General features: G+C 37.3%; 3 protein-coding genes and 1 long non-coding RNA gene across 12 annotated transcripts in view; 2 read left to right on the forward strand and 2 right to left on the reverse strand.

Annotated features, from left to right (window-relative positions):
- Positions 1–1,565: 1,565 nt before the first annotated feature.
- On the reverse strand, positions 1,566–69,001 carry HEATR5A (HEAT repeat containing 5A). Of its 8 annotated transcripts, none has more exons than XM_027709679.1 (38): positions 68,917–69,001; positions 57,337–57,420; positions 55,283–55,537; positions 54,061–54,272; positions 50,511–50,619; positions 49,847–49,996; positions 49,410–49,581; positions 47,295–47,455; positions 44,640–44,895; positions 43,514–43,669; positions 42,485–42,735; positions 39,843–39,954; positions 38,826–38,978; positions 37,463–37,562; positions 36,637–36,746; positions 32,282–32,445; positions 31,989–32,164; positions 30,456–30,561; positions 29,569–29,759; positions 28,966–29,125; positions 27,682–27,871; positions 26,881–27,035; positions 23,803–23,829; positions 21,781–21,919; positions 20,695–20,877; positions 19,634–19,873; positions 18,742–18,923; positions 17,013–17,081; positions 16,420–16,599; positions 13,605–13,839; positions 12,904–13,152; positions 11,148–11,275; positions 10,289–10,436; positions 9,333–9,605; positions 6,707–6,931; positions 5,097–5,248; positions 3,494–3,707; positions 1,566–3,216 (listed from the first exon to the last, which is right to left on the reverse strand). In XM_027709679.1, exons 3-38 carry the CDS (start codon positions 55,406–55,408, stop codon positions 2,915–2,917), a joined length of 6,156 nt encoding a protein of 2,051 aa, XP_027565480.1. In that variant the 5' UTR covers positions 55,409–55,537; positions 57,337–57,420; positions 68,917–69,001; the 3' UTR covers positions 1,566–2,914. The 8 variants fall into 8 exon arrangements, with proteins under 8 accessions (XP_027565480.1, XP_027565472.1, XP_027565450.1 ...); XM_027709671.1 differs by having other exon boundaries at positions 20,695–20,874; positions 26,866–27,035; XM_027709649.1 differs by having other exon boundaries at positions 26,866–27,035.
- Positions 69,002–75,810: 6,809 nt separating this feature from the next.
- On the reverse strand, positions 75,811–85,201 carry DTD2 (D-tyrosyl-tRNA deacylase 2 (putative)). 2 transcript variants are annotated; one of them, XM_027670275.1, is made up of 3 exons: positions 85,093–85,201; positions 80,442–80,511; positions 75,811–78,441 (listed from the first exon to the last, which is right to left on the reverse strand). In XM_027670275.1, exons 1-3 carry the CDS (start codon positions 85,198–85,200, stop codon positions 78,116–78,118), a joined length of 504 nt encoding a protein of 167 aa, XP_027526076.1. In that variant the 5' UTR covers position 85,201; the 3' UTR covers positions 75,811–78,115. The 2 variants fall into 2 exon arrangements, with proteins under 2 accessions (XP_027526076.1, XP_027526086.1); XM_027670285.1 differs by lacking the exon at positions 85,093–85,201 and adding an exon at positions 84,560–84,728.
- LOC113960636 lies at positions 84,747–89,254 on the forward strand. Its single transcript, XR_003532066.1, has 2 exons — positions 84,747–84,850; positions 85,634–89,254. It is a non-coding gene; the product is annotated as an uncharacterized LOC113960636 (long non-coding RNA).
- Positions 89,255–96,672: 7,418 nt separating this feature from the next.
- NUBPL (nucleotide binding protein like) overlaps positions 96,673–106,580 on the forward strand; it is an 87,332-nt gene continuing 77,424 nt past the window's right edge. The window contains exons 1-3 of the mRNA XM_027698391.1: positions 96,673–96,810; positions 97,715–97,862; positions 103,526–103,560. Of these exons, the coding sequence (XP_027554192.1) occupies positions 96,673–96,810; positions 97,715–97,862; positions 103,526–103,560 (321 nt within the window). The remainder of the gene's footprint in view (positions 96,811–97,714; positions 97,863–103,525; positions 103,561–106,580) is intronic.

Consider the following 106,580-nt stretch of genomic DNA (forward strand, 5'->3'; position numbering starts at 1 on the left):
CTTGAGGTTAGGCACAGAAAAGATCTTTTATCACACAAAACCATTAAACTTCCTATATAAACAGTGGAAACATACAAAGGAAACATGCACTCAGGCCACATGCTTCATTGCAAAGACAATTTACTGGAAGAAAATTTACTGGTGCTTCTAGAGAAATGGCACAAAAACAATCAGCAAGGAGGCACAGGACACAGGAAGCAGGAATGGCAAAAGTGAGAGTTTGGTTTATGGCTAAACATATGCTGGGCTCTTTTTGCTTGGCTAAACGTAAGAGCTTGCATACTAAGCAATGCCTAAAAAAGAAGAGTGGAATTAAAACCAAAACTGCTCTATGGTCTTACTTATTTCTTCAGGAAAAAAGAGATTTATGCAAGTTCCTCATAAGACTGCATCAAAGACATCTGATATCTAAAAGCCAAAATCTTTTTATAACTGAAACAAGATTATATCTGTAAGATTCATTTATATAATCTTAAATGAGTAGATTTATTCATGTGATCCAACTTGTTCTTTTAGGTGTACCTAAAAAAGCACAACTCAGGGCACAGATACTTTTACTATGTGGATAAATTAATAATCTAGATAAATAAAGCTCACACATACGTCCTAATTTACAGTCAACATTAAGAATTAGCAGCAGTTCTCTTTATTGGAATCATTTTTGCTTCTGCAATACACAGATATGTTGAAAATGGTGCTTTTCCACATGTGGCTACAAGACTTGATCAAGAAACATGAAATCACATAATTATGGCACTACTCAGTGATGCAGTTGTGAGCTACTGCAATGAGACCTTCTATGAAATTGAGGACTAAGCTGTTCTAAAATTTGGTTTTTAACAGGTCTGTTTGGTGCTCTTGCAACTTTAATAAGCCTCTTCAAAATTTTCGAGCAAGGTAGGGTTTCAATAGATTGTCCTATCAACATTAGAAAATGTTGATGCATTGCTATACGTTACAGAAAATAAAAAGGTAGCCACATATACCTATTGTAGTAACTAACTTCCTAAGCAATGTATTTGGCCACTTTGATAGTAAACATGGCATGAGTTTAATTTAAAAGTTTCAAGTTTCATAAGAATCTATGATTCTCCAGAGCAACCTTGGGAAACAAAACAAAAAACTCCACCAGTAAACTTTGAAGGGAAAAATAATGAGATAAAAAATTACCAATGAGATAAAGATGAGTAACTGCCAAATCTAATGTAACTCCCTTTCAACACAGCCAACAACTACAGATTTGACTTCAATGAAGAGGTGAAACAAAGGGCTTCTGGTTCTCCAGGGAAAGATGGAAAGCATCTCAGCCATCTTCCCAGAGTTCACACATTTCAGCATTTGGCACAGAAGAGGTATTTACACATAGACAGTTTTCCTGGTGCTACTTATTTACCCAATGTGCTACACAGAACAGAGGAAGACCTGCAATATCAAGTCACAGACCTTGATGAATCCAGCCCAAACTTTTATTATTAGTTTCCTTGAGGCACCATACAATGATCTTCTTTCTGATACACAAGTCTTTAGAGTTCCTCTACTACAGGATAAAATGACTAAGACAAATATTAAGGGAAGAAAATTAGCTTTATTTATGTAAATTAGAAAAATTAATTGTTAGAACTTTGGTCAAATGGTTAATTCTGTACAATTTACAATTATATTTATATACAAAACTTCTAATAAAATACAGTACATCACACTCTTTCTGAGTCACAGTGTGTTTCTCAGTTCCGTAAATAAATTTTTTTCTTCTTTCTTTTAAAGCAATTAGATTCAAGAAGGAAATAGTATCCTCAGTTTGATAGTGTTTGGTTTAGTTAATACTGGTATTAAGAAGGAAGTCAAAATACTCTACAGCCTTTGCAATTTTGATAGTTATTTTTCTATATTAAAATATGTTCCTTGATAAAAATGTTAATTATATACTCCTTACTATCAGTTTGTTGCACTTTATTTATAGACACAGGACAAGTTGACTTCAAATACGTTCATCTCTCATTGCAGAGATACACAAATTTATGTGAGTTACATGTATATATAACTGATCATTTACAGATCAGGAAACATACATCCAGATAGAGCAGAGGTCTGAATTGAGGCACAGTATGTTAAAATTGCTGTCCTACCCTGGACAGGATATGTAAGCTCCAATTGCCTGGCTCGCCTAATACAAAGTTAACACAAGAACACATCCTGAAAAGTGAGACCATGTCGAGAAGCAAGGCACCAAGCCTGCCAATCCTTACATCGTCCCACTCTGGAAAGCACTACAGAGTCCTTCGTGAAGAAGCATCATAGAACTGTGTTTCACTCTGTTACATCTTGTCCAGCTCAAGACATTAGGATTAAAGCTATTCATATTACCTTTACTGAGTTGAATTTTCTGAGATCAACAATAAACTATTGTAAGGCTTAAAAGGATACTTAATCTGTTTAATTAATGATGCAGTCTGTTAAATTAGTAATTTGCATAGATTACAACCAGTAAGTAAATTTATGCCCCAGTTAAATCCAAAAACCACTTAAGGTAACTTCTTTTCGACAAATATTGCTTTGAAATAAAATTAATTTTACTTAATGGCTAAGTGTGGGCTTCTCCTAAATGTACCTATGGTAAAGTTCACTGTACATTTTTTAATATAGACACGTGCATTTCTGGTATTTTAGTCCAAAATAATAAAAAAATATAGATTTGATGACCTCTGATTTATTCATAGTATTTAGAGATGTTTAAGAAGTCTTACGCTAACAGAAAGCTACCTGGAGATTTCCTTTCTCTTAAAAACTTTCTGAAATACTGCAGCACAAACTCAAATACTTAAAATCAACTCACAGTGATTCTACTTTGATTAGAAAATAAAAGGGATGTTTTTTGCTGCTGACATCAAAATGTGTAAGAAGATAATATGAAGCTTTAAAGAAAATTGGTCTTCAGCTGAATGCTTGAACTTTTCCCAGGATTCTTTGCATGTTTAGCAGTCTTCACTTTGATGCTTTCTTGATTGCCTTTCACAGCTGACTCAAGCCTGGCTTTCATAGTTGGAGAGGAGGCCATTAGTTTTTTAAAAACTGATGAGTACTGTGGACCAATCTGCATCAGATTTTGCAAAGCAAACTCATGTAGATTTTTTGCTGAATTTGTAGCAGAAACCAGGGCATTTTCATCCAAAAGAAAGGAAATAAGGATGGGAAGAAAGCAGGCCACCAAATGAGCACCTACAACATTGAAAACACAACTTGAGCATACACTTTTTAAAAATAGTTTCAAATTCAAACTAGAAGTATTTCTCTAGGTTAACATTTAACTCAAACTATAAAGCTGCAAATGTTAGCTGAACTGTAGGGTAAAAAGAACCAACATTTACTGTGAGCAATTTTGTTAGCAATTAGTTTTCAGGATTGGATTCCTAGCAGTCGTTTTGGTTTAGTTTGTTACTTATGGCAACTTTGAGCATATTTAATGCTTTGGGCACTAGTAATGGAAGTAACTTACGGTGCTCTTCCTCAGCAGTGGCTGTCAGAGATGCAATCACCTTTATTCCCTCCTGAATGACTTGAAGTTCAGCAGCATTTTCAGGTTTTGCTTTTTCTGTTTCCTGCAGTTTTCCCACAATGGATGGTGCTAAAGAATGAATATAAGGATATGACACGGTTTTGTTTGGATGCTGAAAGATGGAGTGCAGCAGCTGGTAGCACTTATACTGTACCTAAAGGGAAAATGAAATTTGCAGTTACAAAGCATTGTACTTAAAAATACATCTCTGAGTATTTTAAATCTAACAGCTTGTCAGATAAAATTTTAGGGAGGGGGAAAAATGTGCCTCACAGCTTAAAAATCCATCAGGTTTCAGGCTGCTAATGTATAATACTTTATAAGAGCATTATAATTTGTAATCAAAATAATAATAGAAACTAGATCATACTTCCTTTTTCTTTCCACCAAGTCTTACATATTCTGACATTTTTGAGTTAAGGAAAAAATACTATTTTTGTATGAGGATGAGTACTGTTTTGAAAATACTCTCCTTTTTGCAAAAATACAGCTGACTGAAAAGAGGTGCTTAAAATGTAAGCAATATCCCTGTCAAACTGTGGACACAATTTTAAAATGCCTCAGATTGTCCAATAGCTTGCATTCATTGGAAGTCAACAGGACTGGAACTGCCAAGTTCCTACACAATTTCTGAAGGGTTCAGATGCTTAAATACTTGGATAAAATTTGAAAATGCATACTGACATTTCCTTGCAGTCATATTTGGCATCCCCAGTTTCCTAACAGTGGAAACTGACATTTACAATATTAGAAATGTATTGATCTATAAAAAAGTACTGTCTTACAGCTATTTCTCAAGTAAAGGTAACTATATTTATTTTTTATTACTATACAAATATATACAGAGAAGATGCAAGAAAAACAGTTTACAACGAATTCACACAAAGATGAAATCTAATGCATGTTATTTTCAGAGCTGAACTTTGAGAGTGAAGAAGTCCTAACACCTAAAAAAGCCATTTGTATAAATACTTCTTTTCCCTGATACATTGGGTTTTTTAGGTGAAGAATAGTAATATATGAACTGTGGCACTACAATCTAAATCCATTACATGAAAATATTTATACTAGCTCGGAACAAAGCATTAATCTAGTTCAGTAGGCTGCATCCAGCAGTGACCAAGAGCCGATGCTTATGGGACAGTAACAGTTATGCAGTGGTACTTGCTACAGCTCCCAAAGAGACACAGCTGAGTGATTTCCTGTGCAAAAGATAGTATCTGTGTGTTGAAGATAAAATGAACAAATAAAATTAAACAGGTGTCTGAAACACTACAACTGTATTTTGTACTTATCAATGTATAAAGTGCTGCATCCGATGCAATAAAAAACAAAAAAATCATAGGAATACAGACTTGCATACAGAATAAAAAATGATGAAATGCATGGCTGGACATGTTTTTGCTCACTTGTTCAAACTGTAATTTAAAATAGAACAGATATAGTCAGGAGAGAATTAACTTCAATCAATACCCAGGACCAGTGACACAACTAAAATTTATTTAACACAATACTGGTATTCTATAACTTCACCAGTACTTACAAGAGGATCTTTTGAATCAAGTGTTATTTTAAACTTCTCAATACAACGCTTCTGAAGGCACTCTACAGTAGTAACTTCTGGGCTGGTAGACATAACAAATACTGTAATAGCAGTAAGCAGGCTAACTTCATCGAGTTCTTGGAGTTCTTTATCTATCAATAAAGTAAGAAGGTTAGATTTGCATTAAAATGTAATCTTATGAGTTTAAGTGTTACATAGAGGTGGAACAGAAATATCAATGTCTACATTTCTTTAAGAACCTCTTTTTTCAAATACACAATGTACTCTGATGCAGTGATATGGACTTTTTCTGTAATTCAGGGGTGCTTATATGCATATTTAGAAATAACAGCATACTTCTATTCCATTGTTTCTGTATATAAAGTACAATAAATACCTTTGAAGAGCTGGTAGGACATATTAAGACAACAATCTTTTTTGAGAGTATATAAAATTTGCATTAACATATATTCTTTTGCTATAACTTAAAAAAACAGCTCTATAAAGAAAAGTTCCAACGACAAATTACACCTTAGAGAGTAAACATAAGGAATGATAAAAATACTACAAACTCAGGAAGTTGAAGCAGCAGCACACAGTAAACTTACTTTAGGACAAAAAAATTTTTTCTTGCACTACTGCTTTAAATACCCTTTGTTTTACTACGGGCACTAACTCTGTTGAGAAGCTGCACGCAGGACAGCTGTCTTTTATGCTCAAGGGTACACTGAGGACATAACTTCTGTTTATGCTGTGGTACCATGTAACTACATTGTGGCACTACGTAACACAGGAGTGGGCCTGCAAACCCACTGTCCTGGTTTCAGCTAGGATAGAGTTAATTTCTTCTCAGTAGCTGTTACAGTGCTGTGTTTTGGATTTAGAATGAAAATGGTGTTGATAACACACTGATGTTTTGGTTTTTTGCTAAGTCATGTTTATCCCAAGTCAAGGACTTTCTTTCTTGTCTCATGCTCTGCCAATGAGGAGGTACAGGAAAGAAACTGTGAGGGAGCACAACTGGGACAGGTGGCTTGAACTGACCAAAGGACTATTCTGCACTACAGAACGTCAAGCCCAGTGTATAAACTAGGGAGAGTTACCCAGAAGAGGTGCTGATCTGGGTTCAGAAAGGGGGGGGTCTGGCATTAGTCAGCAGGTGGTGAGCAACTGCCTTGTGCATCCCTTGTTTTTCCCTTTTTATTATATTATTATTATAATTTACCATTATTGTTGTATTTTACTTTATTTTCAATTATTAAACTGTTCTTATCTCAACACACAAGTTTTACTTTGATTCTCCTCCCCGTTCCTCCAGGGTGGGGGCAGGGTGGGGAGAGCAGCTGCTGGTGCTTAATTTCCAGCTGGGCTTAAACCATGACACCCTCATTTGTACTTTTATAGATGATGACTTCTCATATGAACTGTAGGGACAAGATTGCACTATAGTTTCAACAGTACTTGGTAGTTCTTCACACATTCTTCTGTGACTAACATACTAATCTTTTTTTAATATGTGCATAAACTGAATCTAAATAAAACCAAACAACCTTTCACACAGACAGTTTTTGTTTTGTTTTTAAATACACAAACCCAATATTTGTGCTTACCTCGATCCCAACAGTCAAGTACTGAGACCAAAGCACTACGCAGAAGATCAGTCCAAGCAGCCCTACTCTTCTCTGCTCGAGACATTGGAGAAGACAAGAGTCCTTTAAGAGCTTGTAGAGATGCAGCAACCACCAGAGGTAACTGGCCATCTTGTGATTTCACAGCAGTTTCTTTAAGTACTCCAATAATTAGGTACAAAATAGTAGGAAGAACTGAAACACTTCCTGTAAAACAATGCAAATTAATTTTACAGGAGTTAAAAAAATGCAGGTAGCTTTTACATAAAAAAAAATTGAGGCAGTTTTGTTGAATTCTCTTTTTTACTTATTATTTATAATTTTTAAGCACCTGTATTAATGGAGGCACTGACAATTTGAAGAAAATATTTGAAATAATGTGTGACCTGCTATAGCAAACAGGGAGTCAGACTGCTTAAGTGAAGTCAAACATTTTCCCCTTTTAAATTAGCACTGTAGATCTTTTATGGATGATTTTACTATATGAAGCATGGAATTATGTCCTGTTCAGAGAAAAGCAAGAACAGAAAGATCAGAACCACTGAGGAGGTTGTTCTCATAGAAGAGAAGGTATGGAAGTATACTAAGTATAGTAGTATATATGGTACATACTAGTATATGCAGTAGTACGTATAGTAGTATATTCTTTGTATATAATAGTATATACAAAGAATAGCAGAAAACAAAATATAAGCATCCAAGTCTATTTTGCAGTGAAGACAATAAAGTGAAGGAAATTAACAGAGGGTAATTTCAAAACTGGTAAAAGGAAATACTTCTCCCACATGATGCATGGTTAGCTAAGGATGTCATTGCTCCAGAAAATCAGTAAAGTTGAGAATTTAGTAAGAGTAATTAAAAGAGGACCTCAGAATAAATAGGTGTAAAAAAATTCCTAGAATTACAATAAAAACCTCTAAAATATTTCGGAAAACAGGAGACCTAGGGAGAGAAGCAGATTGTCCAATAGGCTACTGAAGAGATCTTCATCTCTAACAATCTGATAATTGACCTGTCAGAATGACACACCATTAAGAAATATTAAAAATAAAACATGGAAGAAACCTGGCATAGCAGTTTAACTTATTTTTACATCTTGGAACCTAATAGTAATATAGAATTCTGCACATATTGGAGACAACCTAGAAACCTGCATACTTATGTATTGCTCCTATCTCAGGTTCTGACTCAGCAAAGCACAGAGTTAAGCATATGGCATAATACACTTATCTCCTTCCCTAATCAGCAAAATGCTTACGCTTTTGAGATTTTAATATACTGTTGTTCATGAGAGACCTGTTGAACAATGAAGGTCTCTGACATATGCACAAGTATTTTCTGAAGCTGAGGACACCTACCTTCTATTTTTAAACAGCCAAGTCTTTGAAAATTGACTATTGGAATTCAGTAGGAAATGCTGTTCATGAGCATCATTTACTTGCAAATTTTATTATGCACACCTATCATGACAGCCTGAAGTAAGAGACATGGTAGTCACAGGACTATAACTTCAATTACCTACTAAAGGGGAAAAAAATGATGCAATTCCACATAGGAATTCTCTTCTCTTTGATTATATGAGCTGACTTTTGGAGCTGCTTCCTTATTCAAGTGACTGTATATGCAAGCTTAAGCTCCTCTTTTCAGTCACCTGAATGAAATGCTTAAGTCCTTTAGTGTAAACATCTCATATGGTTTGATACTGCAAGCTGCTAGTTTGTGGAATGACATGAACAGCTAAAGACAAAAAAGAACAACAGCCACCAAAAAAAATCACAGATTATTTTTCATACAAGATAGTTGTCCTCAGTTTTAAGTGATGCTATGTTTATTTCCATTTGCTTTGAACCAATAAATAATGGGCTGCAGAGGGAAAAAAGAAAGCATATCATCACCTTACAATGATAGCAAGACTGCCATTTGGAGTATGATATTCCCCAAAGAAGAATCTTTTAGCAGAGAACAAAATTAAGAGAAAAGAAGACATTTTCAGGGCTGGTAAATACCAAAAATTTGCATAAGGTGTACACAGATACCTAAGGTGGGAATAGAGGAGTAGGGCAGAAATGGTTTATATGTGTGACTGTAACAGCACTGAAAGATCATATGTACGAATATGATATTGGAGGTTGGTGGTGGGGAACCATCGTAAAGTTTGGAGTGAATCCAAAATGAATCACGGGTAAAAGTCAACTAATCTGAGAATTCAACCGTAACTCCTTACAGTGGTTTCTTTATGTTCCAATGATGGCTTTTAGTGAAAGGTAACATGACACATTTCCCTTTCAAATTTAATTTATGTCTCCATTATAAATTCCAGAATAGACAATTCAAGTAGAATATAATCATGTAGCTGTTGTATACTTCCCTGTACAAAATGAATCTATTAATTGCACTGCTACATGTGGGAGGAAAAGAAAAACTACTCATTTAATTGCTTCAGTTTTGTAATCTGACAGTCAAAAAATAATTAGAAAAGGAAATTGTCACAAGCAAATCCCTAAAACTTGCTGCCAGATTTATCCAGCTAAGAAAATTAGGTATTAACAAAGGGAGAGAAGACCCCAACATTCTTTCATTAATCTTTTCTTGTGGTGAAACAGCATACCTTCAGGAGAACAGATTGCAGGAACATCAGAGAGAATAACTAATGCTGCTGCTACCAGTCTGCTTCCATCTTCTGAGAGTAACAGATGTCTTCCAGGTTGAACTGCAGGGCTACAAGTTAATTTAGGGTTGAGCTGGGGAAGCTGTCTGACAAGAATACAAACACACAACTCCAGTGTTGCAAAGACTAATGATTTCCCAGGCACCAGTCCTCCTGTGTCTTTGCCTTCTCCAAATTCTGGCAATGTTTCCTTTTCTGCAGCACCATCATCAACTAAAACAAGAAGAAGAAATATGGCAGAAGTCTGCAGGCTGTGCCTTGTTTCCAGGAAGTTTACTTCTTAAGACTGTTTCATCACCAAATTATAATCTTGATGCATATATATGTGCATGAGTATGTATTCAAAGTTCTACTGGCAAACATACATCCTTCTGAATAAGCAAACTACACAGTGATTGTCAAAAGGCAAAAGGGTGTGCAATAGATATATAACATCCTGAGGCACCAAAACAATATGAAGTCACCTGATACAAGTCTTTTTATTCTTCTCCCAGTCTTTTCCTTTTAGAAAGCGAACATTAGGAAGTTACAATCAGAGTAACTATTGGAACCTAGCTTGTAACAGCTGTGTGGAGTCTCTCCATTGCTCTATTGCAACTGATCACAGCTTTTCATTAAAACTCCTCCCTCCCTGACACCACACTATCCCAAGACTATCCCAACTGCACTTTCTCCAGTTTTCCACCTCACTTCCTCTGTTCAACACCCAAACCATCTGGTATTCATCATACCACTCCAATTTTTTATGTCAGGCACCTGGACTGACTTAAATAAACCAGAATTAGTAACCAACTGTGAAACACTTCAATTAAGATGCATCTTGGAACCCAGTTTTCCAAGAAAGAATTGCTTTAATCCTGATAATAGGTATTCAAACATCTCACACATTACTGTACCTTCTGCACTTCTCCGCTTTTCCTTCACATGTTCCTGAGCTGCAAAAAGAATCAAGCGAACCACTTCAAGGGCAGCAAGCTGAATATCAGGTGATTCTCTGGTCAGTATCAGTCGATGCAAAACATTCAGCAGCTCCACACCTAACTCCTACAGTAAGAAAAACATTTAATATATCTTAACTTAAATGCAGGAGTTTTAGGAACTTGTTAATACTTGTTAAAGCCAACAGTATTACTCTGATTAATCTCCCTAAGGAACACAATGTAATTTGTACAATCATAGAAGTTGTCATTTTCTTCAACATCCAGCTCGTAGCTCCTGGTAGCAGCAGTCCTGATCAATTCTCCCAACAAAATAGTAAACATAGCCATTTAAGAGACACTTAAAATTACTAAACTCACCCCCCCTCAAGTAATCTTTATCTTACGGCATCTTCACTCTAGAAGGTGGGGATACTATATTGTATCCCTCCTACAGTATATGCATTTCCTTGGAAAGACCATCAACAATCAGCAGAATTTGGCCATGTCTTTGATTTTTACAACAGAATTAATTCAATTGTGCCTTGAGAACTCTCTTTCCTGGAATTCTGTCTTTACCCAGTTCTCATCCTACTGATCTAATTACCCCTTCCTCACAAACTGTCCTCAAGTTCCCTGCCTCTCACCTGCCTTCCTACAGGTTCCATGATGTGCTCTTTTTCTCTCCTCCCTCTACCGCTTTGGATTTTGGTAAAGCATATAATTTACCTACTACTTATATGTTCAAGATACCTGGAAATACAATAGAGTGCAGAGATGCTGTTTAAACTAAAATTATGCCTTAATTCTGGGGGACATTGGATCATTAATTCATTACCTGATCACCACCTATTTTAGACCTTGGCCACGGAACATCAAAGAGTGCCTGTAGGGCATGCAAGCAGGCAATAATATTCTCCATCACTGCATCCGATCGAGGAGAGCAGAGGAATTCCACACTAATTCCTGTAAGCATCAGAAGAAAAAACCCACATGTGCTCAAAATTTTAAGGAATAATTTTGTCTATTACTAAGTAACCTCACAGTAGGTTGAGCAGCCATAGAAATAGCATTTTATATTAAGTGAATTCATCTCCTATTGCTAAAATTTTGGGGCAAGAACTCTATTTCCATCAAAACAAAGAATTTCAGCTTCTAAAAAATATAAGATACAATTATAACTGGCTACTAACATAAAGAAATAAAACCCCAGCCATTTCTGAGTAAAACACTAAACTATAGGTCCAGTGAACAGACAGACAATTAATAATGAGTATATAGCAGAATATTTGCCTCATTGCTCTGATTTATGTAATAGAAAGAAAAAATGGCAAAAGTAATAATAGTGCATAAACTCAAAGGCTGAGGCTTTATCTTCCCATTTTACAAAAATGCAACTACCACAACTAGATCACTAGCACTAAGTAAATTACATGAACCCTAAGCTTGCACATCCTAGAGAAGATAAAACTATTTTTTTCCTCAGCTTTCAGGACTCCTCAAGACTTTGAAGACAAGCTTCATATAAACTGCAATCCATATTCTCATCCCAGTTGTACAGCTGTAATTCCAAAATGTGTGATGACTTGGGAAATGGATCGATGTACACTGAAGAACAGCTGTGCAACAGAAAATGCCCGAGTTTTAAAGTTCTTTCCGTTTCTCTGTAGGAGTGAAAATGAACAACTGGAATATGTTCAAAAGTAGAATAAACAAGCCAGATGTCCATGTTAAAGTAGGTGAAATTTGAAGCACTAAATAGTAGAGGAAGCAGGGGAAACGGGCAGCATTTGTATCAGAGGTCCCACTTTTAACTGAGGGGGCAATGGAGTTCAAAAGAAATCTGGCTCTCTGTAGAAAAACTGGGATTCAAAAGAAGACATATGCAACTGGGTCACACAAACCCATTCCAAAAAGGGATTACAAAAGAAGGATACAAAAGAGAGATCAAAGAAAAAAATATAATCACAAATGTCTAATTGTGTAAATTTGGAGAACTGGGACTGAATTCAACTACCTGATTAGCTTCTGCAGTAGAGGAGTCTTAAGAGAGCTTTATGTGAATGTAAGGAAACACTTTTTTACTGTTTTGGTGACTAAGCACGGGCACAGGTTACACAGAGAGGTTGAATCTCTATCCACAAAGATATACAAAAGCTGTCTGGACACGGTCCTGAGCAACTGGCTTTAGGTGAACGGCTTGAGCAGAAGGTCGGCAAGATGACCTGCACAAGTCCCTTCCAACCTACACACTATTCTGTGATGTAAAACTGTACTTTAGTAATGTTAATCCATGCACTCTGTAATTATAGTGGTACAACCACGGTAAAATTCACCCTTGAACTTGCATGTTTATGGGCAGAGCAATAAAGACTTGTTTAGGGCTTGTTTAGCTCACAGTGAGTGTTTTTTGTACCACATTTGGAAAACACTTCACAATTTTCTCACTAGGACTTAAAATTCTTCTGATTGTATATTTTTCCAAGAGATAGGATATTCAGTGATGCAGTATAATGTGAACAATTAAATATTTGCTAGCAGTTTTATCTAGTAAGAGTTACATTTTGAGATACAGCATATAGACACTCACTAACCCAAGATAAGATGAAATCTGTCAGTATTCACATCCTCAGGTGATTTCACCAAGGGTCTGGTAGAAGAATCTTGACACATGGTAGTTGGGGTGACAGGTCGAGAGAGATTTGTAACTCCTTCATCTGGATCAACAACAACAAAACCCGTGCTAGTCAGCCATAATGCTGTAGCATAAAGTATCAGTGCCCAGGAGTTGTAGTAATGAGGTCTGGCGCTTTCAATCGTCTCTGCTGTATAAAATGTACCACCTACAAGAAAAGAAGTTAGTTTTAAGGATGTAATTTATTTTCAACTATCATATTTTATCCTTCTTAAAAGAGGATTCTTCTTTTTATTGAAATTATGTTTATAATGTATTGTGAAACTATGGGAAAAATTAAAATTATGTTTATCATGTATTTTACGTATAACTTTTTCTTTTAATGTTCAAGATTAAAATTCAGGCTAATGAGGGCAGCTAATTTACATTTATTTGGAAAAAATCCAATAAATTACCTATTTATTTTTTCTACCATAAAATAACCCAACAAGCAAGAATACCAAAAACTACTTTTCACATCAGTGAAACCTCTGCTCTGAAAAGCACTCCTGATCTTTAGATAGCACATAAGCATGCTTATTCTCTGTACAATTTAATCTTACTTACAAGTTGGTATGCTGACAAGTGGCTTATGAAAATACAACTGATTTGCTTTTTTACCTTCAGCAGGTAGTTGTGATGCATATTCTGAAGGCAAAGTTAAGAGAGCAAAATCCTGAAGTGCAGCAAGCCAGAGCTTACTTAGTGTTCCAAGATCTGCCTGTACCAAGTCCAGAAGTCCACTGGCTGAAAATGTTACATCTCTGTAGCTTTCTTCTGCAGAGTTTGGAATTTTTAAACAGTGATTGTGTGCATCACTTTGATTTTTCTGCTTTTCAACTGCAACTATGTAAACCTGTTGATATATAGATATTGACAAGTATTGACATTTGGAAAAAACTACTGTGATCACTAACACGACTGCCCATTGAACGGACGTGAGGTTTCCTAGAATCTATTCCTCCTTTAGTTCCAGTAGGCATAGGTGAACAAGCACTTATTTTCTAAACCTTCTGAATCCATTCCCCAGCTAATCATAATGCAAGTGTCCCAAAAAAAGGAATAACTACTAAAATTCCTAAACACACCTGCAGTTAACTTCCCTGCTCTTAAAAAATAATATTTTACTTGTCCAGCTTCTGGTTTCAACCATCAAACCCTGTTATAGCTATGGCTACAAAACTGAAGAACTTATCAAATAATATACCTATAATCATGATCTGGAAACAACAGTCAAACCATTCCTAAAACTTCTTTTAACTGAAATGACATATTGCACTTGCAACTGACTTCTCAAAGTTATTTATTACTCTGTGTTATCAGTAAAGAATGAAGAGTACAGTCCTGCATACTTGAAGTGCCAGGGCCTGAGAAAGGCCAAAATTGACTTACAGATGAATCCTGTACTGTCCCTACTTGATATAGGAAAATGGGCAAACCTTATACACAGATCAGTTAGATTGCTTGTGCCAAGTATGAACTTTATACATGGATTAGCTAAACTGCTTATGCTAAGCATTATTTTGTCAAACCATATATTTGAGACATCTTTTGCTAAATCTTGTCTGTTAAACCGGATGCTTAAGAAATTGTAGTATGCTCTTGTAAGATATTTTAGAGACCTTTAGGAACCTTGCCCAAACTAGACCGGGGCTCTGGACAAGCCCTGGTCTTAGGTGGTCGAGAAGACTGTCACCAGGTGTTTCTGCATGACAAAATATGCAAGTCATTCATATCCAGCCTGCAAAAGCTGGATCCCTTCACAGTGAAGATGGAGAACTCACCCACGAGTGGATGCACTGCATAGGATTTCCCAGTTACCAGGAGTGGTTCTCCGACCCTTTGCTGTGACTCAGGGCTCCCCAGCAAATGAAACAGTCTAGATGACGGTAATTTATTAGTGGGGTAACTGGTGATGCGTCTTTCTTAATCACTATTCTTTGCTTGTACAGTAATGATTAGATGCATTTCTTTGCTTTGTTTGTTTGTTGCCAAAATGGTGCACGTGCTAAGCTTATTGCCATATTAAATGCATTATTTTGTTTTTGTGTTGCCTTAATTTTGCTAGTCAAGTAAGATCATTCCCTCTGTTGGTGTCTGTGCCCTCTCTCTCTCCCATCAATTGGCAAAACAATACTTTGCAAACTCGGGTGTTACCATCAACAGGTTAATTTAATGTTAATTTCCCCAGATGCCTTTCTAGCTATGAAAAAGACAGAACTGAGAATGTTTCAGACCAACAGCTATCTTTACTCTCTCCAAAATGCCCCTGGAGGGATGCTCTTCTCAACTATAAAGGAGACATTTAGATTCAATGAATCTCAAGTTAGTTTTGGAAATAGGTAAGATTCTAAGTGAGAAGGAACTGCCTAGGGCTTAAGTGAAATATTTGTAAATTACAGGTAACAAAAGCTTATGGAAAGCTATATGGATTTTACTTTCAAGAATTCTAGTGATGTTAATTACAGGCTGGAACAATTTACAGATCCTCACTTCTGACAATTGAGCCTCACAGGCTTCTGACCAGTGATAGGTTGTTACATGCTATTAAAAACATTTTCTTCATTTAATAATTTTAAGTTGATCTCAGTACTTTATCTCTTCCTGAATAGATTAAATAGACTAATCTTCTTAAATCTCTCAATGTAAGCACGTTTCCAAGATTTTTATTCCCGCTCACTAGATTTTCTCGAATGGTTTTCCTATTTTGCCAATATCCTTTCTCAAGTACAGACACGAGAGGTGTTTTTCTACAAATGTTCACATAAAAGCTATCTATTGCCTACTTTCTCCTCCAAAACAGCTTCTTGACTATACACAGAAATATCATGTACCTACACAACATGTTCACATTTAGCTGGTTATCAAGCATCAGCATCCAAGGTCCTTATCACTACTTTCTAACACACATCTTTTAGAGATTATGTACATTGTTCACCTTTTTGACTTTTAACTATTTAACCTTCCACTTACATGTATTAAAACAGGCATTCACGTGAGCTGACTTTTAAGTTAACCAATGCAGTACTGAACAGACAATATTAATTAATTACAAGAACTATTTCTAAGAAATAAAATGCCAATAGACAATGAGAAAAATGACACTTATTTAAAATGGCACACATTCAGTGGACCATCGCCATAGCCATTTATAACATGCAATTTTAAATGAATATTGAACTATCAGAATATCTTAAGAAATTCATATTTTTAAGTATGAGACATTATTCTAAATGTATGGTATAATACCGATTGCTTAAGGAGCAGTGCTTTCGTCAAGTTTACAAAGTTCATGTACTGTTTAGAGGTAGCAAAGCAAAGGGCCAGCACTTTCTATTTAATGAAGCTTGTAAGAAATTCCTCAAAAATTCTGTCTGAAAGGTTCCAACTCACCTACCAGATATCAAGACTAACATTACAGAGCTGCTATACTAACCTCTGCCCAAGCCTTAAGCACAGCCAGTATCTCCATAGTTGAGGTGCTTTCATTATATTGTTGATTTTGTGCTTCTTTTCCAGCCTGCACTTTGACCAAAGAGGACACAAGCAACTGGTGAACCCTTCGAAGGTCATTAAGATCACTAACTACACCACTTGCTATCCAGGCACTGCACACCTAGTGTTGTGAAACAGAAACAATGAGGAACAAGAAAAAAACACCATGGAGATTTTTTTTTTCTGTCTGTAAAATTATGAAAACCAGATTTAATTTCTACCAAGATACATTTACTCTCAGAAAATAATAAATGTTAAATGACACTACAGTTTAGTATACTTAAGTAATGAAAGCCAAAAACATTAGTGGGGTGTCACAAATAATGACCAAGTATCAACTGCTATGAAGTTTCTCAAAAGACTTTAAACTGCAAAAAATCTTTGAGTTTTCACAATACAGAGGTAACATTATTTTGTGTACATTGAGGATTTGAGGCTAGATGATTTATTTTCTTTTCATTGTGTTGCATATCAAGCAAAAGAAAAATATTTCAGAGGGTCTATTACCTAAGACTTCTGACTTTCAACACTTGCCTGACATGCTTTTGCTGTGACATCAGGAGGAGTTTCAGGAGCAAAGGCAGGCCTAAGTGCTGCTCCAACCTAAAGAGAAGTTACACAACATTCAATACATAGTGAACAATTAACTAAATACTTACTTTTCATAATCAGACTTTGTTATAATTTTCCTTTATAATTTTCCTTTTTTCACAGACTGTTTCAGTGAAGTTAAAGAGCAGAGAAACAGCTGCAGTCATACTTTTATTGTTTTGCTTACACTGAAGACATGGCTGTCTCTGAGAGGGGTCTTCAAAGTTGATTCTATTTTTTGCACCGTCTAAAACTGAACCAAAAACCTCTTCCTTCCTGAACGCTTGGCTTGATGAGTAGCAAGATGCCTAATGAGTGACATCTCCTTACTTAGAAAGAATACAGATTTAAGGAAACAAACAGCTGAAGTTGGTCAACTTTGAAAAGTTTAAAAAAGGGAGAGCACAAACCCCATTTGCCTAATAACAGATTTTAGCTACTCTCACTGTTGAAAGCCATTTCAATAAAGCCCAATAAAAATTTCCCTTGCTGCTTTAGCCTGCATTTGAAAACTCAGACTTAAGTCTGATGCTCTTTGGAATGAACGTATAGTACAAACACTACAAATACAAGTTTGTGAAAATAAACGAAAAGGATTTGTTGTTAATGGCAACTAATGACAGTTTTTTAAGACTCCCTAAAGCTCAGACTTCATTTAAGGAACTTCTGAACAAGATTTCAGGAAGTCATTACTCAAGTACAGAAAATCTATATCCATCTTTTTCTGGACTATTATGATATTGTTACGGAAAAAAAAATTAGAAGATAAAGACTTGATATTTAACTGTTTCACATCTCTTAAACTACCATGGAACAGCTGATCAGATCTATACATAGTATTAGCAGAAACACTTTAAAGGGTCCTGAAGGTTAAAAGGAAAATTATTAGCTCTACTTATGACCTGCTTGATGGTTTCAGACAGCAAGGACAGAGAGCGTATTTTTTCCTCTTAGTAGTTCCAGAGTAGACCAAGGCACTTCTTTCCCACAAAGAAGCGCCAGTAAAATAGAATTCTAATGGCAAAAGTGAGATTAAAGTAGGTTAGGATGTCTTCAGTGTCAGGATCTCTCCACTTCTATGAGAGAAAGTGATTTGACCTATTCAATCCCTGCTAGAAATTGAAGAATGGGAGCCAGATGAGGCTTAACACAGCTGTCTGCCATATTTAACACAAGTGCAGTCTGGAATGCAAAATGATTAGGACATCTTTTCTCTAAGTCTCGGCCAAGACTTAACTGAAATGGACCTTTTGAGTATCATCCATGCTTTTATCTTCTCTAGCTTATTTATTGGCCAAGATCTCCAAGTGTGATCACTGGTGTGCAAAGGCTACTTACTTCTGAGCCGAATTTAAAATTACAGTTGTTCCTAATATTTTTTGCAATACTTCCACACTTTGAAACCAATGCTTTCCAAAAATACCCTACCAATGATCTATTTTGGTTTTGCTGTATTCAAGAGGGGAAATGCCAAAACTTGAAAAACTTTGGAGCTTAGACATTATATGCCAACTAAAAAGATGATTTCTAAGGATGTTAAGTCTATAGAAATTAACAATATTTTCAGTAATAAACTCACTGAAATCCAACTCTTATGCACTGCAAAAGCAAATTTCTTTTAGTGATTGACTGTAACTTTAAACTTTTCTAAGTTACTAGTAATGGTGCTTACATTGGCTTGATATTGCTCCAGAATTACATGACCTGGAAACTCCGGTTCTGGAATAGCTGCAAATTTCCGAACAACAATTTGCAATGTTTGAAGCCCAGAAAGACGAAGTTGATCACTGTGATCTGTGGCAGCCATAAAAGCCATACGAACTAAATCAGCTAAATGCAATACCAAAAAGTCATCTGAAAAGAGAAATTAAAAAATAAAATAGTTTTATTAAATTTAGATATAACATGTTTTATAAGACTGATCCAAACATTTTCAAAATTAATATTTTACATTTTACCTTAACATGTCACTTTAGGCAGCTTACACATATAACAGTCTTACTTGGATATCTTATGTTAGCTGATCTAGGTTGCTTTCCATTTATATGTAAAAAAAAAGTACTTAGAATAAAGTGTAAATATCTTTATGTATAAGGCAGATTTTCTAAAAAAGAGCGTTGAGGAAAACACCTCCAGATAAACATAGAGAGGTATCAAAAAATGGCAGTGTTTATACCCGTAATTATGCAAATTATAGGAAAAAAAAGAAGTGGTGCTTTTTAAAGTCATACTCTCAGATACTCCCAGATACTGTGATGTTATAGGCTGATGTCAACTATCACTTCTGACTGCCAGTGCTTATGCAGAAACAATGGCTTCCTGCGTATATGCCATGGTACTATAACCAGGAAAGTGAGTGTAAATGGTGCAGTAAGATGCCAATATTTTAGCAAACAAAAATTGCTCTACACCTTAATAAATACAGGCTTCTAATCAGAATAATTAAAGGCTTCATTGATTACAAACAACAAATTTATAATGAACTTCACTAAGATGCAAAGAGCTAATATTTACTTTAAGCATACTTTGCATTCTATTGAATTCTTTCAGCACGTAACACATACCTCTTGAATCACGTTGTTTTCTTTCCTGAGCCAAAGTTATGTCAAAATGTGCATTGCATGCATTTTCACACTGGCTTATAATTTTACAAACACACTCTGCAGCAAAAACTCTGGTAGACCATCGTGGATTTCGGAAAGGATGGAACCTGTCATCGCTGTCGGATGTTAAAACAGATGCATCATCCACTTTGGCAGTTTCCTCTTCTTGAGTGGTATCTACTGAAGCTACTGTATTGAAATCTGCATTTAGGACACAGGAGAGAAAAATCAAAATATAATATTCTTTCCACTGTAACTGAAAACTACAGAAGGACTCATGGAAATCTCTTCAAAGTCTATCCCTAGCCTCAAATTCACTGTGACTCCCTTCAACCTCGGTGTCTTAAAGTAAATGCTAGAATTAAAATATGACAAAACTGCCTACATTTGGTTGATATTAGTTGCTGGAAGATAAGATCAATACCATGAAAGTAAACTGAGAAATGCAGTGAAAGAATCTTTTAAAATAAGTGTGACACATTAGAAGCTAGTAATGTTCCAAATCAAAAAATCTAAATCCTTGTTTTCCTCCTGCACTGCAGGTAAAAGAATTTCCTTTCTCCCCTCCCCTCCGCCCCAATATTTAGCACAGTAATTAATTTTGTCTGCTCAAGAGTTTCATCATGATATAGTAGGTTTGAATCATTCCTATTAGTAATAGAAGAGCCCATCTGAATATTTTTCATGTAGGTAATTGCAAAGGACTCAAGATCTCAAACATACTCTGCATTTCCATTTCTAATATGGAAATAAGTTAAGAATAAGAATATGAACAGGCAACACTTGCTAAGATGTTGACAAAAAGTTATTCAACAGGGAAAAGGCAATCAGAAGGGAGAAAGGCATATTCATTCCTCTGAAGGAACTAAGTTAAAGGGTCCAATCTTTCAATATGAAGGACGATGATACACTTCATAAATGCCAAACATTCAAGAAACATGAATACTTTTCCTTAGTGACATAGTGTGCTTCTGCAGACCTTATTTTGATTATGTTCTCAACTACAGTGTATTAGGGCTTACCAGCAGAGGCAGCAAGAACGTCTTTACAAAGCTTCAGCCAAAAAGAGAGCTTTTCAACTGCCATTGAAGTAAGCATATGAGTCAGAGTCTCTTTGATATCTTGGCACAATCTTTGATCCAATTCTTTGTCCAGCAAGCCCAGCAATGCCCCCTCCAGGCCTATTTCTCTGATGTTCACATCTGCTAAGAACAAAGTGTGAGTTGAATGCTGTACATCACAAAACTGCAGTAATGACAACAGAAACCCCACCGCATGTTGCACATGGGGTATCTTTTGAACAAATACCTACTAGCCCTGAAATATTTTTGAAACAGTTGTATTAGCTGCTTTAATACTGTATCTGAATACAAAACAAACTTTGAGTTTTTACAGAAACACAGTAAAAACAGGAAGAAAGTTATCCCAGGAAAAAAAAAATCCTACTCTCAATTTCACAGCATTATCATCACCACAGCATCTGAGCTCCTGAAAAAAATTACCTTTGGCCATATGATATTTCACATTAACTTCATTTTCATTTTGACTGCTATTTCACTTATCTTGCTTCATAAGGTAGTTCTAAAACAATGTTTTAACTTGAAAGGGAAGTTAAAACTATTCTTCAACAAAGTACAAAACTGGATAGACACATAGAAGTAATTTGTTAAATTACTAAGAACAATTTTTATTTGCTCAATATTATGAATTTTACATATCAGCAGTTTTACAAAATGGCTATAGTCTATATTTCTGGAAAATTTCCAAATAAGCCTGAACTGAAATCTGAAGTGAAATCATTTATTACCACCATCTCCTCACAGAAAGGCCCATGAGAACGAACTAGTGATCAGTCTCAGGCCTTTTAGCAAAAAGTTATTACAACAGCTACAGGCTAGACAGGCTTAGCTTTCTCTGGAATTCCTCTTGCATTTTCTCATTTTCTTCATTTTATCATAATTTGGTACTATAAAGAGAACTGAGATAGAAAACCATTTTGAGTTCAAGATTTCAAGAGTGTAGCAAAGTTTTCACACCCATAGCAGACTGAGTTCAAAATTCATTGTCAATGTGCCAAGCTCTTTGATCTGAAAACTTCAATGCATTACCTGGTGTAAAATCTTCTCTGCTCTCTTTTACTGATGCAACAGCATATTCTGATACTTCAGCAGCTTCTCTTTGCACAAGCTGACGTAAGCAAGATACCACTGCACGTCTCAGTAATAAGTATGAGCTACAGAGATTCATCTGAAACATGCAAGAAGATACAGTAAGATGGCTAACAAACCTCTACAGCAATACCTCAGAAAGGCTGGTATTTTCTGAACAACTGCAATTATGGCAAATCTGTTACATCAGTAAACATGTAATTGATGCTCTTTTTGCTCAGCTTTTTTTTTTGTCCGACCCCCAAATGAAAGGTTTTGCAACACCTGTAATCAATTTTAACATATCAGAGCTTTTAGCATTTTCTCTCCAAAGGCAACTTATAATACTGCTTTGGGGCTGAATCCAACTCCCAACCAATACTGGTAGAAAGACTCCCATTAACTTCAATGACAGGTGAATCATGGTCTCAGTGAACAATTAACTCTATTCTTTGACTACAGGATATATATATATACACACATATATATATATATATACAATGGGCTTGAAAACTCAGTACAAGAGAAAATTACTCAAATCATCCTCAGATGTAACGAGAGAAATGCCAATGTAATCAAGAGTGAGATAGTCAATCAGGTTTTAGTAAATCTGAACTCCATGCATGAAAGGAAGTTTAAAAGAAAGGACAAAGAGAACACTGCTGCAGTTTCATTGCAAAAAAATATCATATACTCAGTTTACATTAAATTATGTTTTAGAGAAGGTGAGAGAAAGGGTGAGAGCTACCGGTGAATGCATCACACTGAGACAGGTCAGCTCTTCTGAGCAGTTTCTAGCAAAAAGGTTCATAGCATCACCATATTTTACAACTATCAGGCCAGTGCATGTTTTTTACACTGGAAAACACACAATTATAGATTCATTATTACTGGAACAAGGAAAACCACTTAAAAAATCCAAGACATAGCCTCAAGGTTTTTTTGTTAGAGTGGAGTTTTCTGATTTTTATTTGCTTGCTTTCAATTTTAAGAAAATCTGAAGGGAATCCCAAAGATATGATAAATTAGCTGTGTGGTCAGGCAAGATGGCTACACCAATATTTATGCAGCTTCTTTTAAATTAAGTGTAGTTTATCATAAAAAAAAAATTCTTCTCTACAACTAAGTAATTGTGTGCCCTTAGCTATTACCATCCTTAAAATAGAGCTGAGTGTCTGCTGCAGGAAAACTTTGACATAAGACTATGCTCCTCATTTGTCAGCAACAGGCCAATATATGTTAGTCAAAATGACTAATATATATTACTTAACATATATTTAAAAAAACAACTTAAGGACAAAAAGAGTAAGCAATACAGAATTTCAGCTTTGTTAGATTAACAAAACTAAGCTTCGTCTTCGGAATTTCTATGCATGCACATGAATCTACAATACTCAGATTTACAGATTAATTGTGAAAAAAGATACACTCTGCATAATTCTTTTACAAGAAATGTGACTCAACAAGTATGTCTGTAAGATACTTTAATTGAAACTTTAAAACAAGTGAGGCTTTTAATGCAACACTTAAGCAAGCAGGTTACACGTTCTACTTTAAGTTGGACATGCATAAATTCCGTGCTCATTTTTAATAGGGGAAAAAACAGAGGACCCAATTTAGGCTACCAAATAACACAAGATGCACATTTTTCATCTCTCTCATTCTTCCACATTCTAAGCAGGGGACAGGACTAAATGACAGACAAAAAATGCAAGCATCACATTAGAACTTAAACAAACAAACAATCCCCTTTCTCTGCTTAACACATTAAAACCAAAATTATTCCTCACTAAGCACATAAATGAAATGTATGCCTGCCATCTACAGAAAGTTAGGAAGGATCTGGTTAGGATGACAATAAAATGCCACTTGACATGCTAAAAGAAATTACATTAAACTGGTTAAAAGGAAAGATAAAAGATGAAATAAAAACACCAATTTGCAAACTGCAAAATTTAGGATTAACAAGGCACAGGAACCTACCAACACAGAATTATCCAACAAGATTTCCTGCACAAAAAACAAACGACAAACCAGTCATGACAAAACCAAAATATAGATATCACAGTGATATCAACCACACATGGAGACTGTTATATGTAAATTCAGCATATATTAAAATTCAGAATCTTACCTCAAATATACCAAAACCCTAATTTGCTTACTTAATTTATCTTATATTTAATAAGTTGAACACACTTAAATTGCAATCCAGCTGCCTCTAAAATTAGTACTTAAACAGTACCAAGATAACAGTACAGCATAGTTATTGACAATGTATACTTATTGTGTGTTTCAAAATATCTTTAATATCTTAGAGCTGAAAACTTACATTCACTATGTTGAGGAATACTACAGCATAAGCTTACATGGATAAGCTCTTTAGCAATCTGTGCTCAACTAAGTTAGTTTCAGAGTTAATTTTAGACATGATTAAAAGCATGCAATTTCTATTCTGCTGGAGCCAAGAATTCAAACAGCGGGATAAACATTACTGTTAGACACCCCATGAAAGATCCAACTGACCAACATTGAACACTTTCAGAAAGAAAGGCATGACAGGCACATGTACACAATTATAAAAAAAAATAACACAAAAAACTGAGCCAGTGAAGCAATGTATCCATTGCCTAAATCATGTTTTACTAGTGCTAGTAAAGTCACAACCTGAACTGTCCAAATACTTTGGAGACCTGAACCATCTCATCCTCTAAGGGCTGGGAAGACAGGTGGAGGTGGCAGCTTGCAGCTGCTCACAGAAATTGTTAGCATGCCTAATGAGAGGCAGAGAGTGAGGGGAGGAGGATAGGGGGAAGAGACAAAGGGAGAGAGGGGGAGAGAAGAGGAGGGGATATGAGAGAGGAGAGGAAAGTAAGAGAGGAGGGTGAGACAAGAGGGAAGCAGGGGGGAGGGGGGTGGGGAGAATGAAAATTTTAAAAAGGCAAGTTTGATGGCACAGACGTTTTCCAAAATCCTTGGGGAAACAGGATGAAGAGGGTTATGCTACTAAATGCTACTAAAAATAGAAAAAAAATAATTCTTTGCACATTTGTTTTCAAATTGAGTGAGAATTCATTGACAGAGGGGTAAAAGATCACTCATCTGACCACAGATTCTTTGCCTCTCCTGTTTTTCTGCCCCAAATAAGGAGTGGAGTGGTGAATATTCACACTATCTAGTGCCTAGTTTTTATATGCTACTTCAAAATGCATTGCAAAGGAGGACAGTGACACTTCGTTCTCCAGCTTGCAGACATTTAAACTCATGAAGAATGATTAGCTGAGGGTCACCTTCTGAGCAAACAGCGCAGTCAAGAGCAGATTTCAGATCCAATAATTTATCCTGCTTCCATAGTAAGATGGTGGTTTAGTGGGTGGAAACTACATGGATGGATGGAGTGTTCTACAAATGCAGAATTCTGATTGTGCAATTATCTTCTCACAGACCTGAAAAGCACACACTCAAACCTTGTTTATGATACTCTTCAGAGATGTACTGGCATTTACTGAATTGTCAGTGTCAGCAAAATTGTCCCTAGTTGTATAACAAGTTCGTGGGAATGAGAAAAGTTCACCCATGTAAGGCCAGTGATTTCTTTGGATTCCTACCCTGTGAAGCCCAGAATCATTTCTGGGTTAGAGGGGAACACACACGTGTACAGATGAATGAACACACACACTTAAGCTACGAACCATGTTTTCTCTTAATTGAGTAATTTAACATTATGAAATTCATAAAGTACTGTATGAAGTACTTTGAGACCACTTGTAAAAACAATAAAAATCAGTAATATTGTATAGACAACTTTATCATGACGTCCTCTTTATTAGTTAGATAGTTGATATTAGCCAGAGACACAGAAGCAGACTGTACACAGACTTACAATGATCCCAAATGCTAACACATCCTCTGAGCAAGAAAGTGGCTTACATGGTTTGCTGTGATTTTATCAATGTAAGAAAAACTAGTTTTAACCCAGAGAGGAGAAAATAATTCTTAATGTATGTTAAAACAAAGAACACTTCAGATTAGTTCCAGGTCTTCTGCAATTAGCATATTCATGCCTATCACAAAGTGGGGCTTCAATTTTTCCTACCTCTCACAATCATGTTGCTAGTCAAACTGAAGGAATCTAAACTTTATCCAAAATTAACATATAGTCAACACCGATACACAAGAGCTACCCAGTAGAAGATGTGAATAAGAACTGTGTAAATACAGACAAGATTAAAACAAAACCCCACCATACTTTACTGTCTGTGGTTTTTTGTTTCTACCTAGCCCACAAAAAACCTCCAGGGCTAATAACTACCAGAAAATTACTTTTGCCTTTTTTTTTTTTAAGTGCTTCAGCACAAAAACTTTTCAAAGACAGAGAGATATTGAGTGAAAAGAAAAAGAAACAAAAAAAACCCCACAGCAAATAAACTCTCCCACCTCTGTGTCAAATGGGACTGAAAAAGAGTTTTGTTTATTTTTTCCAAAGACCTAGTTTGACTATTACTTATGTAACTGTCAGAAACATTTATACTGACTGCCAAGATGTCAGTACATTGAAGCATTAGTGCTACAGAAATCACAAAACAGAGAAATCTATAATTTTTCAGCATCATGAAAGAACAAAACGAAACCAAACAATTCTCAGTAATCAGTACACAAATATTTTTAATCAATTCTTCACCCAAGGCATAAAAAGCAGCAGAAGGGAAAAAAATGGTCAACATAAAACAGCTGGTAAAAATCCAGCAGAAATTTGTAATGAATGGTATATCCTGCCAGACAACTAGCCTTAAGAGCAGCAGAATGCGCCTGCAAGCAGTTCAGAAGGCCAAGATTTCTACAGAATGTGCTCATCTTGTAAAGGGGAAGCATAAACTGAGGGAAAAAAAAGAAAAAATATAGAATACTTGCCTGTAGGAGGACACAAAACACCTTACCCCTACACAATGATCAGTTTCTCTGGTTAAAAAAAATCTGCATTTTTTAAGTGTTTCTGAGCAAAATGTTTTAAAATACAAGGATATAGACTAGTAAATATATACTCACACATAGGCAGCTTACAAGGTTAGACAAGTTGACGTGTCGAGGAGCAAACATGTGAAGCTGCTGAAGGCAAGAGATGGCTTGAGCCTGAACAAGGCAGTCAGGATTATCCTGCATCACTGCACAGCCCAAGAGGCAGGAAGTTCTTAAGGCTGAAACTGTTGTACTGCTGCCTATATTTGGAATAAAAAAAGTAGGATTTGTTTGTTTGTTTCTTTTAAAACATCTCTTTTTTGTTTTTTTGGGTTTTTTGTTTGTTTGTTTTTTTGTAATAAAAATGATAACCTGTTTCTTCCCAAGCCAGCCAATGTTCATCCTCTTGAAGGATAGCTTCTGTGTCTGTGCTATACTTTGATATCAACAAGTAATGATCACATTACTCTCTGGAAATTTCACTGTCCATTTATCTAAAAGGTGATTTAGATGCAAATTTTAAATGTGTGCATCATAACTAAGACACAGATTGGCTCCTAACTCTTGAAATAGGAGTATCTTCTGTTCTCATGCTAGAATTATAAGATGTAAAAATGTAAGAATTGTAAAATGTAAAAATTTATGTAAGAAATTTCATCCCGAGGCAAGGCTTGGAGAACCAGTTCAAACAAAGGAAATGATGTCAAGAAGACACACTATTTTTAGAAAACTAGCAGTCATGTCATCTTGATTGCATAAAGTCATGGCCTGTGAAATACTGTCTTAAAACGAGGAAAAAAATCTTAGCATCTGCTTGCTTGTTACAATTTCAATCACACATTCAAACAATGTTTAGCAATTCTGTTGCTAATCCAAACCAAGCTGATGCTTTTGTATGTTACATACCTTGCAACTCAGGGCCCAGCGTGGTAATAAGTGTATTTAAACAGCGACCAAGGCTTTGGTGAACTTCAGCATAAGCAGGAGGCACAGTCAACAACAACATGAGAACAAGAGATAAGGTAGGTTCCACATGCACATGATACAAGGGCCCAGCCAAATCTACTATCAGTGACAGAGAGTGTAGTGCCCATGCCTGTAAAATAAGAGAAGTCGTCATGTAATGTTTATGTGATAAACGTAAGATTTTTTTAAAAACTTGATAGTTCAAGTGAAATTCAGTAATGAAGTGCAATAAAAGTTGCACTTTTAGGTTCCAAAGGAACAAATGGAGAGGTTATAGAAAGAAACATTAAGAATCTGATGTTGAATAAGTAATTTTGAATATTTTACAAGGAACTGTATATTCTGCAATGCAACAACTATTTCAAATTTGCCATTGTTAATTAACAAAAATTTAAATTTAGTAGTAAATTAATTTAACAGTGATTATTATTCCTTAAATACATTCTACTCTTTTTAAAGTTTCTTACAGTTCCATGTGCAAGAACAAGAGAATTGTGAAAAAATAGAGTTGCTGAAACAACCTATTGTTTTAGTTGGAGTTACTTTGCACCAATAGCCACATCTGTTTCATGTCAACATACAGTTCTTCTCTGTGTAAAGATATTGTGAAAAAAGCTTTAAAAATTCTTTAACTGAGATTTAGAAAAATACATTAAATACACTCAATGTCTCTTAAAGCTATTCTGATAGATAACAGTTTTAGCCACAGAGAAATAATGTGAATTAATCTTCAAAACTTCTTGCATTATTCAAGGATGTATATTCACCAAGTTCTACAGCATTTAGGCTACAAATCCCTGCTATTTACTACATGACCCTTCAACAAAAAATGTGATGTAAACATTGTAGAAGAGACAAAAATTGACACAAACAAAAAAACTCAGGTACTATCCAGTCAAGGTCAAGATATAGGTGAATGTGAAATGAATTAATTCCTAAAACATCAGATATTGCTTCTGAAGCCAGTATATCTTAGCCTTATCAGCCTCACTGATCATTAAGTAAGAACCTCATACATATCATCATATTTGTTGCTAGGGAAGTTGTTGAAGGTGGATTTCGAGCAGGGGCTATCTTCTACATTTCCCTTGCTGCTCTAACCATTGCCTGTGAGGTATACCTAAGAAGTCGTGAAGTGTTACTCTTACAAGAAAAGAAACTTTATACCCCAGAATATAATTCAATTAATTTGTAACACAACATTTTTATATAAGTGGTAAGTACCTGTACATCAGGAGAAGTACTGTCCTGAGATAAAGTATACAGGATTCCAACACATGCATTCAGGTGCTGAGTAGAACCTATTCCTCCTAGGTACCTATACAGACATCCCAGAGCCAAAGAATGACCTGTTCTTGATACCACATCCCTGGCGGATTTTAGCCTATTAATTGAAAGAAAGCTGTTAGTTTAATCACCAAGACTCTTACTACGCAATAAGCACATCTACCAATGAAATTCCTGGTATATAATAAGCAAAACATTTTATTAGACACTGTTACATTGCCAAAATTCTAAGTTCATATATCATTTCTTTTCTGAAGAAAGTACCAAAATTATTTTAGATACACTTAAATGATGTTGCTAGAACAGCAGACAATTTAATTTATTTGAAAGTCCACATGGTTACTTAGACAACCTTCTTCAAGATCACCAAAACTAAGAACTACATGCAGAACTCAGGCTGTGTTTTTTTCTGTTAATTTCTGAAATGACATGAAATTCATGAAGGAAATAATCTTTTAAAAATTATCATAATAGGTGCTAGGTAGATTTCTCAAACATTTTTATAAACTCAACTAGTAACCATGCTTTTTTTGAACTTACTTGTCAAAACTGACTTGTGCTAATCCGGCGGTGAAGGCACTGTCAGAAATCACCTGTGCCAATCTGGCCAAACACTCTGCAGCAGCACACCTTAGGAGTGGATTATTGCTTTCCAAGGCACCCATTACCAGTGCCAGGGCAGACCTTCTAACTTCTTCTGAACCTAAACTTCCCTTGCAGTTAGCCAAATGCTAAAAATAAATATTAAATATATTAAACAGAATACGAATTAGAATGTGCTTTTCTGTCATGCAAAAAACACAAGACCTGCAGAAGGAATTTTATTTTCTTCCACTTTACCTAAGGAATTCCTCTCTTTTTATTTGCTGTTTTGAGAGTTAGACATCTAACCCTGCATAAGTGTACATCACAGCACAGCATTATAATATCAACATTACTATTTTAAGAAATACTGGACAGATTGTAGTAGAACAAAATAAACCAACATATAAGCATAAACTTTAGGAAATAATATCAAGAAGAAAACCAGTGAGAATGGAAAGACACAAAGAAAAATTTCAGTCCAAAATAAGAGTATGAGCAAAAGCTCTAGCAGTTATCTGGATTCCATATTAAATATGCTCCAAATACAAATACTGTACAATGAAAGGTCTTGCCTTTTTGCTTTGCTTGTGTGTGTGGCTTTTGCTTTCCCTATTAAACTGTCTTTATCTCAACTCATGAGTTTTTTCACTTTTATGATTCTTTCCCCCGTCCCACTATGGGGGGACTTGAGGAGTGGTTGCATGGCGGGGTTTAAATCACAGCAGCTGACACATTTGAAGGAACAGCTGCTATATTTCAGTAACAGAGAGAGAGAGAGAGAGAGAGAGAGAGAGAGAGAGAAGCAAAGGAGAAGAAAGAAAGGAGAGAGAGAGGAGATTTACCTTTAAGGAAGTAGAAAAGGCTGACACAACATGTAGTTGTACTATTTGTTGTCGTGATCCTTTTGTTTGCTTTATGGAATTCAACAACTGTTCTAACACCTGGAGCCTTAAACAAAAACAGAAAAGAAACCACAGAATTGAAAGTTAAGGAAATAATTCAAGAGTTTAAATTTTATTTTAAAACCCATAACAAAGCCTATATATTACAGAAACAGAGGTGGAGCAAATTAACTCTTGAGCATTTTCCTTCAACTGGCATCCCTGTCTCCTACAAAAAAAATGGGTATTCTGTACTAGAAAAAGTAACCGATCCATGAACATGAACTCCTTGCCTTTGTTTCCTTATAACATATGTATTCACATAATCATCTATTCTAATTAACATTAAACAGAAATTATTAAAACCAACTGTATAGGGGAATGATGCATTTTGACTTACAATTGAGAAAGGAGGAGGTAAAAGAAAAAGAAAACGAAAATGCAGTTATCTGCAGCAATTAGTTCGGGTCTTGAGAAACAGGTGAAGAAAACCAGCTGGCAAGGTGGTGATAGTTGGGGCAAAAAACCCAAGCAGAAAAAAAATCCACAATAAAAGCAGTCAGTGAAGACAGAATAGGAAAGTAAAGGGGAGTCAGAAGAACAAATAAATCATGTGGCAATTTTATTGGCAGGTATTCTCATATTCAAAAAGCTGCCTCAAACTTACACTAAATCCTGAGCATTCTAGGTAGTGAAAATATCAAGACTCAGGACTCGTCAAGACTAAGCCCTCATCCCACATAGGGTAAATAAAACCATTGCTACCTATAATGATCATGATCTGAGGTCTAACTACCTTGGCTTTGAAAATACAAAGCTGTTTATTTTAAAAATAATTGATCTGCTCTAAAGCTGCACTCAAAAATATTACCAGCAGCATACAGAAGAAGCAACAGCACACAAAAATCTTCAGGCATTTTATGCCTTAGCAATCAGTGTGTTTATAAATGTGAAACAAACCAAAATGCCATGTGCGCAGTAGGAAGATCATACACACAAAAGAATTTTGTGATCCCTTTTGAGCATTCTTGTACCTTGACAGAACTGTGGTAAGACACACACTCTTGTTTCTTCCCATCTACTTTTTATAATGAATGAGGCAGGATGAGGGTTCCTTATGCTGCCGCTTCCTACCCCTTTTATCCCACTTTGTAAGGTATTTAGTAATTATGTATTAAGCACCACAAAAATAGTGCAATAGCTCTTAAAATAACTTCCATTTTGATCTGGCTATCAGAACAAAACATTTTTCTTGGTCAACAGAATTTATTATGACAGTAACCTCTTGCTGGATGTGCTTTTTTGTCGTCAGTAACTTTAAAGAGAAACTTGAATCATTTGGTGGTCTAAATTATATTATTCACATGGTTTACAGAATCCACTTATGCAATTCATTATTTTTTCAAAACTGTTTTCTTCTGTATTCAATGTCAAACACTGTGACCATCTCATAACATCTCCCAAATTCCCCAGCAGTTGTAGTTACTACCTTACCTGTGAGATTCTGCTATATGGGAAAACATAACTCCAAAAAGTCGAGTTGCTGCACTGATAACAGACAATGCAGGAGGTAGTGGTTTAGGTACTGAGTCCCCTTTTCCAGCTTTCTCATAAATGGCATAAGGGTCATACTCCAGGCTGCCACTAGCTATGCTGCTACCTAAAAGGAGCTGTAAGAAAGAAAAAAGGGAGAGCAGTATTTTTCACCAAGTCTAAATGAGCGCTGACCCTAATAACTAGAACTGCATGAAAATATAATACTACCTTTATAACAGAACAAAACGTACCTGCTCTTCGATAAATCGGTGGTCAGTCTCCTGCAGTAAGGGACCGAGTAAAATGAGATCATTCTCATGACAGAGCGGCGGAAGCAAGAAGGTAGAGGCATCAATCTGGCTATCTGGGACAGTCAAGTCGGTCACTAACTCTTTCAGAACAGCACAGAAACTTCCTTTAAGTCAAAGGAAAAATATTTAAAACTTCTGGTTAATTACTTGCAACAAGCAACTTTGGGAGCAAGATATTTATACTGAAATAGAAACATCCATCTAACATTTCTCTTAAGTCTTCAAATAGTTAATTGGAGAACCCTCTCCGTTACAGGGGAAACAACAGAGCAGTATCTGAGATAAGCAAGCTAAGCACATACAGCAATCCAAAAGCTGAAAAGCAAAGACTTTTACTTTTACAGAAGGCATAATGCCATACAAGTGATAATCCAGTAAATTAGTTATATTTACAATTAAAGTAGAGGAAAAAAGGCAGTTACAAACACAGCTATATTTTCTTCTATTTCCTGAAAATTAATGCTGTGGAATATATTACATAATTCCATGGGAATACTTGGACTTGGCAAGTCAAGGTAATTTAAAACATCCATAAGTTTGATAAATAACAAAATCTGATGAGCATAGTCCCCTGTTTTATGAGTTTGCATGCGAAAAGCAAAGCAGGAGAAATTTACTGTAGGTTACGTTATGATAAATTACACTGTTAGTTGACTTTCACATATTTTTGTACTTAATATTTCTGACAAGGTTGTACGTTATACATAAACAACAACCCTGGGCATTTTGACTCAGACTATTTTAGGTCATTAAAATAGTCCTTGTAGTGAGAGAACAGCGCTGAACCATATGTGATGAGAAAGGTCTGGTTTATAATTAAATTGTGTTGAAAAACTCCCGAACTGATCTTAAAGAACGCACACAGTCTTTATACAAATATTACATAAGAATTTACCTCCAGAGCATTAAGGTTGCAAAGTCAAGTCCTCAAGAATGGGGAAATATCAGCACTAAGAGGAGGAGCTTAACTCCACATATCCAATTCTTTGCATTCAGTTTAGATGATTGCACAATTACCTGTTTGCACTAAAGTTGCTTATCGTTTCTCAACACATTGAAGTTCCACAAAATGCGACAACACAGTTATCAGCACCCCATGAGCACAAGCAGAATTAGTATAGTTGGAGCTGGTAGCTACAGCCAGCTATTTTATCCTTTCTAAAAATTGAAACTGTTCTGAGAAAGCTGACTTTCTCTCCCCTACTTACCAAACTCCTGGCCCCATCAGTCTGTCTTCCCTGCAGGCATCTGTTGCTCTGCCTGCCTCCCTGACTAATTAGGCAAGTATGTAATTTTTCCAAAATGCTTTACTCAAATCTAAATGCAAAAAGTTAGCACTATAAAATACATTGCAAGGTGCACAAATAGTGTGTGCCAGGGACACAAATTGAGCCTTTTTAAAAAAACACGGTAGTTAACAACTAGAAGCTGTTCTTTCATTATTGCTCATCACAACAACTTTTCTTTTTTTTAAATCCCCTTCCTATGAGAACAGCTTTTAAAACCAAATGTAATTGAGATACCCATTTTTTAACCAAATTAAAATTTATTTTAGTCCCAGACACTTGGCAATCCTCAACATGTCAAACAATATTTTCCCAATGTAAAGCAGTTCAAAATTTTGAGCCAGAATGCTGGTCCAGCATTCTAGCTATTCATCTCATCCTATTAAGAAAGAGAAGTGAATGCTGGTATTCAATTTTATGGTTTAGACAGTGGAACGTAACAAGCACAAAAAGCTGAAGAATGAAAAGAAACATAATGAGTTGTCTGACAAAACACATTAATTTCAGACAACAGAAGACATCAACAAATCTAATAAAATTCAGACTACTGAAATTATTTGTGTGAAATTTTCAATCTGGACATTATAAAATTTTTTGTATTAACTAACAGGAAATAAATGTTGAGCACATTATAATCCGGATCTAATTACACATGAAAATGATCACAAATATGATTCATCATCTTAGAAACAGAAACAGCTTTTGTCAGCTTAAAAAGTTCATACTTTGGATCAGATAAATTGCAAAGTCTTAGCTGTTCAGACACAACTGAAGACAGCAACTAAAACATGTTCAATGTATTTCACTGATGTTCAAGTTTACCTAATATGTTCTTTTCATTTCTGTCATTGCTGAAATAATGCAAAAAATCAGTTACTATTCATGTACACTCATGGTAGGTCTTTGTAAAATTCTGCTGTTTGAGTTGATTTTTAGTGATGAAAACAGTAAAAGAAACTGCCTCTAAGAGGCAGAAAGTGAGCAGGAAAGGACCAAGCAGAGCCTAAACAAGACTTAGTGTCTCAGGCCTCAGAAATCTAAAGCCTTGAACTGACAAAGAAGCTGGGATCTATGAATAAAGAATCTGTTTTCAACTGTTCATTTTCCTGGGTATTTTGTTTTGTTCCTCTTGTGCTAAAGAAACCAAGTTGTGCACATTATTTGCAAATACTAAAAGCTTGAGTTACAACTCCTGGTGTATGTTTCCATCACCAATTTTCTCAAAAAGAAACAGCTTGCAGGTTTCTAGCATCTGCCTAACTACCTGGATGAAAGAAAACAAATACAAAAGAAATAAAACTATGAACTGGTGAAAATTTCTCATTCAGTGTGTCACTCTGAGCCATGCAAAATGTGACATGCTGTGCAACACCAGAATACTCCTAATATTGTTCCTATTGATAATGACTGAATTCGGACATCGAAAAAAGAATCCTGGGTTTCATAATGATATTGTTTTCCTAAATATATTATTTTTAAAAATCTAGGTATTTGCAAAGACATACAGTTTCTGCATGAAGCTTTCATACTGGAAATAATATGGAAAGAATGGCATTTGTTTCAAGTTTGACCTTAGAAACTTTTCATCACACTTCTAAATGATTCACACTTAAATGTTAAAATATATAGCAGACCTTGGAAATAAGTTCTGGCGATGTATGCATTTCCATTCTTTCCCCACTCTCAAACTGTTGCACATGGGTGGATATGTCTGAGACTACACCTGTCAAGTTACTGCTTTGATTCTAAGGCTATTCTCAAAGCTTTCAGCAGGGTGACCACTTATTTATAACAACCCTTTCAAGCTTTTTCTTTATTTATTGGATCTAGAATGCAGCACCCTCAGCTAGGATGCTCTCTCACATGAATCATGCTTTGTAGGTCACACTGTAAAACACGGTGTATTTTCAATGAAGTTAGAACATAACACAGAAATCTCAAACATATCAAGAAACTGCCAAACCCATACCAAATATTTGTATTATATAAAATGTTACCCCTGTAATAAAGAAACAAAAGGAATAACTTGATCTAAGGGATGGAGGTGTAATTTTCAGTCTTTTAAACTCAAGTCACGAATGAGTATTATACGCCATGCTTCAAGTGTTATATACAGAATTCCAACGTGACGACAGCTTTAAGGCATGAGTCAGGGATTTGTGCCAATTTATTTAGTCGTTACCACTAGATGGAGCACATAATTTGAGTACGGATTCCCTCCACGATAAAGAGGACACAGCTAATTTAGACCCTGGCTGGCCCATATTGTCTCTGTCCTGAAAAAATACCCTATACTTCTCTTTACAGTTGTCAAAAGCACTACGGTTCCTTACTGCAGTCCATACAGTACTGTATGGCAAACAATTCAAAGACAACAAAGGTATTTAACGTTTTAGCTGAACTGTTAGACCCATCTAACTACAGTGCATAGTTATTGCATTAGAGGGCTAGATTTTAAATACTCTAGTTATATTCTCCTACAGAAAAGTAAGTCAATCCCCAAATTTTGTTGAAATTGCTCTTTAAATACAAACTTTTTATCCACAATCTGCACAGGATCAGGTTAATATATCTGTAATGTATGTTTACTTTAATTAATTAAATGAAATTATTTCAATAGACTATATGCAACTGATTTAAGCTAAGATTACACCTTTGGGATTCACGATTCAATGGAAAATAAAACAGGCATCAAAAAATTTTTTTTTCAACTACTCTGAAATTGAAAGGTTGTCTGCCTTCCAGTTTCAACCAAAAATAGAACAAAAGTCTGTATTTGTAACAGAGGCCTATATTTATAATAGGAGAGGGGGAAAAGAGATCATGACACTACCTTTTCAAAACCACAGTGACTTTGCTACAATTCATCAAATTTAAATAAATAGAATAACATTTGTTTTTTTAGAAAGGGTGAAACTAATTTTTGCTACCTGAATTTATGTTGAACAAAAACTTAAAAATGAAACCATGGTATTTTTAATGGATTTCTCCCTGTACGGAAATACATACCTTCATAGGTCTTTGGAGGCAATACTGCTAGTAATTCATAAAGTTTATGTCTGTAAATTGTTGATGGTGTTTTTAAAGCATTTCCGTATGATTTATATATTGAAGAGAGCCTTAAAATATAAAAAGCACATCAGAGATGTTAAAGATGCAAGCATTATGTAACGCCCCAGTTTCATTTGTACCACTCTGCCAAATGCTTTTAAAATTTGTATGTATTATATAACTACAGTTCTGATTGGCATTACCAATAGCAGAAGGAAACCAATTTATTTCATATGTTCTGACAGAATGTCTGTTGTCCATTCCCAGGCATTATTTTTATTTAATACCAGAGAAATAAACAAGATTTTCTATTTTCTTTGATTTTACCTACATTTATGACAATAAACTTTTGTGGATATATTTCTCTAAGTCAGAGCTTAGAGTCCAAATGCATTAAATTACTCTATATTTCAAAGGCAAATGTTTAAAAATTATAAAACCCTTTCCAGCTTAGTTCTGAATACCTATATAAAAAGTGCCCATGTCTAAAAGATTTTTTCTAAGCATATTCTTGAACTTTGTTTTTATTTTATAAAAAATGATGGTATATAAATACAAATGTGCATGTTTGATTAAAAAAGTAGAATATAAACACTAACTTAAAAAACCCATGCAATAGCTTCTTCCTTAGCTTTTTCACATGACACTGGAATCTGCAAACACATAGACTCTGATTTCTGTCCTTTGAAAAGAAGTTCTTTAGAAAGTGCACTAAGTCAAATACACATTACTCTGTAGCCTCTCAAAACCAGAATCCATTTAAGAGCTTTGTACACACACTTACTGTGTCAATAAATCAACAGCACTTGGGAGAGGAGGAAGAAGTCTCTGAACAACTTCATCTGTAAGAAGACCACCACAGTGGGAAACAAAGCTTTTGATAGCTAGAAAAGGAATTGGATTTTAATTTACTTAGTGTGAGGTATCTTGCAGGAACAAAATCACATCAGCAAAGTAATCACATCATTACATCACTAATAATGTAAAAGTAGAAGAAAACAAACAAACAAACAAAATTTAAAAATATTTTAGCCTATAAAATTGAAGAAACTGATAAAAATCTCATGAAAAAGTAATGTTTACAGATGCACTGTTTTGTTGTCTGAGCTTGGACATTCATAGTCTGACTTTTAATTGCATATATAAATTGATCTATTTTTTGCTTTTTGTTATAAATTGAGTTACAGTATATAACTCAACTTCATGATAATTCCATGATAATAATAAAAAATAGGAGAAGGATGATTAAATGACCTACTGCTTACTGTTTACCATTAAAATTTAATTTAATTACTGTACCTTAGGAACCAGCTAATATGTATACAAGTATTTTTCATTATTTATGAAAAACTAAACTTGAGTTTAATTTTCAATAGCAGCTAGAGAATATGAAGTATTAAACACCTATTTTCTAAAGAGAAAATACTTATAGGTTAATTGTGAGAGAGAGGGGTGATCACTATACCAGGGTTCATATTTCTGCAACGCAAAGGACCCTTTAGTACTCTAGAATACATGACTGAAACACATTAAGTATTTGAAGATCACTGAAGTAATTTCCTGGAAACCCAAATTCACAGTATTTCATTCAAAAATTGCAACCTAACCAGACAGCAGCCACATACAAAGTGCTCTTCACAAGGTGAGAAGTGCAACTACCTTATCGCAATTTTTATCCAAGTCTTCCCACTCCCACAAATGTGTTTGAATGACTCACCAATTCTATTTTGCTTATAGTAAGTTACCTGATAGGAAAGAGAACGTCTTTTTTCCAAACATAATAAAAGGTATAAAAACCAGAACATATCCTGCTTTGGGTCTTCATTCATTACTGTGATATGTATGTTAAACTAGAGAAACAAGCTTCCTGATTATCATTTACTGCTTGAAAATCAACTGATCAGAAGAACAAGAGGAAAAACCATCTTGGGTTTTTTATTAGTTTGGGGGTTTTTTTAACAAAAATGAAACATACATATATAAATATGTAAATAGAGATATAGAAGCATGTTATGTTGGGGAGTGAATACATCCTTTACCATCTAGTGAAAAAAAAATCAATATGAAGTGTCTTTGTTCTGTCACAGGAAAAATAAACTAACAGCCCAACTATAAATATGCAGAGAAAGACAGTAAATCCCACTTACCACAAAGAGCACCAGCACGACCTTCCAGTGTTACTTGCCAGGTAAATGAATCTCCTCGTGTCTTCTCTGTTTCTAGGTCTTTAGGAGATGACGGAAAGATGCACTTCCACAGTAACAGCATTCGTGGCAGATGATGTTGGACAACTGCAGGACCTATAAACGTTGGCAGTTGTCATGCCAATGCAGCATTAATAAAATTAAATTTTCTCTTTCATGCCTTTTTCCTGAGTTCACAAAATCTTTACAGTAGTGAATAAAACCTTATGCTACTTTTCCAGCCTTCTCATATATAATTCCTCAGATGTTTACTATCTTGGTACTCCATTTTCATATATAACTGCATACCCACTGACACATTTACTAGTATCCTACCAAGCCAACTGCAATCTCTGTTTTACTAAGACCCTGTGGATCACCAGCATAAAAGAGCTGTAATAATCAACAGTGATGTTCAGGAAAGCAAGCATTTGTTTTAGGTTAATTGAATATAATAATATAAGAAAAAAAATGGGAGTTGTTGGGCAGAAGTAATAGCTGAAATATCAAAGGTGCCTTAAAAATATGATCAAACCCAATAAAATACATTCTTTATCAGTAACTTACTGATCACAGTCAATAATATGACCATTAAGATATATCATAAAGTTCTGTAAGATTTCAAATGCCTGACAAGAGGGATATACAAATGATTAGCTCATTATGTGCTGGGACAGATGTTTAACAATTCATGACCACGAAGACATTTGGTTAGATTGACTTTGAAATTTATTTTCTACATTTAACTAATAGCAGTCCCACTCAGCCACTGGTTTTCAGACATTGCTCCTAATGAACTAACAGCAAATTTGAGAGAAATGACATTTTTATCTCAGAAAGTTTTTTTAAACATTCCAAACATTTCAGGGTTTTTTAATGATTTTGCAGTGGTAAATTACATAAAACCTCAAAAGACTAAAATCAGAGACGTGACACTGAACAGCTTAACAGAGTTTAAGAAAAATTGTAGAAAGCTACTACCTAATGTCATGAGGGCAGCTATCAACAGCCATCCAGCCTGTGTTCGCTGCAGTGAAATGCGACTGTTCTGAGAAGCAGAACACAACAACTCCTCTGCTACTGTCATGATTACCTTCAACATAAAACAGAAAAATAGAGCATCAGCATCTTCGTAATTACAATTTTTTTTTTCAAATACTTTTATTTTGATACTTAATCCTATTCCAGTGTTCCCAGATAGGATGCCATCTTCCCCTCACACTATGGCAATTAACTCAGGCTTCTGAAGTTGCAATTCCTGACTTCAGTACTAGCCTGGGACAGCTTCAACAATTCTGTGGAGTACTAAGTAAGTTACTCAGTTGCTTTGTACCCTTTCTTTTATCAGCAGTAAAATGACAACTGATAATTCTCACAGGAATATGCATTGGAAGGATAGAAGTGTTGTCATATTCTATTTATGTCAATATGTAGAAAAAGAATAGCATGACACCTACAAATAACAGCTCAGAAGAAGTGGTGGGATAGACCAGTAATGATCTTCTTATCATTGTTTTAGAATAAGGTCTATCATTCTCTCTGACCACTTTTCAAATCAACAAATGGCATGGCTAAACAAATGACTTAGAATAGTATAGTTAGAATTAATCCCATCTTAGCTGCACATGCCCACGAAGTGCTAAGTGCAAGGTGATTACACTTGTTACCAAAGCACAAGCTACCTAGAACTTAAATGGAGGAACACACCTCCACGAACAATTACCACAGTATGGCTACTAATGCTGTAAGTATTCTGCAAATTATGCTACTAAAAAATCACTAAAAACTTATTATACTTAAATTACCCGTAAGACAAACATCCTAGAAAGGATGTCATTTAATGATTTCTGGCAATTTTTCTCTCTTTGTACAGGAGGAATGTCTTATTTTTGAAGGATTTTTTTTAACGGAAGCATAAGCACTAGTACTGAATGTTAAATGTACAAAAACTCATTAATTATTTTCTTTAGGTTCCACCTGCAACTCTAACTGCTCTCTCAAAGGAAAATGAATTAATATAAAAGAGTTTCTATCAAGATCACTATTGTCTGAGTTTGATACTTTTTCAAAACTGCTCTACTTAACACTGGTCTCTTTCAGCTCCTCAGAAGAGGAGCTAGTCTGGAATCTGGAAGTGTCCCTAGGAGAGAATGGAAAAGGGCTTTTGTCAACTGCTCTGTTCTCACCCCTGCCAGCTTAGTACAGAATACAGTATTTTTCCCATACTTTCTTTTGTACCCTCCCATACCTCCTCCTGGATCTATTTCATCCTACTATACTCCTCTAAAAGAAATCTTTGTTAAGAATTATGTTTCTCTGTTAAATAGAAACTTTAGCTCTGCTTAAGTATATAGTATTTGAATGGCACTTCTTATCCATATAAGTGGGCAAACTGTATTCATTTTGTTCTCTCTGCATGATCTTTTAGTAATCACCAGGAAAAGTTCTTAAAAGCTAGGAAACACAAGTGCATTTTTTTTTAATTTATAAATTGTTTCAATTTGCAGTTGGAACTCTGAATGCTGAGAATATTTTCTTCATGTCCATTGACTCCAAAACAGGTATTTTCACAAGAGAGAACATAAGTTTCTACACTGTGCAAAGAATTAGCATGTACTGCTGACATTTATGATGTACCATAGTTTTCCAAATATGAGTAACTTCATAGATAAAGTTGCCAATAAGATGGAAACAGCTTCTTCTCCTGGTCTCTATTTCTACATCTGCATATCCCTAAAACTTCAGAGCACTGTATATCCTATCTGCACTAGTGAGGAGATTGGTATAAGCATCTTAGACTATGATAATGCAATAAATTGGTTTATATTAAATTCTGTAAAATGAAATAAAAGCGCATATCTGTGGTACTTGACTAAACATTTTGTCGGACTTGACCAAAGATTTTCAATATAATGCATAATGTCTGTTACTGCTTTAAGCACTGAATAAACTGTACTCTGGAGAGTCATTGATGGGCCTAGGAAATACTAATTTGGCTTACTCTGTGGTTGAACAACTTTCCTTCCAGAAACATGACAGCATGCAACAGATCTGTATGTGCATTTCTATTTTTTTTTTTAATAAAAGGAAGACCTTTTCCTTTGGCACAGTCTGATACTTTTCAGCTGGATTTACTCCAAAATAGCCTTTTCTCACCATTAACACTACTGAAATGTCAGCTTTCTAAATTAAGCCAGTGTCAAACTGAGACAGAATTGCAGAAGGCTTAATTTTGCTGTAAAGAATTTAGCTGGAAATTTGAAAAATGTAACTACTCAAGAAACACTTTCTCCAGGTAAACCTTCTCTTAGACTGTTCAATTAAAAGTCCTAAAAGCTCTGTCCCAAAACAATGAATTTCTCCCCTAACAAAATTTTCCATTAGAAAAAGGTAGTAATATGAGTAGTTAATAAAATCATTAACGACATTTCCCAAGAAATTCACAATCCTGACACATTTGAGAAAAAACATTTGAGTTATGGTATGCTTCAAAGTCCTCTTCTTGAGGAGCTGAAGTATCTCATCAGTACACTGGGTTATGTGAGCACATCATAAAGAAAACTTGCAAGTACTACTGCAAAAACATCCAAGAACTGCCTATATGTAAAGTATTCAAACCATACCTTTCCTTTTCCATGTGGAATTCCTAAAGGACAGTGTTTTACTGCACCCAGCAAAGCAGCAACAGCAAAACTATAGCCAGTTACTGCTTCTGGGGAGGATTTCAATGTAGTAAGACGTTCAATGCAACGATCCAACAGCAGGGACACGTAGGAGGGCAATGCTACTGCAATACAGCGTAAACACCAAGCTGCTGCTATTCTGACTGAAATGCTGGGATGAAGAATGATAGAAATTACTGCTTCCAGAACTCCTGAAAAAAACCCATGCATAAATACACTTAAGAAATAGGTAAGCAGATTGTCAAACAAACAAAAATCTATACAGAGGACTGGTGAACATAACATTATCCAATTTCTATACTTCTCTTGAAAAAGTATTATTGTTTTTTATTGTGAAGTACTTCTTAACGAATTTTAATAATTCAATACTTTTCAAAAAAATTTACCCTGAATGAAACGTAACATTATGGAGAAAACCTAACATATTACACAGTTATCCATCAACATGCATAGAAAATATCTGTAAGCATTCTCAAGGAAGCAGAAATCCATGCAGTAGAAATAGATGTCCACTCGAACCCATCCAGAAAAAAATGCAGCTAAATGAAAACAATAAAGGTTGATGAAGATACCCAGCTCAATCAAACTGATTTATTATAAACATTATGAAGTGTTGGACTCTAAATACAACCCTTAATGGAATTAAATTTTATTTTTTTTTTAATTTTTAATAAATATACTTGTACAGGTTGGAGAAGATACAGAACTCTTTGGGCAATGTCTGAAACTTTCCTACAGCATGTTAGGTAGCTAACTTTCTCTCCTCCCTTTTTTGTTTTTGGTTGTTTTGTTGGTTTTTTTTAAGAAGAAGAATTACAGAGATCCTGGTAAGGAGACTGAGCCAGAAGAATAGCCATAAGAAATCAAAGAAGAAATAAGAAAAAATAAGAAATCAAAGAAGATGAAAGTGAGCAAAGGAATATAAATATATTTTGTACTCTGAATGACAAAATAATTCAGGGCTTGTACCTGTACTGGAGTCTTGCAGTAATGGTGCTGCTGTCGTTCCTAAGCCTTGGATAAGACTTCCAAGTTCCTGAAGTGCACACACAAGCACATGCTGACTTCCTGTTACATCTGTTGTATTAAGTCTTGTTTCCAAGTTACTGTCATTCATTGCAGCATCTGATAACATGGTACAAGAAAATCACCATGAAATCACTACCAAAATCAAACAAACAGTTTGGAAAAAGGTTTTTGCTAAGAGAAGATGTTTCAATTACTAAGTGCAGGTGGGTAGATAAAGTGGAAACTACTAAATTGCTTATCTTTACATGGTGGGAAACAGTGGCTAGTAAGAAGCATGTTATTCTCTGCCCCACCAAAAGTGACGTGAAGAGGACATGCTTTGATAATTTGCCAGATTTTAGTACATAGTAGGAAAAAAGAAAGGTAAGAAAAGAATGAAATTTTATGACAGCAAGTGAGAAGGTGGAGACAAGGAATAAAGAGAGAGGGGAAAAATACGATGTATTTTTGAAAGTTCATCTTTTGAGACACAAATGAGTATGTCAGTTTAGACATACAACATTTAGATATTTAACTCAGATAAAATATGCAGCTGTACACCAGGGGACAACTGGTTATGCCCAGCATTCTCTTTCTTTTCCACTCCAAGAGGATATGTTTTCTCCAGGAGAAATGCTCATTTTTTAATTAGGAACAAATGTTTCTTTTTTTAACCTTCAGTAATGTCAACTGCTCTGAACAGGAAGGCAGGATCTGGCTAGACATACATCAACTGCCAATTTAACTTACTTTAAAATACTATCTGTATTTTATTACTGTATATATTTATTATTTAATTTTATTTGCAGTTGGTTAAAATTGCTTTTGCCAGGGAAGGAGTGTTAAAAAAATACGTTTATACTTGTGTGGGTACACACATACAGAAACACAGACACACGCACACACACACACAAATAACCAGCCCAAGCTAAAAACAAAGCAGTCCATCAAAAGCCTTTTACATTATCATGGGGTAATAAATCAGCACTATATATTCTATTTCTGCAGTCTCTGGATTAGGTAGTTGGACAGTCACTTAAAAAAGGGAAAACAGAGGCCCAAATGGATAATCCTGTTAGACCCATACCCACAACTTTCTTCAGTTTCCAGATGGCCTGACAAATCTCCTTGGCAGCTGCAATTTGAGCCTTTTCCCCAAGCAGGCCTCCTACTGTAGCTCGAAGGATGAATGAAACACAGCGACGACAGCCAATAGCATCCACTGGGCTCTGAACAGCCTTAGGGTGAGACTGAGACACAAGATCTAGAATATGGGAAAGGAAGGCAGAGAAATTCCTTTCAAGCCATTGTGCTCCTAATGTAGAGACAAATACCACATATGCCTGAAAGAGATTTGAAAAGAAACATATTTTAGAGCAAAATATCTGGGAAATCCCTGCTAACTATCCCACTTACATATCTTCTTAAACCTGCACATTGCACAACTAGAACACTAAACTGAGATGACTTACAAATTTATGCATCTATAAATCACATACGTTCTCACTTCTGGTATCTGCAATTTTTTACATATATGTTTAAATAATTTAAATTACTATCAAAGTTGTACCAGTAATATTGCAGCCTGCTTTGATTGTAAGTTAATTCAAGATGCTTGCCCATGTAATTTCATTCCAGAGTGTGAGAAATGGCAGCTTACCCGGCACAGGCACTTTTTATGTAAAACATTGTGTTTGGTCTCACTTAACAACAGCTTCCAGCTATTTAACATTCTGCACATGCAACCCAAATTTAATGTATGAATGCATTTTAAGAAGTACAATATTACAAAACTATAACTCATAACCTGGAGAGAATTTTGTTATTAAAGGGTTTGAATCAGGGAATATTTGCAGCCTCCATCACTGTTCCTCAACTCAATGAATTTTAATTGTTTGCCTTGCAAACCATAAAAAAGATAAAAACCATAAAAAGACTATGTTTATCACAACAAAGAGAAAGAATGCGGAATCACTTTACAAATCTAATCACCACAAGACCATTTATTTTGCCACATAATAAGCTCCCCTACAATTGCTTTCCATGTGCATGTGTTGGATTCTTTTAATGAATAGATCAAGAGAAGGGAATACAAAAAAAGAGAATATGCAAATGAACACACAAAATTCCTCATAAGAAACTTCACTACTACTAATCATATCAATCAATTTCTGTATTTGCCTCACACATACTTTGTCTTATGTCTAATATTAACAACAAATTTATTCATGTAAAAGAAAGTGAACTACTCTGGACAGAGAAATGATACTATTAGATCCTGTTAGAGCTAATCGCTCTTGACAAATACTACTTATGCTTCATAATGCACCAGTACATTATCCTGGTTTTACAGATTTGAAAACTGAGGAATTTCACACGATAAAGACTGTGTCTTGAACAAATATAAAATCTTCTATATGTAAGAAATCATCTTTAGTGACTTTCTTATTTTTAAATTCAAAATAAGCTGAAACTCACTAATTAATACACTTAATAACTGCAAGTGTTTTCTACTTATAAGCACTGATAAATACACAATTTCTCAAGTTTTTCTTATAGAACCATTGCACTATTTAAACTGTTCTGGTAATTAGAGTGTACCATCTAGCACAGGTACTATTCAGTTAACACAGAAATGCATGAAAAGGGAGACAACTTCCAAAAACCAGTAAAAATAGTCAAAACATTGAATTGAAATATCTGTTCCTGGAAAACTAATAAAACCACCATGTATACAGAACACCCTAGGAGTCTGGCATGCATTTTCTAGGCAAATAGCTGTCGAGGTATTATTGTTCCCCAGCTTCTCTGTCTCTCTGCCAGAAGTTAATGCTTCCACTCAGCATGACCTGAGTACAGACGACAACTTGTGAGCACCTTCTAGCTGTTTCAGTGCAAAGTGTGGCAGCTTGTATCAGTAATTGAAGCTAATTTAAAGATTTGTTTTGCACTGCAGAAGTTGATATGTACTAAAAAACTGCCTTACTGGCAAAGTGGATTATCATATAGCTGTGGAACTGTAATACTAAAATAATCACAGCTGTTTGATATGTAAATGTTCATCATGACCTATAGTCTTGATTCACAGTTTTCACATTTGAGTATCTATGTCTTAGAATGTTTACTTTTAAGATAATATTTACAGGATGAAGCCAACCTGATATTATCTGAAAAATTTATACAATTTTTACCACCACGCACTATATGGTCTGATTTCACTCCTGTTCAGTTAACAAGATTCTATCCTTTGAGCATCCTGGAACACAGCAAAACAGATGTTGGGGTTTTTCCACTAAATTCCGTTTTCCTTAGTTTTCATGCACTTCCTCAAAGCAGAATCATTTTTTCAAAACTGGACTTGGAATGTCCCTATACAGAAGGAAGCTATTCCAAGTTCAAAGATTTATTGTAACTTCTCCCTTTCATTTTTAGACATAAGGTATTAAGTTTTAAATTAAAAATTCAAGGATTTTAATTATATCACTCCTTTGAAATTCCTATCACATGAAGCTTTCACAAGTAATACACATTTAACTTTTAAAATTTCAAACTATCAGGTAAACAATAAGCAATCTTTTTTTTTCTTTTCTTTCTAATATAACTCAAGATGTAAATCCTTATTTTAAAGTATATACATTTCATCACAGATACAAAAAAGGACGAAAGGAGAAATATATGCACAGCAAAACAGTTATACAAATGTTTAGCAATCTCAGAAAACCATAACTAAAGTAAACCAAACCTGAGTGATTCCAACTCTAACATCTCTGCTGACTGAACTTGTCCCTTTCAACATATCGCCACTGGCTCGTAGAAATCCACAACTTCCACGCAGAAATCCAGTTCCCAATAGCTCCATCACTTCTTCCAAAGAGATTCTGCGGAAGTTATGCTTGGTGGACACTAAGAATAGATGTAAATCTTTAGAGGAATAGCTCTAAAATCTTGCTACCTTTTAGAAGTAGAGAGGTTCGACCCTCATTGTTTTAGAAAAAATAATTTGCATAAGTTCAGTAGCACAATCAAATCCAAATACGGTTTAACTTCTTAACAGAAACTAAGATATTTTAGGACTCAGTGATCCAGCAAACCACAACATTTATCAAGTTTTTCTCCGTTAGCTACCTTTAAATAGTCTAAGCCATTGTATGCATACTTATATTTACCCACCCTCAGTATATACCATCTATGCTCCCTCTGCAGAAAGGTCTGTGTGATCTACTCCTACCACTCAAAGTTTCATGGAAGTCCTGACTAACATATTCCAGCTTACCACCAAAGACAACCTCTATTCCAAAATTCAAAGGGGCGGATTACCTTTCTGCCATGCTTAGCCAGATAAGGGTACAACTACAGGTTCTCTTTCAAACAAAAGCAACTCATCTTGGCATTAAGCTAGCTCTTGGAAAGAATGAGAATAACAAAAACAGCTAGGAAAATTATTTATCCCCAATTCCTATTCCATTGCTTTATTTCTTTACAGAAAATTCATTTAAAATACATACTGGAATGTGTCTGCAAACAGCATGATGACAGCACACTACACAAACTAAGTGACCTAAAACTTTCACTGCAGTTTTCATTCTCTTGCAAGCATTGAAATGGGAAAAGAATGAGAGGATTCAAGACAATTATGTCCAGAAAAAAAAGTAAACAATTCAATATCAGCATGTCATCAGATATAATACATAAACTTCAAGACTATGAACTCCTTCATTTGCTCCCTCCACCTCTCCCCCAGCCCCTTCTAGTCCCCACCTAGCTTCTGTCTCACTTAGCTGCAATTTCTTTTTAACTAAAAATAACTCCAATAAGGAAAAAACTCCTTGAAACAGCCAACGAAATAATTTATAAGCTTCTTACATAACTTTATCTTAGTACTTTAGAAATAACAACTACATTTCTTACAAAGATTAAAGAAAACCACTGAATCTACAAAGAGGTCAGAATATTATTTTTTTTTACTTTATTGAGAAAAGATAAGTGCTGTTTTCTGTAACACAATAATTCTCTCCAAAAGATTCTTAGGAAAATACTTTATAAATCAAGACTTCAGACTCTACAACACAAATATACAGCCTCAAGTATTTTGAAAGAGTAAGTTGGGCTTAAAGGCATGTGATTTTGTCATTTGCTGCTTATTGCACTGAGAGTTTTCTCTGATGCCATCAAAAGCAGTCTGAATCACACTTATTCTGCATCCTGTTATATTTTGCTTAGATTACAGTTAGATACTTAGCTCTGGGCTTCTAAGACTGGACTAAAGCCACCCAGTCTGAATGACAGCAAATATTAGAGATGTTAACTTTGTGCTAGGATGCTTCAGTTAGCTCAAGTACTGTCTGTCAGCAAAAACTGCTACATGGTTGTTATGTGAACAAAACTGCATGCTAATTTCTGCTTCTGATCATATTAGTACTGCTGGACAGTCCCCATGTGACACTGATTAGTGCAGAAAAATAGCTTGAAGGTATCCTTAACTTTTTCGTTTGACACAGAGACACTGCCTCAAATCTTGGTTCTTTCTACACTGCTTAAATTAATCTTGCCTTTAAATTCCTCAGGTTACTAATTTCTCTCCATAGAATAACAATCTTATGATAGAGAAAAATAGTTTTACCAAATACTTTTCCTTGTTTATTATTTTATAAATAAATAAATATACATATATATATCCCACCAAAAGCATAGCACTTCAGAAGAAAAAAGTTACAGAAAAGACCAAACCAGAGATATGAACAGCCAGATGAAGCTTTAATTGTGATTTTTACTTCAGGCTTCAATAGAATTTGAGAATTTCTTATCGTCTGACAAATTTTTACAGGTAAGGACTCAGCAAATAAAGTATATACTTTACCTCTTGTCTGCTTAGACGTTAGAGCTCTAGCCAATACTGTGCCTAAAAGTTTTGAAACCGCTAATCGTACATCATAATTGGAACCTTCAAAGGATTTAAAACATAAGGTCACAACACTATCCAGGTCTGTAGTCCACATAAATACTGCTTCATCCTGAAGTTCAAGAAGACACTAGACAAAAAAAAGGGAAATAAAAGTGTTTCAACATGGGAAAGTAGTCAGCAAAAATTTTAATTTGGTACAGAATACACAGAGTTCTTCCTAACAAAATAAGCATGTAGCCTCATACTAAAATTACTTGATTTTTTTGCTGCCAAAGTAATATCAAAGAAATAAAGATAAGCAAACTATGTATTTACTGCTGTGTTCATCACCCATTAAAACAGAATTTTATTTAGGGAGTTACTTAATAAAAACAGTTCTTAGAGTGGTTTACCTTTGCAGCAGCACAGCGGACTGCCATGGATCGATCTGTCAAACACGATCGGGCAGCTTTGTAAACATCTCTATGACAGGGGATAGCAGCAGCTCCTAAACCATTTAATATATTTTGCAAACTAAGCATGATTTCATAACGACCTTGAGACTGAAAAATGAAAATGAGAAATGTTAAAATTTTGTAACCCTAAGATCCTTGGAAATACAAAATGCCAATTTCTGAAATAGGCAGACAGTGGTTGGGTCTTTTAGACTTTTGGAGATCTATTTATGCTGAAGCAAGTTAAAGCAGATAACTTGCCCTAAAACTCTATAAGCAAATGAAAATAGTAATTCTATGTTCCACTGAAAGATACTAAATAGAAGAACAAAACTCAAAACAAAGTATGAGCTATAGCAAAAAGGTTCTCATTAATAACGCAATTAAATTTTCTAATTTTCATGAAATCAGATTGAGAAAAGCTACCATTCATCCTTTTTTAGTCAGTATCCATTAACTCTTTATTACTTCTTTGGAATTCAGACACTGATTTTTATCTGACTTTCCATGATTTTTTTTCATAAATTGGTATCATGCATTTTCTCTTACTCATTGGTCCAGCTACCAACAGTAAACATCCTGTTATTTTTCCAATCATTTTTTAAACATGCTGTTCCAATACCTCTGCATTCTTCATTGCTTTAAGCACATTCCCAACGGTGTCAGTAAAACTGTTTCCCAAAATTCTTCCCAATTTTTTGTATAAATAGCCCAAGCATACCACCGCAGCACTAAAACAAAAGCAAATCCAAAGACGCGTGAAAATGGATGCAGTAAGAGATGAAAGGGATTAAGAGACTAACGTAATCAATGGGCAAACAGCAAAATAACTAAACAGAACATCCCAAAAACATAAGTGGATTATGAAAAGGTTAAAAAATGGTCTGTGTGTGGCACATACCCTCTACGAGAAATGCAGATACAAGGGTTGGGAAAATAACTTGCATAATACATGAATTCAGGTAAATACAATAAATTTTAAAATAGGAATAGGGTTTCCATATCCACCTTTAAAACTCATCTAATTTTTTACTAAGCATGCTCTGTGTCATGCAGTCTATGGCACTGTGCTACAACAGATGCTGCCAGAAGTAGTCACACACGGGTTTACTTACAACTTGATGGTCAATAGTAGACTGCAAATGGTCTAGTAATTGCAATTGTTTCGTTTATGTATAACAATACATAAGAAGGAAATAAAACTATAAACCCATGTCCTTTTCATCCTGGTGAAATATCTGACAGCTGGACTCTGTGCTCATTGGTTTCTCCACTGGCAAAAGCAAAAATTGCTAATATTGAGCAAAAAAAGAATAATAAAGAAATAAAGACTTGCCTAATGAAAGAGTGTTTTCCTTTGAATAATTACTTAAGGAAAACACTTTGCTTTTGTATTGATAGATCTATGAATTAAACCAATTAGTTTTATGACTACAAGAAAAAAAGAAATTATCTCTTTAATCAGCTTTCAGCTCTTTGGCTTGACCTACTTAAATATGCAGACATTGCTCAGCATCCCCTTCAACAAACAACATTTTGCTTATTCCCCAACTGCATTCAAGTTTCACATAAATTACACAGCACAATAAGAAAAACAAAGCCTTCTTTATCTCTTATCATACCAAAATACTATTTTCATTAAAAAAGCATTTTTCATTATTGCTTTTATTCAACTCAGTACACACCAACAGTTTGGATTTTAATTTTGTTCATGGTGTGCCTGGGCATAAAATTACAATTGTCCCATCTTACTACTAAATTGAGCATCTGATGGTCACAGATACTTTCTTTAATTAGCTTCAAGACTAAATAATATCTATTTAATAATCTGAAGAAAGAATATTTAACAGACATATAAAAAACCCCAACCAAATAAACTACTCTATTAGATCGTGGTATAACCTGCAAACACCCTTAGAAGTTTGGCTGTACTGCCATGTACTGCTTCAGTGTCGCATGAAAGAGTCAATCAGTATTGAATAGTGATTTCTAGCAACAGAGTGGCCATACTTGCTGATAAGTAACATCTAGTCAACTAAAGATGGGAATCTAGCTACTTCTGCACATCAACATTTAAGTTTTTATGAAAGTTCAAAGCATAGGACTGAGGAAGCTCTCGTACCTGCCTTCTAGGATTGCATCACGGCTATAGTTGTCTATTTTCTTTTTCCACAAATGTTTCTTCACTAAGTCCAAATTGTACTAATTGCAGAGTTACTTTAACTGTCAAATTGTAAGCAACAACCAGAAGTTTCCAAGGAAGCCTGTAAATTTTTACAAGTTTTGCAGGGAAAAGCCTCTCTGCCCCAGTTTCTACCTCCCTAGCAGCACACCTCCATCTTGATACACAACTCTCTATGAAAGATACATCTAAATTGTTTTCTCTTAAATTTTGTAGTACCAATTGTACTTGGACAGGCACCAACAAAAATCCAGAGCTAAGATACTTAAACATGTGGTAAAATAGCACTGAGATAAGCTATAAAAGTTTGCAGACCAGGCAAATGCTTACAGTTTAAAAGCAGCCCTTGTCAATATTTCAAAAACTTCATCATTTAAAGTTAATTAATAAGTTGCATTCACACTGCATAACCTGTTTATCTGATTTGGTGTAGCATTCATATCACACTGACTTTTAATAGCAGATAAGCACCTAGCTAAGGTTATGTTTAAAGTGCTTGCCTAAAACATTCCCATCAAAGAAGAAAAGTAATAATTTATGAGATAAGAGAATGATTCACTGGAACTGTATTCAAAGGAGTTCCCAGGTGTATTAACATATTGTGAACACTAATGGTTAAGTGTTGCTATGAGACAGCATGGGCATGTATGCTAAATAAGGACAGACAGCAAACAAAGACAACACTAATCAAGATCGGGCAAAAAACCCCAGTTTTTCTACACTGAACACCAAGTATTTAATATATTTGCAACTGAAAATGAAAGATTTTACTCAGTAAACAGCTCTGTAGTTCCAATTATTTTTGTGTAGCCTCAGCCTCAGTGTCAGCTGTATCAGAAATACCTTTTCCAAAACTTTTTTGAATTAAACCATATTTTACTGTTACTTTTTTTGCCATCTCTTATTTCCTCTCCTCACTACTGCTTACATACCCAGGAGCATTCTGAACAACGCCACCACTCTCTTTCTCCCTCCGTTACTTCTCTGCGTTCTGACTCTGGATATCTGCCATTACTGCTTTACTGCCAATGGACTCCATCATCCCTCCTTGCTATGCTGACATCCTCCCACTTCCCTCTGGCATATTGCAGCTGAAGCAAGGAAGACCTGCAGAGCTCTGTCCCACACTACAACTCAACTATAATGTTAATGGCATATCACAGTTGAGAATGTAGTATAGCATAATTTATTCTGCAAGACTTAGACCCTTTATAGCAAACTTATTCTTAACTCAAAAGACTGCACAGGAGGTCACCTGGAACTAGAGGGAAACAAAAAAAATTATGGTATTGGAAAATACAACTGACTCCTTGCAAAATTTATTTTCAGAAATCTTTACTTGGGTTGTCAGAAACAAACTTAGCATGCAAAGTAAAGGAGGAAGACATATTCTGCTCTGCTTTCAATACCATATCATTAATGCACAATGATGTTTTACTATCTCTACCTTTACCTTTAATTTTCTTCATTATAGTCAAAGATGTGCATTGTTTTAGGAATGAAGGTTACTTACAACATTTCTGCACATAAAGATTTGGTTTCACATTCTGAAGTAACAGTTGATGTTTCTCTGTTCCGTTGGCTAGGCTTCAGGCATTTAGTTACAAACATTTTTAACTATGTCCAGTTTCCCAGTTGGATTAAGAAATGTACTCAGTAACTGTATTTTGTACCTGGAGTTGTACTTGTCTGTTTCACTGATCTTCTCAGCAATATTATTCTCTTCTTCTTGTTTTTCAAACAGTAATGCCCTCATAACTCTGTTATCCATCACTGGTATCTCCCCAGTCTGATTTTCAATTGTTTGGCTGGAGATCACCAATTCTCTTCTACTCTTTTGGTTCCTGATGCACATATACAACATCTAGCACTAGCACGATCTTTGTTTTATTATGTATCTTGTGGTAGTGAATTCAGATGCAGCTCACCATGTCAATCTGTCTCTCTTGTTATTACTGAATTTGAAGTTTGGGATTAAAAAAATACTTACAGTTTTGTAGGCAGATAACTTGGTGAGTCATCTTTACTCCGAATGAGTTCATTGCATTTGTCAATTGTTTGGTAAACAGAAAAAGTGTCTCCAGTGCTATAAATTACAGCTAAATTCTTGGCAAGAAGCCGTCTGGTAGGAGGTCCTGGTGAATTGTTTAATAAAGAAGTCAATTGTTCAACCAGTTTCTTCTGGTTTTCCCTTATATCAGCCTGGAAATAAAATCCGTAATCAGTTAAAATTCAGTTAAATTTAAAAGTTAGTTAAAGATAATTAATGTAAATTATCTTTACTTTTGATTATTACCATTCTGATAATGACATTCTTAATTACAAATTAACATTTACTCCATTTTTATGCTTAAAGAAAAGACATTTCAAGTATGTGACTATTTTATTCTTCTTAAAAAAAACCAAACACGTTTTTCAGAGCTGCTATTTCTAGTAGCATTGCAAGTGTATTTTCCTATGGCATTTATATACTTATATCTTTCTAAAGCAAAGTTTCATTTTCTTGCTTTGCCTGCTTTAAAATAAAACAATTAATAGATATATAGTAATTTTAGTAGCAAAGAAGAACTTTAGCCATGTTTCAAGAACCTGAGCATTAGAAAGGAAAGAACTTCCCTTAAAACAATCACCCAGTCTTAAATAAATTATTTTAATACTCTTTTAAAAAAAATAGTCTGGCACCATATTTCATTTATATATTTTCAACACAAATAAAAACACTTAAATACCATTATTTTGGTTGGTTTACTCTACATAATCAACTTAATATACTCTAAACAGTGAACTAAACAATTGGAGAGTTGGCTGGAAACAGATCTTTTATCATTCGATTAAGAAAATTTAAAAAAAAAGAAGAGAAAGATGTTACATCCTTGCTCGCTGGAGAACTACCAAATAATTGTGCAATGCCAGGTGGAAACATGACTGACATTCTTCACAATGGGACTGCAAAATCTTGCAGCAATAATATGAGTTAAAAATAATTAAAATTCCCTTCATTGGACAAGTGGCTCTGTCACTTGAAGGGCTGTGACCAAATTCTTGTAATATTTAGAAACCTGTTGCTAATACTAAATACACTTTCATTGCTTGTAAATAAAAGATGAGGCAAATGAAATTGAATATTGCTCTTTGGTTTTAAACAAAATAACAAACAGACAGAAAGAAATAACTATATATGTGATTTTGTTCTCAAATCTCATTATACTTACTCTGCTAGTCACTGGTAAAAGTTTTTCCAAATACTGTAACCACTCAAAAATGAACTCTGCTTTTTGAAATCCACCAAGTTGGTTATACACTTCTTCATTAAGCAACAAACTGTGAGCTAACTCCATTCCTTGAAATTTTCCTCAAATCTCTCAAACACTGTGGAATGAAAGGAAAATCCAACAAAGTACCGAAGCTGTGTTAATCAGTCAGGTTTTCTTCCTCGTTAATATCTGATGAATCAGAAGTTTGAACAGCTAAACAGAAAAAGAAAAAAAAAGTTAATAGAAAGTCAATAATCATATCATATTATATTTATGCTTGGTTTATTAAAATGAAATTTTCAAAGGAAAACAATATAAAAAATAAATTATAGCAGTTTTACGTAGAGATCTTTAGTAATACTTAAGTTTTTCATATGAGGCAATGGTATTGATGTAATATGCCAGCTAAAGTTAAATATACTTCAGAATATATCAGAGGGGTTCTCACTGAACTTCTGATTTTCCTTCTCCTTGTTTTGCAAGTGAAGTTTTCTAGTCCTGAAAGTAATGACCAACCCAAACATAGTGACTTTGCTATCTAGAGCTAAGTGTAGCAATGGCCACAACCTACACATAACAAACTCCTTTTAATTATATTCACAAATATAAATGTTAACATATTAATTCAAATACTTTAGGTATTCTCAATGCCAAGGAAGGCATAAAAAAATCCCAGAATTTCATCGCTGAACAAACCTCTAATACACTATTTTTTATGGAAAAAAACTCAAAACCAAAAGAAAACACCCAAACCTGAAAAAAAAACCTCAAAAAATCGAAATCCAAAAAGAAGTTATGTCTTACTTATGTCTCTCAGACTATTTTTGGAATTTCTACATTTAAATCCCATATAGCATCAAAACACAAAAGAGAATACTCTGTAGGCTTCACAAAAAAAAATAGTCAGGAAGATTCGGGTTAAAATATGGTCAACTATATTTTAAACTCAAAAAAAGTTATCCTTTTCAGAGGTCATTAAGACTGCTGAACACATTATTTCCTATGCAGTAACAATATTATAGTGTAAAATGATCCGTCAAACTGTAAACAGCAATATAAAGCGCTGGTAAATAATTCAATACTCAGGGTGTCATCAAATGCACAGCAGAAGGTTACCTTTACTATTTTCTATGCATTTTTATGTAAAAGTAACTCACAGAGAAAATTAAATAATGGCCCATCTTCGTGAACGAAGATTTGGGGAAAGGTCTTTTACCTTTCCAGCCTGCGCAATGGATTTTTTAGGTGAGACACAGCCTGCGCTGAACTGAGCCCACCCTTTAATCCTAAGGTTCATCTGCCGGGGCCAGGCAAGCTTGGACAATGGCAGTGAGGTCCTCAGGACGTAGGTTTGTTTAGAGTGTCCTTCTCATAGATGGATGGCCACACAGGGCTAACGACCTCCATCAGGCCAGGAGACCGGGGATTCGAACCCGTGGTCGCAGCAGTGAAAGTCCTGCACGCTAACCACTAGGCCACCAGGGGTCTCACAGAGAAAATTAGTCATATTATATTTAGTGTAGTGAACTATCACTTCAAATCTACCTGAAATACCAAGCCACTTGAAAAGGTACCACACTATAAAATGGCATGCAGATATAAATATACAAAACACATTATACTTATATAATATACATATATTACATATTATATATATTATACCTATATATACATATTTTATCTAACTAGGTACACGTCACTCCTAGAACACTCACAGAATTTAGCTCTATTCTCACATTTTTTGCAACATACAAAAAAAAGTAGGATTACATATTTCACTGAGTATTCGAGTGGAGTCTCATCACTGCTCAGCATGAAAATTACAGGTACAGGTCACAAATACTCCTTTTTTTCCCTCAACCAAGGCATGTCCCAATGTCTACCGTCTCTAAACCACCTACTACCACAGTAACTTATCCACTTAACACATGCAGCTCAGGATTACAACTCATAGCTGTTTTTCTCAACTGAAAAGATCATAGTTTGTGACCAGACATGGGCACTTAACTTACCTAGAAGATAATTTCTCCTCATTGTAAAAACTGTCTCTCTGCTGCTTCAGGTTTTTGGGTAAAGGATGTTAAGAACTTGATTTTCTAGGAAAATAATTAATACAAAGATCAACTTTAGGAAAGAAAGCACATGAGATACAAGTGTACCTTCTACAGAAAACAAGAATTCCAAAGTCTTGCAATACTGAAAATTTGTATTAAGTGATAGCTCACCAAAAAAGACTGGAGCTCCATAAATATTATTGCTCTTTATGTGTCACATTTAAATTGGGTAGACGCACCATATACACCATGCAATTGGATTCATTTAACTACTGAAACTACCTTTGTTATTTTTGTTAACTTGGTTTAATTCTAAACCAGAAAAAAAAAAGTAAGTTCAAACAGAGCATAATACAAGAGCATTTCAGTGCTTTCGTAAGATCTACATTACTTCAATATATCCAAAAAAGCAGAGGTGCAAAATATTCATTATATTAGTCTGGAATGTTATAATAAATAGCCATAAACAACACAATAGCATTCAAGTCAAAACCAACAACCAGCTGAGCTGGCACAGGTGATTCATGTGTTCTGAAAAATTCATGTACAATACTATGGATACAAGACATGAGGATTATCAATCCATTCTCCTAGCTCCTAGATATAGTTTTAATGGAAGAATCGATGGACAAAACATTTCCTTGAACTTAGTCTGGTAGGACATGAAATAGAGGTTGAATGTTATTTTAAAGGTATTCACTTTTTAATCAGTTTTCTAATGACTGATGTTGAAAACAAATCAAAAGTATATGCAGATTTCAGAATAATCCAAACTTCTTTCATCCTGGTGAACCAGTGTTCAGCCTGCTGAAGAGAAGGTTCAAGGGGACCTTAAGGAATACCAAGCAGATGAAGACAAGATCTTTATTGAGGTGTATGGGAAGGAATAATACAAAAGTGGCATAATTCAAACAAAGAAGCTTCCATCTTGATAGAAGAAAAAAGATTTTCACTGTAAGGATTATCAGCTACTGGGATTGGTGATGACAGGCTGCAGAATCTGCACCCTCAGGGGTTTCTAGCACTTGACTGGACAAAGCCATCTGAAGCTACTATTGTAACTTGTTTCTAAATGAGATGGTTCAATTGTATAAACGCGTGTCGTGGGTTGAGGTGGCTGGGTTTTTGGTAGCGGGGGCCTACATAGGGTGGCTTTGGTAAGAAGCTGCTAGAAGTTTCCCCCCCCAAGTAAGCCAATGATAGTTGGCTACAGGAGAGACTTCCTGCTGCTGGCCAAGGCCGAGCCAATTAGGAGCAACAGTAACACCTCTGTGATAACATATTTAAGAACAAGTTTGTTCTTACAAGCGGAAGAATTTTCGAGCCAGGGGAGAGCTGACCAAAGCTCCTGGGCAGCCCCGCCGTGGGGGGGGAGGCGGTGGCAGCCCAGTCCAGTCCGGGCCTCTTGGCACCTACCCCAGCGCAGGCAGCGGTGCCCTGGCCGAGCCGCCCGTGCTGCTCTCGGCAGCGCTGGCCGAGCTGAGCGGCAGCCCCTGCAAAGGGGCAGTCGGGGCTGGGGCCAGGGCGTGTGGCCCCATGGAGAGAGTCCTCGCAGCCCCCCAGGCCCGCCTTGCGAGCAGCCCGTGCTGGAGCCCATCCTGCCTGAGGAGCCGAACAGCACTGACAGCACCAAAGCCCCCAAGGTGAACTGCGAGGGGTGGAGGGAAGGTGCCCCGCGGGCTAGTCCAGGGTGGCAGAGTGGCCCCTGCCAGTGGGCACTGCCCTCCCTTCCTGCCCAGCTGAGTCGAGCTGGGCCGGGCCGAGGTAGCCCATCGCAGTGCAGCCAAGCCCATGCTGGAGCAGATGGATGTATGGAAGAAGGCTGTTACCCCCGTGGAAGGCCCAGGATGGAGCGGAGTCCTTCAAGAGACTTGTGGCTCCACACCGGAGCAGGTTATTCCCGGGTAGGACTCATGGCCCTGTGGGGGATCCACATCGGTACAGTTCACCCTATGAAGGACCATCGGGGTGAAGAGACCCCCCACTGCACCCCATGGAGAAGTGACCCTCGGGACAGTAGATATGGAAGAACTACTGCCTGAGGGGTGGAACCACGTTGGAGAGGTCCGTCAAGAACTGTTACCCGTAGGAGGGACCCCACGGAGCAGGGGAAGGACTCAGAGCTGTGGCCCCCCCCCGTAACCCGTGGTGAGGACCATGGTGGAGCAGGCTGTCCCCCTGCAGCCCATGGAAGAGTGACCTACAGGACAGCAGATTTGGAAGACCTGTTGCCCAAGGGGTGGACTTGTCTCCCTTCACTGCAGTGGGGGGAGGAGGGAGAACATGGAAGGAAGGAGGGGTGGGTGGAAAGTGTGTTTAAGACTATTTTATTTCTCACTCTTTAGATCTTATCCTTTTAGTAATAAATTTTAGTATTAACCCCACATTGAGTCTGTTTTGCCTGTGTGACCTCTCCCAGCTCAGAGCAAATTTAGTGGGTGCCTAGAATCCGGCCAAGGTCAACCCATGACAACACGTTTGCAAAAATAATCTAGATTTATTTATTTTTAAGTCTAAATTAAAGAAAGAAAAAATGTTACGGTATAGTTGCTGATCTTTACAACAAACCCCTGCTAACAAGGTCAAAAAGGCTAGCATTTCTCATAGGAGAACTATGAGTACTAAATTACAAAGGCTCACTGTTTATTATGCAAGATTTAGTTTTGTAGAAACAAAACTAATAATAATGGCCAGTCTTCGTGAACGAAGATTTTGGGAAAGGTCTTTTTACCTTTCCAGCCTGCGCAATGGATTTTTTAGGTGAGACACAGCCTGCGCTGAACTGAGCCCACCCTTTAATCCTAAGGTTCATCTGCCGGGGCCAAGCAAGCTTGGACAATGGCAGTGAAGTCCTCAGGACGTAGGTTTGTTTAGAGTGACCTTCTCATAGATGGATGGCCTTACACGGCTAACGGGCTCCATCTGCCCGGGGGACTGGCTGGGATTCGAACCTGGGTCGCAGAGGTGAGAGTCCTGCATGCTAACCACTAGGCCACCAGGGGTCCCCGAGAAACAAAACTAGACATGTACCAAAAAGAAAAATTTAAAAAAAAAAAAAAAAAAAATCACAGAGCTGATCTGGTCAACAAGCAAACCTTCGTTCCATGAAGCTGCATACAAAGCATATTCCATGCAAAAAACTTATCCCTAACACTTACTGAGACTCCCTTTAACAAGAATAAGTCTGCACACCAGGGACACTGATGAAGCTTCAAAAGTAACAATAAAAAAAGGGCACATGCATGCAAATTTGTGAGAAGAAAGGCAAGAACGTAGGAAATTGTTTTACTTATTTTTATTGGTTTTGCAGCCAGAGCAGAGAACAATGCAGAAGGCAGACTGCTTACAAGCCTATGCAAAGCTGATCCACAGACACAGAACACAGGGATGAGCTGCATTTGATTAATAATAAATATGTCCCTGTTATGTATGCAAGATGTTACCAGGCAATTTCTAAGTGCAGAAGAAAACATCAAAACACACACTGTCCAGACATGGGTGGGACTGCGCCCAGCTCAGAGGCGAGGCACAGCCACGCAGGGGGCCAGGCAAGCACAGTGGAAGACTGAATGTCACATCAGCCACTGCAGTTTTTTGAACATCATCACACGCCAATGAATCGATGCGAGTGCAACCTAAGCAAGTAAAGATGCATCTATATTTACATGAAACTCATGTTTAGAAATGTTGAATTATTTGATAGTGCCTTTCCCCTGGTGTTACAATTTTGATACTTCTCAATCTGAAAAAAGAAATCTGGAAAAAAAAGTGTGACATTTAATTGTATGAGATGTATACTATGCCATCAACCAAAATGAAAAGGTATACATAGCTGATAAAATCTTCATTTGCCAACTAGCATGAAGCACTATGCTTTTGGTTTTGTCTTTAGGTAACTGAAGAAATTACAAGGATTACTTTACCATCAGTTCTACAAGAACAGATCAATCAAAAATCCCTCTTTTTTTCCTATGATGTAGGTTTATTTTGCATTTACAGTATGCAACAAAACTGTCAGAAAGATTTATTGGACAAGGCAGAAGGTGTTCCTACTTATTACTGATGAAATTTTTTTCATTTATTGATGGAAAATTTGGCAAGCAGGATTGTTCAAGACTGGTCAGAAAAGAGCTCAGAAAAGCTCTTAGAACAAGCTCTAAATGGAATGTCACCCTGTAGATTGAAAGAGTATAGGGTGAGTCAAGTATTAAAAGGCAAAAGCACTTCAGTTTCTGAAGTTCCTGACAAACCACAGTGAGAAAAGAGGGACCTGTAGTCTTCTTTAAATACAAGGTGACTCATCCAGGATAAGACTGATCTGAGTAACTGCCTTTAGCAACGATCTTTCAAATATGAGTACCAATAGATCAGCCATGACAAAATTATAACAGACTAAAAAAAACCAAACAGATCTATTATGGTTATCAAGTTCATTCTGAGCTAGGTAATCTCTTCAGGTTTTAAAATCTGAGGGGAGCAGACCATAGGCTGCTGTATTTCTTTCACATGGACACCTAAGACAAAAACTAATCATTGTGGCTAGGCTTCGCGAACGAAGATTTGGGGAGGGCTCTACTCACACTTGCTACAAGCGTGCCGGTGGCGAAAAAGGCCAATACAATATAGAACAAAAACTAATACACAACCAGTGAAAAGCTACAAGCAACAGCGGCCCTGATTTTTACTTTCCCCCTTTCTTCCACCTCATAGCACATCTTGCATATGTATAAAAAAATAAAAAGAAAAAAAAAGGTAATCTGCAATAAAGCAAACTCCTAATGGATCTCTCACTAAAAGAAAGCTTTTAAATTATGACTCATTATTTCAAAGAGGAGCAACACAAGTAATGGAAACTACAACACAGATCAAGTAAGTACTTACACATTTATTTTCTTTCAAGACTTTTCATATTTGATCTCTCATTGCTCCAGCAGTTTGTCTCTTTTTCAGGAACAAGTACTGCTCAAACAGAAATCAGATCAACCTCATCTCTCTAGGCATGACACTCAAATGAGGATCTAATGTACAATCTAAACAAGGGTCCAAGTCCTTTATTTTCTTCACTGCATAGTAGATGTAAAGTGTCATTTATCTTAATAATAATTATTTATCTTTTTCTAGTTTCAGTATTAACATAATTCTGCACTAAATCTGACCTAAAGCATAAAGACAACCACAGAATCACAGAATCAATTAGATTGGAAAAGACTTCTGAGATAAAGTCCAACCTTTGACCAAGCACCAACACATTAACTAGACTATGGCACCAAGTGCCACATCCAGTCTTTCCTTACACACCTCCAGGGACGGTGACTCCACCACCTCCCTTGGCAGTTTATTCCAATGTCTAATCACCCCTTCTGTGAAGAAATTCCTCCTAATGTCCAACCTAAACCTTCCCCGGCACAGCTTAAGACTGTGTCCTCTTCTCCTGTCACTGGTTGCCCGGGAGAAGAGGCTGACCCCCAACCTGGCTACAACCTCCTTTCAGGTAGTTGTAGAGAGCAACAAGGTCTCCCTTGAGCCTCCCTTTCTCCAGGTTAAACAGCCCCAGCTCCCTCAGCTGCTCCCCACAGGTGACAATTTGAAGCATGGCACAGCTCAGAAGCTCACTGATATACCTGTGGATTCAATTTTGTACCAAAGACTAGTCCAGCAGAGGAGTAAATGCATATTATGCTTCTAAGAAATTATCACTGTTACTCATTGCCAGTGATGAGTAACAGTAAAAATAGAGTAATGAATAACTGTAATGAGTAAGATAAAAAATGACCAGTAATAATAACCAGTGTTTTCATAACAGCTGCCATTGGGCTCACTATACAATCAACACCATAACCATCCCACTGCTGAAAAACAGAGCTGAAGCACACTCATTAGCTTCAAGCTGTCCCTCACTGCACCGCAGTAGTATTTTAACTGACTTCAAATTCATGGTTTTTTCCTCAGAAAGCAAGATTTTTATCATCTATCTAACAAGTGAACTTATACATTCCAGAGAAAGCCTTCTAGCCTGACACATTTAGTTGTAACCATTAACAGCTCAGATCAATGTTACTCCTGCAGCACTGTTTTAAAAGTTTAATGGGATGATCGTTACCAGTGTATCTGAGCTGACTGCAGGGAGAGACATCGGTGCTCAAGTCTACGTTAAGCCCTCAAACATACTCGTTGAAAGTGTCTTCCAAACATAAATAAAACTCCTGCCCAGCCCCCTTGGACTTACTTCTCACAAGAGAAACCGAGTATGATGGTCTTTGCCAGCTGGGCAGAAAAACCTTAAAGAACCAGCCAAATTCAGCTACTAATGAATGAAACATAGACCAAAATCCAATAGTTACAGTTTGTTGTTTATACTAGTAGGCAAACAGAAAGAGGCACCGAGGCCTGGAGAAGGCAAAAAGTGCAGGATCAAACTCCCAGCTACTTCAAGTGGGAGACCTGATGGCCCAGGAAATTGAGAATTCAGTTATCTTTCGCTGTAATCTATCTAGAATTTATAGCCCACAGAAATAATCTGCTTTAAATCAACAACAATGATAGAATCTCAGTAATTTCCTAAGGAATAAAAAAGAACTAAAATTCCAGCTTAGATGAGCTTGGAGTTTAGATACTGGAAATGGATTGAAGTGAGAAAATTCAAGAGATAAAGGTATTTATTATTACTGGAAAGACTAGGCGGTCTTTTGTTTACTTTTTTACTTATACAAACTATCACCAACTAACTCACAGAAGCAAAGTCTGCCTCACAATCTTCAGTTAGAGTAGGCAAAGTTAAATAGAAGTGTCAGTGCATGTCAGTACTTCCAAATCCTTTGTGTGGCAGGATCCTAAGCATTCAGCTAACTTGTGCCTTCTTTATATATACACAAGCCTTAAACTTAGTGCTGCACAGAGCTACATGAAGCAATAGCAGGTAACTGCTGGTCCCAATATAACATTGAGCCCTCTGTACACATTTTATATTCAGCAGTGCTAATCACTCTTGGTCTCTCATTTCACTGAAAAAAAGCTGGGAATTTCATGTGCCCTTTCACCGCTTTCTTGTATGCATTTTCAAAGAAACACACAAGCAAATGCAGGGCATTTTAGCACCAAGACATGAAGAGGAGGAGGGGAAAAAAGAGAAAGTTAACCCCCCTGAGAATTGTTTCTTTACCAGAAGCATTGGTATGTTTCACTGATTAAACCCTTGATGAGGAGGACTGTGAAGAACTTCTGAAACCAGAGCCCAGTCTTTCAATCCATACACACTCATACTTGAATTTGTCACTGCTTGGTCTCATCAGTGTGGACCAAATTAATCCTTACAATCAAACTGATGAGTGCTTTTCACCCAAAATTAATTTAGTGCCATTAAGAATGCCAGGTATTTAGCAGTGTTATGTTACATTGGTCAGCGGTAAGGAAAATTTGAAGCCAAGCACAGAGAAGACGGGACCAACAGTCATGTTTGACAGGAGTTCGCAAGAACAGACCACAAGAGAAAGTCATCACAAGACCACAACTCAGAGGACATGGAAAAAGAACACCAGGACACAGAGGAGATGGTCCGAAATATTAAGACTTTTAAATCAAGCCGAACTGTAACTCTTAATATCAGATTTTAATTGCATTAGCATGGGGAAAACACACCAAATAAATCCCACAGTTGAGTACTCATATGTTTTGTTGTATAGTCTGTGTTATAGAGGGATTCAGTTCCACTCACAAATTAAATTATCTTCCTTTTTTAAAAAAACCAAAACATGTACACACTTGTATCACATGCTTATCCCAAAGAGCAAAAAGCAATGAAGGATCTGTCTAACTACAAGCAGAAAAAGTAACAGCTTATTGCAAAACCATCCACTTCCTCTAATTATTGCTGAAGATTTCAGACTAGGACAACTTCCATTTACATCATATTTTTGTATGCAATTATTCAGATTAGAAACGTGATTCTGAAATCATAAATGCTGAACCAAGACCCTATTCTTTCAGGCTTTCTGCTGTGCTCTTGGTGAAGCAATTTGCCCCAGGACAGCTTTGTATCAATCCTCTCATTGAAAATTTGGTAGCATTTATGCAGGTAGTCGTTAAAGTTACAAGCCAAGTGTATCTTCATATATTGCCCCACCCACATATGTAGGGCTTGCTGTGTTCACACAGTGTTTCAGGCTGTCCTAAAGAACAAATATCATGCAGCCCAAACAGAATTATTGTTAGCTTCTCAGATACTTTCATCTGTGTTGCAAAACAAAGGGGCTGTTTTGTGAACCATGATGCTCATACAAAGTACTTGTTTACTCCCACAGGAACAGTTCCAAACGACTGATTTTCCTACCAAAATGCTATTATTGATTTCCAAGTTTTAGAGGAGTTGCCCTTTATCTGAAAAAGTAATAAAGCTCAAAGGCAACAAAGACCTAACAGAAATCTATCAGAATCCTTGCTCTGGACTTGCTGGTTTTAAAAATGTTCACACAAAGAATGTGACCACCCACAACCTTCATACATAACAGTGATACTTATAAGAACTACAACACAATATACATTTGCTGAAATGTGAAAGAAATGACAAGACAATGTCTTCTAGGAATGAATGATTTCTGTGAAGTTTTGAGGACAAGGCTTGAGGGAAAATCAGAGAAAAATACCCTGAAAAAAAGTGCCTGGAAATGCAATAGCTATTTCAGCAATGCAACATATTCAAGACATTTTAAAAAAAATTTGGAAGACATTTATTCATTGTGTTAAAAAGTACATACACTTTGCTTTCATGTTTCTTGTCATCACTTTAATTTTTATCTCCACATGAGAAGAATTATTCCAGGAAACCAAGAAGCAACAACATTCAGCTACCGAGAAATATAAGCCAGCCATTTCCTGAGCTCCACAGCAGCACTACTGGCACACTGTCCCCCCTAGCCCTCACAACTCTCTAATATTATTTAGGTTCATTTCTGAAAGTTTCAGATAACAGACTTGGCTCCTTTACAGGGACCTCAGAACATTATTTTATTTACGGGTAACCTGGCAAACCACATATAATAATTAACCAATGCTTCTAATAGTCATAAAAATGGTATAATATCTGGAAGTTTGATACTGACAACATGAGTTTAAAATATTCCCCCCCCCCCCAAATTGGACTAACTAAACTTCAAAAAGCAATAACTAGCTTCAGTCTGATAAAAATTCATAGAATGCTTTGGGTTTATTTCTTTGCAAGTTTGAAAGCTGGTGTCAAAGCAAGTGCATGAAAACCACAGAAGTATAAACATCCACCTAAATTCTACCAATAATTTCAATATATGTCTGAATACAGTTTTATTCCTGAGAACATTGTAGACAATACTGTTTATCTAATATAGACAAAAATACATCAAACTGAGTATGCTGACAGGGTGGGGTTTGTTGTTGGTGGGGTTTTTTTATCACAATGACAGCAGTTTCAGGAAATGAAATTATTTGTTAGAATGTCAAATTGACTTACACTAGGTGATATATATGCATATGGATTATCCAAAGTGTAGGTTGATTTTAGCTACCAATTTTCCATTAAGGTAAATGCTGAATCCAACCTAGTTTAGCATTAAATTCAGCCAAAGGTATTTTTTGCTGAACATATCCTGAAATGCCAGAAAAGTATACTTATTTTTCCTGAAAATTATTATAGCTATTAGTGTGACTAGACTTCAACTGCACTGAAACACACCAACACAGAAATCTGGCAGTAGGAGCCTCACAGATGCAGACTTTGCAGGAGACTTGTTTGGCAGATCAGAGGCCACTATCCAGGCATAAATCACTGACATACCTCAATGCAATTGTTCTTTCTCTAGGTATTTTACATGGCTGTTCCCCAAAGAAAACTCCAAAACAGCTCAAAAAAATATAACTGCATAGAAATTTCCTGCCTTTTTGGTCTGCAATGTCGATACAGACATATTTTGTGTCTTTTTAAAGGTTCTTAAAATCAGTAAAAACCACAATGGTAAAAACTGAATAGAACAAACATCCCACAATCTGAAAATGCTTTTGTGAGAACATATTTCTAACCCCAACATCATTAGGATGTTCTGAATTTTAAAACATACGGAAGTAGTCGGTCATGAAGTAGTCAGTAAGTCAGCTATTTTACCAACTATAAAAACAATCCTATGTTCAATAATCAAGCACAAGTTTTCAATGTATCGCTAGATTTAGTGTAACATCAAACTGGCTTCCTCCCCCCAACTCCATTTCATTGTGTCAAACAATCAGGAAAAGAAACCCAAACTCCATTCAGCACACAAGCAGAAGTAATCTATCTGCTGGGTCCCAATTGTTATTTCATACATGAGAATATTACACATCATGTAGCAAAACACCAAAACATACAATATAGCTTGACTATTTCTGAAGACAAGGAAAATATTTCTGGCATGTGAGACTAAAATAAAAGTACAGTTCATGGCTATAACTGCAAAAACGTAATGCTACTAAATCGAAACCCAAACTTAAAGAATCACTACAAATAATGAATTAAAAATTCAAAATATATCAAATTTCATTTAGAGAAACACAAAGCTCAACTCAACTTTTATTTACCTTCCTCCTCTCCTATCATCCTTCCACCCATATCTCAAAAAACTTTCCTTTTCACTAAACTTACAACATCTGTTACTCTTTCCCTCATTCAAAAATGTCAACACTAATGCAACTTTACAGGTTTTACATCCCTGTGCACGGTTTTTACCAGTTATATGATGTAAACTTACTCGTTGTCCTATCCGGACAACGAGGAATTTCAAGCGCAAAAGCCTGCAAAAACATTTCTGCATACCAGAATGTCCAACACCACTACTCCTCCCCTAAATATTATTAATTACCAAGATTTTTAAGAAAGTACAAAAAAGACCCTAAAATCACGGAACCTCGCTGAAAGTAAATGCCGAACCCGTCCCTGCAGCCTTAGGTTCTGTATCGCCCCGCACAGGGCAGACACCCACCCTCGCCCACCCCGGGCTGGCCGGCAGCGCTGCTCTGCCGCCGCCCCCCGTGACACCCAGCCGGCACCAGCCCTGTGCCCGGCACCAGCCCTGTGCCCGGCTTGCCGCCCCTCCCGCGGCGAGAAGACCCCTCTCCGCTCCCCGCGCGGAGCCGAGACCTGCCCCGCAGCCCCGGGGACCGGGACGAGACGGGACGGGCTGTGCTGAGGGAGCGCAGGAGCCGCCCGGCCGCCGGCTTCAGAGGCGGCTGTGTGTGTCACCCACCGACCCACCCAGGAGGCTCGGGGGGTGATCGAGCACTTTTCAGGCGCAGGCCTCGGGCAGGCACAGCCCCGCAGAGAGCTCCCGGCTCCGCTCGGCCCTGCTGCCCCTTCACACAGCCCCTCACGCCGCGCCGAGCCCGGGCATCCCCTCCCGCGGGCGGGGGGCTGGCACCGCGCTGCTCTGGGTCATCCCCGCCCTCCCCCGGCGGCTCCGAGCCCTGCTCCGGGCGGCCGCCGGGGCTCTCCGCGCCCCCTACCCCGGAGGCAGGACCGGCGACCTCCGCCCCCGCCCTCCCTACCTGCCGCCCGCTGTACCTCCTGGCTGCCCGCGGGGCTCCCGCGCCTCTCTGCGGGGCTCGGCCCCGTCCGCCCGCCCTCCTCCGGCACTGGGGGGCCGCGGCTCCTGCGCCCGAGCTGCCGCCGCCCGCCGGCGGGGAGGGGGGAGGAGAAGGAGGAGGAGATGGAGGGCGTCTCCGGTGCTCAGGGCTGTGCAATCGGGCCCGGAGCCATCGAGCGCCCGCGGCGGCCAGGAGGAGGGCGGGAGCGGCTCGGGGAACGCGGGGCCCGGGGCGAGGTGTCGCGGTGCCGGAGGGCACAGACACCGCCCCGAGGGCGCTCCGGGCCCCGCAGCCGCCGGGGCGGTGAGAGGTGCTGCGCTAGCGGGGCACGGCCGGGAGCCAGCGCTCAGCGTTCTCCCACCGAAAACAGCAACAAAAAAAATCCCTCTCGGTGATGTTTTTTTTAAAGTAGCTCAGCTGGCATTGCTGGGATTTGTACCTGGCTGTCATAAGAGTCTGCCATGGCTTCCGATTTCCACTCCACCCCACAGGCGTACTTTCTGGAGAGGGCACCTGGGCACGGCACAGGACAGTAACAGGAACAGCACCTTTACATTAAGCGCATGTCAAACCCAACATTTGCAAAAGTTGTTACTCTTGAGTTTCATCTGTGTAGGCTCTGACCCCAAATCGATATGGGATCCCAAGTCAAGGAGTAATTCTGTGTCTAAAGGACCAGGTCAGCTGGAGCTTCTGGTTTCTCCTACTGCATTAGGTACTTCTTCCATGTGCTCCAACTGGAAAGGGTTGTTACATCATTGGAATGACTTCCACCCTTCAGAATTTTCATAAGCAAATCCACTGGTCATGGGAAAATTTCCATTGGAGGGATTTTCTTTACTGAAATCTGTGATCAAAGTTAAGTTCTGTCTTAATGAGAGGAACGTATGTGTCTCTCAACCATTTTTTAGTCTTAAAATAAACAAACAATAATCTTACTGTAGTTCTGCGTTCTCTGGGACTATTTTCTTTTAACTGGTGCAAACAGAATCACAGAATCATTAAGGTTGGAAAAGACCTCCAAGATCATCAAGTTCAACCTTTGATTGATCACCACCATGTCAACTAGACCATAGCACTGAGGGCCACATCCAGTCATTTCTTGAACAGCTCCAATGATAGTGACTACAGCACCTCCCTGAGCAGTCCATTCCAATGTTTAACAACCCCTTCCATGAAAAAATTCCTCCTGAGGTCCAACCTGAACCTCCCCTGGCACAGCTTGAGGCTATGTCCTCTCATCCTGTCATTACTTGCCTGGAAGAAGCACCTTGCTACAGCCTCCTTTCAGGTAGTTGTAGAGAGGGAGCCATCGTGGGGAGGGAATAATGCCCAGGACACATAACCATACGAGCCAAAATTGTGTACAACTCTTACATAAGCTTCTGCATTCATCTTCAAATAGATTCAACATGTAAGGTTTATATACAGTGGGATCCTCTGGGAACATCTGTATTCAGTTAAGCAGATGATACTGCTGAGAAATATTTCAAGGAGTGTACGCAGAACTGCCCGATTACATTGTGCTATAGATGCCACGAGCACCAGGCTGCGTTACCATATATGGACACTGTTTTCATTTTTACTAAACTGACTGTGATAAAAAAACATAAGCACTGATGCTTTTAAAAAAAATTCTGGCAATGGATGTGGTAATGAAGAATATATAAATGCCTCATATCTGAAGCAGGAAACTATTTACATATTATATTTCACAGAAATCAACTCTACAAACTCCTACTGGCGTAAAGGTGTTAACTCCTGGTATCAAAAATAACGTACACTCCCAGGAAAGAGCTATTTGCTAGATTAACCTCATTTTGATCAGGAGATGAGTTGCTGCTACTCATAAAGATCTGCAATTCACTTGTGAGAAAGGTCAGCTGAACAATTTATATTCAAAGACTGTTGGTGTTATGACATTTTCCATAATGAACTCCAGAAAAACAAAGGCTGCTCTGGCTGGCAGTCCTGAGGTAACAGAAAGACCTGGCAATATTTGTAAAGAATTGATCATGTTTAACCCAGAAACAATAAGCAACCCCAAATTTAGGATAATTTTTGGAATATTATTGCTGTTATTATCATTACTATGTCTTTTATTCACTCTGTTATGGTAGCAGGCAGGGACCCACTCAAGATTAGTATCTCATAATGCTGAATGTTACATGAGCATAGAGCAAAACATAATATCACTCATTAAGAAGTTAAGTCTCGCTCAGTTTTTCCTAAGAATTATGTCTCCCAGCCCCCCTGAACACATGATATCAGATCTAAGTAATGCTTTGTTAATGCTAAGCTGATATGATTCAATTGGAATAATAAAGGATACTAAAGCAGGACACTCCTTCCATCTCTGGGTACATCAGGTTTAGGGTGACTTTGTGCCAGCAGTGTTTACATGAAGGTAAGAGTCTGTGTTTATTGGATTTATGGCTAACCTAGATTTTTATTATGATTTTTTTCCTAAATTGGTCAACAGAATGTTAACCATGCACTGATTCAAATTACTGTCTACTTCAGCAATTATGTATGCCATTTTTATTTTTCCCCTTTTCCATCTGAAATAAAAAAATTATTGTCATGCAAGTTTACAGTATTTTGTTCTAAACCAGAAAAAAATAGGATAGTTAAATGTATTCACCATGTATTAATTCAATTTTCCCTTTCCCCCTTAGTCCTGACTGTGCTTCAATAGCAAATTACTTAATAAAATAAGCAACTGGCAAATAATCGAAATGCACAAACCTACTGATTAGTCTTCTCATTAGTCTATATTGCTAAAGTGGGTAGACTGAGCATGAATCAGTTCTGCCGTACAAATTCCAGACATAGTAGAATATCTATGCAGTCACATACGCCTCTGAGCTAAATATTTTCTTTCTTTCAGCTTTATAATCCTCAATGACTCTAGAGGAAAAAAAAAAGAATGTATTCCTTTGAATTTAGTGTGACTGTCCATGCATGACTAAGAATCACAGGACTAGGGGCCTGATTTGAAGCGAATGTAACATCACCAACTAATTACATAGCAGAAAAAGCCAAATTCCATGATATTTTAAAATAATTAAGAAGGAATGTCTTTAGATTAATTATAAGATGAACCATTTAGTTTTACTTTCTCTTTGCAATTTTGTTATACAGTCAACACACTGGTTTTTAAGTACAGAGTGAGACGACTAAGTTCTGAATGTGTGAACAGTTACACCATCAGCTACAGGCAATTTACATTTGGTTTTAATCTAAGGTTATTAATCTTCTTATAAACATCATAACATGCTCAGTTCTAGAACTGCTGCAGCCCTTAGCATCCAAGTCTGTCCACGCCTGCTCCCTCAGTTGAGACAGTAACTATGTGTTTCTAATCCCAAAAGTGAAACGTTCAGTTCCCTGCAGTAGCTCCCTTCTGGGGGCATGTAGAATGCAATACATTTTGGCCTGTCCTAGCTTTTGCAATGCCTTAAACACAAATCTTTCTTTTTTTTACACATTGAATATCAAAAGTAATATATAGTTTTATTTTATGCTACAATACTGCTATACTTCTTTTTATTCCCAACACAGTTGCTTTTTGTACTATAACAAAATGCAAGGCCTGAATTCATGCCAAGCAATTACACAGTCCTGCTGTTATTTTTAATCCTAAAATGTAAATAAAAGTATTATGCAGGCCTAGATAATATTAGATACAGCTACCAAAATGGAAGTGGGAAATAAGAAAGTTAGATCTTAGGGATGAATTGCCAGCTAAATACTAAAGTCTCCCAAAACCCTTTTGCTTTCACTGCTAATACAAAAACCTTTATTGCCAATCTCTCCTAATGGAGCATATCTAAATAGCCTTAAGCTCCTTACATACACATTTTTAATACATACTGACGCAATAGGGCATCTATTGTGGCACTTACACTGGTAAATACAATTAAAGTGAATAGAAAGCAATCTTAAATTCAGAGCAATAAGATACATAAATATATATGAACAAGAACAGTACAACAGGAATGCCATTTATTTGCTTTTCCATGCTGTCTGGATCATCCCTGTTTTAGAAATACTATGGGGTGTTATTTACACTGATACCACACCATTCATTGAGGCAGTCAAAGTGCTCTGTGGATATTAGCTCAAGTTACATTTGTGAGGCAGAGGCCTAAGCAGGAGGTAGCGAAAGGCAAATTCCTATAGCTCCAACAAAGGTGAAGAGAGGTGAAAGCATACTGCCTTCTGAAGAAAAAGGAGGATCAGAGGTGATTTTTTGCTTTTAGTGAAGAGAAAAAAAACTAGTGGTTTTAAACCTCTTTTTCCCTTGTTTTCACTCTTTCTTTGTCTCACAGATGGAAAAAGTGGAGCAGAAAATTGCTTTACCCAAAGCCGCGCACTGGCAGTAATTGAACTAGCAGCCAGCATTGGTTTAAATAGAAAATGTGCCATACATTCAAACTATTTGGGCTACTCTAACTGCTGTTTCTTTCTCTTGACCACATATACCATTTATTTTTCAACTGTATTTGGAGGGATTCCTAAATTTTGTGTTGCTTTCAAGGAGCTTCAAGAAAACAAGAAGGAATAAATAGAAAATACTAAATTCACTAAATTCTTGAGGGAGAGTCTCAAAATTTAGATGCTGTTTTCCCAAGAAAAATATTAAGGAGGAAGCTCTGCTTTCTGTTCTTGTCCAGCAATTGTCACCCTGAGTTCTAATATAAAGCAACTGGTGGATCTTACAGACAGCCCAGTACTGTCCCACTGTGCTGTGAATACACTAAACTGAGTGATGGTCCTTGTTTTGCTCAATGTATAGTCTTAAGGATCAACACATTGAAAAAAAAATAAAATATCCATTTATTAGATGAGAATTGAGATGCTAAGAAGTTAAGAAATGAGGCCAGTCACAACAGAGGTTGGTGACAGACCTCAGGTAATGCCTGGAGACCACTCTAGTTCTCTATGACATACTGCTACTCCAGCTTAAGAACAGAAATATTATGTATTTGAAGGAGTCCATATAGCAGAGACTAATAGAAAATAAAAGCAAAAATTAATGGAGCTTAAAAGATTCATACCTCCTTCGCCAAAGAAGCTGTTTTTATATCAGAGGTGAGATTGAGGTTCACCAGATCATACTTATAAATCCAAGGGGAACTGATTTTGTTCTCAAAGAGGGGCTAAAGAGCAGTGGTTGCATTGAGTCACAATGAAGAATGAAACTTTTGTGCAGCTTTTGTGGTAAATGAGATCAGACATCACAGCTGCACTAAAGGACCTGATGAAAAGAACCACAAAGGCTGGCTAACATCCAGCAGGCCATCAAGTGGCTGCCATTTCAACATGGCGAAGCAATTGGTTGCAGAAACTGTTATGTGCAGAATCTTGCTATGGGCAACAAGAAATCCACCCTATGTATAAAGTCACACCAAATTTATTATAATTGCAACCTTAACAATTTAATCAAAGAATTATTTTCAGTCCAAATCTAATTATTGTAGGGAAAAAAAGGAAATAAAATTAAAAAAACTGTATGGAAAATCTCAATAATGATACTACACTTAAAATCGTTACGCATGCACATCTAGTACCTATACCTACGCCTTTTCCTGGTGTTGTGCTTACCCTTTCACCTCATGTGGCTTCCATCTGGTAGAGGCAGCACAGTGGATTATCAGCATCTGGAGTCCTATGCCTTCAAAGGTATGATGTTGGTGTTATGGTTTGTTCTTCTTTCTCTCCTTTTACTTCTTTTGGAAAAAAGAAGCTGGGGCTATTTTTGCATGTTTTCTAATAAAGTTTTACACCTTGCTTTTTCTTTACTGGCCTGCAACTACGTATTTTGCTTTTTTTATATCTTAAATACCCATTCTTTCTTCTCTTTTTTACCCCTAAGTCTAGGCTTGCCCAGCTCCAAGTTTGCATTTCTTTAACTGACCATTGGAAAGTTTATAGCATTGGGGACTCCAGTGACAGTCTGTGCCCCATCTCTTACCATCCCCTGCCTCTACTTTACACTGCCGTCAGTGTCTTCACTTCTCAAGGCTGGTGCTGTTTTGTACACTGTAATATTATGTTAGAGTCATAAAAATATCATTCTACACAGAATAACTACTTAGTATTAATATCTATATAACAACTACTGTTATAGCATACAACGCAAAAGTAAAACAAATCAGCCACAATCCCCTGCCCTTAGAAGAATTGTTGTTACAGCTAAATCAAGCAAAAGCAAAGCTCTGAGAAGACTAAGGAAAGTTCAGACAAAGCATGTGGGATAAGCCTCCATCCTGAGGTCTTGTGACACTTGTGATAAAGCCTATGGACTGTTACTAGCAATAGCAATGCAGTTGCAGCAGTGTTATTGGTATTACTGGTCTACATACTGTTTATTAACTTCCAATTCTGGATTAATATTTGTATGTTGTAAATTCTTATGTTGCGTGCTGTACGTAGTAGCAGAGGTAAAATTTCCAGAAAGGGCATGAGAAGGAAGCAGGAATACTGGTGACTAAAAAACAGGCTATTGCACCTGAAAGCATTAGCAAGTTTTTATGAGTCCAGTTCATAGTCCACACACATTCAGTTTAGACACACTGGGTGTGTACGCTGCAAACAAGGTTGCAAAAACTTGATACTGGAATTACTGTATGACTTGAATTGAAGGCATAATAGCATAAGGATGACTCCCGACTTTATAGGTTATTTCAAGGAAGTGGGGAATATGAAGCATCTTCCAATAGATGGTCTATAAGTATAGAACACAATAATTATTTGAGGTTTTGTCTAGTCATAGAATAGAAGCTATTTAAAGCAGTGTCAGATCATCTGTTTAAAGCATATATTCATGGCAGAAAGAAATGAACATTGGGCTTTGAAAAAGTAATTTTAATTGATTTTTTCATCACTACAGTCCAGTATGTTATTCAGAAATGGCTTCTTTCAGTAAATGGATTGTGAATCAATAGTAGATATAAATAAAGCAGTACAAAGGGCACAACATTCAACAAGCTGCCAATCGTTGGAGCAGAAGACGGCAGAAATCAGTATTCCAAGATGGTTACAAAAAAAAATCAGAAGTGGGCAGATAATAAAAAAATATCCACCTTGTAACAGAAATTCTAGAGTTCTGTCTGGTCCTAAGAACAACCAAAATATATATCTGATTTTATGTGCTTTATATGAGAGATCAGTATGAGATGGAGTTTTGTTTGAAGTCTGTTTTTCACTAAACATTTTCAAGCCTATCCCTCTTAGAACTCACAGAGTTCTTGAAATGTAGAGAATGAATTGCCAGGCTGCCAAAGATCTTTCTGGAGACAGGAAAAAAATTTAAAACTGCAGACTTTGTATTATACCTCAAAGGATCAATTCTTGAGATGTATGAAATACCCACAATTCTTGTAAAATCTGTGAAAAGTGGTATTACTCAGCACTTTTTTAGGATTTGACCTCCAAAAGAAAGAGGAATAAAAATGTTTTACCACGCACACAGATTAAAATGAATTTGTATGAGTTATTCACATCAGGACAATCTTAGTTAAATGTTGCTAGTAGGGACTGAGAACATAACTCATATTGTGTCTATCATAACCATTAATTATTAATGAATAAGCATATAATTTGGGACCTAATAGCTAATATTTCCAGGCCATTTGTGTAAATGGTTGCTTTCAACTCTGAGAGTGTCAGTTGCCAGGAATTCAACATCCTTATGTATTTTGTAATTATTAACCATATATTATGTAATCTGAAAAAAATCACATTACTCTCTTATCAAAACTACAAGCTTTGTATCTGTTAAAAAAATTGTGATTCTCATGACATAGTTTGAGTCTGCAGATTATACATTCAGAAATGTTTTTTTACAAAAATAAAGATAAGGATAGAATTTTGTAACTACTGACCTACAAGTTAGGACTGTACAAGCTGGCATCCTCATCAACCATGAGGTTTTAGGTCTTTTCCAGAATAATTTGTTATTTAAATGGAAATTTTGGATAATTACTGCAAACCATATAAATGTCTAATTTCACTTTGAATCCTTGTAAGCCATAATGCTGCAGTAAAAGAGAAACTTGACTCACAGGATAAGCATATTTGAATCAGTTTTGAATTTGCCACATTTTAATATAGCTGTTCTGTTCTTACTGCCTTACAAGAGAGAATTTCCCATTATATCTTCTTAAGCCCATCTGTTAATAATGTTTATAACAGTACTGCATAGGGGGTCAGCTGGGAATGGGGCCCCAAATGTACCAACACTGTCTATAAAATGAAAACTAGTCTCTGCCTGGCAGATTCAATAGACAAAAAGCCTGAAGGAAGCAATAGGGGCAGTGGGAACAATGAGATGGCCACATACAATGTACCATCTTTACTTTTGTTTTCATTTGAATGTTTCTGTTCTTTTCCTGAGGCTCTGTTATGAAAGAATTGAGGAGACAGCAAGACCGCAGTAACAAGGACACAGACCAAGCTATAGCAAGCAGCCTATCAAAACACATCAGAGACTTCAGAATGCAAACTTCAAGAAAGCAATTCAGTGGTACTGCTGGTTTCTTGATGTGCCTCACTTATTCTTCCCTACATAGCCCATGATCAGCCCAGTAGTACCTTAAGTCTTCCACCCCTACACACTCTCAGTGAGGAGGATGGACTTTATTATTTAGTACCTACTCTCTAAGAGGCTAAAAATTCAGGGATTTTGTGTTTTCAATATACTGGTTAGTTAGAAAGCATTGCCATTTTATGGTTAGAAAACAGAAAGGCAAAAACTTACTCAGGAAATCTGGAAACATAAGTACATTTACAGTATTCTTTTTTTCTAATCTATAAACCACTTACTCAAGCTATACATGAAATATTTCTTTCATTATTTTTTAAGTAAGAAATGAATGCATTACCCCATCCTTGTGAATAAACCTTTCAAATTATTGGATCAATATTAACAATTATTTTGAGCACACTTCAGATGCATATGAGCATAAAATGCATACTCATTATAGCAAAGCAGTCTCAGGCATCCTTGTATTCAATGGCATTGGCAACACCAGTACAGACGAGTGAAAGCCCTTTTTACACTGTATCTATCTCCCAAAGCATTCAAGCACATTAATGCTTAGGAGAGGCAAAAAAAGACAGCAGTACTGTATCTGAGATATAATTTATTTTTTCAAAATTCAATCAGATGAGTGTAAGGTCCATTTGTATCCAGTTTTAACACCTGCCTGTTTCCATATGTGCCATGCTTGACATGAACACCTGCTTCCATGCATTTGGAATTGGCAGCCAGTTCTTTTTCACACAAAGTCACGAACTGAGAATAAAGTTCCAACCCTTTTTCTTTTTCAATGTTTGCATGGTACTGCATCTTTCTTCCCTTTGGTTTACCACCTAGGGTAGCTTGAGGTATGATAAGTACATCACCCGGTAAATCAAGAACAGAAACAAACTCGCCGTTTTCATTTTCACTTAATTTAACATTCAAGAGCATATTGACTGCAAATAAAAATAAAATAAGAGTTAGTATAACTGAAGTAAATTAAACAGGACATCATAAACAAGATTCAAAAAATATTTTGATGTGTGACAAACTACTCAAGTAAAAGAAACTGTTTATTAGTTAAATGAAACATGGACAGTCAATAAATACTATTAACCAACTAATATGTCTGAGTGTTGTGAGAAATGTTAAGAATATGTATATTAATATCAGATGTCTAAAGTTTTATTTTTGGGGGAAGTGATTTGCTATCTAAAATCCTCAAGCAGATTCTAGTTTGACACCCCCAAAAGAACCCAGATAAGGGTGCACATAATGGCCCTTACTAGATTTTCTGATACTCAAATAGGCAGCATTTGCACAACACTACACATTGTAGGAGACACCACCATCCTCAGAGCACTTTGGAGAGCTTTGTGCCCTGACTGTCTTTTCACACTGGTTGGAGTAGTTCGCAGCAGGACCCAGCAATGATCTGTGATGAAGGCACAGCTCCACAGTTCGGTCTCAAATGGAGTGTGTCCTTCAGCACTTCACTTGGAGATGTGCAGGGGCCAGTTTGTCTTTTAAGAAAGGAAGTGGGCAGGAAGGTCAGATGCAATTTGCCTTATAAACAGAATATATAAACTTGCAAATAAAATCAATACATTTACTAACATTAGATTTTCCATGTTTATATAACAAATCAAATCATTACCCCAAAACTTCCTCAAACTCTGTGAGGAAGTAAAAGCTGTGAGGATACTAGTTATGCCTCCATGTTGAATGTTGTTCAAAGCAAAAAGAGCTGAGTTGTGATTCAGGAACCAAAACCACGCATTTAAACAGATTCAAAATATATTTAGGAAACAATATGCTGTAAACCAGGCACTCGAGGAGGATGGTCATAGATGAATCTCCTTATAGGAAACAGAACTTTCTTTTTCTGGCCTGCTTCAGCTGCCCCACAGCTGGAAATGTAGTTATTCTCAAGTAACATTCTCGTGAAACTCTCACAAGCACAAAATAAATTTTCACATAGGTTTAAATACACCCAAATATTTCAACTTTATTTAGCACCTCAGAAAGACTGTGCCCTCCAAGACCAAAGAGAACCCCACAGCAGCTCCTCTCAACAGCACCTGTATTTGTGGACTGCTGGGCCCAGCCATTAGCCTGGAATAGACTATCATTACACAACCTTTTCCCAAATCACTAATATCAGCCAGTCACAGAAAAGAAAAGGGGCATTTTTATCTGGAATACGTGGCATCACATATTTTTCCAGGTGATCCAGTGCTACTGATGGAGGAAAGGAGGGAGAAGAAATGACATAAAAGTGGGAAAAAAAACCAACAACAAACCAAAACCAACAAAATCAAGCCAAAACAGCAGTGAGTGAAGACAGAAATCACTACCATTTGACCTGATCCACAGCACCTTCTCTACTTTTATGTAAATGTTAACGTGCATGTGGAAAAGAGGGCAAGAACTGCAGATATTGCTGTTATCACTTTCGAACCAGAAAACTGCACTAAAAATGCCAATAGTGTATATAGTACTACCGATATGAGATGGGAAGGACACTGTTTAGTCATCCACCCAGCTCCCTCTACTGGCTATAATCTTAAATATCCTGCACATACAGTGAGATCAGTGTCAAAATACTTAGCAAATCAAGCCATGAACTATTTGAAATTCAGTTCTGTCCTGGACTGAACCTGTTGCCTGATACATTTAATATGTTAAATAGCAGGTGCAGCATTTTCTCTGTTTGCTAGAAGGTTATCATCATGGGAATTGATTTTCTAAGTTAGTCCTGGACAGAGTGAGAGACATGGACAACTGTGAAAAGAAACAAGACAGACCAAACTGTTCTTTTAGGCAGGTGATTGATTTAGAATGATGCCATTTCATGGCTTCTTGACTTCTACTTGTCCAAATAGTTGCTGCTTTCTCTGCCTCTACTACTTTTCTTCTTTTTCAAATACAAGAATTTAGAAGGGTTATATCATACCGATTTTTGGAATGAGATCCTCATCAGCACCTTTGAAGAAGCATATGTAGATAACAAGCCCTCTTTGGATCTATAAGAGATTACAGAAACCTATGTCAATATTTCTCATTGTCCACAATGCACACTTACAAAAACTGGTATCAAAAATCAAAAAACAACACAACAAAAAAAGTTCTGAGAATAACTTTAGTTATTTTGTATAGCTTCAGACATTAAGTTTACATGCTGTGGAAGCTTATAAGGTATATACTGATTATCTGCCCAATGCTTCTACATACAAGTAAGCCAATTTATTAGGTCCATGTGAAGCCGGATTTAGTTGAAATGTACAATGTAAAGTATTAACACACACAAGGTGACAAGATGAATTAGTGTACTTAAATCCAGCATAGGAAATAATTTCAGCTTTTTTTTGCTATCAAACATAGGGTTAAAATAATTTTCAAGTTTATTTCCAATTATGAAGCATAGCAAACACCACAGGACTTGTCAGTGAACTGAATTTTATTTTAGTGTTAAAAGTAATCTAGCACAACATAATCCTGAAAAAAAACATAGTCTGTTAATTAAAGATTTAAATACGATCACCAACATCTGTGAAATTGTTCAGAATATTATTAAGTTGTCCAAAATATTATTTATCAGCTTGTGTAATATCTTACTGGTGAAAGAGAACCCTTCCCCTGATTGATAAATCCATAGAGTAAAGGATATGTCACTTCCTTAGCATTCAGAGAGACTACTTGTAAGAACTATGTAGGTGAGGGAAGAATTAGGTCTGTACTGAATAGAAAGTACAAGAAAATTCTTGTGCGGCTTTTCTGTTCTCTTGGTTAGTTCTCAAGGTATGCATGTGCAATAACCCGTGCTGTTTCTCAACCATGATATAGTTAAAAACCATTCAAGTATTTGTAAGCTGAAACTTATGGTTTCAACTATGACTGAAAACTGTGGTTGAACGCTATTTTCAACACATGTGCAGCCATGTTTTAACCTCTTGTTAGGTCTTACTCTGTTCTTACTCTGTTTCTTAATTCAATAGAAGATGTAAAATTGAATGACAAGAGCAAACCTAATGATAATGTATATCAGTCTGACCTTATATCAGTGTTTCAGGTGTCCTGAGACTTTTGCTCATTGCCAATGGTGTAGGGATAGGTGCAATTGCGCAAGAATTTTTAACAGAAAGCCAGAACTTGTTTCACTTAGGAAGACTGCAAAATGCCTTCTCAAACAGGTTAGATTTTTTTTTCCTTCCTTCAGCGTTTCAGAAAAAGTTGCAGGTAGAAGCTGTGAGCAAGCTCTCTCTCTCTCTGGGATGCAGAGAGATAACATGTTTGCACATGTGTACGAGGCATCCTAGGGCGAGAGGTGGGGTGGGGAGGAGAGAGAGAAGATAGAAGAAGCCTTGGAGAAGGTGGAGCATTGCCTTTTTTTTTTCCCTGGGATCCAGTGTGTGCAGCATCGTTAAAAAGTGGTCCTTGCATCTGAAAAAAACCTCCTTTTTGTAATCCTTCCACTGCCTTGGCATTCTTGGGAAGAATACCTGTGTATGTGTTACCTTACAAATGGTAACGTGTAAACCTTTTGAATCAAAGCAAAACCATTGCCACTACTGAAGGTCCTCTGTAATCTATCAAAGTCTAGTTAACTGCTCTTCAGAGTACAAAAAAACCCAAGTAAAATAACACAAATAAGATGGTCACATAGTCAACACACTGATGTGCAAACAGCCACTGCAAGAACTTACACAGTGACAGGTAGGCAGCTGGGGAAGTTGTGCTCTATGTGGACTTACTGTTATCAGTAAAGTGCCTACATAAATAAACCAGCAAAGCAAGTCACTTTGCAACACCGGCATTTATTATACAACTGTCCTAAGTGATCATCAGATCAGGCAACCTGAATTATGAAGGGCTGAAGTACCCAGCCCTTAGGCCATACAGCCAGCTGTTGCAATGCTGCCTCCAAATGCTGCTTTTTAGCTCTTTTGCAGGAAAAAACAAATAACTGACTCGTTCCTCATTCTCCTTACTAAATACATCCATCTGAATTTTTCAGGATATTATTAGGAAAACCAAAATATATTATGTAAAATATTATCTCAACTCTAAGATTTTTTTTTTTAATCTTTTTTTCCCCAGGAAATTGCAGTGGATAATGAAAACAGAGATACTTGTAATCCTTAGAAAGCCAGTTTGTGAAACTTGCACTAATTATTCTTTGACATTTCCACTTCAAGTTTAGATTTGCTACCCTGTGGGAAGATTTCTACATATTTCTTATATTCAGCTGCAGCAAAGAGAGATTACATCATCTGCCACAGGTCACAGAACAAGTCTGTGCCTGGTACTTTGCACCTCTTTTTGCTATATTAACCAGAAGACAAATCAAGGGAAAGAAGATAAGGAAAAGGCAGTTTTCATTGCATAAAGTGTAGGCACTTACACTTTTCAGATGACTATTCATTTTACATTTCTTTTCCCCCATAGTTGTGAAATACACCAAACCACACCTTATTTCCGCTCTACCTTTAAAAGGAGAATTCCTTTTTTCCCCTAAATATTTTGCTGTACACATTAGCTTTTTACGGAGGCTATCTAACCAACATTTCTCCATAAACAAGACATCCAATTCCCAGTAATCCTCAACAGGACCGAAAAACTCAATCATGAAAACACAATGAAGGCAGCGATTCATGTGTAAGTATATAGTACACTCCTAACCTTTTTGCAGATAAAGAACATCTGCTCTGAATCTCCTAAAGTACCTACAAGGGTCTCCTACAGCTCAGAAGCTATTCAAAGCCACCCACGTAATATGATATTTATAGTATGCTAGAAATGCCTCAAGGTGAGGACCTACTTTTAAGTTGTTATAAAACATCAGGAACACAGTCGTTGATGTAAATAGTAGTCGATGAGACCTATATTTTTTATTTTTGCATTGACATGCATATATAGGGAGTAACATTACCCTACCACAAAACATCAGCAGCAGTTTCCTTCTAATGACCTCTACAGCAGTCATACTAAAGAAAGTATCACTTCCCAGGTTTTTTTTCCTGCATGGTGACTTCTCTTAAAAAGCTTGAGGTAGCCAAGAAAGACTCCTAAGTACCCATGACAAATATTAGTAAAGTTCATGTCTGAAAAATAATCCGCTGCTGAGATCACCCAAATCTCTTACAGATTCCTTCAGTGCTTTCTATTACTTTCCCAGGGATTTTGCTTAATCTGTTAAAAAGTTCAAATAAGAGATGTAAACTGCAAACCCCCTTGTAACAGAGTTACTCATATCTCTCAACTATAACAACTTTAAACTCTTTTCAGACAGTTTAAAAGATAGCCAGCAAAATTACAGTTCTGCTTTTATTTACTAGATGTACAACTACTTCTGAGATGAGCAAGCTAGAAATAGCTTATTTTTCCTATAGTAATTTATGCTGCAATACACACAGATGCACTTCAGCAAAACATTCTGGTTTCCCAGACCATGCTGCAGAAACTAGGTCTTACGGATCCATCTGCCCCTTCTGAACAAGGAGAGAGAAGTTTTAAGGTTAAGGTGAAAGACAAATAGTGAATTCTTTCAGATTTGTTGAATGAACTCATTAACTCTTTACACGTGCTACAATTTTTACTTTTTAGAAGTTAGGTGAGTGACAGTATTAAGCCTCTTCTGTTACAGCAGTCTTTAAGAAGGACAAAAGACAAAACAAAAAAAACCCCAAGGGCTAAATAGTTGACACTAGTGTAGATGAGTTATTCTACTGTAAGTAACCCATAAACAGTGACAACTACAGCAGGACAGTGCATCCCACAGGGCAGCCTTCATGCTTTGGTAAAGAGCCCCGGGCTGTATGCACAGCACTCGGCCCAAAGAGTCTGCAGAGCTACCTACCTCTCCCAGCAGAAGATCGTGGGAGGAATATGAGGAAAATACATTTCCCTCAACCTGTGTGGTTGTCTACACCCTAAATTTCATTTTTAGTCAGTGGTCTGTTAAAAAAACCCCAACATCAGAACTACTGCTACCATAGCCCCATTGCCCTACCTGGCGTTTCCTCTCCAAGTGCGCACTATCACACAATAAACAAAGCCGGCAGCTGAACCCACCAGCCAAGGTTCTGGTGCCTCTGTGAAAGTGTATTTAAGAAAAGAAGGAACAACAGGATCAAAGGGGAAGGAGGTGTTGTGTGGTTGAGCAGCCATGCTCCCGAAGGGACTACAGCCTGCGGAAAACCTCTGCCGGGGCACAGGGAAAGGGAAGGAGCAGCAGGGACAAACCGCCGTGCAGCGGACTCAGCCTGCTGCGCTGCTCAGTCCCTCCGCTGAAGGGACTGAGAGTAACCTGGGGTGATGACGAGAGGGTGAGGAAAGGGATCGAGAGCGAAAACCAGGGACAGGGTGGGAAAGGTGTCTGAAGGGAAGCTGAGCCCGGAAAAGGAAGAGGGGGGATTTTCCTCAAATCTCTATAAACGCCCACTCTCGCTTCCCGGCGGAGCACGCGTCCAGGGGATGGCGCGTTTTCCCGGTGCCCGGCCCGGAGCGGCCCCGAGCCGAGGGGAGAAGGGGCGATGCCGAGGGGGCGGCCCCGAGCCGAGGGGAGAAGGGGCGATGCCGAAGGGGCTGCCCGCAGCCCACGTTACCTCCACCCACTGGGCCTCGGCGCCGCTCTCGGGCGGCCGCACCTGCAGCCGGGCGGACACGCTCTGCTGCAGCAGCGCCCGGGCCCGCACCGGCCCCTTCGCCGCCATGGCGGGCCCGCAGCGCTGGGGGCGGGCGCGGCCCCGGGTCCCGCCCTCCCGGCACCGCAAGAGAAGTGCTCCCAGCGGTGCCGGCGGGGCTGGAGTCTGCGGCCACGGGAGGGGAGTGGGCGAGTGAGCGGGTGGGCTTCTGCAGGAGGTAAAACGGGGGCTTCTGATCTGCCAGTGGCGTCTGTGGAGAGGGCTGGCAGCAGGGATACAACCTTTGGAACAGAATGAAACAAAGTGTTGCTACAGCTGAACTTACTATGCCCTTCAGCTACCAGGAAGTGGTTTCTTGTTTTGATGAGAAATGACAGATCTCCTTGTCTTCTGGTGGGGAAACGTACATGCTTGTGATAAGTGAAATACACTGTATAGTTTATGCATGAAGAAAGCGCGAATATTGTTTGTTACTTCTTTAAAAACAATGTTTGTGTTTCAGGTGACTGAGAAGAATCTATCAAGTTGGATCATTTATCTTCAATGATACTGCATTGAGGCAGAGGGAACATAAATGCAGTTAAAAGGGATCTGGATAACTAGTGATTAAAATCATCTGGGGGAAAAAAGTGCATAGTTTTGAAATGAGATTCCATTGCTAGTGGGAAAAGTTAAAGTATTGCAACTGCTTCTTTTATTGTCTTCCAGGTCTCAGGCTACATAGCCTGATACTCCTTGAACAGCTCCAAAACTGGAAGAGTTGTGTCTTCCTCCATCTGTGAATTTTGACAGAGACAAGTTTTGACTAATACTGGCTTCATTGAAATCAGGACAGAATGATGAATTCAGCATCTCTCTTAATTTTAAGACAAGTTTTTATTTTTACAATTATGTTTAAAAAAAAAGGAAGAAAAATATTTAATACGTAGCAGTGTGAGTAAGAAGCTCAATCTTACTGCCTAGCCTCAATCATAGAGTAAGATTACCAAAGATTACTATTGCAGAGCAAGGGCCAATATGCACTTGTGAATAGTCAGTATCACACATAGGGATATATTTGTCTTTGTCTGTCATTTTAAAATAAGATTCTTTAATGAGTGTTCAGTGAGGTTGCTCTTCCCAAAGCAAACCTTCATGGAAGAGCAGGAAATTGCATTAGGTGGTTAGTGTATAAAGTAGCTCATTTTTGCTAGCTGTAGGGTATTGTAAAGTATGAGCTGTTTTTATTTAAACTCAACTAATTTTATTTAAAATACCTTCTGTTCATGTACTTGAAAGCTGTATCCCCAGTCTCATTAAGAAGAGTTTAATGAGGTAGAAATCCATGTAAAATGAGAGGGGTTTTCCATATATATTTGCAATATAAATGGATTGTTAAGTAAAGTAGATTTTACTACAGTCTGAGCAAATTAGGTAATCAGATTATAAAGGAATATTAATATATAAGGATATTGATTGTTTTTTTGGTGCAGTGCCATCATTTACACCAGGATGTGATGGCGAACATTTATTCATGTGCAAGTTTCAACACAAATGCCTGTGAAACAGTACATAGAAAAAATTATATGACATCATCATTTATTAATGGATTCTTGGTGGAATTATGTAATATTTTCCTTGGGAAGCCAAGTTAATTTGCCAAATCTTGAATTTTTTTAATCTTAAGGGCCTCTCTTTGTACACCCAAAAATGATAGTAAATTTGTTGGTTAAATTTTAGGTATGAATATGATTGTGGGTTTTGTATAGAAAAACACCTCTTGGCATGTAGAGAATATATCCATGCATAAAATATATTGATATTTTTATCAGTTACTAAATAAAGATATTTTTCTACATGTTTTGGATTTGACTTAGAATATTTCCTGTATCATCTCTGCTTGTTGTCATTGGAGCAGAAAGTAGGTTTTTGGAAATGGTACCCAGAAGATATTTGCGGTTGTTTTCACATCATTCTCTTTCAGAGGTGCAGATTGCAGTTTTGCAAATTTCAGTGGCCATGTGTTTTTCCTTACCCTTTGTGTGAATGGTCATGTGTCTGAGTTCAAGAAGGGTTTGGACAACACTCTTAGGCACATGGTGTGATTCTTGGGTGTCCTGCACAGGACTCCTGATGGGTCCCTTCCAACTCAGCATATTCTATGATTCTATGCATATTTGGAATGAATACTTTTGTCAAGAGTTGGTTGGATGCTGGGAGCTCTACCTATGCAGAGACTTGGCTTTCTCCTGTTTTATAAGAGGATGAAATGCTAGAGGTCTTTAAGTACCAAAATGATCACAAGTGATTGAATTCTTCCCTAGTGATGTTTTTTTGTTGTTGTTAGGATTAAGTTTGGTGTTGCATACCATTTGGCAGGGGCAGTAGTTGACTGGACCTTTGAAGGAACAAGACGTATCTGGGATGTTATTCCTTTGTCTATGGTGTCTGAAACACCAATGCTGAAACAACAGGTCAATCCCTCAAAGACATAAAAAAAATGCATATCTTTAGTCCAAGATGTTTAAGCTACCACAAGACAGCTCAGAATGTTAGTGTGATTTGGTTTTGAAGTGATGTTTATGATCTTACATCTTGAACTGAGGCAAGTTCTTCACTTTCTTTTGGATGATGATCCATTTTTCTTCTCTTTTTCTCCCAGTTAAGTTATTTTGCTTCTCTTTTTGAGCTACTTGCCTCATCACAGATAGCACGGGTAGGTTCTTTGGCTCTTATATTTGGTGATTATTTTTTGTAGCGTGTTTCTCAGTCTAGTTCAAGACCCAATTAAGTTTTCTAAATCCTCAGAATTGTTAGCTGAAATGCCAATTAGCTGAAAGAGACAAGATATTGCTCAACAGTGATGTAGCTGCAGAGAGGATTAGCTGGTGATGTTAGAATCATTTTACAGTCTAAGACACATGATGACTATTTAGTACTGAATTCTTCTATTCAAAGCACTGTCCAGACATTAAGGTCAGAAAAACATCTGTCTCCCAACCACCATCCTCCTTCCTAGGAGGTATTTAAATAAGGAAAGCAAAAATGGCATAAAGAGTTTCCCTAGTACAAGTTAGGCAGCAGAAATAAGATGGAATAGCAGTCCTGTCACTCAGAGACCACAAGTATTGCACAATGCCTGTATACAGCTACCAGAAACAGCTCTTCCAGAGAAGACATGGGGTGAAGACTATCCCTCACTTTGCCTTCCAAAATGACCTCCAGATCTGTTTAGCATTCAAAATAACCATTGCAGACTTCTGAGGTAAGATGATTGAGAAGAAGAGATGATAATGTGATTTTTATTTTTCTGGTTTGCAACATAGCTCTGAGGAAGCTTCTTCAGCCCCAGTTCTGTGGCATCAGAGTTGGTACACCTCTTTAGCTCTCCCAGCCGAGCTAACCTAGTGTTCCCACAAAAGTCAGAATTGTTTACAGGGAAAGCTGGTATTCCTGTTGTGGAAGTGCAATTCTGTGATTTGAGCAGTCAATTTTATCTGTGTTTAAAGAATGCAGCAAAAATTGAATACACTATTAAAAATAGATTAGTGTTTTGTTCAGTCCTGCATACAATTACTAAACAGATATTGAAATGTGTTAAAGTAATCAAAAGTTAATTACATTTATGAACGAAATAACTGATTTGGCATGAATGCTGTGTCAGGTACAATTTCTGTTTTTCTATATGAGAAGCAGAATTTGGATCTATTAAGGGGAAAAAAGTATCCAAATAAGACACACAGTGTACTTGCTTACTTCAGGCCAGCTTTGATCAAAGTCAGCTTCAGCTTCTTGTGCACTGTGTGGAGCTGCTGGCCATACATCAGCGCAGAGCCTGGCACCGCTCTGGCAGCACAACAGGCAGTGGTTCTGCTTTGCTTCAAGCCACTGAGCTAACCCATGCCTGACTAAACCAGAGGGGTGTTGCAAACTGGGTTCCTTCTGATGGAGCAGGTATTTAGATTAGGCACAGTGGAGCACAGGTCCTACATTCTTTATTGTCCTATTCAGGGTTGGTCTGGTGCAGACTCAGAGTGACTCCCCACTAAGTGTTTGTGCTGTGTTCCACAGACCATGTATTATTGGCCTCTGTTATGCATGGCCCCTGCCACATAAAGGAAATAAAATCTGTTCTCTTCCCTGGGCACTGCTGCATCTCTGCTCTCTTCTTGTTAGTTAATCCCTTTATTTTTCATCTTCAGTAAGAAATTTTGATGATAATGTGAGGATGTTGCTGTAGACAGAAATGTGTCAATATCTTCTAGGAGCTGAAACTTGAGCTTCCATGTTTTCAATAGATGACATATGTAACATTATCAGTGTTGGCATAAAGCCTTATGTTATTAAAAATGTACATGGAATGAGATGTGGCTTTTTCTGCTCCTTTCACAAACAGTATGAGAGGTCATTTATTATTCTCTCTGTACCTGGAGGACTGCTTCCCTCCAGTTACTGTTGTGTATCAGGCATAATAAGGCTGCATGTCATTTTTTTTTTATTTATATGGATGACTTTCAAGGTAAAACTTACCACAGCTTCAGGCCAAAAACTTCCTCCTTGAGTCATAGCTCCTATCATTTTTTCCCCTCAGGCATATTGATCCTTAGTTAGTCAGGAGAGCATGCACACAAATGATAGGTCATTAGGAAATTCTCTGAATGGCAAACCTCTGAAGTCATCCCAAGTGCTATTTTGCCATGCATCATGATAAAACTCGGTGAGTTTGAGGACATGCTAATTATATGCTCGGTCTGACATTTATCAGTTGTTGGAGCTATTGTTCCCAGAACACAGCAACCTCTTTTGCAGCATAGTTCAACAAGATTGCCAGAGCTCAGTAAGCCAAGCAGGGTTGACAGATTTTGGCATTTTATTCCCTTCAATGTGAGAACATTGCAATGCAATGCTGTACCATAGCACACCATCATATACTGATACAGTGATGTTGATCTATGGGGTTTTCTTAAAATTATATTTTGGGAACTTACTCCCCTTAGAACAAATAGCAACAGTAGGACTTCGATTTACCATCAGCCTTTGGTTTTGGATGGTTTGTTTCAGTTAATACAATAGTTTTATTTATATATATATATACATAGATATATATACACATAGATATATATAATCTTTTTATTATTTTAACTAACTTACACAGAAAGTGATCTTGGGGGGGAAAAGCAGATATTTAATGCAGTGAGCTAAATAATAAAATACTGTAAATTCTAATGAATATTCATGGAGTCAAATAAGATAATAGACCACATGGTAAGAAATAAGTGGCTTCCTGATATGACTTCCAATGTAGCTTAACATGTCAAAGAGCTTCTAGTGTCAAGAACTGTATTTTGATTTTTAACTTTCACACTTTCTCAAAGCACAGGTTTTTTAATGCATGTTTCTGAGCTCATTTGGTGTGCTACTATTAGTTTATTATTAGATACCTCAGAAGCACCGCAATGATGAAAAGATTTTTCACATTATCTTTGTTTTTTTCTTTTTTAAGCTGTCAGGGAGTCACAGTTTCTTTCTTTTACAATAGGTGCTAAATAGCTGCCACAGAGTGGAAGTAAAAGACTTTATCTTCAATATTTGATGTTGTAAAGGAATAGAAAAATGATATTTGGTATAGCTTTTTCTTAAAGAGCTTTTTATTTCACAGATAATTCTTAGAACTGCTGGAGGCATACATTTTTATGATTAACAGGATAAAACAATTACTCTGTAACTTGGGATATTTTAATATCACAGATATTTAATCTTTCCTTGGATACTCTGTTGCCAATAGGACAAAAAATAATCATGTCTTCATAGTAACAGTCTGAATGAGGGACATATCCAGATTAAAAATATCCTTCATTTTTGTGCCCACAAATAAATTCCTGCACAAATATAACATTTTAGCTCCTGTTACAGAAAACACAGATCTAACTAATGCACTCTGGAGTTTGGAGAATGATTGAGCTCAATTTCAGGTAAACCTCTAGGCTATATCTGTACTAGAAAGAATCAATAGCAGGAAATATTCTTGGCCACTGCAATGGTTCCTGACATACTTTTGGCCAGGTCTCACTCCCTAACAAAAAAATGTTGGTCCTGGTTCAGCAGTTAAGAACCAGTTAAGAACCTCTGGCTCAATGTAAAACCCTGAAGAAGAGTTACTTACCTTCACACCTGAGGATTAATCAGAGGATTGTGTTCTAAGAATTGGTGCTCTGGCTCCACAGTGGTGGAGTGCCTCACAGTTCTATGTGATAGTGCTTCAAACAGTTTGCACAGACACAATGAGTGTTCTTAGATCACATTTATTTTCAGCAGAGATTGGTCCTTGCACACCAACCTCTGGAGCAAGTTGCTAGTGTAAGTGGTCCATATTGTGTGAGTGATCCATATGCACCCAAAGTGCATCAGTGCCCTTCTGAAATACCTTGCACTGCTAGTGCACTGGAATTTATGGGATAAGTATTGAATGGCCATGGAACAAAACTGAAGTGATTTAGGTTAACCAGATTTTAAAAATAATTACTAAACACCAAAACAAGTAAAAATTGATGTAATGTTTCGATCAGCCTCACTGGTCAAATAAGATTAATTTGCTATACAGAACTCATTTAGGCTCAAGGTTCTGATGTTAGCAAAAATGCTTCCTGTGAAACAAGCTCATTACTGAGAAAAATGAATGAAAACCAGAATTAAAATGATTTCAGAAACTGTGGCTGAATGTCATTGTGACTCAGATCAGTGGTGTCAAATGGTTTACTGAAGCCTTTAGGACAGTGACCATCATTTTTATTCTGTATTTGTACAATGCCTAATACAACAGGACTCTTTCTGCCCCTGGGACTCTTATCACTGCAATTTATCTCCATTACTGAAAAAAAAAATAGATAGGAAAAAAGAAAGAAAATGCCAGTTTTCCTTCAATGTTTGTGAAATATATGGCAAAGATTAAAAATACTTTCAAAACCTTTGATTTTGTGTTTTCTTCAAGCATGGAAACACTGTTAATTTGAATTAATTCCATTCATGCAAGGAATATCTATCTATCAGGTACCTAAGAAAAATTATGTAGCTTTGTTACAGAAGAGCATATTCAACAAAATAAATCTCTTAATTTTATGCGCCACTTCCTTAAGGCGGGAAAAATTGCTGTAATATCAGCTGCATCTTCGCTGTTACTGTAATAAGCAATATTAGCCTGAAGAACTTGATGACTGACTTCAGAAGAGTCTAGTGCCAATTTAAATAAGGTTTTCATCTCTTCTTGACTGTGAAAGACTGCACTGACTAAAATGTCCACAGGAAAGCAATATACAAACTAAATTGGTCTCAATTCTGCCAGACCTTCTTCCTCATTTATCAAAACCAAACTAAAGTAGACAATTGTATTTTTTTTCTCAGTTTAAGGTTTGGCAATGCAATCGCATCTGATGAAGCTACTTATATGGTCTTATATTTATTGGAGATAGTAATACATGTGATAAAGAAAAATGAATAAATTGTTACTGTTTCTTCTGTGTTTTCATTGTGCTTGTTAAGATGTTATAGTTTCAGGCACTAGCCATATATAACAAATGTTTTTCTTCTTAAACAAGGTAAAATTTTTTAAGAAAGCACAGGTAAACCTCCCTTGTTTTGTGTGGATATTTGAAATCAGAATCTGTTAAAATCCCTTGGTCCAAATTTACTTTGCAACAACTGCCTCTGTATCAGTGATGTTGGCCTTGTTGCCTAAGCCTAGCAGAAAAAAGACATTAAAAGAGAAATTCTAATGAATGAGAGGCAGTAGTGTGAGATGTAAGGACTCTCCTCATATATGCCTGCAGTTGTTTTATTCTCTAAGGCCTGAAATTCCCTAGTTACATGTTTGTGAGATGTGCCTTACTGATACATCGGGAGCCTGTTACCCTCAAGTATGACACCGAGCCCACATGCACAAGCTCTGCCAGATCAGTGTCTCAGCATGAAGTAAAGCAGCCTGGACGTTGCTTTAAGTTCCATGACGAGCATAGCGAAGATAAAGCAAAGAACTCACACCAGTGGGCATTTTGAAAAAGCTTGGGAACAACTCCAATTTAAAATAGCATGGAAAAAAAGGGAATGTGATAACTCCACGTGTCCTCCTTGCTCTCTAGAAGTCTGATGCTCAGATGGAAACAGTCTCTAGCTTTTGAAATACAATCACAGTGAGGGTTTTCCTTGCTTCTCCAGAAGTGCCATACTTTAGGGCATTGTATCTTATTTTACTATATTATAATATGTGGAAAATTATCTTATAATTTAATGTATTCACCTATATTTCTTAATCATGCAACATCAGCCTCATTGTCCATCACATGAGCTTTGAAAACTGGCCTAAAATTTAACTATGTAAGAATTCCTTTCTTCATGAACCAAGTAATTATCACCATGTGGACAAAAAAAAATTAAAAATCAGCATTTTAAATGTATTTATCTTTATGGTGCCAGGGTTGGCCAACCAGCTAAGGAAAAAAACCCGCAGAATCTGAGATACCCCCCCCCCCATGCCACACACTCACTCCAGCATGCAGTGGTATACCTTTGTGGCCTGGTCATGAAGCTAAAATGACCCCTTAGTTTTGAAGAACATTTTTTAGCCACTCTTTAATATAATTTTTAGTTCAAATTGTGACCAAAATAGATGGCTCATATGAGAAAGAGTTTGCAGTGTGTCTTTAACTTACTATATTATTAATATGGTACTATGCAAACATCCAGAAATGAGAATGGAAACACAGGGTTCCATCACCCTTGAGAGCTTACAGTTTTGATAATATGCTCTTTTTTTAGCTGCTTACTTCCTGCTGCACACAAACCAACCTAATTATCTACCAAGTAATTTTTCAAATGTGAATTAATTTTTAAAATTTGGAGTCACTATGGCAACAATTTTTTCCTAGCTATACCTGGATACCTTTAATTGATTTTGGGTGGAGAAAGAATATATTTAAACACAAGGCAATCTAATTTCAGACAAAAATCAATTATATTTTTATCATGTTAGTGTTCAGGCTGAATAGCAATTTAAAGTCTATGAAATATTTTGTTACATTTACTTAAAGAAAACATTATCAATTTCCATTAAAACTAAATATTGTGTCAACATTTTGTTGAACTATTGAAAAGTCTGAGGTGGAATTTTCTGAAAGATGCAGAGATTCCTGTAGTTTCCATCAAGACTCAAGTCTGGCAGTAAAAACTTAGTTAATTTTTGGTTGCATTTTCTTAGACTCATATTTTAGCACTGTATGTGGACTGCAATAACATGTTGGGCAAACAACATAGAACAATATTTTGAAATGTTAAAGTTTAAATGGGACACCAAGAGCGATTATGAGAAATGCATAATCCATAAAACTCCCTCACAGTTATTAGAGATAGTGAAACACTACTCAGTCAAACCACAATCAGTGTATTCCACTAAAGTCAAGGTATTTTGAAAATGTCTGCTTTATTGCTGAGTAAACTGATTTCCTTTCTAATGGCCAAATCCTACTTTTCATATTAACATTCAATACAATTTACTGCCATATTACCTACTATTAACAAACCAATGCTAAAAGAAATGAATAAAACTAAAAATATCGAGAATTGTTAGCTCAGTTTCAGTTTGTGCTAGATCAGCTTTACAAAAAAAAGCAAGCCCACAAAAATATTTGAGGATTATTCCAATCAGCATTGGAGCTATTCTCAAAATTAAGCAGTATCTCATAGAATGTTTTGCCATATTCTTTTCTTTATATAGACTTTGAAGTGACGCATATCTAAAGTGTATTCCTACCAGTGATCCTGCAGTACCAATTCCATTTATGTGAAATGCACAATATTTTGCACTTTAACACTGCCTCCAACTGATCAAAGTAGAAAAAACAATTATGCAAATTTCCTGCAGTGCAAAAGGTAACATGGTTTTGCAGAGAAAAAAAGGCCCTCAAGGCAGATCTATATTGCAGTTTCAAAATGAAATGGCTTATTGATTTTCAGTATTCATTTGTGTTTTGGTTTGACAGTAGGGTAAATTATTGGGAAACTATTTGACCACTTCAGGTGTCTGTGCTGGCTATGCAAAATATGAGAACTGCTTAAAGGATAGGAAAAAAAATATTTTTATCATTATAATTTATGTGTTGTAGCTCAGCACTGGAAAATTGTGGGTTTGAGCAAAATGCTTGATTAGTGCTTTTAATAATAAAAGACAAAAACCAACATTTAAAATAGCGGTGAAAATTTCACTCACTGTGAAAGAGAGGAAATTTTTATCATAATAATGCTTTAAACTGATGTAAAATCCTCTGATGCATTACATATTACAACAGATACCAACAGAAGACACTATCTACACTGTATTTTGTATTTGAAAACTAATGGCCTGAAACTGCCAAGATCTGAATTACTTCTGTAATACCACTCAGATGAATAACGATTGTTCATGGAATTGTCAGGAGCAAATAACGTCAAACTGATCTAATTTCCTTCCACAACGTGGTTGCAAGCCTTGTAAATGGGAGAGAAGCAACAGATGATGTGTCTTGAAGCTTTAAACAAATCTCACTGAATATAAGGAACAGAAATGTGGTTTTGATGAAACTTTTACTGAGAGAGGGTAAACTGGATGGAAAACTGAAAGTGTGACTAGAACAATGATCGGTTCCAAGCAATAGGACAAGAGGCAACAGGCAGAAAGTGATACAGAGGAAGTTCCACCTGAATATGAGGAAGAACTTCTTTTCTGTGTGGGGTTACTGAGAACTGGAACAGATCACCCAGAAAGGTTGTGCAGTTTCCCACAATGGAGATACTCAAGAACTCTCTGGATGCAGTCCTGTGTCATGTGCTCTAGGATGGCCCTGCTTGAGCAGGGAGGTTGGACCAGATGTCCCACTGTGCTCCCTTCCAACATTACCCAATCTGTTATTCTATGCTTCAATATTAGTATTATTAAACAAACCCAACAAAACAAAAAACAACACAAACAAAACCAAACAGGTGGAATCTGTCTTGGCTACAGGTCTCTTTGTTCCTTTACCTAATGACCCCAAGGAGAAAATGGGATATATTTATTTGTAGAGAATACAAACCAAGACAGGATCTCGGCCGACCATTTTGCGGGCCAAGATGAGAACTCAGAAGGCATCGACAGGCCGAGGGAGCACTGCAGAGAGCGCCAGAACGACCTCTGCGGGGACAAGTACAGCATTATAAGGAGCAAGTCCGAACTAATTTGTAATGCGTGTGGTCACTCGGTGCTGACCCCTTGGCCCCATTTTCCTTACAGACAGAGGCAGGGAGCCGCTTTCCGTGCTGCTGCTTCACAGTGCCACCGCTTGTGCTCTCTGCGGGAGGATCTGGGTCTCTTCCACCCAAGTCCGAGGCCGCAGCAGTTCTTAGCGCCAGACTCTCACATCCAACAAACCGCCCTCTCTCCCCGGGACTGCCAGCGCCATCCACTCCGCCGGGGCTCTGTGCCGGGCGGAGCGCGGGGGGCGGGCCAGGGCGCGGGCGGACGGCGCCATCTCAGCGCGCCGGGGGCGGAGCGGCGGCGGGATGGCGGGTCCTGCCTGGCGCTGGGTGCGAGGCGCCGCCCGCCTCCTCCCCGCCGGCGGCGGGCGGGCTCCGGCAGCGCCGTCGCGCGGTCCGGGCTGCGCGCCCGCCGCTTGCACCGCTCCGTTCGCCGGCTCCGCGGTGAGTGAGGCGTGAGCTCCGCCGTGCGCCGCGTCCGCCCGGGGCGGGAGGGGAGCGGAGCGGCCGAGCGACGAGCTGTGCTTGTGGGCGCGCTGCGGAGGGCGGCAGGCGGGGGGACCGCCGTAGTCTGTCTCTCCGTGGGTGCCCTGACGGACTGTGTCCTGCAGTGGCCAGTTCGGCAGCAGTATCCCTGCGGGAGCGGATGCGGTCGCTGAAGTCTAGGTCTAGGTCAGTGTCGGGCTGGGCAGAGGGAGATGGGGTCTGCCTGCTTTTTGCCTGGATCCCAGTCCACTCCAAGGCCTTTGGCGGTGAAATTGTACGTTCCGGGAGCAGGTGGGACGCTGCCCGCGGGGATGCTCCGCTCGGCTGCTCGCTCCGTCCTGCTGCGGGGCCGTGTGTGGCTCCTCTGCCGCAGGAGCGGCAGAGAGGATGCCTGTGGCCCGGCTCGGGGCGGGCGCAGACATCCCTCGGGACAGCTGCCTGTGCGGCACCGCCTGCCCTCAGCACCTCGCGTTCCTGCTCTTCGCTGTGTGCTGTGTTTGTTGTGCCTGAAACAACTGTGCAGAAAAGACGGCTAGGTTTAGCTTCTTTTTTTTAAAGCTTCGACTTTTAAAGGAGTGCTTTGGTTTATTTCAACACAAGTCCTCCTATTTTTTTTCTTTTAGTTTAGGTGTTAAGATCGATCATATTCGAGTCTAAGCAAAATGCGACTGGGGTTACTTTTAAGTGGGCCCCGTCCCTGCCTGCCTTGTGAAGCAGGCTCCCTTTGGGAGTGCACGCGTGCCAAAGGGTTTCTTTGGACTAGTAGTGACAATTTCTCAGTGTGCAGGTGGGTTCCTTCTTGTCAACTCTGCGAAAGCTGCATGTTGATGCATACCATTTACTTGCATTCTGGTTTTGTTAGTCCTCGAGCTCCGAGGACGATTCTCTTGGGGACAGACGCGCCCGGATCCTGTCACGCGGGCTGCCAAAGCAAAAGCCCATAGAAGGAGTTAAGCAGGTGGTGGTCTTGGCTTCTGGAAAAGGCGGAGTTGGAAAATCAACAACAGCAGGTAAGATTTGACCTTTCTTAATTGTTGACTTTGCACATTTTCTAATACTTGGTAAGGAATATTTGGATGCTTGTGTCATTAGCTTGTAAATTGGTTCCACTAACACTGCCCTTTACCTCTGTCAAGTCCCATTGCAGCCATTGAGAATCTGTTTGGGTACAGAAGTCTTGCCTTTAAATAAGATATAAATCGAGCAGACAGCTTTGAAATAGTATCTAATAGTGCAGTGGTGTCCTGAGACAGCTTTAAGAGGCGATGTAAGCTGAGGTGAATGGGATCATATGGTAGTGCGGTAACACTTCCTCTAGCAGCTTAGGTGTGCCTGTACAGTGCCTCTCTGCTATGTGAGCATGGTCATGTGTTCTGTCGAGGACACTAATATTTAGAAAGGCTCAAAATCAGGACTGTCCAATTTTCTCAAGTACTTATATAGCTGTTTCATAAACCAAAGAGGAAACAGTAGTTGTAAACCACAAAACTGTCTACTCCACCATTAGGCTTTAGATTAATTGTTCTCTAACTGTGCACTTCCTAGGTGGTAGAACAAGATAATTCATGGGTTACCAGTACTACAGAAATTTTCTTGAACTTAAACAATGATGGCAAAATGGAAAAATAATCATCATGCCAGCAACTGTGATAGCCTTCTAAGATGGGGTTACAGTTGTGGTGGATGAGGGAAGAGTGACTGGTGTTATCTCCCTGGACTTCTGTAAAGCATTTGGCTCTCTCCTGCACAACATCCTTATGTCTGAACTGGAGAGACTGGGATTTGATGTATGGACCACTTGGTGCATAAGGAATTGGCTGGATGGTCACATTGCATCCAGGTTTGGGTCCCCCAGCATAAAAAGGACATGGACCTGTTAGAGTGGGTCCAGATGAGAGCCACAAAGGTGATCGGAGGGCTGGAGCATCTCTACTGTGAAGACAGGCTGAGAGAGTTGGGGTGGTTCAGCCAGGGGAAAAGAAGGCTCTAGGGAGACATTATAGCAGCCTTCCAGTACTTAAAGGGGACTTATAAAAAGGAAGGAGAGTGACTTTTTACATGGGCAGATTGAATGAATTTTTTACATAGGACAAGATTGAATGGTTCTAAGCTTGAAGTGGAGAGATGTAGATGAGATGTTAGGAAGAAATTCTTTACTCTGAGGGTGGCGAGGCACTGGAACAGGTTGCTCAGAGAAGTGGTGGATACCCTGTCCCTGGATGTGTTCAAGGCCGGGTTGGATGGGGTTTTGCATGACCTGGTCTAGTGGAAGGTGTCCCTCTCCATGGCAGGGATTTGGAGCTGGCTGATCTTTAGAGTCCCTTCCAACTCAAACCATTCTAGGATTCTGTGACACTGAAGGTAAACTTCTTTGAAAAGGTCTGTGTAAAGTGTTAGAAATTTGTTTAAAGATCTCTTCCTTAGTATGTAGATTGGAGAAGAGTCATGCTTTAGTTGAATGATGTCTACTGTTCATCTCCAATTGTTGTGAATAACAGATGGATATAGCTTTTAATTTAGCATTTTTTGTTTTGTATTTCAGCCGTACTTAAAAAGGACTGTTGGATAATAAATACTAGAACAGACAAACATGATACCTGTACTAAAAAGAACTGTAGTTAGAAAAAAATAATTTCCTTTTTTTTTTAATCTATTTATCTATTATCCTATACATAGGATACACATACCTGTACAAAGACATGCAAAATAATTAACAGTTGCATTTCTTAACCATCAACCAAAAGGTACATGATTATAATTCATGGACTGGTTGTTTAAGGTAAAATACCAAATAACTGTTTGTCAACAGTTTACAAAATGAACATAATTTGAAAAGTAAATTCAGACTATTCTTCTCATGTCTGCAAATAAATGTGTGAATTCAAGTTCTGCTAACTGGCACCTATATGTAATTTCTACATAAAATATGACATATGTATAAATAATACTTAAAGCTGGGAGGGAGTTTGTTCCCATGCATTTAAAAATAAAAAATCAGGGTTCAACAAGCATTAAATAAGAGATTAGAAATGTAAATGAACCATTCAAATGTAGCTGTACTGGACAGCCTTCTTAAATGAATGTATTAATTCATAATACTGAGAAGAAAATCTATATTCTTGTTTATTATAATGAGAATAAATTTAATGATTCAGAGGGACAACGAAAGATCAGATAACTAGTATAAACAAAAGTATTGCATGGCACCATTACTGAATTATGTATTTAAAATTATATTCTTTGTAATTGAGGTTTGTGGGAAATATGTTTGGGGACAATTCTGCTGACACATTTTGAGAGCAGGAATTTAGAAGAAAAGAGAATACTAAGCACCTCTAATTCCTAAAGCACTACAGAAAATAGTCTTACTGCTTGTATCTCAGAAAGCCTGTCAGGGTTCTTTTTATTGTTTTTCTCAGTGTGGTAATGTTTTAATTGCTCTGGATCTCCACTTCTGGACAAGAGGATCTGCATTCCGGTCAAGTTTGTCAGGGCCATTCCTTCACCTGTTGAATAACTCTTTCTGTTTGTTGCATTTGTTTTTCATGTTGTATTCTTTGTTGCTTCCAGCGCTTTTTGGTCTTCTGAGATCAATGTAGTCAATGATTAGAAGCAGTTGTGTTATAGGAAAAGTATTTTTCAATGCATGTTTAAATGCTTCAGTTGTTTTTTGTTGTTGTTTCTTTTTGTCTAGTACAAGTCTTGGATTCTTTGTTTGTTTGCTGTGTTTTCTGTCACTTTCCTGTCAAGTTGCTGTCTTTTAACAGCATCCTTCTGTATTTACTCCATCTGGCCAAAGTTTAGGGGGTTTTTTGTTTGGTTTTTCTTTTATTCTTTCTCTTCTGTTCCCTCTTTTGCATTAGCCTGAAGATGAGAGTACTGAAGAAAATTGATCCTGGCATGAGAAGAGGTCAAAGTGTGGTCTTGAAAGAAGAGGCATTTTTTATTTAGTGGAAGTCTTACTGTTTTCAGCTGTGGAAGTAAAATAAAATTAAAGACTGATGTTCTTGCTCACATTTTGATAATCCTGAAGTTTGGGGAAAATAAAACTACTTACTATGTGGGCCTTCAGACATTTTTAGCAAAGACTAACAGGCTGAGATTTGTTAGTATTGTTCAGGAAAGCTGATACATTTTACCATGTGTTGACTTTATCTCAGTCATATGTGTTTTAACTTTTTTTTCCTCTTGCGTACTTTTGTTCTGCATGTAGGATATACTATTATTGAAACTTTTTTGATTTTGGGCCTTCTCTACATGTTAAAATATTCTGATAAATTATATTTCTAAATGGTACTTACGTTGAGACATAAGTATTGAAAGTTATCTTTCAGAGTTCATCTGAATTATCTATACATATTTTATTGATGATGTATATTAACCATGTCACAGATATAGGCACACTCAGCTGGTTCTATATACATCTGATTTTGGACCAAGAAGTTTTATTTGTGATGTTAGCTCAGTGTTCTGAGACTTCAACCATGCTATTCCTAGGGCCAGTTTGGATTTGGAAGTTAGAAAGTACACGGTAATAAACCTTCCCACCCTTGTACTGATTTCAAGAAGACTAGAATCATAGAATATCCTGAGTTAAAAGGGACCCACAAAGATCATCAGAGTTCAACTGCTGGCCCTGCTCAGGACCATCCCCAGGAGTCACACCTTGTGCCTGAGAGTATCATCCAAATATATCTTGAACTCTGTCGGGTTTGGTGACCATTTCCCTGGGGAGCCTGTTCCAGTGCCCAGCCCCCTCTGAGTGAAGAACCTTTTCCTAATATCCAACCTAAGCCTCCCCAAAACAGCTTCATGCCAGGTTTAGGTTGGATTAGACTAACTCGGATCAACCTGTGCATCATTTCTGATACTGGTTGGCTAAACCCATGAGTGGAGAGACCATGGTTAGAAGTTACCTGCTTAGAAGTTGTATAGACTTTCTGGCATGTACTGCCTTGGTCTTCTGCACTCCTGGCTATAGGAACTTAGTAGTTAGGGCCAATATGAATGTTTAGGGTCAGGTTAGGTCCTATGCTGCATGTTTACGCCCTCTTGGAACTGACAGTAATACAAATACAAGGGAGTGCATGATTCAGCTGGGATTCAACATCAAGTGTTCAGCTAGATATCCTGCTAAAAAACTTAGGTTTATGTGCCATACTGTTCCCTTTCTTTCCCTTCAGTAGTCAAATATCCTTTATTGAAGAAGCATTGTGGATCATACATTAATTTTCACACATGAAAGGTGTGTAAGAAAAAGATAGATGTATGAAGTGATTTTTAAGACAGCGTCTATCTTCATTCTTCAGATATGAGTTGCAGTTGATTTGTTTTTTTTTCTTTTTGATTGATAGTAAAATTGGTTTGCTCGTTTTTTTCCCCTTATCTGTGATTTGTAGATTGGTCTCCAACTTTCAGAAGATGAATTTTCCCCTGATTGATTTGGGGAATAATTAATCAAGCCTATGTTTAAATAGCAAGTTGAAGAATAAAATCTATGTGCTCTATTAGCTTAGGAGTAAACAGAGGCTGTGTGCCTCTTAGAGAAAGCTGTACAGTTGTCCTTGTTAACGCCCTGACCGTTTTGTTTGAAGGAGCTTACCTTTCTCAGTGCTAAGTTCTTCCAGATGGGAATCTGGCTCCCCAGCTTGTTCTCAGAACCATTATACTCTTCTGGTAGAACAAGACTGACTGCAGCTTACCTTTGTTAAAAGGTTGTGTGGACTGACAAACAGCAATATGTAAAGAAAACAAAACATGTTACCCAAGAAAGAGTTGTGTGTGTTGGTTTTTTTCTTGTGGTGTGTGGGGTTTTTTTTTTCCTAAAACATGTTACTGCTTGCATTATAAAAATTACTGTTTGTTTATACTGAAGCTTCTGGGAGGTCTTCCAACATAATTGAAGCTGGTGAGCTGTTAAAGATACCATTTCTTGCATGTGCTTTTTAGTTATGGGAATTAAGTATTGATGGAAGTATAAAAGCTCTAAACAAACTCAGTCTTTTTAGTTGCTTCATCCCTTTTTTTCTGTTTCTTTAGTTGTTACAGTTGCTTTCAGGTAGATGTAATTTTGTTTTCTGACATAAAAATCAAGTGAAAAGCATACATTGCACCTTGTTCCAGGAAACATCTATGTTCAATATATCACAAGAAATCAATAAAAGTGATATCATCTTTCTGGTCACTGTGCTTTAATAGTTCATGCCAACACTTAGCTAAATTCTAGTTTTATGAAAGTTCACTGGAGACTGTTACCAGTGAAGGGTGAAGCTTACTAGTGACAGGATGAATTTAGTTTTGTAGTACGGTGTCCACTTTTCAGAAGTGGGTACCTCAAAAATTTTTCCTTAATGTTGTGCTTTGGCAAAATACCGAGATTGTTTTTATTTTGCAGTGTCCTCTAGAAACTTAAGAGTTTGCAAGTTTTTGTAGGTTGAGTTTGTTCACTTGTTAACAAATGTGGACTGAAATGTGAGTGCTGCTGCCACTTAAACTGAAAATATTGTAGAGGTGCAAGAAGCTAAGAACCAAGATGATGATGCAATTATTAAATAAGTGTCATGTATTTATATTATATTTTCTCATGTTAGTAATGATAATATTCTCATTATTTAGGAATTCAGTTTTCCTGGATTTAATCTTTTTGTTTTTTTCTCTTTTCTCTTTCTTGCAGTAAATATAGCCCTCGCCTTAGCAGCAAATGATTCGGTAGGTAATCATCTAATTATCAGCCTTAATGTGAAATGTGTGTCATATATCAAATGGTTACTGCTGAGGGCAGTCACATACATGAAATGTATTTACTCTGACAGTTAATGTCTTTATTTGTTTTTGGTGGACTTCTGAGTTTCTGTTAATTTGTTTATCTTTTATCAGTACCATTAATAACTTAGTAGATCTCATCCTTTATCTTGGTTTGGCTGTGTCCTTTCCCTTGTGTGTCACTGAGTTCAACTTCAATTCTACAAGAATGTATAGATGTAGTAGAGGATGCTTGTGCAGGTTGGAGACACTTAACAAATAGTTAAATTCTATCAATTCAGAACACTGACTTGAAAATATAGGTCCAAAGATTTACTTTTTCTGGAGAAATTATTGTAAAAATACTTTATATATAAACAGCTATGGAAAAAAACCCCAGCTATGTATCTTCCCTAAAGCTTGGAAATACTTTTTTTAATGGAAAAATATCATTCCCCAGTTTGGTATTGCTCAAACTGTTACTTGGACTATAAATAGACAGTGGGAAACATTCAAGTGTAAAAGCCATGGGTGTTCATTATGTCCACCTGCTGCTACAGGCTGGGGGTAGTTCCATTGTGCACATTTATTGCTACACAGGTAAACTCAGAAGCAAGCCTCATTTCCTATATGAGGGTGTATAATGCAGGTTTTGTGCTCATAAAACATTAAATACAAAGATCCTCAACTACTTTAATCAGATAAACGTAGCATCTTTTTAATGTTGGAAAAGATGAGTAAAAGAAAACAACAGGTAGAAAGAGCGAGGTTTACATGCAATCTGCACACTTTCTGTAGGAATTTTGTATAAGGTTAAAAGAAATTTCCATAAACTCACTTAATAAGAAGAGTGTTTAAAACTGTTATGTGAAATATGTACTGTTTGTGATGGCATCTGATCTTGTTATTTCACAGTTTTAATTCTGTGTTTTAAATAGGCTGTTGTAGTAATTTGATTTCAGAGAAATCTGTCATCTTGAAAAGCAAAACTGCTTGAATGGTTCCTTCTAATTAACTTTAAAATATGGCATTTGCTGTAATACTTTTGTAAAACAAATGTGAGCCTGCAATGTGATCTGTTGTTGGATGGCCATTGAGTAGCTCCATGGAAACCATGGCAACTAATTGCACATAACTTTCAGTACCAGTTTATGTGTTTTTAAGATTGTGTCTGATACTTTTCAGACATAGAGATAAAGCATCTCTTAGTAATTCTTACATACACAAGTTTTGGGATTATGCCCTTTGTTAGGAGTTAAGCATCTGGCTTTAAACATAATAATGTGATATACCACTTCTGTAGCCCATTAAAACGCTCATGAAGCACACAAATAAGAGAGACCATAGTCTAGAATGATTGAAGAGGTTACTGCTGGAGTTATGTGGCAAATCAGAGACTGAGAACTAATTTTAAATGAAATTGAGCCAAGAAAGTTAAGCAAACACAGAACGCGCCTGCCATTTCTGATGTTACGATTATGTGTGAAGTCGCAGGCCAGCATCTGGTGGATGTTAATCAATGAAGAGGAGCTGAAATTGATGAAATAGCTGTGACTTGCATGAACCGATGGTCACAAGTTAGCAAGCTGCTACCTCGGTGAAATTGTGCATTGATGTAGTTACAAGTTAGAAAATATGAAATTAAGGTGGATCGAATAAACTCAACTCTCTCTTGCTTGTTCATGCGTTAATATATATTTTTTTGTGGGTTTTTTTATTTGTTTGTTTTTGTTTTGGGTTTTTTTTTGAGATAATGATGCATACATCATGTTTATGTTTAAACTTTGGCCTTGAAGTCACTGGTGTGTTCATTTGTGTACTCACATTGATTTCAGTTCACTAATTTTGTGAGTCAGGCTTTTGAAGTGAGTATCTCTTGGATCTTGTTCCGGGCTAGGATTGTCCAGTGCTCTGAATTGTAGAGATAATTGCAATGATCACTTTTGTTATGGTGAATGAAGTTGTAGTGGGTTGATCTTGGCTGCACACCCTTAAGTGCCCACCCAGCTGCTCTATCACTCCCCTTCCCAGCTGGAAAAGGGAAGAGAGAATAAGATGGAAAATGACTCATGGGTTAGGATAAGGCACTTTACTAAGCAGAAAAGTAAAGCTTGTGTGCACAAAAGCAAAGCGAAAAATAACAAGGTTTATTCTCTACTTCCCATCAGCAGCAATGTCCGGCCATGTCCTGAGAAGCAGGGCTTCAGTGACTCATAATGGTTTCTTAGCAGGCAGCCATTGGAGACAATGGATGCCCCCCTTGCTTCTCCTTTCCGTAGCTTTTATATCTGAGCTGACATCATATGATACAGAATATCCCTCTGGTTAGTTTGGGTCAGCTGGCCTACTTGTGCTCCTTCCCAGAATCTTGCCCTTGACTGGGGAAGGAACATTACATACTGATGCTCTGCTCACCAGAAGCCAAAACACTGGTGTGTTATCATAGAATCATAGAATCAGCCAGGTTGGAAAGGACCTCTGAGATCATCATGTCCAACCCTTGATCCACTTCTAGCTACCAATGCAAAGCACAGCACTGTGAGAACTACTACAGGGAAATGAACTCCAGCTCAGCCAGACCCAATACAGAAGTAAATAAGGAGGTTTTTTTCCAGAGTCCACTGGTGCCTCCTGCTGAAGTTTATAGTGAATTTCTTTATCCTCAGATACACAGCAGTGGATGCCTTCATTTTATGCTTAATAACTACTGATTATGCATCACCTTCCCATGGTTTTTCTTCCCTTCATTGCTTTTTTAAGTTAGTCTCTTTCAGAGGAAGCAGTAATGATTGTGAGTAAATCAGAGCTTCAGGAGCCCCCTGCAACCTATTACAGTCCTTATACCTCTTATAAGCAAAATACAGATTTATTGAAACTGATCTTGAACTTGATGTACTGCTTAAAGGAGGAAAGAAGGATTCATGGAGGAAGATAGATCACTATTGAGGATTGATTAGAAACACGAGGCCATATGAATATAGCTAAGG

The sequence above is a fragment of the Neopelma chrysocephalum genome, unplaced genomic scaffold, assembly GCF_003984885.1.
Source record: "Neopelma chrysocephalum unplaced genomic scaffold, ASM398488v2 Primary Assembly neopelma1_24, whole genome shotgun sequence".
Classification (NCBI taxonomy): Eukaryota; Metazoa; Chordata; class Aves; order Passeriformes; family Pipridae; genus Neopelma; species Neopelma chrysocephalum.

Bases quoted from the DNA above. Each gene is read 5' to 3' on its own strand.
- HEATR5A (XM_027709649.1), bottom strand. From the start codon at position 55,408: ATGGAGTTAGCTCACAGTTTGTTGCTTAATGAAGAAGTGTATAACCAA. The intron at 54,273-55,282 runs GTAAGTATAATG...TTTTATTTCCAG, and splicing joins TTTTACCAGTGACTAGCAGA to GCTGATATAAGGGAAAACCA. The intron at 13,840-16,419 runs GTTAGTATAGCA...ATATATCAACAG, and splicing joins TGCTTAAGGCTTGGGCAGAG to GTTTACATAGTTGCAGTTGA.
- DTD2 (XM_027670275.1), bottom strand. From the start codon at position 85,200: ATGGCGGCGAAGGGGCCGGTGCGGGCCCGGGCGCTGCTGCAGCAGAGC. The intron at 80,512-85,092 runs GTAACGTGGGCT...AATCTCTTATAG, and splicing joins CCGAGGCCCAGTGGGTGGAG to ATCCAAAGAGGGCTTGTTAT. The intron at 78,442-80,441 runs GTATGATATAAC...TTTTATTTGCAG, and splicing joins GGATCTCATTCCAAAAATCG to TCAATATGCTCTTGAATGTT.